Source organism: Mytilus galloprovincialis, chromosome 1, assembly GCF_965363235.1.
Source record: "Mytilus galloprovincialis chromosome 1, xbMytGall1.hap1.1, whole genome shotgun sequence".
Taxonomy (NCBI): Eukaryota; Metazoa; Mollusca; class Bivalvia; order Mytilida; family Mytilidae; genus Mytilus; species Mytilus galloprovincialis.
This window is the reverse complement of record NC_134838.1, coordinates 26,492,142-26,636,320: the sequence shown is the minus strand read 5'-3', so window position 1 is coordinate 26,636,320 and position 144,179 is coordinate 26,492,142. Positions and strand designations below refer to the sequence as shown.

General features: G+C 32.5%; 1 protein-coding gene, 2 long non-coding RNA genes and 1 pseudogene across 3 annotated transcripts; 2 read left to right on the top strand and 2 right to left on the bottom strand.

Annotated features, from left to right (window-relative positions):
* Nucleotides 1-4,437, bottom strand: part of LOC143073100 (glycoprotein 3-alpha-L-fucosyltransferase A-like) — a 5,329-nt pseudogene extending 892 nt beyond the window's left edge.
* A 47,764-nt stretch (nucleotides 4,438-52,201) lies between these two features.
* On the bottom strand, nucleotides 52,202-53,914 carry LOC143070815 (uncharacterized). Its single transcript, XR_012976721.1, has 2 exons — nucleotides 53,520-53,914; nucleotides 52,202-52,755 (listed from the first exon to the last, which is right to left on the bottom strand). It is a non-coding gene; the product is annotated as an uncharacterized LOC143070815 (long non-coding RNA).
* An 11,404-nt stretch (nucleotides 53,915-65,318) lies between these two features.
* Nucleotides 65,319-78,433, top strand: LOC143070774 (uncharacterized). The gene is made up of 2 exons (XR_012976696.1): nucleotides 65,319-65,775; nucleotides 78,192-78,433. It is a non-coding gene; the product is annotated as an uncharacterized LOC143070774 (long non-coding RNA).
* Nucleotides 78,434-86,812: 8,379 nt separating this feature from the next.
* LOC143070760 (beta-1,3-galactosyltransferase brn-like) lies at nucleotides 86,813-88,858 on the top strand. The gene has a single exon (XM_076244923.1). It carries the CDS (start codon nucleotides 87,000-87,002, stop codon nucleotides 88,068-88,070), a length of 1,071 nt encoding a protein of 356 aa, XP_076101038.1. The 5' UTR covers nucleotides 86,813-86,999; the 3' UTR covers nucleotides 88,071-88,858.
* Nucleotides 88,859-144,179: the final 55,321 nt, after the last annotated feature.

Below are 144,179 nucleotides of genomic sequence, written 5' to 3'. Positions count from 1 at the left end.
ATTGTGCCAAACACTCAATATGAGAAAGTGTCATATTATCATGATGAAGATGAATGTTTTTAAAACAACGAAGCACAAAAAAACACCAATACTGCACTCAGACTCCAATGCCTGATTACGTAATATTCACGGTAAGTTTCAAATATGTTCCTACAGTATCGATCATTTAAGTTGGTATGTCGTTTGGCATATGGCATTGATTTTCCCATAACCATTTGCTTATGTCAATTATTTTAGGCTTTTTTATTCTAACGTTCAAATGAAAACATAAATTACAAATTCCCAATTGAAACGCCCGATTCCCATTATTCGAATATTTATCTTTTTCTTTTAAATATGAAGTATAGCGTGTTTCATCGCTACCAATTGTCTTAAGAAATGCCGCCAGAGTTTGTGGTGACATAAAATCAGAAGTTTGAATGTATGTTTTGTGTGGCAGATAATCCCTTGCATTAGGTGCACCTCGAACGATTGGAATGAAATCAATACCATTCATGTACATGTTTGTTATTTTTTCTGTCAAATAGTCCTTGCATAATGAATTTTCGAAAGCAAGATAATATTTGTATGTTTTACTCAAATGTACTTTACAATCTTCAGTGGACGAGCAAGGTTTCCCACATTTTCCAAATATATCAACATCAATGTATTTCTACAATTCTTTTACATAAGCCTCTCGCTTTGATTGAGTTTGACAGTGGCTCACGACCCAAGCAACGTTCTTAGTTTTATTAACGAATATAGAACTGTAATTTTTAAATGGAATGTGAAGTTGCTTCTTCAGTAATGCATACGGTGAAAATCCTTCTGCATCTTTGCGATACGTCAGTGTCCAGTTGAATTTCATCTTCGATTTATCAGTCTTAAAACTTTCACTCGTATAATATGGACTCTCTAAAGTAGCAAATATCCATATTTGACCACTTGCCTTCACAGGTAATGTTGAGAATGAATTATGATGAAAGATGACAGCTGTGCTTTTTGATAAAAGTTGTTTATCGGTTGTTAATTTACAATTTCTATAACTGCAACTATCAAAAACAAAAGTTTTAAGATCGATCCAGCCAGGTTTCGCATAAAATAATATAGTAAAATTTGTGTCAGAAGCAGGCGTTATTAAATGTTCTGGTTGTTGCTTTATATTAACAAAGTTTGTTGTTTCAAAGTTGGTAATTGTTCTTAGAGTCCATATCGTCCATGTTCCAAATAAAAAAGCTGTAATAGCCACGCACATATTTTTGACTGAAATAAGAAATAAAATACTTTCGAAGCATATATTATATAAACAATCATAAATGATTCGGTCATTATATACATGTGTGTGCTACTATATCACTCTCCGATATCTTATTTCCCAACACACGCTTTGAATAAATGTAAACGCAACCATGGTTATAATGCTAATTCTAGAACGTAAACAAAACCTCATTGGAAGCCTTATGCATGGAACGATTTTTTGAAGATCTACTTGGCTCTGTCGATTCTATTTGAATTGTGCTGCAATACAAACAAATCTTATAAAACCAATGATTTATTACAATAAATGCATTGTATCTCATACACGTAAAACAGTACACAACTGTACAAAAGCCGATTAGAGTCATTGAGTTTAATTGTTTAAGTCGTTAGCAAACTTGTTATAACAATTTAGCATATCTACCTCGTTAAAACAACTTATCTAACGTGTGATAACGACATAGCCTACTCGTTTAAACAACTTACATAACTTGTTTAAACAATTTAGAAAACTCGTTTACAAAACTTACATAACTTGTTTAAACAACTTACAAAACTCGTTTAAACAACTTACATAACTCGTTTAAACAACTTACATAACTCGTATAAACAACTTACATAACTCGTTTAAACAACTAAGCTTACTCGCTTAAACAACTTAGCTTACTCGTATAAACGACTAAGCTAACTTGTTTAAACTACTAACTAAAGCTATCTCGTTTACACGATCAGGCTAAAATGTTAAACAATTTACCTGAGCTAAGTTATTATAACGAGTAAGTTAAGTCATTTTAATGTTTTAGTGAAGTGTTCATAACGAGTAAGATAAGCTAAGGCGTTATAACGACATTACTTAGTTGTTTTAACGAGTTAACTTAGTTGATATCTCACAGTACATGTATTAGTTAAATCAAATTTAACAATTTTCTATCATGTTTTAGCCTGTTTGTATCAAGAAGGTTTTTACCACCATGCTATTTGTATAATGTAAAAAAAATAGTTGAAACATTTCATATTTACCATGAACAATCAAGATAGTTTAGTTTAATTCTAAATGTACAGCCACAATATGAAAGTTACAATTCTCATCCTCCCTTTTTGAAACAACTGTTTATATATTATTTTTGTTATATTTCTGGTTATTTTTTTTCTTTTGCTAACATTTTGCAGATCTATAGCTTTTCAAAACCCCGATAATATGTTTCGACGCATAACTAAAATTATAACAAACAGCTTACTGATATATGTACACCCTGGTCATGCTAATTGTGTATATTGGAATATGAAATTAGAATATATTGGTATATATATAATGCAATTATTTATGATACGCCACAGCTGCCTTATGATAACAATAAACATAGCATGAAGAGTAGAGATAGATCACGAAGCAAATGGTCTATACTATAACGACATTTGACTATAAAACTCTGTCAATTTGCTATATCACTAACGTAAATGTATATACTATAAAGACACTTCTATACAACATGGAGCTACCTTTTCATACTATTCTGTCATTTCACTTTGCTATGACGACAATATTTCATCCTATGAAGACATCTTGATACAACACGGAGCTGTATTTTAATATTGATTTGTCATTTAACTAAACTATTATGTGATATTACTATGTCATATAGATACATTTTATACTACAAAAATGTCTTTATATAACATTACGCAACTTTTTTACACTATTTTGTCATGTCAGTATATTATAACGATACATGTGTATACTATACAATCATCTCAATATAACATGGAACAATGTTGTCATACTATTATGTCATTTAACTATCTTATAAAGACATATTTTGATATCAAGCTAACAATTCTTATATCACGAGGTGTAATCTATATACCAGTAGACGACTTGTTACACTGTAAGACCATTTCATTACACCATGAGACCATATGATCATACCATAAGACCATTTATAAACATGTTTAACCCCGCCCCAATTGTCGCCTGTCCCAAGTCAGGAGCCTCTGGCCTTTGTTAGTCATGTATGATTTTTTAATTTTAGTTTCTTGTGTATAATTCGCAGTTTAGTATGACGTCCATTACCACTGTACTAGTATACATATTTTTTCGGGGCCAGCTGATTGACACCTACGGGTACGGGAATTCTCGCTACATTGAAGACCCATTGGTGGCCATTGGCTGTTGTCTGCTCTATGTTCGGGTTGTTTTCGCTTTGGCACATTCCCAATTTCCTTTCTCAATTTTATCATTTCATTACACCATAAGACCATATGATCATACCATAAGACCATTTCATTACACCATAAGACGATATGATCATACCATAAGACCATTTCATTACACCATAAGACCATATGATCATACCATAAGACCATTCCATCATACCATCCGACCATTTCATTACACCATTAGACCATATGATCATACTATAAGACCATTTCATTACACCATAAGACCATAATGATCTTACCATAAGACCGTTTCATTATACTACAAGACCATATGACCATACCATCAGACCGTTTCATTACACCATAAGACCGTTTCATTACACCATAAGACCATTTTCTCATACCATAAGACCATATGATCATACTATAAGACCATTTCATTACAACATCAGACCAAATGATCATACCATAAGACCATTTCATTATACCATAAGACCATATGATCATACCATCAGACAATTTCATCATACCATAAGACCATTTCATTACACCATAAGACCATACGATCATACCATAAGACCATGTCATCATACCATATGACCATTGCGTCATACGATAAGACCATATCATCATACCAATATGACGTTTTCTGATTTTTTTTCTGTGGAAAGATTGTTTCAAAAACGAATTTAGGAAGTACAAAACACATCATTTATACGTCATATCACAAACATTTACGACTTTGTAAGGTATCAGATAAGTTGAAGCTCAATGAAATCGGATTATGCCTTTAGTAGTATAAAATATACATACTTTAAAATAGGAATTACACACCTACCTAGTTTGGAATTGATGATTAAGGCCAATTTCATCGTTGAGAATCTGAAAATGATTAAGACACATTTTATATAAAATAATGTTTTGGTATAATTCAAACCTGTCAAAAAGACATAGATTGAAACCATAGTTGTTTAATAAAACATGTAGAAGATAATGTATGTTGATGGATATAAACATAAATGTATTCAGCTCAATCTGCCACTTTCATCCTATTGCTACATATTTTTATAGCTAAAACTCTTAAATTTGGAGATATGTATATTTATAAAATTGAGAATGGAAATTGGGAATGTGCCAAAGAGACAACAACCCGACCATAGAAAAAAAAAACAGCAGAAGGTCACAACAGGTCTTCAATGTCGCGAGAAAATTCCCGCACCCTGGGGCGTCATTCAGCTGGCCCCTAAACAACTATATACTAGTTCAGTGATAATGAACGCCATACTAATTTCCAAATTGTACACAAGAAACTGAAATTAAAATAATACAAGACTAACAAAGACCAGAGGCTCCTGACTTGGGACAGGCGCAAAAATGCGGCGGGGTTAAACATGTCTGTGAGATCTCAACCCTCCACCTATACCTCTAGCCAATGTAGAAAAGTAAACGCATAACAATACGCACATTAAAATTCAGTTCAAAAAGAGAAGTCCGAGTCTGATGTCAGAAGATGTAACCAAAGAAAATAAACAAACTGACAATAATACATAAATGTTTAAAAAAGGGTAACATAATGATAACCATTACTTTTGCATTTTTGTTATAGTGATTTTAAAACATTGTCTTCAGAAAATACTGAGCAATTATTTAGATTTATAAGACATAACATGTAAAGTTTCACTAAAAAACCCATTACTTGATTTATACCTAATAAGTGTTATGAATTGAACTTGTTCTTGTCTTGACTCTTGGTAGAGTTTAACAATGACTCACGACCCAAGTATTATTTAAGGGGAACGCAACATTTTGACTAAAATATATTTGGACCGTTAAATTTTCATAAAGTTTCGATAAAATATTTACTTTGACCTGTTAACAAAAATATGAAAATTTCTAGAAATTTGAACCACACAATTTACCGGAGTAATTTGGTTACGTTTAGACATATTGAAACTTCAATGGAGACTTTTATATTGATAGTTCATTCAGCTTAAATACGTCATTACTTATTTATTATCACATTTCTTTTATACATGAGGGGAAGTTAACACCATTTTTAAATATATTTATTGGCCTCAAAAATAGGAAATGGCATGTATAACTAGACATACATGTACCTTATAATGAAGATAAATATCATCTCAAAGTAAACTTTTTGTCATATTTAACTGTTTGTAGGCAAATGAGATATTTGATCATTAATAGGTCCACATTGTATTCTATTATGATGCGGCTTGATTTGGAATTTTCATAGGACTTATCTCGACTCACTGTAGATTTCTCAAACTATTGGAAGATTATGATAACACTCAAATATTTTGCTCTAAATAATCAGTATCACAATAAACACCATCAGTCTATGCAACAAAATATTCGTCTGTATGTGTAACACCATTACATTATAGTTCATCATATTCGGTTGCCAACGAAATGTGTCGAAATAAATATATTACCTTGAATTTGATAGTTGTAGTAAATTAATCCTTCACTTCATTGCTGTGAAAATAAATCTGAGAATAAACATGTATCTTGGATGTTTTAAGGCACTGTTATTTTTTTAATTGGTGTTTCTATAGAATATTTTGGAAAACTAATGTTACATGGTTACTCAAGTTTGTACTTGGGAAAATTGTGTTACCATTTGATTGGTTAACTTCCAGTGGAAGTTATTGTTACTCATGCCAAGTATTTCTTAATTTGAAACAAAGATACATTGTGCATTTTTTTTTTATTTAAAGTGCACATTTAACAAAGATTATTAGGTGATATCAATGATGGTAAAAGAGCAGCTGTTTTGTTAAAACTGACAAATACCATAATACAGACTGGGTTATTCTTCGAAATGGATTTAATTCAAGATTGGTTTTAGGAAATATTGTATCATTTATATATGCCATCAATCTATCAATAAACTCATGCCAATGTGTGCAAAACGAGTGACAGGGAAATTATGAAATGCCCAAGTTACCACATTAAGAATTAGTATGTTACAAATAGTGGCTTCCCCTGCCTTTGGTGCAGTATATTTATTTTTGTTAATAATATTCAGTATAACAAAAGGAAATGATAAAACATTTGAAGTAACTACAAAATGCAATAAGCAGTCGGATGGCAAATATTTTGGAGAAGATTAAAATGTTTTTGTTTTAACATGTTAAACAGGACATTTTTAAATACAGTGTAGCATTTAAAAGTAACATTTAACGTAAATAAAATTGATCTCCATTTAAAAAAATTGATGACAGTAAGATAGCTCACATTATGTTTACAAAAATGCTATCAAAGTACTTATTAACTATCATTGCTTCATTATTATGTTTGTAATTGCACATACTGGATCAGAGTTCCAGCAATACGCACATTAAACGATAACGATTTTCCTATATTCTTCACAGGAGTTTAACAATCAAGCTAGAGGCTAATAAGAGCTCATTTGTATCGACTGTGGTTATATAAATCATGTTCAAATAAGGTTAAAATCATATAGACACCCTAATAATGATTGATGCCAAGTTTGGTTTAAGTTGGCCAAGTAGTTTATTTAAAAGCAGAAGGGTTTTTAAAAAAAGAATACTAATAAATTGCAGAAAACCAATTTAAAGAACAAAATCTCCAATTAGATTTTAATTGCCAATTTATCATGTTAACTCATTTGTATATTTTTCTTTGCTTGATGGTTTTACTGTTTATAATATATCTCAAACTATAATTGAATTCAAGATAATTAAAGGGGCACTAGCTACGAGATATATAAAAAGCATAATATATTATTTGTTTTGCTCAATCATTAATGAAATGCAAATAGCGAAATAATAATAAGCAGCCAGTATGGTTCAATTTTGTCAAAATAAGCTAAAAAAAACATTGATTATTAATTATTCACTTGCAAGTGAATAATTCGACCTCATTGAATCCGTATTTATGTGAACCTTAATGTAACCTCTTACCTTTAGATGGATAACACGTGAATTGTATGTGTAAAATTATTTAGAGGAAAAGAATGTCAACATTGAAACTGAAAAAAAAGTAAACCGCTTGATTGGATGATTCGATCCATAAACAATCATTTTTATACAGGTGAAAACGATGATAAACATGTATTGTTCATCTATAATATGCAATTAAATAGATCTAGAAGAATGTAACAGCACGAGTTTGCATAATCTAGTTATATCTATATTTATGTTTACATATTGTTATTGGATGACTTAAAGAGGTCAACTCGATAATTAATTAGATGGCGTCTAGACTAAAACACACAAAACGAAGCTACGCATTTTTATGCCTGTGCCCTGCTATTTTTTTTTTATTTTTGACTTTTAATATATTTGATAAATGTTTTACATTGTTATAAATCAAATATGATAATTTGATTAAAATCGGTGAACATGAATTTGACAGCTAGTGCCACTTTAACAAAAAAAAACACTTTTCGGCCACTCATAAAACTAGTTAACCCAGGGCCTGCATAATGCTGAAAATTCATGTAAATGTTTTTTATGGAACACCCTTCGCGGTTGCTTGGCATCCAACCAATGTAAGTATACTGAAAGACAAAATAGAATAGTTAGTAATGGAAAATGGAGCACTGAATAATTCTGAAAATCGAACATAACAAGAATAATTATTGCAACCCCACCACTGAAAAATTGCAAAAAAAAATCAAATTCATCGTATTGTAGTCTTAAAATAGTTATTGAAGTACCTTGTCATTATCTAAATTAGTCTTCAAATTGTGACCTCTTGAAATTGTATTTTTTTTTAAACATTTTCCCCAAACATGTCTATAGTAAACCCTTATGTTCTTTTTTAACCTATAGTGAGCATGTTGGTTGAGGAGTACGGTAATCGGTTACATTTTTCATTCAAGATACTCTAATAATAATTGTGGGAAAGTTTAATGCGTTTTAGCCAAGTAGATTTAGAGGAGAAGATTTCTGTAAAAGATAAATGAAAAATAGTTTAAAATTCAGTAAAAAGGGCAATAACTTTTTAATTCTTTAGTTTTAGAGATATAAGCAAAACTGCTTTTTATCCCACATGTTTTATTTTAAGCCATGGTGGTCATCTTGGTTGACGAAAGGGATCATAGGAAACATTTTTTTAACTAGATACCAAGGATGATTTACGACAAGTTTCCTTTAATTTGGCCTAGTACTTTAAAAAAGATGCATGAGAACAAAGTATCTAATTATCCAAAAAGTTGCCGTTGTACAAAATATACAAAATATGCAACATACCACAATCTAGTATTAGTTTACTCCTTTTCCTTACTTCCTGGAATACATATGTCTATTTATCTTATGTACGCTAAAATATCAGTTTTCAAAACATTAAATACAAAATGCGTCGTTATGTATTTTAAAGATTGCAGTGTCACAAACGCACTTATGAGTATATCTTAGTGTAAAGCCCGAACACATGATTTAAACTAACTGTGTATTTCACAAAAGTAAAGAAGGAATTATAAAAGTACGAAACTTACCTTGCAAAGAATATATAATATCATTTACTTTCAATAAATTGTGTTTGCTGACCAGTGCTGGCCCGTTCAAGTATTTATACCCCATGAATTATTATGTAAGTGATGTGGTCATACACAGACTCAGACATTATCTGCTCTATTGAGTCTCTACGTTGCATAAATGATGAGTATATATACCATATAACAGTTGGTTTTGTAGTATAGGTCCTTTGCGATTTGTTGTAGTATTTTTAAGTAGTAGTGAGTAATTTTATAGCTATTGAAGTCAAAAGAATTATGATTCAAAACACTTTCCAACGCTTCAATGATTTCGTGAAAATAAATCATATCTTAAGTTTGATTTAAACAACACAATGTACCTTCCACTGCAGACTGATGCAGGATTACGTATCATTCAAACTTGGCACACCAAAGTTAATAAATAATATGTATTGTTCAACTCGACTTGGAAAATGGTTGAGAAATTCTATATCTTCCCGTACAAATTTTGGTCCAAAATAAAATATCAGATTCATAATGATATCAAAAGTGTTCTTATTAAAATTAGGAAGATGTGATATGATTGCCAACTTGATAAACCTCCACTAGAGACCAAAATGACAAAGTCATCAACTACATTTAACCATCCGGCATTTAACAATGGGCAAAACACATAATGCATAGTCAGATATAAAAGGCCCAAACATGATCAATGTCAAACAAGAACAATAACAGTCTGATTTATATACAAAATGATGCACGAAAAACAAATATGATGTAAGAACAAATAACAATTGAAAGAGCTTAACTCATCATATATACCAATACAAAGCAGTAAGACATCTAACAAAAACAAAGACCGGAAGTGTCAAGGTATTGATACAACCAAACAAAAAAAAGACACTAAGTTCATAATCTTAGCGTTCTTAATGTTATTGACAGCTAGTTTGCAGCCAATAACAACTAATATTTATATTGTAGTCCTGTAATGTTGTGTTGTCATTTTAATGTTATATATTTCACATGGCCATAAAAGAGGGAGGTTTGGCATGCCACAAAACCAGGTTCAACCCACCTTTTATTACTTTAAAAATGTCCTGTACCAAGTGAGGAATATGGCTATTGTTATATTATAGTTCGTTTCTGTGTGTGTTACATTTTAACGTTGTGTTTCCGTTGTGTTGTTTGTTTTCTCTTATTTTTGAGTGTGAATTCACATTACTATAAGACGTGTCACGGTACTTATCTATCCCAAATTCATGTATTTAGTTTTGATGTTATATTTGTTATTCTCATAGGATTTTGTCTAATTGTTAGTCCGTTTCTGTGTGTGTGTGTGTGTGTGTGTGTGTGTGTGTGTGTGTGTGTGCTACATTTTAATGTTGTGTCGTTGTTTTCCTCTTAGATTTAATACGTTTCCCTCAGTTTTAGTTTGTTACCCCGATTTTGTTTTCTGTCCATGGGTTTATGAGTTTTGAACAGCGGTATACTGCTGTTGTCTTTATTTTAATACAACTTCTAAGTATCTGTGTGTGTGTGTGTGTGTATGTGTGTGTAAAATGTTTATTTATTATTGTTTTTTTTTCCGTAAAGAGCTTTCTAAATTGATACATTGTGATGTAAAGGAGTAGGTCCGGTAAGGGCCAATTTTGGCCTCAAATTTCAGGTTTATCTCACGAAAGTTTTTGGACACTTTTTAAACACTTAAATGTCTATTTCAATTGATTCAATTAGTTTATGTGAAATATTTTAACTGATTTAGTCATTAAAAACGCTCTGATTCAAGCTGAAATATAAAATATCTATCAAATATGCCACAAAACGTCACTTTTCAGATATTTTTTGTCAAAAATGAAAGTGGCCGCATCCGTGTTCATCCTCAACCTTTATATATGTTTTGTATTATCATAAAATACAACTTACATTTCAATATTATGAATGAACACGAATGCGGCCACTTTCATTTTAGACGGAAACCGTCTAAAAATTAACAAAATGCTAACATTTTGAAGAGTTCAGTAATTTAGCATGACTTAATGATGTTAGAACGCGATATTTGTGCATTGTATTGTCAAAAGGTATTTTACTTTCCAAAATATAGCTTAAAGATTACATTTTCACAATTTTCTAAAACTGCTATATTTTGGGGCCAAAAGGGGGTCTTACTGAACCTACTCCTTTGGCAAGCCGTTAAAATTACTCACCTGAAACTGCACATCCATACTTTAAATGTTAGTTGGTTAGCCCATTTAGTATTATGTTTCACTGTATAGTTTGCTAAAGCACTTCATGCACCTAAAGGTCAACATACGCAATTTTATCAATAGGCAATATACTATACCATATACCGAGTCACAAATCAAGACAAATATGTGTACTGATTGATAATTTAGTCCTAGATGCGTGATTTGTTATTGTCCTTACAATGGTCATTTTGACCAAGCTTGTCAACTTCAAATGTGCCCTTTATGGAATACTTATAGTTTTCTTTCAACTTATATATGAAACTAGATTAACACCAATAAACACGTTAATACATTACACCTTTTACATGCATTTACCAGATGTACTGTACACAATACTGTATAGTCATTTCAACTTAAACAGATAACGATTGCATTAAAATAAAAACATTAACAAGTAAAAAACAATAAACTTTCAGCAAAGATGTTAAACCACAACATGAGGTGCTAAATTGTTTACACCATTTTCGGATTTAGACAATTAGTTGTCTCTTCAATGATTTTAGGGATAGAAAAAATATTTGGAAGGCCATTTTATTTTCCTAAATTTAGGATAGACACTTGAATTTGAAAGAGTCAAAATAGGATGAACGGATTATATACACCGGAGGGGAATATATAATGCAAAACCAAACGAAATAGATATAAACAAGTCTAAATGGGAAACAGCATTCAAACCTATGATTGCGTTAGATAAAAACCGACATTTTTATACGTGTGCATGTAACACATTTCGTTATAGAATGGTCTTAATACAGCACAAACAACATTTTCCAAAAGACCAAAAGAGTGAAAACATATATTTTAACAAAACGCATTTGACTAGCAGGTCAAACATCTACTGTGCTTAAAAATAACAATTACAAAACAATTAACTTGCGGCAGAGATGATAAACCACAAAATCAAGTGCTAGATTGTTTACAACGTATCTGGATTTCGACAATTAATGTCTCGTCAGTGATGTGAGGGATAGCAACATATTTGGAAGGCAATATATATATTAAGTTTGATACAGCTACTAAACCACTCAACGTTCCCTCTTACACGGAACGAACACGGAACGAACACGCGAATGGAATGAAATGAGAACGAACGAGTTAAATCAGTCTGAATCGTGTATCTCCACTCATTTCGTTTATTAAAGTCAAATAGTGTTTTCCCGCTCAAAGTCGTGTGTGAACGAAACGAACGAAACGATCAATATATTCCGTGTAAACAAACATGTTTCGTTCAGAAACGATACTATTTCACCTGATTGGTTGTTTGGCGATTATGCTAGTTTTCAAATTTCCAAATGAAACGAATTAATATACCAAAGTTAATCGGTATATTGTACTACTCATTGTTTATTTATGAATAGAATTCATATTGCATTTAAAATAAAAATGATAACTCTGAAATGAATAGATAAATAGTAACATAAAAAAAATATTTAAATTATGAAAGGCAAACAAGATCAATTTAAACATCAAAATACCTTCTCTTCTTAAAAAAATTGGATGCAACCATTCTTTATTTTATTATTCATATTTATTATTAAAGTTGTCATTTTTTTCTATTTATTTTCATATTAGTGAGATGTACATCGTAAAAGACGTGAAAAATTTAAGGAGTATCTCAGAAACATAATTTAGTGGCAGTCGCTATCCCTGGTTAAAATAAATAGAATATATTATATTATGCTTTCAAAACATTTGTGTGTCAATCTTTTTCGTTATCCACGTCAAACAATTTGCATAGTTTTCTTTATTAAAGAAATGAATGACCATATTCGTGCTTCTAAATTATTTTAAAACTAACGCCCGTTAAGTTTTTCCAAAAAATAGATAAAAAATCTTCTTATTTCGTTTCACGGAGGGAAAACATTTTTTTCGATGACTTTAGTGTAATCATTTCCAGTCTTTTACATTAGCGTATGATCCGTATATTTATCCTTTTTCAAAATAACCTAGTACTTCCAAAGTCAGTCAATTTATCTGTAAGTGCACGCATAGTCCGCTATCATATGCATGTACAGTGTATTTGTTTTTATTTTTTATTCAAGTGCAAATACTAGCTAGTAATGATTGGTTGTTCGTTTCTTGAAGTCCAGTGTCACATATATCATGAATGTTCAGGACGAATTACGCTCACAAATATTATTATTTATTACTTACATAATGTAGCAAGAATATTCAGTGAAGAAAATAAAAATTTATTATATTGTGTTTTCTGTTTACATTTTTGTACCTAAATGACTCAACACAATTAGACGGTTGATTTAATTAGAAAATATATCTAACGCACATAGAAAAAGACGTTTATAAAATACAGAAAATTAACTGGAAATAAGAGAAGGGAATCATTCTGAAAGTTATTGAAAAAGAAATAAAACCGCCTTGAATATCTAAAACAAATATATATAATTATATATGCAAATATTGGAAAAGTCTTGAAAAGTACAAAAATGTAGAATAAAGACCAAATATTAAAAACAATATATTCTTAAGAAATATTAAAACATATTTGTTTTTATGTTTAATGTGAGTAAGTGACCATTGGCTTGGAAATAGAAATATGTTAAAATTAACTTTTTGAACTTTTACATTTATAACATCACTCTTTATTTTTGTCTTTTTTTTGCGTTCTTCGAAGATTGCAAATACAAAGCTTTGATCGAAATCTCGCTAATTGATAACAGTTTCCAGAGTAACACCTTTTTATTTCTCGTCCATATAATTTACATGTTGATTTTTAGCATCCGTCTATCACGTCTTCACTCTTTGAAGTTTCACATCTGGGTTGAAAAATAACAAGTCGTTATCTATTTCACAATTGAGAACTTTTCTCTTGTTTGAACAGTCAAAATAAAATCGTGATAATGTAACAGTTTAATCACGTTTATCATCGATAATTTACGATTTAGTTTAAATTGTAATAAATCTGAAAATTGCCAATTGTTGTACACTTGTTTCAGATAGATTTAATCGTTGGCAAAATTGTTATAGCAAACTTATTAATTGCCTAAATTTTAATGTGTTTATTTATAATTTTCGGATTAAGCTTGATGTCCAAGATCACTGAACTAGTACATATTTTTGTTTAGAGGCAAACTAAAGCACGTCTCCGGGTGCGGGATTTCCTCTATGTGTTGATGACCCATTGGTGGCTTTCGACTGTTTTCGACTCTTTAGTCGGGTTGTTGTCTCTTTGACACATTCCTCATTTCCATTCTCAATTTTACGTCATGTTAAGTTGGAAATCCAGGATAATTCAAGGATAGTCTAATTAAATACAGGTATCTATGATGAAATAAGGAAATATTCATGGGCGGATCCAGCATTTTTTTTAAAAGTGGGTTCCAACTCAGGATAAATTGAAGTTCCAATCATATTGAATTTACCACATTCAAAGGCATTGATCGTAAAAAAAAGTTGGTCCTAACCCCGTAACCCCCTACTGAATAAGAATTGAACGATCGACACCGTTATACTTACGACAAACAGGTACTTATTCAAAATTGATATTAAAACATATAACTTCGAAAAAATACTTATAATAGCAACAAATTAGCATATATTCTTTTTATTTTATAATGTATGATAGCTTTGTGAATTGATTTTTAGCTTATTTTGTTACGTTTTCTTAAAGTACAGTGGCAAGTATTTCACTTATATTCCGGACGAAAAAGTAGTTATAACGAAAAAATACAATACTAAAATGTGTTCATCAAAATAGAATAAGAATTTTGACAGCTACTGAACAATAAAAAAATATTTTGAGGGCGTACATTTTGAGAGAATAATATTCGCCTACGATAAAAAAAAAATCCTTTACTGTAAGGTAGTATATACAGAAGGACAAAATACATTGAAAGATGGTACACTCCTACATCCTTATATTCTGGCATTACTATACAATGTTGTAACTTTTAAAGGATTAAATTAAAAACAGGAGGTATCGTTTTTTGTTTGTTTGTTTTTGGCATAAACAAATATTGCAGTGTGTTTCGTTTTGCTCCCCTCGGTGAAATTATAATATTTGCACGCCCTCACCTAGATCTAGATCTGAAATTAGTTGTTATGTTAAAATAAACAATAATTTACATTAAACGATAATGTATTATTGTTGACCATTCGAGATTCTTTTTTTTTCAACCCGTCTTCAGCTGAATTTGAGATTTTAATATTACTATGCGGGACGCAAGGGATTTCAAATCGAAAATAAATGCAAAAAAATGTGAAGTTTTGTGTCTTTCAAAACACGAACAAAATACAGAATTAAAGACAGGATAAAGACAATAACTGTTTAGTGTCATTAAATGTTAAGCTGTATTTGCACTCGGCTCGAAACAGGAGTATTAGCTCGCTAAAGCTCGCATTACACCGGTGTCTTAGCCTCGTACACACACAGCTGATATTTAAAGACACTAAACAGTTATTGTCTATATGTTTTCTATGTTTTAAGAATTTATGCATACGGGTTAATAATTTTATTCTCCTCAAAAACATTTTTGTAAAAAAAAAATCATGGTGTGCATTTTAACCAAAAACTGAATAATTCGCGTCTGAAACACAAATTAAAACAAAGCTATCAAATCAAATTGGTATTATAGGTAATATGAGAACACAACGGGTGCCACATGTGGAACCGGATATGCTTTCCCTTCCGGAACACTTGAGATCACCCAAGTTTTTGGTGGGATTTGTGTTGCTCAGTCCTTGTTTCCTATGTTGTGTTCTGTGAACTATTTTTTGTCTGTTTATCTATTTCTTTTTTATCCATGGCGATGTCAGTTTATTTTCGATTTATGTTTGAATGTCCCTCTGATATCTGCTATCTTTTGCCCCTTGCCCCTCTTTTTAAGCGCAATATTTTTACGATGAATAAATTGGGGTTCTAATGATGTACTGGTTGGTTGTTTTTTTTGTTTGTTCTTTTTTTTCGGGGGGGGGGGGGGGGGGGTACATGTATATATCTTATATGCAGTATAGTGATGTTTGGTAGTAGTTACTAAAAAGCCTGTATGTTTAGTAAAACGGCAAAGACAAAATCATGTACTTTTCAGGTAAGTAACTAACGTGCATGCGATAACTTAACAAATGTTAAGGAACTTTTATTCTAAAAATGATCCTAGTAAGATCAGTTTCACATTTAACGGCGCATAGCTAATCTACAAATCCGAGCTATTAAATCACGCGATAATTCCCGAAAGATAACTAAATTGTTGAGGGTTACGATTGATAAGCAGTAACCATGCAGACATGGACACACACTCTCCCGATTAAGTGTTTAAGTTCACACTATGAGAATCATTTAAATAAAAGAAATAAGAATTATATTGACAAGACAACGTTATTTAGGGATGACATCAAACGATCGATGTAGGATAAAAAACTTAAATCAAATATTTTGGGGGTGGGGTTCAACATGACTGCAAGTTTTGTTAATCCAAAATCGATTTTACATATATCCATATAGGTAAATCATTTTTCCCAAATTAAGTTAAGAGGGGGGTGGGGGTCAGTGAAAAAACTATGTGAATTAAGTTTTTTTTTTATCCTACATTGAACTTTTGATGTCGTCCCTTACAATGACACATTAAAAGATTATAAAACGGACTAAGGCTGTGTTTTGGGTTGCAGTAATTTATTTACGATCTCAAATGCTCCTGGCTTTAATTGTGCCATTACAGCTAATTTTATAATGCTTGTAGAGTAAAGCTTCAGTTGGCTTGCTTGCTTTGTTTGTATTAACGTTAGCTCAAGCACTATCATAAAGATTGACTTCTTCAAACAATATAGACAGGCATTTTTGAAACAAGTATATGTTATATTAAAATTTGATTAAAAGTTATCCCAATTCCAATTGTCCATATACAAACAAAGCAATCAAACTTACCAAAGTCTTACCCTGCATGAATAAAGAAATTAGCTGTAATTGTCACGAAGAAGTTCTTGTATTCACGCTAAGGTTTTCCACTTTACGGGAATAATAAATCAGATTCTCAATTCGTTTACATAATATAATACTATTAAGTCATAAAATAAGAAGTCAATTAACTTCTAAGCCATGTGGAATACTCATTTTACTTTTTACTTTTTACCTGTACAATCTTACTATCCATGCAGATGCAAATTTATACCCTTTTCTACTTACAGTTACTGTAACTTGGCGATCATTTGATTAATTTAATGAATAATCAACTATGAATAATGGACGTACCTCAGCGCGGTTCAATTCTTGTACACAATTATTTCCTGCATTTTGTGTTGTCGATAATTCCTTTTAATCAATCAGGCCTTGGACCGAATTATTTATTAGTTCCTACTAGTATATTATATTATAATTAAAAGATCAGTTATATGATACTAAACCTAACTGAAGGCACGGAATCCCTTTGCATATAAGAAAAAAAAATATTTAAGAAAAACTGCGAATTGATACAGGAACAGAACTGAAATTAAATGTATCTCTGATGTTTAGGTTGTTTTTTCTTTTAAACAAAATATTTCTGTTTTCGCGAAAAATGAAATTGACACTCATCGATGTATAGCGCAGTAAGCAAAAGAAAGCAATCGACAGATTGATGCTTTCTTTAACCATTTCATTCATAAACACAACTGTTATAAAGTCTTTACAGCAACAGGATTACTTATTTCCTGGTTTGAATTGTTTTGTTTCGGAACCTTCTTAGAGCTTACTATTCGGTATGGATTTTCTATACGATGACTTATGGTTGCTTTCATCTGTCATTTACTCTGGTTAATAGTTGTCAAGTTTGCAATCATACCACATATTTTTTTATTTTAAATTTATGTTATTCTCTGTATAAACGATCAAGCTATTCATTCTGAGTAATATATAAAATTAACGAACATTAATTATATGTCACTTTGATGTACCCTTGTAATTATCGCAGGATTTAAACTCAAACGTGCATAGGATTTTGAGACGTTGACCTTTAGTAATTCACATCTATACAAACTGGACCCCTGTTGTGTTCAAGTCGAAGTGCAAACCTACATGTATAGATGGAACGGCGGACCAGTTTAACATCTATAAGTCATTTTGTCTCTGGTGGATATTTGTTTCATGCGAAACATAGCTTTTTATTCGTTTTCTCGTCCTTTATATGCTATAACTATTTGTTATCATAAGTTCCGAACACTGACCAGTCGATAAAATGCAACTGCACTATTTGTCTAAGGTTTTACACGAATTTGCGACGAAGCATATTGTATAATATTTATTGAATATTCTTTTCTTAGTATAATTGAGATTTTTTTTATCCCGGTTTAATGTTAATATTTCTTGTAAAATGTGATATATATGAATTAACGAAAATTCCTAACTCTTAACTACATTTTTGGGACTTTGCACTAAATATGACTTTTTGTCCTTACTGACACTAAAGTACAATTTTGTAGATGATTTGTTGTAAAATTTCACATTACTTGATTAGGAAAGGAAAATTCTATGTCGTGCATAAACGGAATAGAACACGGAAAAAAATATTCTGTATACAACATGTATATATCTGGACAAATTTCTTTGTTTCAAAAGAGTTTTGATTCAATATTTGAAGGTTCTTTTTTATTGCAAATTTTAAGACAAAGCTGAAATATCTACACTATATTATTTATGGTTTTCTAAAATGCTTTCAGGGGCGGATTCAGGATTTTGGAAAGGGGGGCGAAGTAACAAATTTCGCCGAGCGGAGCGAGGCGAACAATTGTTGGGGATCATTTTTTTTTTGCTAAAAAACATAAAATAAGTGTAAAATGCATTTTAGTTAAAGTGTAGGGGCTGGACATTTTTGGTGACGTATTCTCTACATTGATTGTCTATAATAAAATGATTGAATGAATCCAAAGCTATGTACTACATGTATTTAATATATTTGAAGTGGAATTTGTCAGTAAAAAATGGACATGGGAAATTCCCGTTTGTTGTATGGTTAGTTAGCATAGCTTTACAGATTTCTTGTTGTGAACAAGATATACGGCTATTTAATGAAATTTACAATACGACCGACACGAGGAAAAACAAACAAGAATTTTTTTTCCATTGAAATATTTGGTTGAAATGTTTCACCCAACAATGGAAGCGAGGGTTACAAATCAACTAAAAGGCTACGAATGAATCGGAAACGAAAATGAAGTCATGAATAACGTTCGACACATGGAGTCATATAGGCCACACCCAGCAGGCCGGTTGCAGTCGGGCTTTGAAACAAATATTCAGTATATCGGTTCGGCGGAACAGACCTTCCGGTCAGATATGGGTTTCATATGCAATCCCCCCCCCCCCCAAAAAAAAAGCCTAAACATGTGTTACGGTAATCTGAATTTCAAAATGACTGGATTTTTTTTCGACATACTTGTCAACTCTACCGTAGCGAATCACATAACTTTGACATAATCACTAATATATTACAGTGAATACGAACGACAACTTGTAATGGTTTTGTGGTTTTTTTTTTGCACAACACATATATAAAAAAAGAAGATGGGGTATGATTGCAATGCGATAACTCTCCACAAGAGATCAAAGTCACAGACATTTTAACAAATTTATACATATAAGGTCCACGTACGGCCTTCGACAGTGAGAAATGCCCATACCGCATTGTCAGCTCCTTGTGATTATTTTCTTGTGATTTTTATTCTTGTGGCTTTTTTTCCGGTGACTTTATTTTCTAGGGACTTTGTGACCTTTTTCCCCGGACTTTTTTCCTGTGACTTTTTTTCGTTTATCATTCTTTTAATAGGTATCTCGTTATAACTACACTGTTATTGTCGGATTAGCTGAAAGCGTAAACATTTCAAATAAAGGAAATAAAAATACTGATTTATATTTCTGAACAAATTTTAAACACCAAAAAAAATCAAGATCAATGTAAATATAAATATCTTTATTAGTCTCATTTGCTAAAAATAACAAAAATAAAAGTTCCATTTAATGATTGGCAGTAGAATAATTATCTGTTAAACAACTAAGCTAAGTGTGAAATGTCTGGCAAGTTTTCAAAAGATGTCCTGCAGAGTACGCCCGCTGGTTATTTGGATTGATTAAAACATGTATGAAATCCTCGAAAACGTTGTCACCACTTTAATTAATACACATCTGTTGCAATAAAATGTCTTTTTAGCTTCACAGAAATATGTTATTGTCAATAGTCCACTAAACTGAAACACAAGGCTGCATATACATGTTTCATATGCATGATATTTCATTGTATTTATGATATGCAAATAAAAAAAAAAAAAATTTCCTATAACACTAAGATTACAGTAGCTGTAGTAAAAAAATATAAATCTAGCTTGTTTAATTAAATGAAACACAGACTTACTGAAATATTGTCCCTATGTTTTAATTTACTTTTAATCATTTAAAATAGAAAGAAGACTATTTACAAACTACCATACTACAATTTTCTACATTCGTTTTATTGTAAATTAGTTAGATATTTGCAACTCGGTATATCCAGTAAGCCATGTGTAGAGTACTATAGGGATATTTTTAAACATCCTTTTTACAAAAAATAAATAATGAACCTGTGAATACATTTAATCTGACAACATGAAAGTAAAATATAATATTTCCATGTCTCAACAAGTTTTTAATGACTATACTGCGAACAAAATTTTTTTTAACAAAATTTCACATCATTTAATTAAAAAAAACACGGTCTATTCAGACCTGAGCCAGTGACCATCATGTGGTGATTGTCGTTTTTTTTTTAATAAAGAAAAAATACATGTGATGATGTGATTATAAAATACGAAATTTATTTGTGAAACGAACCCAATTACCTTTCGTTTTATAATGATATAATCGTTCACACACGCTGTAAACGTTCTAAAACGAAATGATTAGCTTCACAATTTACCGAACAACACGCTTGTTATCATGCTATGTCGTGTATAAACAGAATTGAACACGGAATGAACTTAAACGAAATGATCGAAATGGATGGAATGAATGACACGCAAACAGAATGAACGAAACACGCAAACGGAACGAATGAAAAACGGAGCGAAAACGGAAAACCGGGAAACTTGAGTGGTTCAGTATCTGTATAACCGAAACAATGTACCTTCCACTGCAGACTCTTGCAGGATTATATATCATTCAAACTTTAAGCCCAGGTGGTTGTGTGGCAAGCGGGACGGCTACAGTGTAGGCGATTTGATGTCACGATATCTCAGTAGCATGGGTTCGAATCCCGCGGAAGAACAAAAAATTTCCGAAAGAAAATTTACAGATCTAACATTGTTGGGTTGATGTTTAGACGAGTTGTATATACATAATGTACACAGCCATGTATCACCATCACTGCTGTTGATCCGATGGATAAATCTGTTGTAGAGTTTTCACTGGCTCAGACGTACTTATATACGTAGGACTCTAAATTGCGATGGGGACGCTAAAATACGATGGTCACGCTAAAGTGCGATGGTCTACGCTAAAGTGCGATGCTTCCATACGCTGAAATCCGAAGGTCCGCGAATATATAGACGTTAGAAACGTAGTTCAATAATGACGTTAAGAGTCGTTTAAATACAAACCAAAAATGAACATTCCGGAAGATAGATTAGGAATATTTGATTAACAATTTTTACACCAAATGTCCATGACTTACGATTAATTGATTTAATTTGACCGTTCTTTGTCGGCTGAATCACAAAGTTTATTTTTTCGATTGCTGGATGAAGGACTTGTATCCTACAGTCGACCATTTTACTATATAAATACCAAATAGTATACGCATACTTATCCTGCTTCTATTTGAAGCGAACGGATACATTCGAATCATTGTTTATGTGGCAGTTTACTTTGTAATCCCCGTTAAAATGCCGTCGATTTTAATGAAACGTAACGTCGGTAAACTAAAATAGAAATACATGTTTGCATGCGTGAACTATAAATTGTCTGCTAAAACATTAGTTCGTACTGTGCATTGTAGGAAAATAAAACATGTATTTGTACAAGCTACAAAAAAGGAGAAAGATCGGCGAATATTGCATTTCTCTCGCATTTAGATAAAAACTTATACAAATAAATGTTGCATATCCCGACAATGAACGAATTTTGTATTTTTGATTTTCAATGACAAATGTAAGGGAGGTTGTAACATTAGTGTGAACGGCATTCTACACCAATTATCCAAATATTAACTACGCTCCGAATTGTTAAAAATTTATTTTACATGATTTATAATATTTGCAAAACATAAATTACCTTTATAGCAATTATTACTTGGTAGGACTTGTTAATTTAGAAACAATCACTCCATTCTACCGGTAAATTGTAAAGCCTATCACATATGTTATACTTTAGCATAATAGCTTTTGCAGAAAGACTTTTTTTTAACCTCGATGTTTTATTACTTCGAATCTTACCCTTTGGACCATCGCACTTCTACGTGACACACCATCGTACTTTAGCGAACAAACAACCATCGCGCTTTAGCGTGAGACGCCATCGTACTTTAGCGTAGACCATCGCACTTTAGCGTTACCATCGCATTTTAGAGAACCATCGCACTTTAGAGTCCTACATAAATATATATAAACGATTATAAATTGAAAACTACGTTCAAACCTATGATTGCGTTGGATAAAAACCGCAATTTTTATACGTGTGCATGTAAAACAAATTTTGTTGTTGAAGGGTCCCAATACAGCACAAACAACATTTTTCAAAAGACCAAAAAAGTAAAAAAGTATATTTAAACAAAACGCATTTGACTAACAGGTCGAACAACTGATGTTTTTAAACCCTGCTGACTGCCATTGGCGGTTGCCAAATACAATTGATCACGAAATGTAACTAAATGGATCTTAATATAAATTTAATACTAAACAGAAAACGATAAACTTGTGACCAAGATGTTATGCCACAAACACAAGTTGTCAATATTTTTTTTGTACACCAGATCTAGATTTCGACAATATATGTCTCTTCGGTGATGTTAGGGATCGAAACGGTATTTGGAAGGCCATATAATTTAACCTCAATTTCAGATACTAGACTCTTGAATTTTAAGAGTCAATATAGGATGAACGGATCATATAAACCGGAGGGAAAATATGATACAAGCCCAAACGAAAAAATAAAAACGAGTCTAAATTGAAAACAACGTTCAAACCTATGATTGCGTTGGATAAAAACCGCAATTTTTATACGTGTGCATGTAAATGTAAAACACATGTCGTTGTAGAAGGGTCTAAATACAGCACAAACAACATTTTCCAAAAGACTAAAAAAGTGAAAAAGTATCTTTAAACTTTATATATATATAAAAAATGACTGAATAAATAGTCAACAATTAATCTTACAGGGCGATGTATCATGTAATATGATTATGTACACTACAAAGTATAACATATAACAACATGAACAAGTCAAAAAGGGTACAACATCACCACTAAATAACTATAAAAATTTTTTTTTTTTGTTTTTTTGTTTTTTTTTAATTTTTTTAATTTTTTTTTTTTTAAATAAAAAAAAAAAAAAAAATAACTAAAAAATGAACAAATATTAGATATTTCGGATAACAGATATCCTTCTTCAATAATAGCACGATGTCAAATGAATTATGTCAATATATTCAAACTGAGAAACTATCAAAATCTTGAAATTTATACAATTTAAGCGAACACCACAGACGCTGGTATACTTTTAAAATTTCCAAACACGGCGCAAAGATTACAAAGATATGCCAAATAAAAATAGTTATTTGCGATGTGAACTGGCACAGCTCTAAATTTCCAAAGGTTGTGACAGTTTAGATGTTATAACTGCATGGAGGGCAGTCCTCAAACAAAAAAATAAAAAATGCCCTAACCGATCCAAATCAGTACAGAAGCCGGAGTTACTTGAAACAAGTGATGACAGGAAAATGAGTGACTCATTCTATGTTTTTTTCATTTATGCCCTCTGGGGAAACTGTCCTTAACCATCTTATCCAAAATCTTTCCCGAGCGACTCTGTCGACCTTCGACCAACCCTTGTTTTGGTCTATGATTGTGATGGTAAGGTTTTTGTGATCAGCTTGTGGGTGCCCAGGTGATCTCAAATGACGACTTACAGGTAGGTCGTGCTTGCAAGTCTAGTCACTTCGATGACCATTCATACGTTTGTTGAATGGCTGATCTGTCTCGCAAACATACTGCATGCCACATCGACACTGAAGGAGGTATACAACGTTCTGCAAAGTTACATTGCAAAATATAGTGTACACAGACCCAGTCGAGTGGCAAGTAAATGTTTGAGTATTTAGTATTTGTTGACAAGTCAGACAACGTCTGTTACCACATGACTTGCACCATTCTGCAATTGAACAGCTTTTATTTGAGGAGATATCAGCTCTAACAAATAAGTCTTTCAGACTTGCTGGTCTCCGAAAAGTTAAGACAGGGGGATTGAGATAGATCTTGGATAATGTAGGGTGTTTGCCAATTAGCATGGATCAAACGTGAAAGGTTAGTAAAGGCTGGATTGTATGTTAGAACAAACGGGACTATTTTGCTGCACCTCTTCTGTTTGTACTGTAAGAGGTCATTGCGGCTGTTATTATTAGCGCGCGCAAACCCCTTATCTATGTCCAATTTCTAATAGCCTCGTTTTGTCAAAAATCCGCGAAGTTCCTGTAATCGTTTCGTGACAGCCTCCTCAGAGTAGCAAATCCGCTTTACTCTGAGAGCTTGACTGTACAATATACTTTTTGTACAGTGTTTGGGGTGACAGCTTTGGGGAGAAGGTACTGATGTGTATCTGTGGGTTTACAGTAGAGGTCTGTAGATATGACACCGTCCTTTATAGATGTGGTTGTGTCTAAGAAAGATATTTTAGAGTCGGAAATTTCATACGTATATTTAATTGAATGGTGGGCGTTGTTTGCATGTCTGGTGAAATCATCCAGTTTTTGTTGGGATTCAATCCATTTCATGTCAACATCATCAATGAAACGGAACAAAGACAGAGGTTTGGATAAAGATGCTGCAATAATTTGTTTTTCTAATTTGCCCATGAAAATATTGGCGGAAGACGGTGCCATTTTTGTCCCCATCGCTGTCCCGTTTATTTGAAGATAATGATCACCATTAAAGGTGAAATTGTTGCATTTTAAGACCAGAGTCAGTAGCTGGACTAAACATTCAGTAGGTGGTTCTAAAATGTTGCGCGAGTCCCATATTTCCCTAAAAGATTGTATGCCGTCATCATGAGGTATGGTGGTATACAATGAAGTGACATCTAAAGTGACAAGGAGGGTTTTAGGAGGCAGAGGGTTCATGGATTCCGTTTTACGAAGATAATCTGTAGTGTCTTGAATGTGGGAAGGAAGATTTTCTACATGAGATCTAAAATGAAAATCGACGAATTCTGAGATTTTCTCAGTCGGATGGCCGTTTGCGGATTTAATGGGTCTACCAGAGTTAACCTTATGTATTTTGGGAAGAAGATACAATCGACCAGGCTTGGCATTCTCTGGTTTTAAATAACCAATTGTATCCTCATCTATGTGACCGTCATCGTACATATATATATATAACAAGTATAAATTGAAAACTACGTTCAAACCTATGATTACGTTGGATAAAAACCGCAATTTGTATTGCATGTAAAACAATTTCGTAGAAAAAGGGTCTAACTGCAGCACAGACAAAATTTCCCAAATGACCAAACAAGTGAAAGACGTATATTCTAATAAAACGCATTTGACTAACAGGTCGAACAACTGATGTCTTAAATACTGCTGAATGTCATTGGCGATTGCTAAAACAATGATCACCAGATGTAACAAAATGGATCTTATTACTAAACAGAAATCAATAAACTTGCGGCAACAATGTTATGCCACAAACAGGAGGTGCAAACATTTGTACACCAGATCTGGATTTCAACAATTAATGTCTTTTCAGTGATGTTAGGGATCGAAAGGGTATTTGGATGGCCATATAAATTGACCTTAATCTAGGAGTAACTCTTGCATTTTGAAGAGTCTAAATTTGATGAACGGATTAATATAAACTGGAGGGAACATATGGTACTAGCCCAAACGAAAAATTTAACAAGTGTAAATTGAAAACTATGTTCAAACCTATGATTGCGTTGGATAAAACCCACAATTTTTATACGTATGCATGTAAAACAAATTTCGTTAATAAGGGTCTAAATACAGCACAAACAACATTTTCAAAAGACCAATCAAGTGAAAAAGTATATTTTAACAAAATGTATGTCTGGTTGTTTCTTGTGTTCCTGTTTTTTGAAAATATTTCAATACACTTTTAAATTTTGAGATCTGCATTGTTTAGTTTTTTAGCAATATCCATGAAATCCCGTCTGTGATTTTTTTATGGCCTTTTTCCATAATTGTTTTTCATATTTTCTCTCGGAATCTTTAACTATGTTTTTTGGCAAAAAGCCTTTTTGAGCCTGCGCTAAGCGTTCTTAAGTTTTGCCTCGTAAATTTGAAGTCAGAATTAACCCATGGCTTGTATCCATCGTTTATTGAGGCTCGCCTCTTCGATTTATCAGTTAGCAATATAAACTTTGTTTTAGCAGACTCCTATCTCATAAACAAATGTGTTGATATTGTTATCATCGACATTTCTAAATTGATATTTTTTAAATGCGTAATTACCTGTCTAATCCATCAACATTGATATGAGCTCTAAATTTAGATGATTTATTTATGATTCCATTTATAAATAATTTGTCTTAACTGACCATTGGACTATCCTTTTCATTACAATTTATAATCAATGCATTGCTTTGTAAGCGTAATTACAATGGACAATGAACATCTGTATACAAGTGTGAAAATCTAGCACATCAACATCAATAAGTTTCTATAAAACGTTAACATTACATTTAACTAGACAATAGTCTACAATACTAACATGTCAGCAGGTAAATTCCCCAGTTATATCATTTCCCAGTCTACAATTCGAAATAAATAAGTTGTTACTTGTACATAATGGTTGGTTTAGTGTTTCGTTGCATTAAAGCAATACATGTGAATTACAGGCTTGCTCATTCTTCAGACTTTTTGTAATTTTTACTAATACCACTTCAACAGTTTGATATGTTTTGTGTATTTTTTTGTGTTTTTTAAGCCGCATTTCAAGATGAACTATGCTGTTTAAAAATATAGATATTAAGTATTCTTTAACAACATAGTATATCTTGAAATCCGGCTCACAAATACAAGATATTATCAATTTTCCTAGTGTACTACTTTAATCTCAATATAATCACCATATAAGTAACAAATGAACAAACGAATTAAAAAGACAACATTACTGATATTTGCATCTTATATTCATCGTTTTATCATTCGAATCAAATACTGTCTCTTTTCGTCTCAAATTGTCAACTGTTTAGTTTCAACTTACTTTTGGCCTCTGTTTAAATCATTTCTAAAAGAAACACAACAGTGGTATGTGTATTGTTATACAATTGGTTACACTTGTCTGCGTGTGTGAGTAGCATGCACAACCGTTACATCCAATATATTAAAAATACATAAAAAAAAAGAGCTTTGATTCAGTGGTTTTGTCACTTTTATTTATCAGTTTACATCTTTCAATGAATACGAGGCCAACGACTAATACGACTTATTACAAAAAGCACTTGTATTGTCAGGGAAGACACCTTATGTGACATATTTTTTTTTTCAAAATGTACATCTAGTGACTGACTGTGATGATACTAAGGTGTTTGATTACGTACTGTATGCAGTATCTATTATGATGAAAGTAAAGTAAGAATATTCACAAAGTAAAAATACAATCTGATTTTGACGTTCTTTTAGACAACTTCGAATTTGAAGGGTAGATAAAAGACAATCACTTATTGTAAAACAAAAGTTAAAAAAAAAGGCAAGTTGAACATTTTGAACTGCAAAAAAATAGTATGATAGACGCAAGCAGGGATAAAATAATATCAGCGTATTACAGGTACCACAATGTAGAATGTATAGAAAACGAAATAGGAAAATTGTATGATGAGAAAATTAATGTCATCGAATAATGGTAAGGATAATTGGGTTGAAGAGGTCGAGAGCAAAAATTGGCATGGAAAAATCTAGGCAGAATACTTTTCTAGAGTTGTTTAACTTGGACCTTAAACACCATATAACAATACTTTATAGGGATCTAGAAGTTTCAATGACTGCAAAGAGTAAATATACGCACTACTTAGTAATTGCATTTACGAATATGTATTAGGGAATTAGTTTGAAGACAGATCTTTATGTAAATTGTGTATACTGTTAATTTGTAATTCACGCTGATATTACTAAGTTAAGGCCTAAGATGTTCTGCATCTTCTTGAAATACTTATGAACTGTTACACTATATTAATGTTTGTTGACCATCGATACAGTTACAAGACAGCAATGTAAGTACATACAGCCAGTGGACGGCATGATTTGCATCTAAAACTCGTGTTCGCATATCGTACATAGGTCATACGAGTAATCTATAATCAGTTATCAAAGGTACCAGTATTATAATTTAGTACGCCAGACGCGCGTTTCGTCTACATACGACTCATCAGTGACACTCATATCAAAATTTTTATAAAGCCAAACAGGTACAAAGTTGAAGAGCATGGAGGATTCAAAATTCCAAAAAGTTGTGCAAAATACGGCTTAGGTAATCTATGCCTGGGATAAGAACAATGCAAAACTAAATGCAACTTATTTAACATACACTATGTACAACACTTTGTACCGTAAGGCTGTTTAGCTATAATGTCTGTTTTTCTGAGTACTTTTTTTTTATTTATCACACTGCATATAGTTTTATTACAATACCTGTCTGTATCTAACGAGTCTTTTTTTCCTAATACAGTAATGAAATGATACAACGTCTACAATCATACAACAACTGAACACTCATTGAGAAAAATAATTTAGCAAAATCCAAGCATTTATCTTATATCAAGCGCTTCGGACGGATTGAAATTAATACAATACAATATGCTTTATTTTAAAAGCACTCCGTCACATTGACATTGAAACAAGAGGTAAATTACAAAATACAATCGCATACAATTAAAGAAATAAATAAACAACTTAGAAATGAAAAAAAAAAACGTGTTCTTTTCAATTTTTAATAGTAACCTGTTGGTCAACACTCGTAGTAAAACTTTTATGTTGATGAATAATATATCATTGAAATTAAAACAAAATTGCATCGAAGACCAATTTTATAAAACTATTCACTAGTATATGTTAATGTTTTGTTTCGAAAGGGATAGCTTATCTGTGGACATCGTTTAGAGAATACAAAGTGTATCTAAATATCAAGCCGTTTTTTTGTTTCATGCTTTTATTTATATATTTTTTTAAAGAAAATACAAATGAAATTGGATGTGAACTGTATAAATACGGGATACATTCCAGATTATATTTCGAGTAATACGTAGTGGTATCTTAAATCAGAAACGCGGGTGCTTGAAAACGGATTGTGTATACAACGTCGTTAAAGGTGGTATGGGTATTTTTCGCCATCTTGGATTGAAAAAAAAAAACTAAGGTCTAGATTTTCTATTAAGTTAGCAAAATATGATGCAGTCATGCACACATTTATTGTGAATTTTCATTTAAAAGAACTAATTTATAAAAATATACTTGATAAATATTAATATTTCTAAAAGTGAAGATTATTTTGGGATTTTTTAAAATGTTTTTCAATCGGCATTTTAAGGGCAGGTAACTCTAAAACAGTGCAATTTTATAAGAAATCTACATGGAATTTTACTATTTTGTATTTTAGCCAGAAAAAACATACGGTGACCCTATCTTTTTCTTTGATATTCTCAAAGCATTGTATAAAAGCTTTCTTTTCGTAATTTAGTTTACAATTCTACCATTTGCTTCGTTTCTTATCACAAAATGGTGTTTATTCCTGTATAATCCATAAAAAATGTGTCATTTTGTCACAACCTGTAGCTTGGGAAAATGCCCGGTGACCTATCAATTTTATCATATGTTTGAGCATGCATCATTTATAGATACTACGTTTAGCAAAGTATGAACACATTCTATCATTTTTATTTTAGACTCCCATACCACCCTAAGTAATTGAACGTAGATGTTTCTTCCTGGTAGATTAAATGCAATCACATGTTTTTTGTATTATCTTTTCCATATGTGTATGGCTACGCACACTTGTTTTATTTAAAAAGAACCAACTCTAACAGCATCATGTCTTTTATGGTTGAAACATACATTTTGAACCTTGACGTACAGTGCAGCAACCAAAACCAAATAGTGTTACCGTACTATCTGTTTCATAAAGAGACGAATTTGACCAACCATTATGTTATTGCATTAAACACAATCATTTAACCTACGAATGAAATAATGGTCAAATACAACTTCATGCTTGTACATAATGTAAGCAAACAAGTAGAGACAATTTGACAACTAAATTACACAAAAATATGGTTCGCCTTTACCTCAAACGGCTGAAGCAAATCAATCAAGGCTGGATCATCAAGAAAATTTGGAATTTTAGACAGATAAGTACAAATTACTCATAAATCAATTTTAATTTCACGCAATGTTTTAGAATCACAAGTTATCAAGGCATAATCTAATGATAAAAGGGAGTGCAGGCATGGCACGTAAACTTGTAACGAACCCGCCAGATAATTGACCAATAAGAAGTGTGGAATTCACTCACATGGTTTTCTACATGTGAACAGGTGTTATATAATGTAGACAAATTATCAAATAGTAAAATTAAACAAAGCTGACCCTCTGGCAACTTTCGATATAATTTTTTCATTCTTTACATCAGTTTTACTATGCTATGAATAAAATATATTGTCATCTTGAATTGATGTGTAAATTGCTGCATAAACACTCGTTATTAAAAAATAATTCATTGTTTTAAAAACATTTCCTTTTCCTTTTCCCCCGAATTTTACCTACGGAATAAGATTTATTACAGGGTTTGTAATAACATGAACAACACGACAGATGCCACTGGTGGCACAGGAACTAGCGACTCTTCCGGAAAACCTGATATTCCCAATATTTTTACTGAGGGTCGTGTTGCTCAGGTTTCAGTTTTCTATGGATTTTTTTGTATACTATTGTTTGTCTGTGTGTATGTTTCTCTTTTTTACCATAGTGATGATGTTGGTATTTTATTCCCACAAACCATAATGCTCGTATTCATTCACTAGCAAAACACATTCTGGCGGCTAGATAGGTAATATATGTAGTTGATCAGCCGTGATATTAGGCCAAGTATTTTCATTCTCCCATGCTGTTTTGCTGGCGGAATAAATATATTGTTTGACCGATATCAAATACCCTAAATAAGACATGTTGGTTAAAATCTTAATAAGGTATTAGCGTAATGATCCTTTTACTTATATTTGAAAATAAAAATAGCTATTGCCAATGTTTATCCTTGTTAACTGTTGCATTTATTGTACTTTCTGAAAGGCATTGATCAAATGAAATAGTAAAATCATTTTAATAAAGTCAACATTTGAAAACTTAAAAGTTTTTGATTATATTTAAAGGTGTTCTAAATGAAATTTGGGATATTGGGTTTTTCAAGAAACAACTAGAATTATATTTATATAGCAATTGCTATGTTCAAAATAGTTGTTAAAAACAGAGTCATCTGAGGTTAATACAACAAAAGAAAAAAAAAAAACCTAAATGGTTTTGTGTTTACTTCAAAAAGAATACATGTTCTCTTCATATTAAACCCCGCTTTACAATATACGTTATTATTATGACTGGGTATGATAACAATGATAAATAATCAAGTGTTTTACAATTAAGCAATTTAACAATTCTGAACCGTTTGAAAACGTGTACTTATGTTTATGTCGTTTATGACATTATTACAGCACAGGTATTTGATATCGGTCACACATTATTCCTAATAATATTTACTGATATTTTGTGACAGAGTTTATTGCTGTTAATGAACTTTTATCATCATTCATTATTTTATGATTTTAAAAGATTATTGAATATAACATTTAAAAATACAAGTTTAATTTCAAAAGTAGTTTTAAATCGAATTGATCGAGACAAATCTAAAAATAAAAACTGTTCAAAAATATGATCAGTACTTATGAAAAATCAAAGTTAAAACATCAACTGTTTTAACAAAACTCCATTACAAATTTAATTTTAATGAAACACAAAATTTTGGAGAAAACAACAAAAAATGTCAGAATATTTTTTGGTACATGGTATCTGTTCCCCCTGCTTACTATGCTATAAATAAGATATAAAGAAACAATACAGTCATACCGTGACAACAATTATTTGTTGAAAACGGGGATAAAGGACGAAAACTGTGGGTCGGACTGCTGAACATGCGAAAGCGAGGAGAAAGATATCAAAGAGACATGCATATCTTGACTTACATCAAGAAATTGACAATGAGGGTCGGTTGAAAACAAAACTTTACGACAAAAGGGATGATTTCAGCTTTCCAATTGTGAACTTTCCATTTCTAAGTAGCAACATTCCAGCAGCACCTGCATACGGGGTATACATCTCCCAATTGATACGATATCCCCGTGCTTGCATTTCCTATCATGATTTTCTTGATAGAGGGTTACTGCTCACAAGGAAGCTATTAAACCAAGAGTTCCAAATGGTGAAGTTGAAATCATCCCATCGTAAATTTTACGGACGCCATCACGAGTTGGTTGACCGTTATGGAATAACCGTTTCACAAATGATATCGGATATGTTCCTTACGTCGTAACTACAATCTCCTCCCCTTTCATGAATGTGACCTACTGAATTAGACTATTTACCGGATTTGTAATCACATAAGCAAGACGACGGGTGCCACATGTGGAGCAGGATCTGCTTACCCTTCCGGAGCACCTGAGATCACCCCTAGTTTTTGGTGGGGTTCGTGTTGTTTATTCTTTAGTTTTCTATGTTGTGTCATGTGTACTATTGTTTTTCTGTTTGTCTTTTTCATTTTTAGCCATGGCGTTGTCAGTTTGTTTTAGATTTATGAGTTTGACTGTCCCTTTGGTATCTTTCGTCCCTCTTTCAAACTCATAACATATACAAAATTTTCAATATAAGATAAACATAACATGTTTGCATAAAAAGTGTATACTTATAATTATACGAGGTAATTTAATTTATTTTTATACACAAGACGAGCTAGGAATATAATCTTATTGCTTCACTACAAAAACATATTAACTAATACAATTATACAATTATAATAATTATATACAATATTATTTGGCGTACAGCTGTCTCAGCAATTTAGCGTGCATGGTCACTTTATCCGAATTTTTTAAAAAACAAATAGAAATAGTGTAGTTGTAGGTAAACTGCGGTTTGATTGCACACATAACTTTAAAGTAGTCAGATCGGCTGGTTAGTGCCCAGTGTCTAATCTATTTTAAAGCTACTACAGAAACACTATATTATGCACTATCCGCTCTCCTGGTTCCAAAGCATGTGATTGATAAGCAACTGAACTGTGATTCAGATAAGTAGCCAAAGATATAGTAGACAGCCAGAGAGAGCCGATCTGCGAAACAATTAGCACAAGCCTTTGTCTGAGCTGTCTAGCCAGAACATATTGGCAAGACTTATGCTAAAATTAGGATGTAAGTGACCACTAACTACCCCGTAAATTTTTGATTTGAGTGAAAACTCGAAATGACCCACATGATCTAATAGTATGAAAACCTTATCATTCAACTGAGACAACAATTATAACAATGAAAGAAAAAAATAATAATAATATATATATATAAATACACTAGATTAACCCTATGACATGCTAATAATGTATTACAGTAAAATATATCGGTGGTGGAGGGGAGGAGGGGGAGGTGGTTAACAAAAAGAATGGCGATGCCTTCAATGTAAACAAAGACAATTTATAAATAGTTTGCACGTGCTAAAAATAATTGAATGTAGATAATGCAATAGGGAACGGAAAGGGGAAAATCGTCTTTTGTATAACCCTGAATTATATACATAAATCTCATTTTATACACAAGACGAGCTAGGACTATAATGTTATTGCTAAACTACAAAAACAGATAAACTAATACAATTATACAATTATATACAATATTTTTTGGCCGACGGCTGTCTCAGCAATTTAGCGTACATGGTCACTTTATCCGAATTTTTTGAAAAAACAAATAGAAATAGTGTAGTTGTAGGCAAACAGCGGTTTGCTTGCTAACATAACTTTAAAGTAGTCAGATCGGCTGGTTAGTGCCAAGTGTCTAATCTATTTTAAAGCTACTACAGAAACACTATATTATGCACTATCCGCTCTCCTGGTTCCAAAGCATGTGATTGATAAGCATCTGAACTGTGATTCAGATAAGTAGCCAAATATATAGTAGAAAGCCAGAGAGAGCCGATCTGCGAAACAATTAGCATAAGCCGTTGTCTGAGTTTTCTAGCCAGAAAATATTGGCAAGACTTATGCTAAAGTTAGGATGTAAGTGACCACTGAATACCCAGTAAATTTGTGATTTGAGTGAAAACTCGAAATGACCCCAAAAACAGATGTTGAATATTTTGATTAGACCGATGAGACAGATGGACCCTAAATTGAAGGGAGTATGTAAAATAAGATTATGATAACTATGAAATGAAGTTGCTAGCACTTCCGATTAAAGTGTTTTTGGAACCAAAAACAGCAAGAATAGCATATTAGATGTTCTTTGACTGTGAAAGAAACTGTTCTCGATATAGTCAGTAATTTCATATTCATAATATTCAGTTTTCAAGTAAGAATATGTAACAAATTCGAAATATAATTCATTAAGGGCAATAACTAGTCTAAACACGAAGTATAGTTTAAAATCAAAAAAGCATATGAATTTGAACATTTGAAGTATATACACTATCATACTACGCTATCATGATGCTAAAAATAGAATATATTCAAATCATATAAGGAAAAGTACACCACTTTTAGTGAGTAACATATTATATAACTATGGATTGTTAAGCACCAATGATGAGTATCTTCAAGCTCATAGAAAGGGGATTACTGTGTCCGTCAAAAAATGCAGATATGTTTTATAATGTACACGTGAAACTAATGAACACACTAATTCCAATGAAGGTGTTATTTCCAATAATAAAGCAGCACACTGCAGTGGACGGGGATTATTATGCCCCTGTTAATCAAATTGAACTTTAATTACATAGAATCGTAGTCTACATGTATTTGACAAGAACACACTCATTTTGAACAGTGGATTATTATGCCACTGTAGAATCGCGCACATATTTTCCATGAACTCTACAAAGAAAACTGTTGAATAGTAAAACTAGACTAATCGGATATCAAAGCTAGCTGGGCTTGCTTAATCTATACATAGATTGCAAGATGCATCGAAGTCCGTGTTGACGGTTAATTCACCGCAGTTGAGAAATCCGAAGTAAGCGACGATACAAGCTGCCTCAATAAGTGCAGTTACAAATGGCGAAAATATTCCCTTTTGAAGCACTGTTATCATATATCTAATTATATCATAAGTTAGCGGTAATCTTTTTCGGGAACTCTTTACTTCTTGTTTTTTAATACCCCTGTAAATTGTTTCTAACCTAAGCAGTTTTGAAGAGCAACAGCTACTGAATAAACACTGTACTCCGGATTGAAGATATATGTATCTTAAACCGCAAATGTACATTTGTATTTTAGAACATTTCATCTTTAGATTTTCGTGACAATGTGTAGCGTAATGCATTAGAATATCTTCCGTTTGAGGTGGCAAATCTGTTTATCATCCCACTTAAAACCGGAGAGACACAAAAAGTTGTATGATTTCAATTCATGTTCGTATTGCAAACGCGTACTGCTTGCGATTGAGTTGTGAATTAAATTTTCAACTATATAATTCCACATTACTTGCAAAGATTTAGGACACGGAGTGGGTTCTGCCTCTGCTGCTGGTGCTGCTATTTGGAAGGTCTTCTATTATCTGCTTTTTGATGGAAGGTGTAACGAAATCCATCTTTGGTAGATCTTCAGCGTAGTATACTTTTCCTGTTGATGTAGCCCCGGCCGCGGAGTCTGTTTGTCGGCTATTAGAACATCTTATGGCAGATTCTAGTGTAGGTGTTGTTGCTTCCTTTTCGGTAACATTTTCTACATGTATATTTGAAGTTTTTAACATGAGCTTAGCGATATTTGAAAGAGTTTCTGTTGCTGATGTAAAGGCTGCCGCAGATTCCCTGAAGAGTCCTCACTGTTTATATTAGGTGTGTAACCTGGCGTATGAATGCGCGTATCATTTACGCCATCACGAGTTGGTTGACCGTTATGGAATAACCGTTTCACAAATGATATCGGATATGTTCCTTACGTCGTAACTACAATCCCCTTCCCTTTCATGAATATGACCTACCGAATTAGACTATTTACCGGATTTGTAATCACTTAAGCAACACGACGGGTGCCACATGTGGAGCAGGATCTGCTTACCCTTCCGGAGCACCTGAGATCACCCCTAGTTTTTGGTGGGGTTCGTGTTGTTTATTCTTTAGTTTTCTATGTTGTGTCGTGTGTACTATTGTTTTTCTGTTTGTCTTTTTTATTTTTAGCCATGGCGTTGTCAGTTTGTTTTAGATTTATGAGTTTGACTGTCCCTTTGGTATCTTTCGTCCCTCTTTTACGACAGAAAGCGTTGACGGGAGATATAATCCTACTTCTGGATCATTCGTACTTGTAGAGTATTGCAACTCATTAACGGGAGGCTGATTAGATGTTTCAGGAATTGTTATAGACGGAGTTTTTGGTTTATTAGCCAAATACAACTGACGAAGTATTTTTACCTTCCACGTTGCATTGACCCCGATACCCATCTCTTTTAATTTTTCCAGATATGTTTCTTTTGGCCAATTTCTACTATTATCAATGTTTTGCCTCCGTGGCCTCTTTCTACCACTCATATTGTTTTAGATGATGTACTTACGTACAATTAAAAGAAATAGATGTGTAGAAATGTATCCTCTGTATCACGTTATAAATAACTATCTCAGGTTTCGAAAATTCACCAATAGTTCATGCAATATGTGTATAAAACTGTTTGTAATTAAATCAACACATTAATGTTTAGATAAATCCTTATTGATAAGGAATGTCACCTTAAAATCGGATTTTATATCAGCACCCGCTTGTATATACGAATTACAAAATGTAGTTGATTAATTGTGTTAAAAATATTAAATAAAGAATGGCGATGCCTTCAACGTAAACAAAGATAATTTATAAATAGTTTTCACGTGCTAAAAATAATTGAACGTAGATAATGCAATGGGGAACGGAAAGGGGCAAATCGTCTTTTGTATAAACCTGAGTTATATACATAATTCTCATTAGATTATAAATGTGATATTATTTATAATCAAGATACACTCTATAATGTTAGATGTTTGTACATGAAAAACGGATATGCATTTTTCTAAAGAAACTTGCCATTTACACTATGTGTTTCAGTCTCAGGGAAAGGAACATATGCCTGATAAGTTTCCTCGTAATATCAATAAAACATAATTGGATATGTTCAATAGAAGTTTAAATATATGAAAAAAAAACGTGTTCTTCTAGATTTAAAAACGACGCTAAACCTTTCAAACAGTTTTTTTTTATATATATCCTGCTTATCTTATAATATGATACTTACGACCTGACGTCCTATGATTCAGGCTACCACAAAATCCGGTCGCATACAAAAAGAATCAAAACCATTTTTCCCCTGGATTTGACAGTTGTAGGAAATAAATCCTTTATTTCATTACCGTAACACATTTCTGAGTCATAATTATATATCTTGTGGGTTGCAAGGCACCATTCTTATGTATTTGGTGTTTCTATGAAATATTTTTGTAACTTGATATTATAAGGTTACTAAAAAAATAATGGTTAATTTCATGTGAGTTTTAGATCTGTACTATAATGACATGTATTAACAAACAGGATAACACTTGACTTAAGTCAAATATTTCTTAATTTGAAAACAAGATAAATTCTACACAATTCTTTGAAATGTGCAAATTTAAAAAAGACCAACAAGAACATATTGGTGGTATTAATCTTTTATATGTTTGATATAGTCTCCGGTGGATAGTTGTAGGGCGGCGTCACACATACTGTATGTTGTATCCTCTCAGATAAGATTGGCATTCCTTTTTTTTCTAATACAAAAGTCGTATCGTAAGTGTGTACAGCAATAATATGACGGTTAAAATAGTTACACGATAAAAACGTTAATACACTTTGCTGCGTACTATCCTCAGTTCAAAGGCTTATAATGTTGATTAAATATATAAAGACGCTTCAAACAAACAAAAAATAACAGTGTTATTGTATTGAACAAAATAACTACTTTGTAAAATACAAAAATAAAAATAAATTACAAAACTACATAGCGTTTTGAAAATGTATTTAATATAATAAGTGTTTACAATATTCTTGTCTTCAATATCTTCTTTCCTGCGTTTTAAAAGTGTTGTCATAAGCCCGTGATTAATTGAATTTCATATATTTTTGATGGTCGAATAAATGATTTCTTAATTTATACCTCCATTATGTTAACTGATATATTCAGCCTTTAATTGCTGTGTCAGTTGGTCTCTCGTTGGTAGTTGTCTTATTGGCAATCATACCCCATCTCCTTTTTTTATATTCAGACTGTCAATTTTGTTCTTATTCTTTAAAAAAAACCTGGGGTAATGCTTCAAACTTCCTTCTTGAGTTATATCTAAACGATATTTCGAGATCTCTTCAATTAATATAAAATGCACCAAAGGACGTTTTAGTGTCAAATAATAATGCGATATTTCGTGAATACTAAAATAATCTCCACCGATTGAGTATTCATTGATCTTAACCTCGTATTTGTTTTAATATACGCTTTCTTTACTCCAACGCCACTGATTAGTGTCTAAACCAATCTATGACTAGTACTTTTGTTGGGTTTAATTAACCTCGTAGTACAAATGATATAGTTGTAGGTTCAATTTTAACAATCGAAACGCGTAAAGTCTTTAAAATAATTGTTATCCTATTTTATCAAGAACTAACATAAATATATAAAAACAAGTAATATAAAGGTAGATACCCTGATGAAGAAAGAAAAATATATGAATGGTTCTTCTCACTTCCTGTGTCGCCAAATATATATTGTTGTTTGTTTTTTTCGTGTATTCCTTTACTTTGTCAACGACCCAATACATTTAAATGGATCAAGCTCATCACAAAAGGTTCAAAATTTGAATCAATACGTTACCATTTGAATGCATGAATGATGTTTTGATTACGATTTAGCCTGACTAATAAGAATTCATATTTATGAAACATCTTGTTGAATTTCGATAAATTACTTCTTGTTTACTATCTGGTTGACTACATGAAGCATCAAATCAACAGAAACACTGAACTTCAACAATAGTAAACGCCAACAAACAAACAAAAACGAACTGTCCATGTATGCCATTGTTTTGACTTGGTATAAGACATTTAAAGAAACAAATGTTGCATGAACCTGGTTAAATGGATGATTTATTCTCCCGCTTTTCTACCTCAGGCATAGATTACCTTAGCTGAATTTGGCAAAACTTTTAGGAATTTTGGTCCTCAATGCTCTTCAACTTCGTACTTTATTTGGCCTTTTTAACTTTTTTGGATTCGAGCGTCACTGATGAGTCTTTTGTAGACGAAACGCGCGTCTGGCGTATATACAAAATTTAGTCCTGGTATCTTTGATGAGTTTATTTATATAGCAATTTTTGAAATACCGCTACAATTTCAACACTACGTTACATAAATACAAAACAAACAAAAAAACACACAAGGACCATCATTTCAGAGACATCCATGAATAAATAATATAATTGAACATAACAACATATAAACAACAGAATAATTACAAAATCCTCTAACAAATTATTAACAATACACCAATACATAACAAACGAAATATAAACTGCTCTTCGCATGAATTGATCAACGTTATAAAGAGTTATAAATATTTTGCCATGTAATTAGTAGGCGAGTGACTTTTACCATAAAATTAAATTTTTGATGCACCTACCTAACACAGGGCTAAATTATATATCATTTGAAAGCTACATGTCTGTACTATCTGTTTTGCCCGGTCGTAAAAATAACGGGTGCAATTTTCGTCAAATCAAGATCAAAGGCCAAGAACGAATAAGTGCACATTTTCTAAGATTTCAGCTTGATTGCATAATATGACTTTTATATACTAGATTCACATATGCCAAACATTTAAACTTTTAGCAGAGAGATTAACAGTCATTAATCAAATGCATTTTTTAATATTTAAAGCGTCTTTTTGATAGACAGCACATGTTTCCTGAAATTCGAGTAAAAGTTAACAAAATGTGTGAAAACCCAATTTTTTTCTTTCTGATGCAACTTCTAATCACTTAAAACTAAGGAAAACCCTGCAATGACTATCAAAGAAGTTTTTGACATCATAAATTTCCTAAAATTATGCTTAATTCTAATTAAACAGCAAATCATAACAACTCATACAGTTGCCCAAAATACCGCCATCTGCGAAAAAACCCAGCTTTTAAGCATTTCTTCATATTTAAACGTTGCATGTGGTCAATATAACATTTAACAAACAAATTCTTTAGAATCTGAAAAATATGTGCGCGAATCATACTTTTGCTTGAAATAACGGGGGCGAAACTAAGAGAGTGGATCTGCATTGTAACTACCAGACTCAAATAAACATATTTCGACTTTTCTAATTGTTTGATTTGTAGCTTCATTATAAATATTGATGTAGTGAAAAGACCTTTTATTTATTTAATGTAAACCATAAAAAAAGTAATTGAAAATTTAGACAAAAAAAAATAGAAAATAAATTGATTAAAATTGAAATTTCAAAGAATTAAAAAACCAGTTAACACATTGCAAAACTTTACTTCTTGATTGCTTAAATTGCGTTGTTCATTGTTTAAATGCATTAATTTATCAAATAAGCATAATTTTAAAGAAAAAATATCCATTAATACACAATGATTCTAGTTACAACTAGACTTCCTGAATAGCTTGAATGACTAGTTCATTTTTCATACGAGGATGACTTCATGCAAGAGTTTCTGATGACGACCGAAAAGAAGCTACCATTATCTTGAAACTTCATTTTCCACTATATAGATGATGTCATCTCACTAAATAGTGTCAAATTTGTGACAATTTTGGACTCGTATTTGCCATTTAAATTGAACATAAAAGACTCAACAGATATTTATTACCCTATCACGTATCTTCAAATCGATGATGAGGGTTGGTTGAGAACAAGTTTTACGACAAAGGAGATGAGCATAAATCAATCCATAAAATCACCCCTAACTACCAAATTATAAACTTTTCATTTATATGTAGCAACATTATAACCACGCCTGCATATCTATACTACTAAAAACTCCTCTGAAATAAAGTTAACTATAGTATACCACTATTCAGTAGTCATCAATCGATTTACTAGTAACTGAAATAAATCCTGGTCACAAACCAAAAACAAGGAAAACGCATCAACTTTAAGAGGAACACAACGAATAAACAGAAACACTGAACAGCTACAAAAACAAACGCCAACATACAAAGAAACAGATTATGCAATACCAACTGTCATATGCCTAACAATAAATTTGAAGAAAAATGGTGGTTTGAACATGGTTTTAAATCATTCCTTTGAACATTTTATGGACGCCACTACGAGTTGGCTGACAATTATGAGATATATGTTTTGCCAGATGACGACTGATTAGTTCAAATCGACGTAAGCAAAATACCGTCATCTCTGTCTTGAATGTCACCTACCGAATAAGTATGGCAATGAGTTTAGGAATTCCATGAGCCACAAGATGGGTAAAAGAGAGCCGTGGTGTAGTGGTTAGTGCATCGGACTACTTACACAAATGTTCCTGGTTCGATTCCCGTTCCGAGATGAAAATTTCAGGGACTGAATTTTTGGCTCTTCCATGACACCTTTGCGAGTATGGTCCTGAGGAAACGATGATAATCCGTCGGATGGGGACGATAAATGGCTGATCCGTGTTACGAGAGAGCCGTATATCTTGCACATTAAAGACAGCCTTGTAGATTTCGAAAAAAGTAGGTTAATGCCGCTACAAGGCAGCACTTGCACCCGCAAAGTGGAAAGGGAATAATATAATTTGCAAAACTTGGTTCCCAATCCACTATAAATAAATGTGTTTAAACTAAGACGGGTGTCACATGTAGAACATGATCTGCTTACCCTTTGAGGGCCCTGAGTTCACTCCAAATATTTTTTTTTGGGGGGGGGGGGTGTTACTCAATCTAGCTTTATATGTTGTGTTTTGTATTGACCGTTTTGTATACTGTTGCTTGTCTTGTTCGTTTTTTGCCCGGCTTTGTCAGTTCGTTTTTAATTATGAGTTTGATGTCCGTTTGATCCTTTGATATATTTCGTCACTATTCTAGTTGTAAAGGGTTTTAAAATTCTAGATCAGTGTAGCTAAATGTATCATGATAAGGATTTAGTTGTGTTATATTCGCAAATTTTTTGGTAAGAATATTATATATATATATATATATATAATATTCTTACCAAAAAATTTGCGAAAGCAAATTTACAGATCTAACATTGTTGGGTTGATGTTTAGACGAGTTGTATATACATTATGTACACAGTCATGTATCACCATCATTGATGACGATCCGATGGATACATCTGTTGTAGAGTTGTCACTGACTCAGACGTACTTATAAATATAATTATTTTCTGTGACTGTATATTACATTAATTTGTAGGATCCTTTACTATAGATAATTTAGCTGATCTGTAACAATAACATCTTCATGCCTTATATAGCATGTACTGTAGTACGCCGCTAGATTAAAACTGACGAGGAAAGGTAACACACGGCCAACGAAAGCTCTTTTTTGAGAGCCCAGGTGGTCGTGTAGTCTAGCGGGACGGCTGCAGTGCAGGCGATTTGGTGTCACGATATCACAGTAGCATGGGTTCGAATCCCGGCGAGGGAAGAACCAAAAATTTGCGAAATTTTAGATAGACTCTTGAATTTTAATAGTCACAATATAGGATGAAAGGATCATATCAACCGGAGGGAAAATATGATACAAGCCCAAACGAAAAAAAAATATAAACGAGTCTAAATTGAAAACTACGTTCAAATCTATGATTGTGTTAGATAAAAACCGCAATTTTTAAACGTGTGCATGTAAAACAAATTTCGTTGTAGAAGGGTCTAAATACAGCACAAACAACATTTTCCAAAAGACCAAAAAAGTGAAAAAGTATATTTAAACAAAACGCTTTTGACTGACAGGTCGAACAACTGATGTTCTTTAACCCTGCTGACTGCCATTGACGATTGCCAAATAAAATTGATCACAAGATGTAACAAAATGGATCTTAATATGAATTTGATACTAAACAGAAAACAATTAACTTGTGGCCACGATGTTATGCCACAAACATAAGTTGTCAATATTTTTTTGTACACCAGATCCAGATGTCGACAATAAATGTCTCTTCAGTGATGTAAGAGATCGAAACGGTATTAGGAAGGCCATATAAAAAGTACCCTCATTTTTAGATAGACTCTTGAATTTTAAGAGTCAATATAGGATGAACGGATCATATAAACCGGAGGGAAAATATGATACAAGCCCAAACGAAAAAATATAAACGAGTCTAAATTGAAAACTACGTTCAAACCTATGATTGCGTTGGATAAAAACCGCAATTTTTATACGTGCGCATGTAAAACAAATGTTGTTGTAGAAGGGTCTAAATACAGCACAAACAACATTTTCCAAAAGACCGAAAAAGTGAAAAAGTATATTTAAACAAAACGCATTTGACTAACAGGTCGAACAACGGATGTACTTTAACCCTGCTGACTGCCATTGGCGATTGCCAAATTAAATTGATCACAAGATGTAACAAAATGGATCTTAATATAAATTTGATAATAAACAGAAAACAATTAACTTGTGGCCACGATGTTATGCCACAAACATAAGGTGTCAATATTTTTTTTTGTACACCAGATCCGGATTTCGACAATAAATCTCTCTTCAGTGATGTTAGGGATCGAAACGGTATAAGGAAGGCCATATAAAAAGTACCCTCATTTTTAGATAGACTTTTGAATTTTAAGAGTCAATATAGGATGAACGGATCATATAAACCGGAGGGAAAATATGATACAAGCCCAAACGAAAAAATTATAAACGAGTCTAAATTGAAAACTACGTTCAAACCTATGACTGTGTTAGATAAAAACCGCAATTTTTAAACGTGTGCATGTAAAACAAATTTCGTTGTAGAAGGGTCTAAATACAGCATAAACAACATTTTCCAAAAGACCAAAAAAGTGAAAAAGTATATTTAAACAAAACGCTTTTGACTAACAGGTCGAACAACTGATGTTCTTTAACCCTGCTGACTGCCATTGACAATTGCCAAATAAAATTGATCACAAGATGTAACAAAATGGATCTTAATATGAATTTGATACTAAACAGAAAACAATTAACTTGTGGCCACGATGTTATGCCACAAACATAAGTTGTCAATATTTTTTTGTACACCAGATCCAGGTTTCGACAATAAATGTCTCTTCAGTGATGTAAGAGATCGAAACGGTATTAGGAAGGCCATATAAAAAGTACCTTCATTTTTAGATAGACTCTTGAATTTTAAGAGTCAATATAGGATGAACGGATCATATAAACCGGAGGGAAAATATGATACAAGCCCAAACGAAAAAATATAAACGAGGCTAAATTGAAAACTACGTTCAAACCTATGATTGCGTTGGATAAAAACCGCAATTTTTATACGTGTGCATGTAAAACAAATTTTGTTGTAGAAGGGTCTAAATACAGCACAAACAACATTTTCCAAAAGACCAAAAAAGTGAAAAAGTATATTTAAACAAAACGCATTTGACTAACAGGTCAAACAACTGATGTACTTTAACCCTGCTGACTGCCATTGGCGATTGCCAAATTAAATTGATCACAAGATGTAACAAAATGGATCTTAATATAAATTTGATACTAAACAGAAAACAATTAACTTGTGGCCACGATGTTATGCCACAAACATAAGGTGTCAATATTTTTTTTTGTACACCAGATCCGGATTTCGACAATAAATGTCTCTTCAGTGATGTTAGGGATCGAAACGGTATTAGGAAGGCCATATAAAAAGTACCCTCATTTTTAGATAGACTTTTGAATTTGAAGAGTCAATATAGGATGAACGGATCATATAAACCGGAGGCAAAATATGATACAAGCCCAAACGAAAAAAAATATAAACGAGTCTAAATTGAAAACTACGTTCAAACCTATGATTGTGTTAGATAAAAACCGCAATTTTTAAACGTGTGCATGTAAAACAGATTTCGTTGTAGAAGGGTCTAAATACAGCACAAACAACATTTTCCAAAAGACCAAAAAAGTGAAAAAGTATATTTAAACAAAACGCTTTTGACTAACAGGTCGAACAACTGATGTTCTTTAACCCTGCTGACTGCCATTGACGATTGCCAAATAAAATTGATCACAAGATGTAACAAAATGGATCTTAATATGAATTTGATACTAAACAGAAAACAATTAACTTGTGGCCACGATGTTATGCCACAAACATAAGTTGTCAATATTTTTTTGTACACCAGATCCAGGTTTCGACAATAAATGTCTCTTCAGTGATGTAAGAGATCGAAACGGTATTAGGAAGGCCATATAAAAAGTACCCTCATTTTCAGATAGACTCTTGAATTTTAAGAGTCAATATAGGATGAACGGATCATATAAACCGGAGGGAAAATATGATACAAGCCCAAACGAAAAAATATAAACGAGTCTAAATTGAAAACTACGTTCAAACCTATGATTGCGTTGGATAAAAACCGCAATTTTTATACGTGCGCATGTAAAACAAATTTTGTTGTAGAAGGGTCTAAATACAGCACAAACAACATTTTTCAAAAGACCAAAAAAGTGAAAAAGTATATTTAAACAAAACGCAGTTGACTAACAGGTCAAACAACTGATGTACTTTAACCCTGCTGACTGCCATTGGCGATTGCCAAATTAAATTGATCACAAGATGTAACAAAATGGATCTTAATATAAATTTGATACTAAACAGAAAACAATTAACTTGTGGCCACGATGTTATGCCACAAACATAAGGTGTCAATATTTTTTTTTTGTACACCAGATCCGGATTTCGACAATAAATGTCTCTTCAGTGATGTTAGGGATCGAAACGGTATTAGGAAGGCCATATAAAAAGTACCCTCATTTTTAGATAGACTTTTGAATTTTAAGAGTCAATATAGGATGAACGGATCATATAAACCGGAGGCAAAATATGATACAAGCCCAAACGAAAAAAAATATAAACGAGTCTAAATTGAAAACTACGTTCAAACCTATGATTGTGTTAGATAAAAACCGCAATTTTTAAACGTGTGCATGTAAAACAGATTTCGTTGTAGAAGGGTCTAAATACAGCACAAACAACATTTTCCAAAAGACCAAAAAAGTGAAAAAGTATATTTAAACAAAACGCTTTTGACTAACAGGTCGAACAACTGATGTTCTTTAACCCTGCTGACTGCCATTGACGATTGCCAAATAAAATTGATCACAAGATGTAACAAAATGGATCTTAATATGAATTTGATACTAAACAGAAAACAATTAACTTGTGGCCACGATGTTATGCCACAAACATAAGTTGTCAATATTTTTTTGTACACCAGATCCAGGTTTCGACAATAAATGTCTCTTCAGTGATGTAAGAGATCGAAACGGTATTAGGAAGGCCATATAAAAAGTACCCTCATTTTCAGATAGACTCTTGAATTTTAAGAGTCAATATAGGATGAACGGATCATATAAACCGGAGGGAAAATATGATACAAGCCCAAACGAAAAAATATAAACGAGTCTAAATTGAAAACTACGTTCAAACCTATGATTGCGTTGGATAAAAACCGCAATTTTTATACGTGCGCATGTAAAACAAATTTTGTTGTAGAAGGGTCTAAATACAGCACAAACAACATTTTTCAAAAGACCAAAAAAGTGAAAAAGTATATTTAAACAAAACGCAGTTGACTAACAGGTCAAACAACTGATGTACTTTAACCCTGCTGACTGCCATTGGCGATTGCCAAATTAAATTGATCACAAGATGTAACAAAATGGATCTTAATATAAATTTGATACTAAATAGACAACAATTAACTTGTGGCCACGATGTTATGCCACAAACATAAGGTGTCAATGTTTTTTTTTGTACACCAGATCCAGATTTCGACAATAAATGTCTCTTCAGTGATGTTAGGGATCAAAACGGTATTAGGAAGGCCATATAAAAAGTACCCTAATTTTTAGATAGACTCTTGAATTTTCAGAGTCAATATAGGATGAACGGATCATATAAACCGGAGGGAAAATATGATACAAGCCCAAACGAAAAAATATAAACGAGTCTAATTTGAAAACTACGTTCAAACCTATGATTGCGTTGGATAAAAACCGCAATTTTTATACGTGCGCCTGTAAAACAAATTTTGTTGTAGAAGGGTCTAAATACAGCACAAACAACATTTTCCAAAAGACCAAAAAAGTAAAAAAGTATATTTAAACAAAACGCATTTGACTAACAGGTCAAACAACTGATGTACTTTAACCCTGCTGACTGTCATTGGCGATTGCCAAATTAAATTGATCACAAGATGTAACAAAATGGATCTTAATATACATTTGATACTAAACAGAAAACAATTAACTTGTGGCCACGATGTTATGCCACAAACATAAGGTGTCAATATTTTTTTTGTACACAAGATCCGGATTTCGACAATAAATGTCTCGTCAGTGATGTTAGGGATCGAAACGGTATTAGGAAGGCCATATACAAAGTACCCTCATTTTTAGATAGACTCTTGAATTTTAAGAGTCAATATAGGATGAACGAATAATATAAACCGGAGGGAAAATATGATACAAGCCCAAACGAAAAAATATAAACGAGTCTAAATTGAAAACTACGTTCAAACCTATGATTGCGTTGGATAGAAACCGCAATTTTTATACGTGCGCAAGTAAAACAAATTTTGTTGTAGAAGAGCCTAAATACAGCACAAACAACATTTTCCAAAAGACCAAAAAAGTGAAAAAAGTAAATTTAAACAAAACGCATTTGACTGACAGGTCAAACAACTGATGTACTTTAACCCTGCGGACTGCCATTGTCGATTGTCAAATTAAATTGATCACAAGATGTAACAAAATGGATCTTAATATAAATTTGATACTAAACAGAAAACAATTAACTTGTGGCCACGATGTTATGCCACAAACATAAGGTGTCAATATTTTTTTTTGTACACCAGATCCTGATTTCGACAATAAATGTCTCTTCAGTGTGGTTAGGGATCGAAACGGTATTAGGAAGGCCATATAAAAAGTACCCTCATTTAGAAAAAGTACCCTCATGTTTAGATAGACTCTGGAATTTTAAGAGTCAATATAGGATGAACGAATCATATAAACCGGAGGGAAAATATGATACAAGCCCAAACGAAAAAATATAAACGAGTCTAATTTGAAAACTACGTTCAAACCTATGATTGCGTTGGATAAAAACCGCAATTTTTATACGTGCGCATGTAAAACAAATTTTGTTGTAGAAGGGTCTAAATACAGCACAAACAACATTTTCCAAAAGACCAAAAAAGTAAAAAAGTATATTTAAACAAAACGCATTTGACTAACAGGTCAAACAACTGATGTACTTTAACCCTGCTGACTGCCATTGGCGATTGCCAAATTAAATTGATCACAAGATGTAACAAAATGGATCTTAATATACATTTGATACTAAACAGAAAACAATTAACTTGTGGCCACGATGTTATGCCACAAACATAAGGTGTCAATATTTTTTTGTACACAAGATCCGGATTTCGACAATAAATGTCTCGTCAGTGATGTTAGGGATCGAAACGGTATTAGGAAGGCCATATAAAAAGTACCCTCATTTTTAGATAGACTCTTGAATTTTAAGAGTCAATATAGGATGAACGGATCTTATAAACCGGAGGGAAAATATGATACAAGCCCAAACGAAAAAATATAAACGAGTCTAAATTGAAAACTATGTTCAAACCTATGATTGCGTTGGATAAAAACCGCAATTTTTATACGTGCGCATGTAAAACAAATTTTGTTGTAGAAGGGTCTAAATACAGCACAAACAACATTTTTCAAAAGACCAAAAAAGTGAAAAAGTATATTTAAACAAAACGCAGTTGACTAACAGGTCAAACAACTGATGTACTTTAACCCTGCTGACTGCCATTGGCGATTGCCAAATTAAATTGATCACAAGATGTAACAAAATGGATCTTAATATAAATTTGATACTAAATAGACAACAATTAACTTGTGGCCACGATGTTATGCCACAAACATAAGGTGTCAATGTTTTTTTTTTGTACACCAGATCCAGATTTCGACAATAAATGTCTCTTCAGTGATGTTAGGGATCGAAACGGTATTAGGAAGGCCATATAAAAAGTACCCTAATTTTTAGATAGACTCTTGAATTTTAAGAGTCAATATAGGATGAACGGATCATATAAACCGGAGGGAAAATATGATACAAGCCCAAACGAAAAAATATAAACGAGTCTAATTTGAAAACTACGTTCAAACCTATGATTGCGTTGGATAAAAACCGCAATTTTTATACGTGCGCATGTAAAACAAATTTTGTAGTAGAAGGGTCTAAATACAGCACAAACAACATTTTCCAAAAGACCAAAAAAGTAAAAAAGTATATTTAAACAAAACGCATTTGACTAACAGGTCAAACAACTGATGTACTTTAACCCTGCTGACTGTCATTGGCGATTGCCAAATTAAATTGATCACAAGATGTAACAAAATGGATCTTAATATACATTTGATACTAAACAGAAAACAATTAACTTGTGGCCACGATGTTATGCCACAAACATAAGGTGTCAATATTTTTTTTGTACACAAGATCCGGATTTCGACAATAAATGTCTCGTCAGTGATGTTAGGGATCGAAACGGTATTAGGAAGGCCATATACAAAGTACCCTCATTTTTAGATAGACTCTTGAATTTTAAGAGTCAATATAGGATGAACGAATAATATAAACCGGAGGGAAAATATGATACAAGCCCAAACGAAAAAATATAAACGAGTCTAAATTGAAAACTACGTTCAAACCTATGATTGCGTTGGATAGAAACCGCAATTTTTATACGTGCGCATGTAAAACAAATTTTGTTGTAGAAGAGCCTAAATACAGCACAAACAACATTTTCCAAAAGACCAAAAAAGTGAAAAAAGTAAATTTAAACAAAACGCATTTGACTGACAGGTCAAACAACTGATGTACTTTAACCCTGCGGACTGCCATTGTCGATTGTCAAATTAAATTGATCACAAGATGTAACAAAATGGATCTTAATATAAATTTGATACTAAACAGAAAACAATTAACTTGTGGCCACGATGTTATGCCACAAACATAAGGTGTCAATATTTTTTTTGTACACCAGATCCTGATTTCGACAATAAATGTCTCTTCAGTGTGGTTAGGGATCGAAACGGTATTAGGAAGGCCATATAAAAAGTGCCCTCATTTTTAGAAAAAGTACCCTCATGTTTAGATAGACTCTTGAATTTTAAGAGTCAATATAGGATGAACGAATCATATAAACCGGAGGGAAAATATGATACAAGCCCAAACGAAAAAATATAAACGAGTCTAATTTGAAAACTACGTTCAAACCTATGATTGCGTTGGATAAAAACCGCAATTTTTATACGTGCGCATGTAAAACAAATTTTGTTGTAGAAGGGTCTAAATACAGCACAAACAACATTTTCCAAAAGACCAAAAAAGTAAAAAAGTATATTTAAACAAAACGCATTTGACTAACAGGTCAAACAACTGATGTACTTTAACCCTGCTGACTGCCATTGGCGATTGCCAAATTAAATTGATCACAAGATGTAACAAAATGGATCTTAATATACATTTGATACTAAACAGAAAACAATTAACTTGTGGCCACGATGTTATGCCACAAACATAAGGTGTCAATATTTTTTTGTACACAAGATCCGGATTTCGACAATAAATGTCTCGTCAGTGATGTTAGGGATCGAAACGGTATTAGGAAGGCCATATAAAAAGTACCCTCATTTTTAGATAGACTCTTGAATTTAAAGAGTCAATATAGGATGAACGAATAATATAAACCGGAGGGAAAATATGATACAAGCCCAAACGAAAAAATATAAACGAGTCTAAATTGAAAACTACGTTCAAACCTATGATTGCGTTGGATAGAAACCGCAATTTTTATACGTGCGCATGTAAAACAAATTTTGTTGTAGAAGAGCCTAAATACAGCACAAACAACATTTTCCAAAAGACCAAAAAAGTGAAAAAAGTATATTTAAACAAAACGCATTTGACTAACAGGTCAAACAACTGATGTACTTTAACCCTGCGGACTGCCATTTTCGATTGTCAAATTAAATTGATCACAAGATGTAACAAAATGGATCTTAATATAAATTTGATACTAAACAGAAAACAGTTAACTTGTGGCCACGATGTTATGCCACAAACATAAGGTGTCAATATTTTTTTTTTGTACACCAGATCCTGATTTCGACAATAAATGTCTCTTCATTTTAAGAGTCAATATAGGATGAACGAATCATATAAACCGGAGGGAAAATATGATACAAGCCCAAACGCAAAAATATAAACGAGTCTAAATTGAAAACTACGTTCAAACCTATGATTGGGTTGGATAAAAAAGCGCAATTTTTATACGTGCGCATGTAAAACAAATTTTGTTGTAGAACAGCCTAAATACAGCACAAACAACATTTTCCAAAAGACCAAAAAAGTGAACAAAAGTATATTTAAACAAAACGCATTTGACTAACAGGTCAAACAACTGGCTCAATATCTTTAATTGTTTTTACATAGGCGGTAATGGTAACGTTTTTTCCTGTAGCTCAGTCCATATCGTAAACTTGGATATGTATGATAGCTCGTTTCGAAGCTGTGACATTTTCACATATGTGGTTAAATTTTCGGGGTACGAAGTGAGATTACTTTTTCCGTAAATTAGCAGACCCCGAACATCCTTTTGTGATGCGGCTCCTTGTGGTAAAATATCCCCTTTTTAACACAATAAGTTCTTTGAAAATTTAATACTTTGAACACATTCAATAGCTCCATAGTTTTTACACATTTATTCTATGTTCCTCTACTTTCCTAATCACCACAAATAATTAAGTTCAGTCATTTGTTAAAAATAGAAACATGTCCAATATCACTACACAGAGATTTTTTCTTTACACGTGACTTTTGAGTTCCTCATTTCAAGGCGCATTAGGGATGTTGTCCCATATTGCAATCCATAGTTCTGATTTTTCCAAATATTTTTATGTGATCTTCATTGGTATGACATTCTGAATAAATCTGTGTCTTTTTGTCCATTTCTGAAAAAAAAATAAAGTTGTTTCAGCACTATAAGGCAATGCCACTTTTATCGCTATATTTATTTATTTTGAATACAAAGTGTATGCATAATTAATTTCTTCCAGTATACCTTCACTAGTCAAAATAAGGACAAAACATCTGAATGTAACCCTAAATTACAACACACAGACCCTGTTAAAGCATTCAATAAAAAAAATTGGTGCCTAAAAGTGCATTTTGACAGAGAAATTATGCAAAAATGAAGATTTCATAAAAAAAACACCAAAATACTTAATTATTCTAGCCAGTGGAAACCTTGTATTTTATACTGTAGAAACCACTATAAACTACTGTAAAAGTCATTTGAATCATATAATTAGAGTGCAATGAAGTGCAAATTTTCAAAACTTGTTCTTTCACATAATTCTATTTGAGAAAAAATGTTTTTTACATGTATTTCAGTGATTTCTTTTTATCAGTGAGATATCGGTATGAGGTTTTAAAGGAAACATTGTGGCATCACACGTAATATGGCGTAATTAACTAACGACATATCAAAATAATGCTTATTATAGTTTGCAGTGTTACATGAAGAAAAGTTGCCGCAAGGTTTAACTTGAAATATGGAGTCGAAAAGATCAGTAACCAAGCATTTTCATTTAATGCCAAGACCATAGCAACAGTTTTCATATCAGTATATTTTTAACATACCGATTGTAATTTGAATTGCATAAATACCATAAATAAACAATTTAGAGCTTGCCAAATAAAACAAAATGCTTACCAGTTATTCAGGAATTTTTAAAACCTCTAGTTTGCCATCTCAGATTAAAAAGTAATGATATGTCTGGAACTGAATTAAGACAAAAAAAAATTACTCAGGCTGTGTTATTATTTGGTTTAGATACATAAGTATTATTGAGAGAGCAAAAATCAAATTCTTGAAAGTTTTATCGCAAAGAAAGAAAAATGCTTCTCCCTTGTGGCTTATCAACCTTCATTTAAATCTTTTATATTAGCAGCAACGAGTGCTAGCTAACTAGCTTAATAGTTGAAAAGGTGCAGCAATATTGTTTTCAAAAGTTTTGTTGATCCTCCCCCTTTTTCACTGAGAAAAGACAATATCTTGTGATTTGCTAGTGTGCATTACAAATAATAATTCATGATTTCCTTAATACATGTACATGCTATCTACTGACCATGGGTCAAATTATTGGATAAAAGCACATGTGATGATGTATTTCACTTTACTCGTATGAAATGTGTTATCTCCCTTGATTATCAGTTATTCCTGTAAACTGGAGTGATAAAAACAATTTACATAACAAAGACTGTATTGTGTCATGTTTACTTACAGCTAAAACTATTTTCGGGGGTGTAAACAAAGTTAGAATTGTGCCTAAAAAAAGTGTTCAGCCCCGTGCCAGTAATGCATTTTAAAAGCGAAAATTTTATTGAGTATTTGCTGGTATTTATCTATAATATTTAGTTATCTAAAATCATCTGGGATATCTCGGTATACATAAAACATACTAACCATCATTTTCACACTTTTTCCGGGTGTACAAGGTGAAATCATCCATAGATCACTCTGAAAACATCTGATTAATCTTTTTGTGAATAGGCTCAATATCTTTAATTGTTTTTACATAGGCGGTAATGGTAACGTTTTTTCCTGTAGCTCAGTCCATATCGTAAACTTGGATATGTACGATAGCTCGTTTCGAAGCTGTGACATTTTCACATATGTGGTTAAATTTTCGGGGTACGAAGTGAGATTACTTTTTCCGTAAATTAGCAGACCCCGAACATCCTTTTGTGATGCGGCTCCTTGTGGTAAAATATCCCCTTTTCAACACAATAAGTTATTTGAAAATTTAATACTTTGAACACATTCAATAGGTCCATAGTTTTTACACATTTATTCTATGTTCCTCTACTTTCCTAATCACCACAAATAATTAAATTCAGTCATTTGTTAAAAATAGAAACATGTCCAATATCACTACACAGAGATTTTTTCTTTTCACGTGACTTTTGAGTTCCTCATTTCAAGGCGCATTAGGGATGTTGTCCCAACTGATGTACTTTAACCCTGCTGACTGCCATTTGCGATTGCCAAATTAAATTGATCACAAGATGTAACAAAATGGATCTTAATATAAATTTGATACTAAACAGAACACAATTAACTTGTGGCCACGATGTTATGCCACAAACATAAGGTGTCAATATTTTTTTTGTACACCAGATCCGGATTTCGACAATAAATGTCTCTTCAGTGATGTTAGGGATCGAAACGGTATTAGGAAGGCCATATAAAAAGTACCCTCATTTTTGAAAAAATTACCCTCATTTTTAGAAAAAGTACCCTCCTTTTTAGATAGACTTTTGAATTTTAAGAGTCAATATAGGATGAACGGATCATATAAACCGGAGGGAAAATATGATACAAGCCCAAACGAAAAAATATAAACGAGTCTAAATTGAAAACTTCGTTCAAACCTATGATTGCGTTGGATAAAAACCGCAATTTTTATACGTGTGCATGTAAAACAAATTTTGTTGTAGAAGTGTCTAAATACAGCACAAAAAACATTTTCTAAAAGACCAAAAAAAAAGTGAAAAAGTATATTTAAACAAAACGCATTTGACAAACAGGTCGAACAACTGATGTTCTTTAACCCTGCTGACTGCCATTGGCGATTGCCAAATTAAATTGATCACAAGATGTAACAAAATGGATCTTAATATAAATTTGATACTAAACAGAAAACAATTAACCTGTGGCCACGATGTTATGCCACACACATAATATATTTATACGGTTTTTATCCAATGCAATCATAGGTTTAACGATAGTGACTATTCATTGTACATATTCAGAGGCATCATTGCTTGTAGGCATACAGCAATAGAATAATGTAAAATTCAGTGTTAATAATAAATGGAAGCAATCCCACACCAAAAGAGTTAGACATCTACTATATTTGATGACTGACGATTTAAGTAGCTAGAACAATGTATTGGTACATTGTGAATACAAATACTCAATGACATACTACAAAACTAAAATGTGTCCATAGCACATGGATGCCCCATTCGAACTATCATTTTACAAAAATCTCAGGAAAGCTGACTAAGAACCCTTTTTTAATTCTATTTTATTAGTCGAACATATACTAGCAGTACAAAACAACCAAACTTGAATGAAAGCACGAACAAAAAGTTTGATACATCTGTGGAATTTAAAAAGGAAGATTCAAAATTAGCCTTGGATCTGAAATACAAAATAAAGAATCTAATAAAAATTACTTCTCCGCTCTTACTCTTGTTGTTTACATATCACAAACCACATATAAACAACGAGGAGCAAGTGCGGAGAACTAATTTTAATTAGATTTATGGAATCAGAATTGGAAATATCAACTAAAATTGCTTTTGACTGTAAATTACAATATGAAATCATGCACGACATCTAATCAAAACGACTGGAAACAAAATCAACTGATATACACACTAAAAAGAAGGGTCCGCAAGAAAGAGGAACATTGCTAGTTTGACAGAACAGGTATTTGTTCTTGATAAAAAAAATGTCGATTGATAAATTTGCGGGTGTGAGTATCTTCCAGCTGTCCGTAAAGTTGTTCCAGACTTGCATTTCTTTTTGATGTAAGAATTACGAATATTGATCAAACTATACTCTCAGTACTAAAGCATTTCTCGTGGGTAGATGAATTACAACTTCCGTCAGAATCTTCAAATCGAAGAATTATTTTAAATTATAACTTACTCAAAATGGTATTATCAACATTCACAGATAGCCATTACTTCTTTATTTATTGTATCAAAATCAATAATGAATTTTTATTCCCCTGTGACAAAATGTCTCTGTGCACATTAATTTACCCCTGTCCGTCTGTCCTTTGTTCATATTTAGATACATAATTTGTCTTTTTTACTCTTCATACAGTTTTGAAAGTACAACTTTAATATTTAGTAGGATGATCATACACATCATGAAGGTGTGCACGATCACAGGATTTTGATTTCTTAAAAATATTCTAAATAAGACAGGTAGTTGGACTTTTTTTAGTACAAGCTGCATAAAGAGATCGTGGATTTTCCGGCTATCTTATTCTACAGTTTTTGAGATACATCTTGAACATTTTGTAGGATGTTCAAACACATAATTGAGATGTTCATGTCATTTGATATTTTCTTTGTTAGGCGGGGCATCATTTGTGTATCACAATCACCATAACAATTTCGAGTTGTATGCCAACATTACTTTTAGTCAAATCTAAAACATGTGTGACTATACTCATGCATATAGCAAAGCAGAAAGTAGGTGCATTGTCCATATCTATAGTTTACCTGGTATTTCTGTTTTCTTTAATAAGTATTTATTGGCTTATTGAAAGACAATTATATTCACTTCCATCGTGATCCCTGCTACTGTTGATCCCTAGTTACCTGCTTTATTTTTTCTTTCTTATTTTGAGGCACCAAATACAGCCGAGTCAACGTGTCATATGTATCTTAAAAATTGTAGAATATTAATAAACAAATATGGTTTGTCCCGGGAAAATATGCATTTTCAATTATTATTTTTTAAATTTTGCATTAAATTGGTTCCAATGGTAGCAAACACGTATGATTTTTTTAATTTTTACAATTATATATTCATTTTGTATTCACAACATATAAGAAATAATATCATATGAAAGATTTAAATACTTAAAAAAAAATTTGATAACAGATTTATTTTAAAAATTTCTGTTTAAATGGAGACAATTTTGATTAAAGAAAAACTTGAAATGATACCGGTTTTCTATACTTTTATGCAAAAAAAATCATGTCACAAGTCAATAATAAACTGATAACGCCATGGCTGAAAGGACAATACAAACTCAAAATCAACACAACACAAAATATTTAACTACAGACTAAGCAACACAAATTTAATACATGCATTCCAAGTTGGTTTCGAAGGAGCACCTTTATCTATGTTACTTCAAGAATGGATGTAATACAAAAGTCAAGAATTCAGATCTAGAATTCATATGGCAAAAAGATATGTCAATCTAGGCTAATTCTGTCAAAGTTCGTATATATTTTTCTCCTGTTATGAATCCATAGCTCGAAAAAAGCGAATTAGTCATCCGAACATATGTATAGATATTTATTATATGTTCAATATTTTAGAATAGTTATTATGTTGGAGTTACATATAAAAATACAATAAAATGGTTTTGTTTCAGCTGTAAAAAGATTTTCTCAATATTTGATATTTTTTACTACAACTCAAATATTTTGAATTTTAATTACTTTCTTCAATTTTGACGACATATATGGATAGAAATTAAGTGGACATAAAAGATAGAACATACAGTTAATATTCAAAGGAATGATAGTTCAAATGAGTCTAGTAACTGTGTAATTGATCACCGGTTCACCCTGGTACAAGTGAGATGTAAACATTTAATTAAAGTGTTTGGTAAATTTATCACCTTGGTGAATCACGATATTATATAGATTACAAATCCAGTATTCGTTTCGATTTACAAAAAGAGTGTAACGGAGCGCAAATGTACTGTAGAAATAACTAAGATTACGAGTTGCGTAAACTAATTATGATTCATTATATTATACTTCACTTTTGCACAGGTTAATATAATTATTCGTGGTTTCGTTAACTATACATTATATTCAGGAGTTTAATACAAAGTGCTTTACATTTCGTTGAAAGTTAAATATTATCTTTATGAGTATGTCTTTTTAGCCAAACGGAATGAATGTGGACAAATTGTAAATCCTGTTACTTTATAAATTGTATCACCGTACAAAAGAGCATTAACTGTGAAATATATACAGATGAATCCGGCTTCAAAAAGCATTTTCAGTGTTTGTAAAATCCTTTAATGAACATGAAAAGGGAAAGAGTGGTCATTGTATTATTTTAATAAATTGTGGTTTGAATTTTACAAACACGGTCTTAAAAATATTTTTTTTTTATTATTTAGATAAGAAAGTGGATTATGTATCACACTACATCCAATATATATATATATATAACAATGAGAAGCATCCCCAAGTGCACAACAAAACTTACAATACAACATCTTCTGTAATTTGATACTTTAATCTTGGTGTTAGGTATCCAATTGTTAGCCAGGTTTCTTGTTTGAGTGTTAACAGCTACTGGGTAGATGTCGTTGTTTATTTCATCTCCGAGGGTATTATTTTAGTAGTCACTACGGTTGAATTCAATTCTGAAAAAATGTCAGAATTGAGTAGTTTTGTATTTCATCTACAGAAGTACATTTTGTTTAAGAGCCAACCGCTAGCCACCAAATTATGTAACGTGTACAAAATTTGAGCGTGTCTATTTTAGAATGGGTTTGTTACCAGTTTGATACTGAATGGATCCAAAATGTCCCATTTGCAAAAAAATAAACAAGTAAACCTTATCATAAATGTACATTAATTAACTAAATTATATATGCAACTGGTCTTTGCGTTCTCTAATGAACTATCTGTAATTATTCTACTTCAAAAATTTACAACTAGTACATATTTGAACTATAACAAATGTGTCCTGGGTCTGGAAAAAACTTGTCCTCTGGGTGCATTTATGTTCCCTACAAGTCAATACACTTGTCCAATTCGGTACAACAATACGGTACAACTATGTTAATTCCAACGTGAACAAGTTCGTATTTCTAAAAGGCACCAACCTGTTCTTTCTTACACTTGAAGTGAACATGTGAACATGATTCTAAAAGGACCTTGTGTCAATGTTTCTTCTCTGGCATGCATGTAATATATATGCCACTGGAAGTTCACTATGATTTCCCCAAAGTCTATTTGAAGAAAAAAGAAACTTCACTCCGGATAGACTGATAGTAGTTGTATTAACGTACGGTCCACTAGACGGTTGATTAGTTTATTACGTTAGCTTGTGGCGGAATAAATCATTCCCAGTATTGCACTTCTGCATAAAATATTGAATAAGAGTAACCTGAGAACAAATATAAATACGAAAAGTCGCATATCTGCCATTCTGGTGAAAAAAAATCTCACCATCCATTGGATTCCACGTACAATTATATGCTAAATCGAAATAATGGACGGTCTTTACAATACATTATTCAAGAGAGTACGCATTGTTAAAAAGAGGTGCCGCATATTATTCATCAATTTTTTTCTTTCAAGTTTACACTTTCCTGTTATTCTTATCAGTTAACACAGAAACATGTCACTATGCATCTCTAGTTAACGACATCATTTTCGAATTCATTGTATCGATCTCATAAGTTAAGCCTTTTCAACTGAGTTTGATAGTGTGTTCTTATGTAGTGCTGTTACACCACTTTCCTATGTGATAGTGAACGCTCACACACATGTTTAACCGCGCCAAATAGACAATTTCGAGTTCGATGCATTGCCGTCAAAAACTTTGGTTTTAGTGAACAACATTCGTGCATTCAGGGGTATCGGCACTTCCGTTCCAATGCTGATCGAGTGGTTAACAAACTATGAAGCAAGTATTTCTCAAATAAATAAAATCATACAATCAGCACTTCTATCAATGTGGAATTGAGATTAAGTTCCCACAGAACAAACATTATGTCTAGTTGATCCTGCACAATGATAATCACTTAGACGCTTGATGAAGGTTACTTGTTCATGGATACAGGCGATTCGATCTATCTAGTAAAAGACATCATGAAGGCGTACATAATTGACGAGTTTTTTTCCTTTGATGGACAAACTCGAAAGTGGTCTGTTCTGTCTGTGCCTGTCCCATGTCAGGAGCCTGTCGTTCAGTGGTTGTCGTCAGTTCACAACTGTCATATTTGTGTTTTCGTAAATTGTTTCGTTATAAAATTAGGCCGTCAATTTTCTCATCTGAATTTTTCCATATTTTTCATGTGGGGGCCTTTTATATCTGATTATACGGTATGGGATTTTCAGATTGCTGAAGACCATACACTGGCCTGTACTTGCTCACATCCACTTTGTTTGAACTTAAATGGAGAGTTGTCTTATTGACAATCATACTGGAAACTAAATATTGAAAATAGGTTTATTTAAAACTGTATTTCTACTATTATTAAACATCCAACAACATATGTTACAGATTTGATGTTACATTAGACTGTGGAGGATGAATATTGGTTTCTTTTGTTATCAAGTTTGTAGGAACAAAATCAAAAATCCAGCCATGTTGTTTAATCTGTGGAGGCTACTGAAAATGGTGTGGAGGAATGGGAAGATACCATCATGTTGGTAGAAAGCAGACGGTTTTTTTTTATTCCAAAAGAAGATAAATCAGAAGAAATCAAACAATTTTGAACAGTCTCTCTTCTAAATGTAAATGTAGAAGGACAGATCTTTTTCTCTATCATCGTTAGAAGGACGACTTCTATATATATATGATAGCAACTATGTAGACACTTCAGTACAGAAGAGAGGAGTACCAGGATTCGCAGGATGTATTCAACATACAAGCATCATTTCAAAACTGATTCAAGAGGTCAAAGTGAACAAGACATATTTTACAGTAGTATGGTTAGATTTGGCCAATGGCACTATTCCTCACATGCTGATACATTAGTCACTAGATCATTTCTACATTCTTGACCACTTTAAGCGTTAAGAGAGTAATAAGAAGTCATCACAGTGGAATTTTGCAGCGGTTTACAACAAGCACATTCACAACAACATGACAGAAACTACAAAAAGGAATATTCAACTTAAGTAATTTATGCCTGAGGTAGAAAAGCCTTAACATTTAAAAAAATCAAAAAAAAATGTAAATAGTGAATTTATTAATATAACCATATCAATGACTATTCTTGTCAGCACAAAAAGTGACATGGGCAAGGAAGGCTTTAATAAAAAGTGAAGGGAAAACAGCGCACCAAGTTGAATTGAAGTTGCAAGGAGAATTAATTCCATCAATAATTGACAATCCCATCAAGTGCTTCGGAAAGTGGTATGATGACGCTTTAAGTGTTAAGAAAAATATCAGCAGACTCGAACAATAGGTTTCAAAGGGAATAAGGAACATCGACAAGACAGATCTTACAGGAAAATTAAAGGCATTTATATACCTACATGTACTTCTGACAAGGATATCATGGCCACTTAGGTTGTACGATATTACATTGACAATAGTTGAGAAGCTTGAAAAAAACATCAACAGACATATAAGGAAATAGTTGGGTGTCCCTCCAAGTTTTCCAAATGTAGGAGTGTACAGAAGGACCTTTAAGTTGCAGCGACAATTAACCTCTATAGTGGAAGAGATTAAAGTTAGCAAAACTCGCCTAATACTGACATTAAAAGAATCCAGAGATGACAAAATGACAAATGAAAAACAGCAGGTGACCAAGTAAAAACATGATTTGGTTAGCCTCCAAAGCAGTTTTAGAGGCAGAGAGTAAATTGAGGCATACAGATATCGTAGGAACAGTGGCAGTGGAAAGACAGGGCCTTGCTACATCAAAATATTTCTACTGGACAAACGCTAACACACAAGAGAGACGAAGTCTAGTTCAAACAGACATAAAATCTAGAGAAGAAGACAGTAGAATTAGCGAGCCAATGTTTTTGGTCGAGATGGGAATTTAAACAACGATCCGTTACATGGTCAGAAATGTGGAGATATCTTCAATACCAACTACATGTACAGTTCCTTCTTAGATCAGTGTGTGATGTGTTACTAACACCTTCAAATCTGCACAGGTGGAAACTTGCAACAACACCAGAAACACCTTGTGCGGAAACAGAGAAACTCTACAACATGTACTTTCAGGGTGCAATATCACTCTTACACAGATGTGATATACATGGCAACACAGTCAAGTACTCCGGGAACTTGCTGAAGTGATAGAGAAACAAAAAAAGATTAAAATCACATTAGAAACAAACCAATCAAGATCCAGTTTGTGAAGGAGGGGGAATTATGTCAGAAAAGTAAACAGAACATATCTGGGATACTAAATCGGACGAGAGATTGGCAGTTAAAGGTTGACATATGAAGAGGCTGCAATTTCCTGATATTGTATCAACTTATCTAAGACCAGTCATGGTTCTATTGTCTACCAGCAGTACATAAGTAGTAATTATCGAGTTGACAATTTCATGAAAGGAGAGATGTGTCGTAGCCAATAAAAGAAAAAGTGCAAAATATGATTGACTGTTGGTAGTGTGCAGAGATAGAGAATGACAGACATGGAACTTTCCTGTTGAGCTTGGCTGCAGAGGCTTCCCTGCAAAGTCAGTGTGGTGGTTGTTTTCTGAAGTTGGAGTGACTGGACGGCATAGAAGAGCAGCAATCCAGCAAATGGACCAGGCAGGAGAGAAAGCATCTTGCTGGATATGAATGAAGAGAAACAGTAGCAGCTGGAAACCCACCACACATACGCAAGAGGTCGAAACACATGATGATGGGTGGCCTCGGCTGAGGAAATTGATGGTGTTTGCAGTAATTCCACCAGTACTGTATGTAATTCATTTGTAAAAATATTCTTTGATGGTCGTTTTGGAAGTGACCACAAAATACACAAAACATATGTGACTTTGTTTCCAGGTGAGACACAAGAAAGTTTATTTCATAATCTGACAAGGAATTAACTGATTTAGACCCCTTGACTGTCCTCATATCTTATTACATACTAGTAATAAATATCTGTCGCTTGGGTGTTTTGCCTAATAAATGCTAATTGAAAAGACTAGATGAATAATTATTCTTTACATAAAAAATCTTTAGACCAAGTAAAGATGTTCCTTTATCTATTATTGATCAAAAGTCTTATTACCGTCTAGTATGTTTAGAGTGATCGAAAATATAACTTTGGTTTGAAGAGGAAGTCTAAAAAATAGCAGCAATCATTTTACTTCAGTTAAACAACCTAATACCGAACAAAAAGACCAGATATGTCCTGGGAATGAAAATTATGTCATTAAACAGACAATCAATGTTTTCAGACGTAAGGTAAACGCATTAATAAGTTTTTGTTGTGCATTAAAAATCTTTGTTGATGTAGATGGTTCAGGTCTAATAATTTTTATTTAAACAGTTCTCTTTATATAACGTGTTATTGTCATTAAATTAAAACTCATGTCTTAAAAAAAAAAAGAAGAAACTGATAAAGGTGTGTATTTTATTGATCGTTTTCGTTTCTAAAGGTTTATTACACAACAAAAAATATTACGGTGTTAAGGAAAGGAATAGGAAAATATTACCAGAAAATGTAACATACTCTTTCAAGGGTTTCACCCTTTAAAAAGGTACATTTGTTTACTCAATCATATCCCAATTATTTTCTGTGCTAATTTAATTAATGCCAGCTGTAGGTAATGGTTGTAACCTGCAATGATATATTACAAAGCTAGTTACTACCAGATATTCAGAAATACTGAGCAATATTTCTCGTTTGCATTCGGCATTTTTACGAGGGAAATTCGAGCGCCACTGGTGAGGTTGATATAGACATTACGCACGTCTAGCGTACCATATTATAACCCTTTGTATTGCCTGTGTTGCTTCTTTTAGCGTAAAAGTGTACTGTTAACTAAAACAAATAGTGCATTTATCAGTGAACTACAGAATAAAGAAAAACTTCTCTTTAGATGCAATTTCTAGGTCTTGAAGATTAGCTATACCTAACCATGTACCGAGTATGCAGAGTACTTGAATGCAGTGCACCAGACAGATTTTCCTGTATTGGTTATGCAGAGTATCATAATGTAGTGTCCCAATTAGATTGTCTTACACCGAGTCTATATAATTTAGGTAATGTTGAAAGAGAAATTATCTCCTAGTGTAGATTAACATGTTTAAACGTGCATGGAACGTCTGTGACATACCTAGATAATGCGTGTGGTAGCCACGAGTCATAGTCATAGTAATGATTAGTATTTGTCTCACTTTAAGGAAGGCATGCATGTTAAAATTCTACACAGGCTTAATCAATGGGGGATTTTTGCTTTTGATCTTTTGAAGTATAAATAGTGTTAACTCGTGTGCTATAACAACGTGTATTTTAAAGTTTAAAGCAAAAACATGGTTGAAAAAAACAATCAAGCATCGGAGCAATACCTGTTCTACAACCTAGTGGTATTTTGATACTAATCCGAATAACTAACTGTCAAGATATTTATCTTGATTTTGTCACCTTTATAAAACACACGTTAAAATAAATAAATGTGTTCCAATCTGTAACAATGTCAACGATAAGAGCAAAAATGTTACCACAAAAAAGATTTTTTTAGCCTAGTAAATTTAGCTCTAAAATCACTAAACCTGCAACTACTCGCAACACAAGGTTATGTAAGTGCAAATTATAATTTAGATTTGTACTAACAACACACTTAAAATATACATTGATATAATTTGAGGTAAACATTTTGGGGTGAAATATGTTGTTTTTAGAGAAAAAGTGCAAAAGCTGGAATACAAAGGAACTGTTATATATGGTTACATTTTCAGATCTATAGCTTGTTGAAGAAAATCTTATCTTAGTGGACTATAATGAAGTCGTCTTGTTATTATTATTTGTATTCAATCATTTTTAGATGAAATATGTGATTTTTCGTGAAAATACGCTAAAAACTGGAAACGTGGAAAATGTTCGTTGTTTTAATGGTTGATAAATTTGAAATATATTATTTAAATAATATTCGCCAAGGTCGGGACAGATTTCTGTCAACGTCTTCCATCTTCTCTCAGTTTACCTGTATACAATATCATTTGGTCCTCAGTCATAACTTTAGTTTCTACTCGAAGTACAAAAGTTGTGCTCGAAACACAAATTCCAGTGTTTTGCTTGGTTGATTTCTGAAACATTCATTGAAATAAGTACGTTATGTGCTAGTATTCATTGTAGCATGATATGATTTGTTATTTTATTGTTAAGAAATCGAAGAGTGAGTGATTAAAATTGATTTAGTGCTGTCATCTCCATGTGAAGTATATGCAGTTCGTGTGAACTACATCATTGGAATGCAAGGTTGTCTCTAGACTGGTGAGTAACCATACGTTATGTCTTAGTATAGACAACATTCTACATAGAGTCAATACACTTTATTTTCCTTATTAAATTATATTGAAACTACTTGGCACACACAATGATTTGCGTATATAATGTGGTTACCTTTTTTTTTTTTTTTTTTATTATATCCCATGTTGTTGTTCAGTGTTCATCAAAATAATTTGTATACAAACAATAGAGGAAAACAGATGAAACAGAATAGATGTTGCATTGAGACTAAGTGACGACAAATGTAACGTTATGTCCTTTTTAGTTGCATTCTGACCTTGTTCTACGGAATAATATTTGTTTTCACAATAATATTGTGAATTTACAGTTCTTTGTATTCACTGCGCAGATGAGGTTTAGTGTTTAGACGTAACGTACGATACTCAGACAACGCCATGGCTTAAAATGAAAAGGACAAACAGACAAAAAATAGTACATATGACACAACATAGAAAACTAAAGAATAAACAACACGAACCCCACAAAAAATAGGGGTGATCTCAGGTGCTTCGGAAGGGTAAGCAGATTCTGAAATTAGGGGTAGATTATTCTTTTGGAAATAAACAGTAACAATTAAAGACTTTTTGATAATAAGTCTTAGGCATTAACAGATATATAACATATACCTGACATACGTTTATAAAAAGTATTAAGAAAAAAAACTATACAAGCAGCCATCATAACAGTGTCCATTGTGGTGATGAGAGGTTGAAATTCAGAATTCAGCCCTATATGTGATCATCAAAATCAACCTCCGGCAGCGAGACCGAAAATAAAACCAGGTCGAAGGGAAACGAAGAAACCCTCACATACATCCAGTGAGGCTGCCAGCAGAAATTCCCGTGGTCAATCACACATCACCAGTTTCATTCATGGTCCAAATCAGTCTACACGTAGAAACCAACATCAAGATACTCCAGTCAAAACTTCAAACAAAAGTGGTTTAGAGAAGTCTCCAGTGACGCCCACAGAGAAACTACATGACGGTGCCAGTAACAACACAAGTAAAAAATCAAAAACAACAAAAATCTAGTTTAAGTTCTGGAGATATCATATATATTGAACATTGAAATTAACAATAAACTATTTCAACTTAGTTGATATTATTTTTTATCATATAAAAAAAAAATTAAAAAAATGTCACTGTATATAACACTTTTCACTTTTTCTTTTCTCATTGCTGGTATATATTTAGAATGTAGTCCGCTGTATTCTAATTTTCTGAATTTGGCAAGTGATACCTATCACAGATTAAAAAGTAAAGAAACTGTAAAATACAAAACATTTAATTGGTATCAAACTACTTATTTTTTACAATCACTATTATCAAGCACACTGTTAAATGTTTCCAGTAAAGCTACATTGGAAAAAATCCAATTTTTATTAATCTGTTTATATTTCTTCATTCAAATTCAGTCAGAGAGGTCTATCCTAAAAATAAAAATAAATATCTTTTACCATGTATGTATATAAATATTGATCTGTTTTTTAAAATTGATTTGCATATTTATTTCAATATGAAACACATAAATAATTGTACTTGTATTTGTTTAACAAACATTGAGTGTGCTAAAATTAAGAGGCACATGTCAATGTCTGTTTCTGAAGTCACATGGATGACCCAAATAATGACCTATGAGGTATATGTAAAAGAAAACAATAGATTGTATCTATTTACGAATGTATATGTAACTTGTTATTGTATGTTTTTAATAGAAACAAATTGTGTTAACATTTTACTTGTGAATACATATAAAAACATTCAAACGAAATACGCATTTCATCCTTTTTGCAAAAGGATTGTAAATACAAATACAGGTAAAAAATTTACCCTGTTTATAAACATTATTTACAAAGATAACAATCATGACAATCATAACATTGTCAATAGTAAAAATTGTATAAACTATAAAATAAACAATTTAAGTTTCAAATGTAAAAGAAAAACCAATAACTTATGCTTATTCATAAGACAAATCGTAGATAAATGTCCTAGAACAGAGAAAAGTGATAAAAATAAAACAACTGAAAATATGTCTATTTATAGTCTCGTGCTCTGTGAAGGTCAACTTCAGTGTGACCCAATTGTATCACTCAACGGGAATTTACCTATGTTAACTTTTAAAATACACATAACACCGTATTTAAAAAGACTACAAATAAATTAACTACTCACCAACCATGGTATTTAACAAACATCTTCATATCTGTACAGTTAATTGTAAAGGTCTGCAACAATCTGATAAAAGGAAAAGATTGATTGAATGGTCAAAATCCCAAAAATGTGACATTCTTCTAATGCAAGAAACACACTTTACAGATAATTTAATAAACAATTTAAATACTGAATTTGAAGGTAAACTTTTACTAAGTAATGGTTCTAGCAATTCAAGAGGTATTGCCATATGGCTGAATAAAATTTTAAACTTTAAAATAATTGATGACTATAAAGATAAAGAAGGAAGACTTTTACTTGTTAATATTGAAATAAATGATACTATAATAACAATAGTTAATATTTATGCACCAAACAATCCAAAAAGCAGAAATACTTTTTTCAAAACTGTCCATACATTAATAGAAGAAAAAAGTTTAGGTCAACTTATTTTAGGAGGAGATCATAATGAAATTTTATCTCAAATTGATTCAAAAAGTAAAACTAAACAACAAAAAAATAGGAAAAAAGTTCACAATTTAAAAAAACTTATAAAGTCCCTAAAACTCAATGATGTGTGGAGAACCAAAAATCCAAATAAAGTTCAATTTACATGGAGCAGAAAAGATAGGTCAGAGTCAACACGAATAGATTATTTTTTAATAGCTCCAGAAGTATTCAAAAACTGTGTTTCATGTGACATTAGACCAATAGTATTACAATACACAGACCACAACTGTGTTTCTTTAAAAATAAATTTAAACAGAGGCCAAAAAGGCAAAGGATACTGGAAATTAAACAGCAGTGTACTTCAAAATGAAGACTATGCTGAAATAATTAGGAAAATAATTAAAAAATTTAAAAACAAAGCTAAAACAAGAACAGATCTTGACATACTGTGGGACAATTTCAAAATAGAAGTTAGAGACCTGACAATAAGCTATTGCAAAACAAAAGCTAAAAATAAAAAAAACCTAATCAGCAAATTGGAAAAAAATTTAACAGAATTAAATAATATTATTGATACATGCAATAATAAAAACAACAATAATATATTAAAAGAAATAGATAATATAGAAAATGAAATAGGAAAACTCTATAACGAAAAAATAAAAGGGAATCAAATAAGAGCAAGGGTAAAATGGGTTGAAGAAGGAGATAAAAATTCTGCATATTTTCTAGGGATGGAAAAATCAAGACAGAGTAGAAAAACAATAACCCAATTATATGATGATAAAGGTGAAATTACAAGAGATCAAGACAAAATATTAAAATTAGAAGCAAATTATTATAAAAAATTATATTCTACAAAAACCCTGAAATAGAAGCAACTAAAAAGTATTTAGATTCTCTCAAGGAATATAAGAAATTAACTGATTGTGAAAGTAATTCTTGCGAAGGGGAAATAACTGTTGATGAATGTACTGATGCGATTTTTAAAATGAAACTTAATAAAGCACCTGGGCTAGACGGACTAAATGTGGAATTTTATAGAACATTCTGGGATGAACTTAAATCTTTTATAGTCTCCACTTTCAATTACTGCTATGAAAAAAGAGAACTATCTAACACTCAGAAAGTTGGCTTAATATCTCTAATTTATAAAAAGAATGATCCCTTTTCTCTAGACAATTACAGACCTATTACTCTTTTAAACTATGATGCTAAATTACTTGCTTATGCCTTAGCACAAAGATTAAAACCCCTGCTACCAAAAATTATACATACTGATCAAAAAGCTTAAGGATATGTCAAAAATATGTATATTGGTTTCAACATAAGACAAATACAAGATGTCATAGACTATTCTGAAACTTTCAAAATTGATGGGGCAATTTTATTTCTTGATTTTACAAAAGCATTTGACTCATTAGAATGGGACTTCATGTTTGAGACTTTAAAAAAATGTGGATTTAAAGATAATTTTATAAGGTGGGTTCAGACAATGTACTCTGATATTAAAGGATGCATTATTAATAATGGATGGGTTTCCTCCCGTTTTGGGGCATCTCGCGGGATCCGACAAGGATGTCCGTTATCATCGTTACTATTTGTTCTAGCTGTAGAAGTTATGGCGATAAAGATAAGGGAAAATAAAAACTTAAAAGGACTAGAAATAAAATTAGACGGTAAGAGTAACACCCTGAAAATCTGCCAATTAGCTGACGACACTACTCTATTTCTTCAATCAAAAAAATCTAGCAATTAATTTAATAGAAACATTTGGTACTCTCTCAGGTTTGAAATTGAATAAAACAAAAACTGAAGGAATATGGCTTGGTCGATTAAAACACAATCGGGAAAAATTTGAAAATATCAATTGGTGTACTACACCAATCAAAAGCCTCGGATATACTTTGGTTATAATAAACAAGAATGTCAAAAACTTAACTTTGAAAAACAACTGTTAAAAAGTAAAAAAATAATATCTGATTGGAGTAAAAGAAATCTTACTATCATAGGAAAACTAGTTGTCATCAAATCTTTAGTTTTACCAAACCTAACATATGTTGCATCAAACACTATTATTCCTAAGGAAATGTTGCAAGACTTTAAAACTTTAATATACAATTTTATTCGGAAAGGCAAAAGAGATAGAATAAAAAGATCAACACTTTCAAATGATTTTCTGGAGGGTGGACTTAAAATGACAGACATTGATGCTTATATAAAATCACTACATATCAACTGGATTCTTAAATTAAATGAAAATAAAAATGACAACTGGACAATTATTCCCAAATTCTACTTCAACAAATTAAGAAAAAATCTTCTTGTATTTAAAATGAATTTAAAGAATATAAACGATATTGATAAAAATAAGTTACAATATTTACCGGACTTCTATAAACAACTTATTAAAGATTGGATAAGTGTAAAGGGAAGTAATACAAAATATCCTAAAAATGTTCTTGAAATTAGAAAACAATTTTTGTGGGGAAATGATAATATCCGGTTTAATGGAAAATGTTTAAACTTTGAAGATTGGATAAAAAGTGACATTATCAATATAAATGATGTAATTGATGAACAGGGCAATATCTCTGAAACTATCATTTTAACTAAACTAAAATATAAACAAAATTGGATAAGGCAAATATATATGTTAAAAAAAGCAATACCAACTGATTGGAAAACAATTCTTTGCACTGAAGATTCATTCAAAACTAAAGTTAAATTTATAAACGACTTAAAAATTATGCACATGACAATTACTCCCTTGATGAGTACAAAAGAACTCTATTAAATATTCACACTGAAAAATAGTTGTGATAAGCCAAATGGTTTTCTTATGTGGGAAAAAATATTTGAGAAGTACTTGAATTCTAAATTGAAAAATACTTTTGTTTTCATTTTTCAATATCTAACTGATAATAGATTGAAAATATTTAGATGGAAACTTATTCACTACATACTGCCAAGTAATGAACTTTTAAACAAGTGGAAAATTACTGAAGACAACTTATGTAAGCATTGTAAAAAAAAGGAAGACTATGAACATTTTTTTGTCAATTGCTCATATAATAATGACTTTCTAAAAATAATAATGACATTAATGAAATCCCTAGGTATTGAAAAAGATATTATAAACCTAGAAAATTTAGTAACAGGGTACAAAATTGAAGACTTAGCATACTTTGATATTAATTACATATTAACTATTATATCCTTCTCAATATACAAATCACATTTTGTCTCAGAAAAGAAGACAACAAAAAAAAACATTTTAAAAATTTTCCAGAAAGAAATTTCAGAAATTATTGAAATAAACAACTTTAATAACAAAAAAACTAATCAGATAATTCTAAAAACAAATAGATTCATTGCAAAGATTCAATTGAAACAGGACTAATCTTTTTACGAAGCACAAAATATTGTGTACACAAGTGATTATTGTACACAAGACAAACATGGTAATATTTATAATCAAGTTCAACCATGCATGTTCAATGTTTGTAAGCATGTTCAGCCATGCATGAGTCACCACATGTAAATTATACTGCATTTTTTATATTTTATTTTACAAAAGATAAAAAGAATTGTTATAGTATAAATGTATCCGTACGTTTATTAATTAATGTGGAAAAATAATGTATCATTTCGGATGTCGAGTGTGCCAACTTGTTACACTTAAATTACCTATTTGTGAATTACACACATACATTTCGACAAAAAAAGATCAGTAGATAATTAAAGAAAACTTGAATAGTAAACTCACCATATATAATCGTTAAATCCAGTGGATAATATTTATATAATTTAGACGACACACATCAAAACTATACCCGATAACGCACATGCGAAAAACAACACTGTGCCCAATACTAATGGAAACACGGATCATACCGAGTTGATTCCGAAAAAAAAAAATACTATGAAAAAGAGAAAAAGAAGCAAAATGGAATGTATGTGTATAATCATAATAATTTATCAAATATATTTTGTGAAATATTTTATGTTATGAATACTAACATTATGAATAAATAATACATTGCCAAATAGTGCTTCCCTTAACTATTAGGTAAGCTAACATGAGGGATACTAAGTTAAAGCTGTAAACTTAGTAAATTGTTACAGCAAATATGCAATAAAGATATTGTTACGTTGGAAAAAAAAAAAAAATTCAGAATTAATCGGTGTTAGAAGTGCCAAGCTCTAACATTTTCGTAAAGAGGACGATCCAATTAATTTTAAAATTTCAAAGTCATGTACCGAACATCGTGCACACCTTTTCAGCGCTCACAAATGTTTACCTCAGTTAAAAGATGTTGAAATGACATGCGTTCAAAGTAGAACATTTGGTGTGATTGGCTTTTTACTATGATCGCACCTGTGATGATTTTGATGAAAATGAAGATATGCAGAAAAAAGTATAATCACAAAAATACTGAACTCAGAGGAAAATCAAACCGGAAAGTCCCTAATCATGGCAAAATCAAATGACAAAAAACGAATAGACAACAACTGTCATATTCCTGACTTGGTACAGGCATTTTCAAATGTAGAAAATGGTGGATTAAACCTGGTTTTATAGCGCTAAACCTCTCACTTTGTACGACAGCGTCATCAAATTCCGTTATATTTACAATGATGCGTGAACTAAACAGACAAAATAAATAAAATAGTCAAAATATAGGTACAGCAGTCATCATCGTGTTACAATTTTAAAAGAAACAATTTAACAGAACACATATTTATACGTCACATATTTGTGTCGTTCAATGTTTATACAAACCATTTTAAATTTGCATGTGGGCAATGTTAGCATACAGGGTTAAACCATTAAAAGTATGTAAAGAATTAATTTAAGAAATAGTCCGAGATTTAAAATAGTCCAAAAGTTCTATAGAATTTATAAGAATCAACAAATGCTTTATTCCAGTGCTTTGATTACAAATGTGGATAAGAATGGTGTATTTCTGACGAGTATTGAACAACAAATAATTGATAATTAACATCCACAATACAGATACAGTGGAGATCACTTCTAACCTCTCATTAGAAATGTCAGAATAATCTGTCATAGAACTGTTCTAACCTGTCATAGAACAGTTCTACCCTAGAATTGTTCTAAGTAGAACTGTCAGAATCAGTTCCAGGTAGAACTGACTAAATCAGTTCTAGGTAGAACTGTCAGGATCAGTTCTAGGTAGAACTGTCAGGATCAGTTCTAGGGTAGAACTGTCTAAAACTGTTCTAGGTAGAACTGACCAAATCAGTTCTAACCGTATATAACTGTCAGCAGAACTGACTAAATCAGTCAAGACTGTAGAACAATTCTAAATGACTTCACTGCAGTAAGGGCATTTTAAAATTTAAAAGAAAAAAATTTGTTCCAATTACTTTACTATATAATAGCAGATTTTCTATATTTTTTACTGATCAAACGTTACATGTTCAAATATCGAAGTGGATAAAAAGGTTATCCAACTCATCGGAGAAATATTTTTATAAGAATGCATATTAACATCGTGGTTTACGTTGCTTCGTTCCCTGTTTTTAACAGTCTCTTCCAAAAAATATTTGCATTTAATTCATGGAATTTTAATCGTAATTTACCTTGTTTGTCTTGGATTTACATTCATGATTTAAGAATCTGTTTTGACAAATGTTCAAACGAAAATTGTACAGTGGATAAAATATGGGATATTAATGAAAAAAGTCTTCTATAACGTAAAAAACTACGTATGTACCTTTGCACCATCTCGTATCATATTTAGTATTTTCCGTCAATAAAAAATAGAAAGAAGATGTGGAGTGATCCTAATGAGACAGATCTCCACATGTGACCATATGACATCGAACATGAAAAGTTAACAACCATATTTTTCGTCTATGTTTATTCAGAGACATATATATGTGTATATATGTCTCTGGTTTATTATTTTCGTTTTTAAAAATATCAGCGGAATGTTTGTTTCACAAACTTAAAAGTTAAAAGATATCCACTGAATATTAAAAAAGTAATTGAAGTTAGAATTAGTCCGATAGATTTTCAGGTCCCTTCAGGTCTTTTCATTTTGCCGTTCAGGTCCAACTTTTGGCATCAAACATTTGTTTTTAATTTAAAACATTTAAATTTAAATGAAATATGGATATTTACTAATAATAAAATTCTAATTTGAAGAAATTCCATCAAATAATAAAAAAAGTTATTGCAATTTGAATAATTTTAGTCGGATATTTTCAGGCCTTTTCAGGTCTTTTCAGGTCTTTTCAGGTCCAAAAAAATTAGGTCAATGCAGGTAGCATTGTGTTCCAATATTTTTAGCATTTGTATTATACAATCCATTCTTACATAAAAAATATTACAGATTTACTATGCGACTATAAAAGTTACATAAAAGAGCAAACATGGTCAGTTTTGGTTGATGCGGTCAAATATGGTCAGTCTTGGTTGATGCTGTCAAATATGGTCAGTTTTGATTGATGCAGACAAATAATTTTGTTACACGAGTCAGTCTGACATGTCTGAGGTATGAACACTACTGATGTATGTTTCTGATGCGATTTTTTTGAAAAAAAAAGAAATACTGGCACTTTCAATTGATGCGAAAAACAATTTGTGGTCATTGATTTCCAATATTGCAGTTACATGTATTTGTATACTACAGTCCCTCTTGACCTAAAATTATAACTTAATTACTGTGCAGCTATAAACATGATATAGATTTACATAAAAAAAGCAAATAAATTGGTCAGTTTTGGTTGATGCGGTCAAAAGATTTTATTACACGACTCAGTCTGAAGTATGAAAATAATTGATATTTGTTTACGATTCAATATTTTGAATAAAAAGAGGACATGCTGGCACTATAAATTGATGCGAACAAAATTGTGTGGTCATTGTTTTTCAATATAGCTGTAACTTGTATATTACAGTTCCTCTTGACCTAAAATTATAACTGAATTACTGTGCAGTTATATAGATTTGCAGAAAAAAAGAGCAAATAATGTCAGTTTAGATTGATGCGGTCAAAAGATTTTTGTTAAACAGGTCCGTCCAGGTATGAAAACTACTCGTAAACAGATATCACATTTGTTTACGATTCAATATTTTGAATAAAAAGAGGACATGCTAGTACTATAAATTGAGTGCAAACAAAATTTTGAAGTCATTGTTTTCCAATATAATTGCTGTTATTTGTACAATACATCCTTGCCTAAAAGTATAACTGGATTACTGCAGTGTGCGGCTAAATGTATAAAATGTATATATATTTACTTGATGAAGAGCAAATATGGTTAGTTTAAGTTTAGTTTAAAAACATATTTATTAAAATAGTGGATTGGGAAACAAGTTATTACATTTGGTTAATGATCGAGGTCAGATAATTTTGTTGTACGAGCCATCCTCACTCCCGGAATGACAAATGTAAAACAATTCATGCCCCCCTGATACTAACGGCCTAATTTATGTACAAAACAATGAACGAAAAACAAATACATTTGTAATTTATGTAACACATCAACAAAAGAAAATGACTGAATTACAGGCTCCTGATTTGAAACAGGCACATACATGCATAATATGGCGGGGTTAAACATGTTATCTTGATTCAACTTGAAATCTGAAATAAAACCTGCGAAATAGCAAAATTCTATATAATATTAATGGCTATTTTGCCGAAGCCTTATATATTTAGACAAATAGTTCTTAAAACTTATAAATCAATTCTAGCCGTAGAATTCATAAATCAATTCTAGCCGTAGAATTCATAAATCAATTCTAGCCGTAGAATTCATAAATCAATTCTAGCCGTAGAATTTGTAATCAATTCTTACCGTAGAACTGTTTTAGAAGTAGAACTGTCTAAAACTGTTCTAGGGTAGAACTGTCAGGATCAGTTCTAGGTAGAACTGTCCAAATCAGTTATAGGTACAACTGACCAAATCAGTTTTAGGTAGAACTGACCAAATCAGTTCTAGGTTAGAACTGTTCAAGCTAGAACTGACTAAAAGGTGTCAGGCTGATAGTTCTACGTACTGTCCTAGTACAGTTCTCCTGACAGATTCTGACAGATTTAATGAGAGGTTAGAAGTGATCTTCACTGTAGGCAGACACATTGAAGGACAGCTTTTACACTGTCGCGTTAATGTCTTTACAAAGTATCTTTCAACTCTAAACATTGATAACACATGTTATGGTCAGGTCAACTTTTAATTTATTTAGTTAACTAGTTTGGTACAAATACTCGATATATTACTTCTTAAGTTTATTTTGATCATTTTGTTTATGGAAAGAACAGTTGTTTATTTTCGTGTTTAAGATGTTGTTTGCAAGCTTTTGCTTTTTGCGAAATTGTTCAAGAATGAAGGAAACATTTCAAACTTACAAATGCATAAGTGCTTTGAACGATATTTATCACAAATGAGTCGACAACAGTTTCTGAATTGTTTGCATGTAGTTTTACGTATCTTCAAAGGTTGTGTCTACATTGTAGTTATATCTATATAGGAAATGGTCGAAGTAGTTAATGGTGTAGCCAGTCAATACTGAGGTTGTGAGTTCGAACCCCGCTCGTAAGGGTAAACTCGACTCTAACCGTAATTGACTAGGATTGCCAGTCTACCTATAGAGGGTCAAATGTTTTCTGAGGGCACTTCGGCTTCTTTACCAAAAATTGGCCTAAAAGCGATGCTTAACAGTGGCGTTAAAATACAAAAAAAAAATTGAAATCAAATGTAGCCTATAGGTTTATTAAATTCAATATAGAAACAGCATTACATCTGGACTTACTAGTACAAATACTATATTCCGGTTTTAATTGCGACTGAAATTAAAAAAGTGGGTAAGTAAAGTATAAGTTCTTAAATAGTTATTCATGTATCTTGTAAACATGTGTATAAGTAGGAGCGCCTGTTAAACACATTGGACCTGGCCTTCAGGAACATGCCAGAACGAATTCAAGAGCCTAGCAGTTTCGAAGCTATACCTTTTTGAGTATACCAAAAAAAGAGTGGCCATCAAAATATTTATCAAGCCAAACAAATACAAAGATGCATTGAGGATCCAAAATTCCAAAAAGTTGTGCCAAATGTTTGGAATTAGCAACATACTTTAGAGTCTAATTCATTGAAGTGTGCTTGATTTATTAACTGTTTAGGAATAGATTACCTTAGACTAATCGCGCGTCAGGTGTATTCAATTATACGCCTGGTATATTTGATAGCTATTTACACCACTGGGTCGATGCCACTGCTGGTGAACGTTTCGTGTTGACTTGAATATCAATAGTAATGTCATTTAATAAATTTCCTGTTTACAAAAGTATGAATTTTACAAAATACAAAGATTTTCTGCTCCCAGGCAAAGATTACCTTAGCTGCAGTTGGCACAATTTTATTTTTAATTTTGGGTACTCAATGCTATTCAACTGTGTACTTGTTTGGCTTTATAACTTATTTTGATCGGAGCGTCACTGATGAGTCTTATGTAGACGAAACGCGCGTCTGGCGTATTAAATTATAAGCCTGGTACCTTTGATAACTAATTGATATGGAATATAATGGCCATTAATTTTGGAGAAATTTATCCAAACCAGTTTTTGCAAAATACGTTTAAAAGGAGATTTGGATAGAATAACCAATTGAAAAAAAAACCCAAAGCTTTAGAAATATCAACAACATTAAGTCTACGTTTCAATGATGACGTTATTTAAATTATTTATTATCTAGTTTTCTTCTTTTTTTCCGCTGATCATTTTTATTGGCAAATGAAATAATTATTTCCATTGATGGTCAGGTGTAATATGAAAATTTGTCATGGGTGCGAAACCCTGTGTCTCGACTGGAATTCCTGCTGTCAGTGTATAAAAGTTGAATGTTGACTGTAAAAGGTATCTATTTATCAGTTAATTACAAGATTTAAAAAATGAATCAACTGTTTTCTGTATATGCTTTTTCTTGATATTGACGATTAGCTACTGCCATAGTTTCATTACAATCTATAGAGATTTATACATATATCATGCAAAATTAATACAATCACTGTTCGTCTGTTAATTGCAAAAACACTAAATGAATAATTCCGTCTAACGATAAAACGCTGAATACTTTAAAAGAATTCTCGACAAAAATGTTAAACAACATATCTTATTTCAGCATTTAATGAACTAAATTAAACAATAAGAAAATGAGGAGAATTCAAATGATAATATTTGATTCAAAAATAAATTTCGCAACTTATATCTCCGTCCTCAAGTAATTGAAGAACGAGTAACAAAGCTCATGTGACTTCATGAAACCTATTATTTACGATCAAGCAAAACGGAAATTCAGAGCTTTTATTCCTTCCTCATGGTATTAAACACATGAATTCAAACATGCATTGACGGTCGTTTGTTTGGTTAATCAATCAATCGATTGATTGATTTATTGACCGATTGATTGACACGTTGCACAATTTTTCTCCTTTTTCTAAGGCATCCAGGACTTCAAGACAAATTAATTTGTTGTGTGTGGATTTGATTTCAAGCTTTGTGAGAAAATAGACATATAGCTTTTAGGTATACATTTCTCAAACTATTCGAATCGAGGAACACCCCTGTTTATTATTTACAGTCACCAGTACATGCAATCATACTTACAGGCAAATTTATGATTGATCCGTGATTAACAGAGATCGTGCAATGCATGCCTTTGTGAAACGTAAAGTGTATCGTTTGAATGAATTTTTATGGAATAATTTCAGAAGAAATACATGAATAGGAGCAGATTTTTACAGAACGAGTTTTTGTTTCAGCTTTTTGTACATAAATCGGGTTGCATTTTCACCGTACTAGGTCTATTTTCAGCTAAAATACATGTTAAACCTCAATAACAAACAATTGAAAGGGACTTGTTTGGTTCGTTGGTCGATTGATTGATTAATTGAGATAAAACAAATATATTATGCTAGGAGCATAGCGTGAAGTAATGATAAGTGGATTTGTTGATTTTACCATTTTAGAAATAGTAACCCCTCAATAAAATGACGCATACCATTTCGACCAAAATATTACAAGCGTCATACTTTTGTTAATTCTTGTTTATCTTCTACTCTTTCTAAGTAGAATAAATGTGGTGAATATCTAAATCTAAAACATATTTTTTTCTAGTGTACCAAGACACTCAATCAAACGACCTTACTAACTTCACTATCAATTGAGGTTTTCCAGTTACTTATAAATATCACTTAAGCAATGCCAATTTTATTCCTTGTTCGACGGACGCGCCTGCAAATACTATTTCTAAACAATATTTTTTTCAAATATTTCCCGCTTCCCGCATCAAGAAGTACTCATGTCAGTTTTTTTCAAACCACTGCGAAAATAAAAATTGATCGAAAGGGCGTTTTAGTCCACGTCAAGTAGCTACCCTTTAAATAGTATCAAGCATTAACACAGATTTCGTTATAAAGTCTGGATGATCGTTCACAAAATCATGTCAATCTTTGTTGTAAGAATAAGGAGAAGAAAAATTATCTTACCTCCTATACATTTCTGGGAATATGATTGGTTAAAATCGTCCTCGTGGAAATCGTGTATATTTAATATTAGGTTAGTTGGGAGGCGGGGCTTATTTCATACACGGTTAGTAGTTGAGTTGCGTCCCTTTATATTCCATATAAGGTGATAAGGAGGCGGGGCTTATTTCATACACGGTTAGTAGTTGTGTTACGTCCTTTTAGGAAAACAAAAGGATACTGAGAAAAAATCTTAAAGGTTTCAACAGACGAAGAAAGTGGTGATAGAGTGAAATAAATTCATAAAACACATTTGAATATAGCAAGTTGCCATTGTTGGCATCTGTTTTTGTAGGATCAAAGGAAGTAGTTTCTTAATCATGTTTTGCTAACTGTATTGAAAACTTGCTCATTTTGATAGGTCACTAGTCTAAATTTTACACGTTAAGATAGTCGGTAAGATAAATTCGTTACATAGTGTGCTAGTGACGTAATACGGTATATATGGGGTAAGTAAATTCCATATGAGGATTCGAGCTTCGCTCGCACCCCATATGGAATTTACTGACCCCATATATACCGTATAAGGTCACTAGCACACTATGTAACTAATAGTGCCTTCACTGCAATATATTTTGCCGGTGGCACATTTAATCCCTGTTCTAATTCAGGATCCTGTTGTTCAGTCATTGTCGTTTGTTAGTATGGTTCATGCGTGTTTCTCGTATATACTGTATATCATAGATAATACCGTTTGTTTTCCTGTTTTACACTAGTAATTTGTGGGGCCTTGATAGCTTGCTGTACGGTTTAAACCAAGGTTCTATGTTGAAAGCCATACTTTGACTTGTTTACTTTTAAATTATTGTGCTTTGGATGGAGTGTTGTCTCATTGGCACTTTTACCAAATTTCATGTATATATATATATACAAAGTGCCAAAAAGACTAACTTCAAAAATGAAAACAAAAAAAAAACAACGGAGACGAAGACAACCAACATATAACACAACAAACTAAAAAGGACACTAACCAACGACAAGCGCGAATCCCAAAAACTGGAGGCTGAATTCAGATGTTCCCGCAGGATGAGCATTTCTTTCCTCTTGCAAGACAAATACCGTGTTGCTAGTAACAGTAATACAAGAAGTCATAAACATGATACAATTAACAGTGGGCATTGCATATCTGGGTGAACAGAAAAAACGCCAACAGTTGATAAATAAATTTAAGAAATGTCAAAGTATAAGTGGCAAATCAAGTTTCATTCCATCTTGTTTTGATCAATATTAACAGAACCTATGATTTTATGTTAAAAACAAATATAATCGCTCATCTTAAGCTTTAAAGGTTCCCCTAACAAAATTGTAGTTTAATTCTTTTGTTATTAAAATTTACAAATCGCTCGCTCGTCGAAATTTCTGGAGTCGAAAAGTTCATAGAACAAAAAATTAAATTGGTGTGGCCTTATATCAAACACATATAGAGAAATAACTTGTATATAGAGTCTCAAGATCACTTAGGTCACAATTATATTTGACATGTTCTTTTACTGTTGCAAAGGATTAGAGATAACAAAATAAACCATTACAACTCATACAAAAAAGTGTTCGGTTAAGCGTTTTCAGTTCCAAGAGTGCATTAACATATACCAAACAAAGAAGCAATATCTTACGAAAGAAACAAAATACATAAGAAACAAATTTGGAGTAACAAATAGAAAATAAGTACAAAGTCAGTAGGTTTTCCATAAAAAAGTGAAAAGACCTGATTATCAGTTGGTCTTTATACAGAAAAGTTGAAAGACCTAAATCAAAATAAAAAAGTGTAGAAAACTAATAATTTGAATAAATCTTATTGGTCTATACACGGCAAAAAGGATAGCCGTATTGATCAAATGTAACAACATGGTATCTTAAAGTAAAACGGAAAATACATAATTGTCTAGATTAACAAACTGATTTCCTAAGTAAATTTTAAGTTATTAGCAATAGTTTGGTAAAAGATACTCTGATTTTTGTCTTTCATTCTTTGTCAATTATTCCATGAGTATGTACATAATCACAAACAGTGCTGTGTTATATCAGTTTTGAATCGATGGAATTGTAGAATTTGTTTGGTTATAGATATACATTTATGAAACTCATAAACCTTGTACGTTCTAGATAAATCAATTGCCAGGTGCAAAATTACTTTCCTGGGGCCGTAAATGGTAATGTGAAATCAGTTTTCGAGTACCGGTTTAATATAAACATAACTTGCACCATTATCGTAATTACATTTTACTACCGTTTTGACAATTGTATAAAGTGTACAAAGTATTTAAACTGTTAAAGTCAGTTGATAGAACATATCTTACGATAATTATTTTACATCCTCAAATAAAGTTCTATATGTTCTTTAATATTATGCTGTTGTTTGGAAAATGATTTATTTGCAATCTTATACATAGACAGATGTATTACGGAGAGAACATTTTTTTCACGTTAACGACAACAACATAAACAAATAATAGTGCGGTGACTGAAGGCAGATTTTTTTGAATTTAATCTCCCCACCGAACACACACCTATATAATATATTATTGGAAAGAGGAAATCGTGTTCTATAATAATATGCCTGTCGTCAAGACTTGATATGGTCACATTTTTTTTAAATTGAGGTCAAAGGTCATATGTAAAAATCTGTGAAAATTTGAGAGGGTTTCAATTTTGACATTTTTTTATATTTCTAAACTCTACCTAAATACGAATGATACTGTTTTGGCTTTAGTAATGTTTGTTACTATACATAAACCTTAATCATTGAGATTTTTTTATCAAAAAAATTCATAAAACGACGTTTTATAAACAAAACTTCAAAAATCAAGTTTTCAACCTATAAATTGTTTAGAGCACCTTAACCTTCTGACAAATTTCAATTTCAGGTAAACATCAAGTGTCATGCAGGACAATACTTTAAAATTATTTTTTAAACTATCATATAGGGTGAGGTATCAAACCAAAGCAATAGAACACTACAGTCAAATAGGACCTAAAATTGAATTTGCGGATACTTCAGGTTTTTTTTATAGACTACTCGTTGCTTTTGGGTTTTTCACAATTATTATTGCTTCCATAGTATTATCTGTTGTTGTGTATTTTACTCTGGTTAAAATCTATTACATTATAGGGTTTGTACCTGTATCCCCCCTTTTTTCATTGCAACGTACCACAAACTTCAAAAGTATTCCATATAAAAAAAGAAGATGTGATATGATTGCAAATGAGACATACATTAACTTACAATTATAGGTCCCGTACGGGCTTTAACAATGAGTAAAATTCATACTGCATAGTCTTCAATTCCCGAAATAAATAATGTAAAACAAACGAAAAATCTAACGGCCCGATTAATGTACAAAATAAATATGAAACACACAAATATAGTATATAGAAACAAACGACAAACACTGCATTACCGTCTCGTGACTTGAAACTGACACATACAGAATGTGGCGGGGTTTAACTTTTCTAAGGATGCGCCAACACTCCCCTAACCTGGGTGTATCAGTGCAACAAGCTTTTTACCAAATCAACCATTATCTTCATCATCTTCATTTTTCATCAACCGTCACAAGACATGACAAGACACATGAAAGGTTCTGCTCAAAGCAAACACGTTATTTTGATTTTTTTTACAAGTATAGACAAGGTATTGTAGGAAGTCCGAAGACATTTGTTCCTAAAAAAATACCAGCTTCAAACCATCCCTATCAATTCATCCAAGATTTAACAGAGATCTAAAAGGGGGTTTAGGAAGGTGTGATGACATCCATATGCGTGTCTGCAAGGATGCTGAGGAAACAAATATACGAGATGTACGCACTATCTTGAATTCGCTTATTTTCATGGTTGGCAACACATTAGATAGCGTCGCACTTTACTTTAAGAAGCATAAAATCCATTGGCATTCAATGTTTCAACAAAGTGTTTTGAACCAAACTCATGGTACATTTGTAAAACCAATCCTAAATGAAAAAGAGTAAAACAAAATTGGCCACACAAACGATTGACTTAAGGTAGCACAATACAAAGATTTTTTTACTTCCAATCACTAACCTTTAAAATGCTGTTACTTTCTTATGTATGCATAGAAAATAATAAAAGAGGTATATATAGATAGATAAAAGATTACTCTTTTAAATGGTTGCAATATTTTTATTATGCAATCATTATGTAATCAATTATTATGTAATTAGTGGCAAAATCTGGGTACGTTCACTTGAATGAATTTAGCTTTATCATCTCTTTAACTATACAGAAATTTTTAACGGAATCTTAATCAACACATAATGGGCTTCAAAAGAGTGTCTCAGATTGTCTCTATGATGTTCCATTCTCTCATAAATCTCTAATTAGTGTAGACATCCTAACCACATAAAAGAAGACAATGTTCAATTAGGTGTAAAATTTGTTCTATTCATTCTATCTGAAATCTGAGACACCCTTTTGTAGATAATGGCCATAGGAATAACATATAATAAAATCATCCCTCTAGGGATACCTATGCAGAAGCTAATTTCATTTGAAAGTGGAAATTTGGTGAAAAATATTTTAGACACAGTTAACATTATAATTGGTTACATAATTGTTGCATAATACTAACATTGCATTTATTTGAAAGAGTGATCTGTTAGCTATCCAAAACTACCACTTTTATAAATTTTCAAGCATTATTAAAAAAGTTACAGCATTTTAAAACTTGGGAGTTGGAGTTATAAAATCTTTGTATTGTGCTACCTTAACAACTGCTTAGCATTTACGCAATTTCTCTGGTGCCATTTCCTGAGAATAGTCTTGGCTGTATGCAGTTTCATCAAGTAACTATGAAACGAATTGTAATAAATACGAAGGCATTGACTGAATTGAAGAAGGAAGAGACAATTCATCCGAAGTTGGGTATTCTTCTTTAGAGTTTCGATGTGTTTTCTAAGTATACTTGCAGCGGAATGAAATATCTGTCCGTTATTTGTGTCTATAACCGTTGACATTGAGATTTTGAGGTCAGTTTTCAATTGCCTAGCAGCTGATATGGCATCTCAAATAGTTATTTTGCTACTATATATTATGTTATATTTGCCTTGAACTTGTTGAAGTTGTTTGACAACTGAATTTCTATAGAAATCATTAAGTTTAGACCGCATGTTACGAGTAGAATATTTTAAATTAGAGTCAGTCGGAAGAAAAGATCTATATTTATCAAGTAACGGTGTCATGAGGAATGACCATTAAATCGTTGTCAATAGCCAACATAAAATTAGTAAAAGCAGTATCGTGATCTGAGATATCTGCTTCCACGGGTTTGGATTTTTTGGGGTCTTTTTTCGTTTTTAGCAAATGATTTGTAATGCAACCAAAATGACAGAGTGCTTGAAGTTTAAAAGATGGACGGAAAAACTATTTCAATTTTAACTTTATCTGACACGGATAAAACAATCTTCATACGCTCATCTGATTCAAACTTGAGTAGTTTTTGATGTTTCTAAAATGTTTTGTTGCAACAAAATATACAAGCGCTCCAGTTGAACGACTGCATTCTAGAACGCATACAAATACTCGAAACTGAGGGACAACAGTCCAATAATTGTATGTCGTCATTAAATATCAGATAAGAAGCTTCCTCGCTCTAAAAGGGGGCACAAATATGTTAACTTGTGTAACTTTTGTAGCATGAACGATGATAAACTGCCTGCACGGAGTTCTTCGAATTAACAGCTATCGCATGAAATCACAGGCACTTGTTTCTGTCAATATGGGGTTTACTATCCATACCCGTACGGAAAATCACAAGGGTGATTTTCCGTACGGGTATGGATAGTAAACCCATATTGACAGAAATAAGTGCCTGTGTATGAAACATCTTGATGTTCACCTCATCCAATTTTTTATTCGATGCAGATACAAAAATCGACTTCCCTATATGGGTAAATTGACTCAAAATTCCAGTCGAGTTTGCTTTTTTTTGCATATTAAGCACTGCATAAAATTGAACGACTTTTGTCTTTTCTTTGGACTTATTGGAGCAAGTTGCAACGGACTTGACATATCACGGAATATTTACTGAAACTATCCGTCAATTATTTTGATTTTACAATAAGACTTTTCTGACAAAGTATATTTGATGTTTTATAACAAAAAAACATAGAATATAAACATATACAAACAAAGTATGTGGCATATAAGTGCACTTTAATTGAAAATATGTGTATATAATAGCGAAAAAGGTAGTAATTTAATATATCAGTTGAGAGCAAATTGTTGACTAATACACAAAATGTGACGGAAGGCAAGTGATTGAGTTCCGTGTTGAAATTGAAGTTTTTAGTCCATTCTTTTTCCATTGATTTCTTATGTTTTTTTTCATATTTTAGTTCCGAAATTTTTATCACTTATTAGTTTTATGAAATACGTTATGCTTAAAATATTATGGGATAATTTGTATTACTAATATGAAGAAGAAACTAAAGTTTGTGTCTGAATTTGCAATTAAATTACCTTAATTTTTAAACAGTCCAAACTTCGCAAATTTTATAGATCAGAAGAAAATAAAATACTTAATAGAATATTTTGACATATAAAAATGGCTTCAGGAAAAACTATTTCAATTAAATGTAAGCAAACGTACACAATTTTTCATTTTGAAAAAGGGGGGTTGAAACTCTCCAATATACTACTAGTCATTAAAACGACTTTTTAGAAAAATGTGACCGTACGAAATTCTGACGACAGGGCAAAAACTAAAGAAGAAATATTTGTCTTTAAGTTAAGACCATTTTTAGCCGTGTGTTATTTGGGGAGATTAAACTCGCGATCTAGACGACTTTTTACACTTCTGTCACCGCACTATAAGATATGGTATGCCAACACTTACTATTTCATCAAAATGGTTCGTTTCCATGTTAAATAAGACGTGTTTAACAACAAAAAGAAGTATCTGCTTGCATAATGTAATGAATGTGAACCAAAACATACCAAAGTGACTTTCAGATTCATAACCAATACCAAAACTCGAATGACATTACTAACTTATTTCTTCTCTTTTGCAGCATAAAAGTGAGAAAAAAAAACATGATTGGGATTGCTTGGCAGAGGTTATTACGACACCATTGTTTTCTTGTCGATCGAATATATAGAACTTTACTGATGACAATATGTGTTTCATTGTGTTTTATATGTTTTATTTCATTCAAGCAACCTGTAAAAATGATTCATCATAATTGCATATATTGCTCTCTTTCGAAAAACTATTTACAAGACATCGTTCGCGATATTTATACAAATGGATCAACTACCGAGCAAATAGTTAATCCAACCAATATCAAATATATTCATAAACCATTGAATATGTGTGACATGCATAAAGGACCAGAATTCTTGTTAGTGCTTGTGAAATCATATGCGGCGAATATTGCTCAACGATTAGCGATAAGACAAACATGGGGGAATATTTCACACACTCATATAAAAGTTATATATCTTCTAGGACATTACAGTGTTGTTCAGAAAATGATTGATTTAGAATCTTATACATACAAAGATGTGTTACAGGGAAATTTTTTTGACATTTACGATAACAATATGAACAAAACAGCTATGGCTTACCAGTACGCGGTAGATCATTGTATCAATACTCAGTTTCTGTTCTTCGTAGATGATGACTTTTTCGCTAACATTTTCAAAATACATGAGTATTTAAAAACAATACCTACTTCTCTGAAAACGAAACTTTTTTCAGGTTTTATCATTAAAAATGAGCAGCCATTTAGGAATAAATCTTCGAAGTGGTACCTAAGTCGAGAGGAATATCCGTATAATTATTTCCCGACCTATCATGCTGGCGGCGCTATACTTATATCGATGACTATAGCTAAGTTATTGAAAACAGCATTCCCGTATGTAAAATACATTCATATAGACGATGTTTACCTTGGAATAGTGGCTATGAAACTGGACATTCCATTGCAAAAGGAGAAACGATTTGATCTTTCGTATACTCCACCTTTGCGACTGAAAAATGTGTTTGCATCTCATGGCTATAGAGACCATCGACAACTTTTAAAAGCCTGGGATGTCTTTCTAGCTACAATTTCTATAAATTCGTTCACGGATCTTAATAAACAACAGCTATACGAATCATGATACCGATAACCGAAGGTAAAACATTGATTTTGAATTGGTCATTTGTTTAGAATATTTACTTAAATTTTTGAATGGAATTCATATACATTCAGATCTGACTGTAAACATTTCGTAGTATGTGATAAAGTAGAATTTAATTTTGAAATCAAGTTTAAGTTGGTCAAATCAGGTTGAAAAAGAAAAAAAAGCAACTAAAGCCTTCGCTCAGAAGTCCACTGTAATTGAAATTTTCATACTTATTTTTCTTTATCAAAAATACGTCCAATGATATTATGAAACATGCAAAATTTTGTACATTGCATCTTTGTTGATGATAAAGTACCTGCTAAATATGAACACAACTTGTGAAGGAATAAAATAGTAGTATTATCATCTTTAAATTCAACTAACGTTTTGTCAATTTGATAAAGTGTACAGCAAATTACTATTATCAAAATCAATTGATAGAATATAACCATCTAATATTAAAACTGACCACACGCACTATACACGCACAAACCAAACGATACAAGCACGGTGAATGCACGACAAGTAAATGATTAATTAACAATCCACGAATAACGCACGATGAGAGATCAGCATTACACGGCAGATTAACGAAAAGTGAAGAAAGAAGGATGAATGATGAACGCACGAAACACTCACGGTGATGATTTATTGACGAATGAACGATAATAATTTAACACACAATTCAAAAGGCCGTTTATTTTAATAATTAAACTGCGATATCGCACTTTCAGTCGCGGCAATTTTAATAACAATCAATGTCGTAAAAAGATTAATTGTCGTATATTTTGTGGGTGTACTTCCACTTGCAATGAGTGTTGTCAAATAATAATTTAGCTTGATATTAAATAAGATAAATAATTTATTTATAAATTGTTACATTTCAAAGAGGGGTGGATTCATCCATTTTTTAAAAGGGGGTTCTCAACCAAAGAACAGCACGAACCCAAAAAACTTTGTATGAATTCAGAAGTTCCAGATTGATGAGCATTTCCGGCCTCTTGCAAGACACACATAGTGTCGCTATTTATAAGTCAATTCCGGTGGAGGGAAGATCATTTTATGCAGGTGAAATAATAATATATTATTCAATTATTGAGATCAAGATATGCTGTCCTCAGAAAGTTACAGTAATAATTATGCTGCAATTAAAAGTGGGGCATTACATATATTGATGAACAGAAAAAAAACACTTGGGCAGTTGATAATTGAATTGTAGAAATGTCAACGTATAAGTTGTAAATCAAGTTTCATACCATCTTGTTTTGATCAATATTGTCAGAAACTATAATTTTATGTTGATGGGGCCTCGGTTGCCGACTGGTCTAATTAGATACTACTGTAATCCCTAGCGAGTCAACACTGAGGTTGTGAGTTCGAACCCCGCTCGTGTGGGTGCAATCGACTCCTTTCTTAATTGACTAGGATCGTCAGTTTTCCTATCGAAGGTCGGTGGGTTTCTCCGGGGACTCCGTCTTCCTCTACCAATAAAAACTGGCCGCCACAAAATAGCCCTAAAGCGGTACTTAAAAATGGCGTTTAAACATAACAAATCTAATCAAATGTTTACAAAAAAAATATAATTGCTTGATTTAAGTTTTTATGCTTCGTCTAAACAATTTGCAAATTAATTTTCCTTAAGTTTTCATGCTTCGCATAAAACATTTGCAAATTTTATTATTTTGTTTATAAACTTTTCTAATTGTTCGCTCGTCTAAATTTCTGGAGTGCAAATGTCCGTAGAGCAAGAAAAATACATAAGGGTGGCCTTAAATAAAATACAAAATACATGCACGGTATGACTTCTTCATACTAGCATTATCAGGTTATGAGACAGATGAATTGCCAAGTACACCTTTTATTTACGGCCACACCAATTTAATTCCTGGTTCTACGGATTTTTGGACTCCAAAATTTTGGGCGAGCGAGCGATTTGAAAATTTTGATAACAAAATATTTAATTTGCAAATTTTTGAGGCGAAGCTTGAAAAGTAAAGGCGAGCGATTATAATTTTTTTTTGAAAACATAAAATAGTAGGTTTTGACAATTTTAAAACTGGATTTATCACTTGTACTTTAACATTTCCTTAATTTCTGAAGTATTTTTTCCCTGTTCACCAAGAAATAATTAAATCTGGTCTTTGTATGTGTGACTGACAATGAGACAATTCTACATCTAAGTCGTAATCAGTTTGGGGGCAACCCCTTAATGTTATAAATATTCCTTTTACATGTTTTATGAGGGATCAATATAAGTTATAATAAATATATTTGTTTGAACAAAAGGGCTCATATTTTCTCAAAGAACTAAATATCTATCTGGTATTAAATTGACTAGTGTCAAGCTATCCAGCAATTATCATCCTGCAATTCTTTTTATGAAAAGCTATCCTGCAATTCGTCATCCTGCAATTGCGTTTGGAAAACTACTTGAGCGACAATTTTGTTTTTCTTTAAAATCATAGTTATTGACATTATTTGTTCGAAAACAAGATTTATATAGAAAATCAAAGATTTTTATATCTCATTAACAAAATTCTAACTATAGTTTGTAGATTTCTAACTCATATTTACGATTTTGTAATTAACATTTACAATAAAAAAATCATGACGACGATTCAAATAAAGTATAATCTATTAAGTCCAGGAAGTGATTCGTATTAACGCATGTTTAACCAACATTTGCGATTTTCAAAACTCATATCAACGACTAAAAATATAGAATTTTGATGTAAAATAGATTTGTTCATGGTATATCGACAATACAACTTCATAACTCACATTTCCAACCCATTGCCTTGGCTGTTCTGTATGGCTAGGAATTATAGACTTTGCTCTAATAAATAGCTATTGGATAGTACTACAACGAGAGGGCAAAGAATTTCTGGGTAAGCATTCCTAAAGGTCAAAAATTTCGTCCGAAACATGGAAATAAAGCCAAATTCGATAAAATACGCATTGGGGGCACCCACTTTCCGACCCATTGTCTCGATAGTTATTTATGGCTAGGGTTTATAGACGCTGCCTTAATAAATAGCTATGAGATAGTACTACAACATGAGGGTAAAGAATTTATGGGGTAAGCATTCTTAAAGGCCGAAAATTTCGTCCGTAACACGGAAAAATGGTCAAATTTGATAAATACGCATTTGGGTCGCCCACTTGTTCAAACCCATTGCCTCGGCTGTTCTTTATGGCTAGGGTTTATAGACGCTGCCGTAATAAATAGCTATGAGATAGTACTACAACGTGAGGGTAAAGAATTTCTGGGGTAAGCATTCCTAAAGGTCGAAAATTTCGTCCGAAACATAGAAATAAAGCCAAATTCGATAAAATACGCATTGGGGGCACCCACTTTCCGACCCATTGTCTCGGTAGTTCTTTATGGCTAGGGTTTATAGACGCTGCCTTAATAAATAGCTATTAGATAGTACTACAACGTGAGGGTAAAGAATTTCTAGGGTAAGCATTCCTAAAGGTCGAAAATTTCGTCCGAAACATGGAAATAAAGCCAAATTCGATAAAATACGCATTGGGGGCACCCACTTTCCGACCCATTGTCTCGGTAGTTTTTTTATGGCTAGGGTTTATAGACGCTGCCTTAACGACTAGCTATTAGATAGTACTACAACGTGAGGGTAAAGAATTTCTGGGGTAAGCATTCTTAAAGGCCGAACATTTCGTCCGTAACACGAAAAAATGGTCAAATTTGATAAATACGCATTTGGGTCACCCACTTGTTCAAACCCATTACCTCGGCTGTTCTTTATGGCTAGGGTTTATAGACACTGCCTTAATGAATAGCTTTGAGATAGTACTACAACGTGAGGGTAAAGAATTTTTGGGGTAAGCATTCCTAAAGGCCGCAAATTTCGTCCGAAACATGGAAATAAAGCCAAATTCGATAAAATAGGCATTGAGGGCACCCACTTTTCGACCCATTGTCTCGGTAGTTCTTTATGGCTATGGTTTATAGACGCTGCCTTAATGAATAGCTATAAGATAGTACTACAATGTGAGGGTAAAGAATATCTGGAGTAAGCATTCTTAAAGGCGAATTGCAGGATAGCTCTTCATAGAAGAACTATACAAATCCTTGGTATTTCTATTTTCTTTTCTACATCAGTAAAATGACCCCTTGTCTGAGGGAGGGTTCTTCTCAACCTGATAATAACAAACACAGGTCAAAGTACGACCTTTTACACAGGACCTTGATACAGACCAAACAGCAAGCTATAAAGGACTCCAAAATTATTAGCGTACACAATTCGAACAGGAAAACCAACGATCTCATTTATATATCCAAACGAGAGAATACCAATGAACAACATCAACAAACGATAACTGCTGAACGACAGGCCCCTGAATCAATCAGGACAGGTGCATAAACATGCATCGGCTATGGATAGTTTTGTTTCGCCAGCATACAATATAATTGCAGTTGAAGGCAAATCCTTTAGAAGTTCTTTGTACCTTATACTAACAACGAACATTTTTTTTATAGGGAATATATAAGTAAGGGAGAAAGAAACCATTTTTTTGTTCTTTACAGGTATTTCCGCTTTTATAAATTTATATCGGAGCACTCACCTTGGAAAAAATAGGTTTCATGCTGAAACAAATATTCTCACAGATATTTACACAGTGTGGTGGGGTGCTTTTATGTTTAAATCGTTATAAACAGGTAAGACTGTGATTTTAAAAACAAATGTTGATATCTGTTGCCTTTATTTATAATATTTACATAAAAAACGGTGCGGGAAATGGACATGATTACATTTCCGGATGCGGGAAGCGGGAATATAAAAAAAATTAAAAAAATCTGTTTTGAAAAAAATAGGTGCGGGCGGGTCCGTCGAACAAGGAATCAAATTGGTGTGGCCTAAGTTATGAAAAACCTTAAACATTCAACCTAGTCCGAGATTACTCTGACGTCTGCAGAATTTTTTTTTACGAATGGCTTTACATTATTATGAGGATGCATTTAAAGAACGATCACATGATATGCCATTAAATGTATAGTATTTTTTTATTCTTAAACTTTTATCAAAGGAACCCAATTCTTATTTATTTATGTGTGTAAATGTTGAACAGTTCTGAAACATCTTACACCATACGTTAAGCAAATCATGTATTTGTTTCTTGTTGGATTGCATGCAATGTTTGCCTTTGGCCTTTCAGTAAACAATTAATCAAGATGTTTGATATTTTATCCGATCGATGACCTTTAACCTCCCCAGGATTAAGTGCAACTAGGGTAAAAACAACTCTTAGATTCAGCCCCTGGGTGGGAAATTGTGGATTCAGAAAATTTTGCCTGGTCTGTCGGTAATAATGTCAACACAAGCCTAAAAAGTAGATATAATTTATTATTTCTATGTAGCATGCATCTAATTCTAAATTATTAATGCTTGCTTTAACTTTACGTATTTTCTGACACATGTGTAGCAACTGGAATTTGAGACGTGCATACTTTCAAGATTTAAAAAAAGGACTGGTTTAATGTGTAGTTCTGTGGTAGCGTGACATCAGTCAAGAACTTTTTTGGAACTAGTAAGTGGTTAAGGTGTCCCTAATTATTCAATTAACCCTCATATTAAGCTGAAATAGATAGCATTAATAGGGGTTACTTTACATTGGTAAGACAATTCTTTTGTACAAAGAATGTGAGTTTGCTTGTATGTCAGATAACTTACATAGTTTTTTCATTTTACATTCAAATGTCATAAATTGTATTAATTTTCACCATGATCATGCGGCATTCAACGATGATCAATATTTCTCTTAACTGGTATTAAATTCAGGTTGACCCTTCGCATCAGTTTCAGCAGAACTCATGGTTAAATATCATACAAAGCTAAATTTCACCCAAACCGAATACAAATGAAAACATTATTTCTAGGATTTCTCCATCTTTACTGAGAGGAATAATTTGACATTAAGATTTTCATATTCTTTGTCAAACGAAAAGGGGAATCGATATAGTGTTTCATCTGTCCGGCACAGAGTTAAAGTCCATCTATCTGTGCAAGAATAAGTCATTGCTCTTGAGATTTTGTTCATAGATGCGTCTTGAATAACCAAAGGGTCCTAATAAAAATAAGGTAATCTTGACCTACATTTCACAAATGAGTGACTGATTAAAGTTTGCGTTCGTAGTAGAGTTCATATATGCGATACAACTCGTGGAGAAATAGTAGATGCGTCTGAAATAGTCTGAATCGAGGGTCTTAAAATATATGTCATCTTGACATGAAATTCATGGATGAGTTAATGAAATGAAAGGCTGCGTTTAAATCCATGTCTGAGATGAGGAATACAAATATTTTGTCAGTAGATGCAACTTTGCTAGTCGCGAGTCTTGAAAATGAACTTCATCAACTGCACTTAAAAAATATTCGATTTCATCAACTGCACAATTAAGTTATGCTTTATCATAGCATTATCATAAATAATTAGATTGGACTAGTTCTAGCAGTTGAGGATTAAAGTAAACTCGATATACGAATTGTTTATATAATATTTTGCACTTTTTTACACCTAAAACCTCGATATTTCCGGCCCAAAAATTTGGTGCGTGCACCAATTAACTATCTTATTCAGTCATTATTAGGAATGTGTAGAATATGTCAAGATTTATCGAGACAAATTTAAGACAATCAGGAATTGGTCGAGACTAATCAGACCCCGCCACATTATTTATGTATGTGTCTGTCACAAGTCAGGAGCCTGTGATTCAGTGGTTGTCGTTTGTTTATGTGTTACGTATTTGTTTTTCGTTCATTTTTTTTTATAGAAATAAGGCCGTTAGTTTTCTCGTTTAAATTATGTTACTTTGTCATTTCGGGGCCTTTTATAGCTGACAATGCGGTTTGTTCTTTGCTCATTGTTGAAGGCCGTACGGTGACCTATAGTTGTTAATTTCTGTGTCATTTTGGTCTCTTGTGGACGGTTGTCTCATTGGCAATCATACCACATCTTCTTTTTTAATATCTAATCAGATGCTACAGAAAGGGTCGAGAAATTTTTAGATAATGTTAATATTGTCAAGACACTTGTCAAGAAAAATCAAGAAATTTATTAAACAAATTCAGACTATGTTAAGATTTTTTTTTTTTAAATCAGACAAAGAAAGAATGTCGAGTACAAATTACTTCAAATTCAGACAAATATTTTCCAGACTTTTTAACTTTTGTAGTGTACCCCTTTACATAGGGACCAAGCGCCAGCGGGGTACTGACACCTGCGCCACCAAAACACATATCATAGCATTTACAAACAACATTATATGACTATAATAAAAATGGTACAAGATACTTGCAACTTTTTAAAAGTCTTATAAATACATAAAACGGGTATTAAGGGTCTCGGTGGCCGACTGGTCTAAGTATTTACTACTAGTCCCTAGCCAGTCAACACTGTGGTTGTGAGTTCGAGCCCAGGTCGTGCGGGTGCATTCGACTCCTATCTTAATTGACTACGATTTTCAGTTTCCCTATCAAATGTCGGTGGTTATCTCCGGGCACTCCGGCTTCCTCCACAAAAAAAAAACTGGCTGTCATGAAATAGCCTAAATGTAGTGTTTAAACGTGGCGTTAAAAAACCAAAGATAAATAAATAAAATAAATACATTTGTTATTTCGTAAAGGTTCATTACAGTAACAAACTCATATGCATAGATTATTGGAAATGTTTCGACCATAAAAAAGTCAACCTTGAAACTAAAAACGTTCGCACACACAGTTCAAGATATTAAACATTTGAAATTTTATCAAGTACAAAAGAACATTTATTCATAACGTCTGCAATGTATTTTTCACGATCTTATCTAAACGATTACCTAAGTCTGGATAATACAAGTAACACAGATCACCTATCATGAACTGTATTTATGCAAAGGGCGGCAACTTTGAAAAACAGATACCCATTTAAAACGATCGAAAGCATGTTTATCAGTCTTTTTTCTATTTCTGGTAGCCGAAAAAGAAGGACATTTAACATAACGTGAATGATATTCTCAGTCGCATTTAAGGAACATAACATTAAATAACTGGTATTATTTCATTAAGGATAATTTTGTACAATTATCTGGCAGATTTTTTAAACTAGATTAGTATGCAGTTCTTTGTCTATCCACCAATCTATTTATTGACTCCCGCATACATTCAGCTAGTATTGCACAGTAGTAGGAATATTCATTTTTGGTGTTTAGAATGATTTTTCCCCTTGATATTGAAAAAATTCTAGTAATTCGATACATCTCTACAGTGAGTGGAATAATACCTAACACCCCTACGTCACTCAGTGATGGTCGAATGGCCGATATCCACAAAGAATGACCAAAATTTATACGATTAAAATCCCCATGTATACCTAAAATACGAATTGCATGAATTATTTCCCGTTGAGTATTTTCTTTCAGGTACTACTCTAAATGGTATGTAGATTTAATGGATCTTGAAAAATATACGCCTAAATATTTATATTCATTAACTTCTACGGTGGACTCGTTCACTTTTTATCTGAGTCTTTATCTTACACTGTCATCAGAACCTTCGATTTTTATAAATTTATTATTAAGCTATTTTTTGAGACAAATTTATGAGCTATGTTTACAAGAATATAATAGCTCATCTTTCGAGTTTCCTAACAGGACATTGTCATCATCGAAAAGAAACAGATTATTTACTCAGAAGCGACGCATATACCAAAATTTGTCTCCTTAAGCATATCGCATAGGTCAGTCATTAAAACGAAAACAATAAGTAGGAGATAAATGCATCCTTGTTTAAGACCGAATTCTTGATCGGACTCTTGTTAAAAAGGACATAATGGCTAATATTCTTATATAGTGCCGTATTATCCTCTAACATTTACCCTTGATACCCTTTTTACATAGGAGACAGAACAGTCTATCCTGCCAAACTTTATCGAAAGCCGATGAAAGATCAAGGAAGGCAAGAAAACTTGAAGCAATCAGTTGAATACCATATCCATCATCAATATTCAAAGCAATCAGAAAAAAAAGAGCAATGTGATAAGTGATACAATTTGTTTAAAGATAATTTAACATACTTTTGAATATACATGTATAAACAACAATGATCAAATAGTCACAATGTACATGTATATATGATCAATATTTGAGAAAACGAAGTCGGAAATTTTGCTGTTATCTTATAAAATAATTGATCAATTGATACAAGATACTGTAGGCAAAACTAAAATATGTAAATCCATGTGATGTATATCCTTTGGTGCAAGCATTTATTCCCTATGTTCTATAACAAAACAGTATTTGTATATTCACACTTTAAGTAAATTAAGTCCTATTGGGCAGACTACTGTTGATAGTTTCAAAAAAACTGAGAGGTTTACTTTAGATTGTGATGAAACAACAGGTGACAATACTGAAACAAATAAAGTGCTATGTGGTTATTCGGGTTGTCCAATGTCTCACCTGTTGGATGGACTTTGTCACCGCAACCATAAACAAACATGTCAGTATAATGATTTAAATATATTCCAGCCACATGAATCAGTCGCAAATAAACCAAAGACGAAGACGAAGGAAAAATCTCCAGATTCCAAAACTGACTTTATGTTGTGTGATTCGGGATGGTTTGATGGACTGGTGTAGGGAAGACTCAAACAAAAAGAATGATGGCGATCGCCTTTTTCGAATGTGAAAATTTGATATGCTAACGTTTTCAAATTCAAACCAAACAAAATACCGCCTTTTGACCTTAAAACTTCAAACACAGATTATGGCAACATTCCCTCCAAGGTTTGCGTTTGAACTGAAACATAATCGGTTGATTAATATCCATGGTGGAAAAGGTGGGAACGTCCCAGGTGACGGCCTTGGAATTCTTCCACATGAGATCCATGTATGCTTTGAAGGCGCTGCATGTAAATCTAACATCAACGTCCATAACACGTGTTGGTAGAAGCCTACACGGATGCTACGATATCATCGATGCATATGTGAATGGTCAGGACAGTATTTTGGAAAGCCTTCAAATTCAAAAGCATCGTAGAAAAAATACTTAAGCATGATTGTTACACAGCTCCAACAAGAGACCTTTTTTTTATTAAAATTCCAGGACGGTATCACAAATCTTTTCAATCTCTTCGATTTGATCCACATTCTGACCGGAAATGGAAAACTTGTGACAAATGGCTAACAGAAAAGAAGGAAACGTATGCCAAGATGCAGAGACGGAAATCATAGTATGTATGAACAAAAAGTGCTTAACTGTGAACAATTGTTGATGGTTGTTTTATAAAATGTTGTATTTATCCATATGTACATATACTTATATATAACAATTTCTAAGTAGCAACATTCCAGCAGCACCTGCATACGGGGTATATATCTCCCAATTGATACGATATTCCCGTGCTTGCATTTCCTATCATGATTTTCTTGATAGAAGGTTGCTGCTCACAAGGAAGCTATTAAACCAAGAGTTCCAAATGGTGAGGTTGAAATCATTCGGACGCCATCACAAGTTTGTTGACCGTTATGGAATAACCGTTTCACAAATGAAATCGGATATGTTCCTTACGTCGTTACTACAATTGTACTGGTATGACATGTCAAAACTAACACAATCTAGCCAACAGAATTGTTGAAGATTTTTAAAAAGAAGTAAAAATAAGCCAACATCAAAATTAAAAACATAACCTTGACCTTTCACCTTGAATTAATTTTCTTTTGATTGGACTAAAGACCTAAAATCAAAAAACCTTAGATCTATATCACTTATGGATTACCAGTTACAAATACATTTCACTTATTTCAAATACAAAAGGTTAACTAACTCTCATATGAACTTGCTAATGTCTTTTGATTTTAGTTCGTTGGTCCAAAATTAAAAGATTACGACAAAATTATTCCACCAATTTGCTTGGTCAAATTATGCTTAAGATTCTGAGGATGTACCGAGCACATTTGTGGAGAGCAAACTCTTACAATAAAAATTGTTCAGGTAAACAGGGCCAGTTTCAATGTCGCAATAAATATTCGATATCATGTGCAAAATATATAAGCTACATTTTACGAAACCACCAATCACCGGAAAAGGAAGTAAAAGGTTATAATAAAAAACCAAGGACAATAAATGGGTCAAATTGGGCCGTTCCCTAACTGCTAGAAAAGTTGTCCGAGATATTTTAATTCGATTCTATGTAATGAGCATCAGAAAACAATTGAAGTTCTTTCCACCCATTAAGATCAATTTTGATGTAGGACTATTCTATTCAGTTCGAAATATCATATCCAGCGTCAAATGACAGCTTATTGTATACTGATTCCAAAAACATATGGTTTCTATACATTTTTTTCTAAATAAGGGAGATAAATTATTACTTCTGGTTTGAAATATGTCAGTTCTGGTTTTATTTGAAAGTTTACTTGACACTGATTCCAAAAATATATTGTTCAACATACTTTTATATTAAAAAAGGTCACTTCAGGCTGGCTTTTCCATTGTCAATTGGCTTGCAAGGTAAGAGCAAAGGTCAAAGTCCAGAACGCCAAATTTACCTATGACCTTGAGAGTTCAATTTCAAGGTCATAAACCAAAGGCTTTAAATAAAAAGACCATAGGTCTAATTAAATATGGTTAATGAGTTATATCACTATATGCCTAATTTTTAATATAAGAGGGGAGAAAACTCCAATTTAATGCTAGCGTACCATTTCAAACAAAATTCACGTGTTACGACACGTTGCAACTTACATTTTAGTAAAAACATGTTGTCGATATCTTATATGGTTTTCAAAAAGAATTGAAAATAAGCCAAAATCAAAATTTAAAATATGACTTTGACCTCTGACAACAGATCAAAAGATCCTAGATCTCTATCACTTATGGTTTACAAGATAGAAATGCATATCACTTATATCAAATGTATAACGGGAAATAACTCTCATATGGCGTGTTCATATCGCTTCGGTAAAAATAGGACAAATCGTGCAAAGGATATAACGAGCAATTAAATGAAATAAATTTGTCGCTTTCTTTTACGTTTACGGATGAGATGTAGTCACAAGGAAAACAGTGTTCGGGGAGATAACACCTACAAAAAAAAGTATTTGGTTACGCATGGTAAATTTCAAAGACGCATTAACTGTTCGATATCATATACTAAATATCTAAGCAACATATTGTGAATACTGTATATACGCACAATAGAATTATTAAGATTGAGTTCTTTACAAAGCAGGTTTCGTCTCAAGAATTAACAAAATTATAGCTGAAAATTAATTTTATTTTATAATTAAGTTGTCCACAAAATTATGTGATGTATACTTGATGATAATTAAAAATTAATATTAATATCAATACATTTTATTTGTCTTACTTAATGCTTTCGGCATGCATAATACATGCTTTTGCAAACACTGGTTAGCTCATTTGCAGACATAGATCATTTTATAGTCGCCTTTCCCCCCATGGTTTGTTGTCTAACTAAGTTTGACATATTTTTGTAACCCCACCTCTAATGCTCAAAACTGTTTGGAGTTTGAATTGTTCGTTTCATACTGTTCCTTTTCCTTTGTACGTATGCACCTTCATCTAGGTAAACCATTAAAGGTCAAAGTACGGTCTTCAACATGGAGCCATTTAATCTAATAAAGTTGTATTTGAAAACGTGACAGTGTCCAAACGTAATGCAATCCCACGGCGCTTCAGCGAAAAGACCATCGCACTTTGGCATAGACCATCGCACTTCAGCGTCCCCATCGCACCTCCGAGTCCTATTTACGGGAGCACATAATTGTATTTTAATGCATGTTTAGAAATTTGATTGTAGGATTTTACTAATATTTACGAGTTTTGAAGAGATTTATACTTCATTGATTTAAATTTCTCAATCCAGATTGGAACGTCAAGCGGAATGCACGTTATTTATACTGCTAACGGAAATAAATTTTCTCGATTCATCTTACAGGTAAACTATTGTCCATTCGCTGACCACTGGTCTACATTCATTGCATGCACACAAACATAATGCTGATGTCATAGTACTTTAACAAAACGTTTATCGATAAATTTTCAAAAATACATGAATTGGAGCAGATTTCTGCAGGAACGGATTTGTATTTCAGGAAGAAGTTTATTCATAAAAAAAGAATGATCAGCATTTTTATAATAAAATAGAAATGGGATTCATAAAAAAAAGGGTGGGGGTGGGGGATAGATAGGTAGTTATTGGCATTGGATGACTTTCAAATATAAATTGCATGTACGCATCATGAGAGCTGTCAAATTTGAAGCTATGATTAGTTAATTTGTTAATTTTTCTATTTCAGTAGCATGAAAACCCCCAAAATATTACACGTATCAATTTGGCAAATACTCTCGAGTTAAATCATGTCGTGACTAATATTATTTTTTAATTCTACCCCTAACTTTTTTCTGAATAAAAGCAACTGAAAGTGAATGTCAAAATTTAGAACATGACCTTGACATAATTTTCTAAGTTGGGACCCAATGACCTTAAATAAAACGACACTAAGTTTATACGGCTCACGACTTACGAGTTCATATGCATATCACTTATATCAAATGTATAAGGCGAAATTACTCTCATATGGACTCCAGAGCACTTTGGTGCAAACCGACTCATTATCTTGAAGATATAGACAGCAATTAGGTAAAATGAATGTGTCGTTATCTTTTACGGTTGCATAGGAGAAGTGGGCACGAGAAAAACAGTGTTTAGGGAGGTAACTCTTACAACGTAAAGTGTACGGTTTAACAGGGTCAGTTTCAAAAGCGCAATTACTGTTCGATATTATATGCGAAAAATCTAAGCGGCATCTTGCAAAACCACAATACTGCGCAAGAACAAAATGTGACGGAAGAAAAAAATAAACTCAGAACAAAAACAATAGGTCTTTCCTCGGAAAAGTGCAAAGACCTACAACGTAATAATCAGAAAAAAAACCAATAGGTCTGTCCACAGACAAGTGAAAAGACCTCATGAATATTAATCAATTGCTTTAAAAAGCAATTGTAAACGGTCTTTCCCCATTGAATAATGATTGATGGCTATGTTTGTTTGTTCGTTTGTTTGTTTGTTTGTTTGTTTGTTTGTTTGTTTGTTTGTTTGTTTTGCTCAATGAGTGGTTTAACGTTTACCTATCAATTGTTCACATTACAAGGAGAGAGAAAAAAAAAGAGAAAACAACAAGTAAAAAGTGCTTATTTAAAAAATACATGGTTTTATATACTTTTCCATGAAATGAGTGCCAACATCACTACTTCCGGTTCACTTAAGGGGGTTCGCGGGTCTAAATCATTTATATAGGATTTCTCTATATTTTTCTATAAATGAACTTTATCTTATAGTTAATAGAAAAATTAAATAAAAAAGTGGGGTCACCGTTCATTTGCGCTCACAATCTGCCTTCAAAAGAAGCATACATTTTTGTGAAGGTGGTTTTTTTCTGTTGAAGTAATAGGAGAAATAAAGGTAATATCGAAATAAAAAAAAGAAATTTATTACAGAAATCGCTAAAATTTTACAATAATTTAGTTTAAGTACAGCTTATATGGAAATTATATTAAAAAAGATAGGTCACCCTTGAGTTGAAAAAGATATTTCAATTTTAGAGCCAAAAAATGGCATTTTTCCACCAAAGGGAGATAATTTGGAACTTTTTCAATGATGTATACATTTTGAAAGTCATCTGGGGCCAACACGAATTGATTGTTTTGAATGATTTTTGTACCATATGATAAAGTAACAACTACAAAAGGAATTAAATAAAACTTGTAATGAAAAACAAATGTTTGATTTTTTTCTGAAATTTTTATACCCTCGAGCCTCATTTCCGATTGATGCGTTTCAAGGTCATAAGTTGCAACCTCAAATCAAAATTACTCAGGTCTCTAATACTTACCATTCATTCAATTCGTCAATATATATATCACTTTTTCAAAATCCAAAAGGGAATATAACTCTCATATGGAGTCTTCGTATCGCTGCGGTCAAAATTGCACATAACATCCTGAAGATATAACGAGCATTTTGGTAAAATAAATTTGTGGATTTCATTTACAGTTACATAGGATATATAATCACAAGGAAAATAATGTTTTAAGAGATAACTCCTGCAGAGAAAAGTATTCAGTTAAACAGGGCCAACATCAAAGGCGCATTAACTTTTCGATATAATATCCATGCATTTAGGTGACATCGAAACAAATATAACACCAAAGAAATAAAAGTGGGGAAAGAATTAAAAACTGAAAACAAAATTAATATTCAGAACAAGAACAATGGGTCTTTCCACGGAAAAATAGAAACAACATACAATCAGAAAAAAAAACCATTTGGTCTTTCCACACGGAATGAAAATGCCTGATATGATAATAATACGTCCGTTTTGATAAAATTAACGGTATCAATTTTCTTGCACCAGATGCGCATTTCGACAATACATGTCTCTTCAGTGATGCTCGTGGCCAAAATATTTGAAATCCAAAGCTTATATAAAAGATGAAGAGCTATAATCCAAAAGGTCCAAAAAGTATAGCCAAATCCGTGAAAGGAATCAGAGCTTTGCATTAGGGAGATACATTCCTTAGTTTATAATAATTTCTATCATTTTGTAACAGCAAATTTTAATAACACAAAAAAATCCGTATTTTCATGCCAGTACCGAAGTACTGGCTACTGGGCTGGTGATAGCATCGGGGACTAATAGTCCACCAGCAGAGGCATCGACCCAGTGATAGTAATAAAATTAACGGTATCATTTTTCTTGCACCAGATGCGCATTTCGATAATACATGTCGACATAAAATGTCATTTCCAGTGTCAATTGATAGCTTATTTTAAGCTGATTTATTTCAATAATCAAATGTGTAGATTGAGTTTTAAATTCAATACTATATTGTTTTGCTTGATTGATTTGAATGAAACAAATCATTTGTGCAACTGAACGTCAACACCTACAATGAAAAAAGCTAGAACAGTGCGTTATGTATGCCTTTTTCTGAGTGTTTTGATGTTACATATGATTTGCAAGAAAATATATTTTAAGGTAATTAGTCTGCTTTCTCTAATTGTCACATACACACACACACACACCTACACACATACATGTCTAAGGTGTCAAGTGGGGACACCTGCTACAACACGATCAAATGGGGACTTCTTTCGTGTAGGTCTTGTGTTTAATTTAATATCAGATTTGCTTACAAAAGAACTTATTATAATCGCATGTAACAGTTGGTAGCTTAAAAACGTCATTTGAATGACATAAATTAAGTGAACTAAATGGGGACACACAAATTATACACACATCTATGGTATCAGCTTTCTAAATGGGGATTATTATTGGCATTTATTTCGTGAATTAATTGGGGACACACAGTATGATATGAGATTTCTAAATGAGGACTTTTCGTCTTATCAAAGATATCTAAGTGGGGACATTAGTGTCTCAATGGAATGCATCAAAATGGGATCATTTTATGTAATTAAACCATTGGCAGCGGTCTCTATTCAAATGAACCAACTGATGAAGATGAAATTATGTATACGGACCTGTGTTCTAGGTGTCATTTACCTAGAACATCTCAGAATCAGTGTTATATGAAAGTTATCTAGGGTTATAAACTTCAAACATCTCAGTAAGAGTGTTTCAGAACATTCCCTACAGATAAAAACCTGGAACAACTCATTGTCAGTGATGTGGAAATATTTGCTGTCAGTGGTCATTCACCTAAAATATCTTATTATCTTACCTCCTATACATTTCCAGGAATATGATTGGTTGAAAGCGTCCGCGTGCAAACCGTGTATATTTGATATTAGGTTAGTAGGGAGGCGGGGCTTATCTCATACACGGTTAGTAGTGGAGTTACGTCCCTTTATATTCCATATTAGGTAAGAAGGGGCGGGGCTTATTTCATACACGGTTAGTAATGGCGTTATGTCCCTTTATAAAAACAAAACGGTACTGAGAAAAAATCTTAAAAGATCCAACAGACGAAGAAATTGATGATTAAGATTGAAATTAATTCATAAAACACATTTAAATCTTACAAGTCATTATTGTTGGCATCTGATTTTGTAGGATCAATGGAAGTATTGTCTTAATGCTAACAGTATTGGAGACGTGCTCATTTTGAGAATCACTAGTCTTAATTTCACACGGTCAGATAGTCGGTAAGATAAATTCGTTACATAGTGTGCTAGTGACGTAATACGGTATATATGGGGTCAGTAAATTCCATATGGGGATTCGAGCTTCGCTCTCACCCCATATGGAATTTACTGACCCCATATATACCGTATTAGGTCACTAGCACACTATGTAACTAATAGTATCAGTGTTATATGAAAGTTTTATAGGGTTCATATCCCTTTGAAGACTTAGTATCAGTGTTATATACCGTTGTGTAGGGTCCATATCACTTGAAAAGCACAGAACCAGTGTTATAGGAACGCTATCTAGGGGTCATGCCACTCGATTTACTCAGTGCCGGTGTTTAAAAACGTTAACGCATCCCTGGAAAAACTCAGCAACAGTGTTTATACACCTCGAATAACTCTGTACTAGTGTTGTATAAACGTAAGCTAGGGGACACCAATATGAATGCCCAAATAACATCAAGTAGGGACACGTATGCTTGTCAAAGTAAAATTAAGTGGGGACACACATGATAGATTCTTACTAAATGGGGACATTTTTTGTTGAAATTTTGAGAAATCGTAGTCTTAATTTTAATTCATTTATAGGTATAGCCCTGAAATAAAAGTCAATTCAAGTCTTATACAAACATAATCCAAACAACGTACTTCTTAAAAACATGTACTAATAACAGTGCTAAATGCACGTTATCTAGGCTTCATATCCCTTGAAAACTTATGACCAATGTTATATGAATGTTATCTAGGCTTCATATCCCTTGAAAAACTCATGAGCAATGTTATATGAAAGTTATCCAGGCTTCATATCCCTTAAAAATAATTCATAACCAATGTTATATGACTGTTATCTAGGCTTCATATCCCTTGAAAAACTCATGACCAATGTTATATGAATGTTATCTACACTTCATATCCCTTGAAAAACTCATGACCAATGTTATATGAATGTTATCTAGGCTTCATATCCCTTGCAAAACTCATGACCAATGTTATATGAAAGTTATTTAGGGTGCATATCCCTTGAAAAACTCACAACCAACGTTATATGAATGTTATCTAGGTTTCACATCTCTTGAAAAACTCATGACCAATGATATATGAAAGTTATCTAGGCTTCATATCCTTTGCAAAACTCATGACCAATGTTATATGAATGTTATCTAGGCTTCATATCCCTTGCAAAACTCATGACCAATGTTATATGAAAGTTATCTAGGGTGCATATCCCTTGAAAAACTCCTGACCAATGTTATATGAATGTTATCTAGGCTTCATATCCCTTGAAAAACTCATGACCAATGTTATATGAAAGTTATCTAGGCTTCATATCCCTTGAAAAACTCATGACCAATGTTATATGAAAGTTATCTAGGCTTCATATCTCTTGAAAAACTCATGACCAATGTTATATGAATGTTATCTAGGCTTCATATCCCTTGAAAAACTCATGACCAATGTTATATGAAAGTTATCTAGGCTTCATATCCCTTGAAAAACTCATGACCAATGTTATATGAATGTTATCTAGGCTTCATATCCTTTGAAAAACTCATGACCAATGTTATATGAAAGTTATCTAGGCTTCATATCCCTTGAAAAACCCATGACCAATGTTATATGGAAGTTATCTAGGCTTCATATCTCTTGAAAAACTCATGACCAATGTTATATGAAAATTATAAAGGCTTCATATCCCTTGAAAAACTCATGACCAATGTTATATGAATGTTATCTAGGCTTCATATCCCTTGAAAAACTCATGACCAACGTTATATGAATGTTATCTACGCTTCATATCCCTTGAAAAACTCATGACCAATGTTATATGTATGTTATCTAGGCTTCATATCCCTTGCAAAACTCATGACCAATGTTATATGAAAGTTATCTAGGGTCCATATCCCTTGAAAAACTCACAACCAACGTTATATGAATGTTATCTAGGCTTCATATCTCTTGAAAAACTAATGACCAATGATATATGAAAGTTATCTAGGCTTCATATCCTTTGCAAAACTCATGACCAATGTTATATGAAAGTTATCTAGGGTGCATATCCCTTGAAAAACTCATGACCAATGTTATATGAATGTTATCAAGGCTTCATATCCCTTGAAAAACTCATGAACAATGTTATATGAAAGTTATCTAGGGTGCATATCCCTTGAAAAACTCATGACCAATGTTATATGAATGTTATCAAGGCTTCATATCCCTTGAAAAACTCATGAACAATGTTATATGAAAGTTATCTAGGCTTCATATCCCTTGAAAAACCCATGACCAATGTTATATCAAAGTTATCTAGGCTTCATATCTCTTGAAAAACTCATGACCAATGTTATATGAAAATTATAAAGGCTTCATATCCCTTGCAAAACTCATGACCAATGTTATATGAAAGTTATTTAGGGTGCATATCCCTTGAAAAAGTCACAACCAACGTTATATGAATGTTATCTAGGCTTCACATCTCTTGAAAAACTCATGACCAATGATATATGAAAGTTATCTAGGCTTCATATCCTTTGCAAAACTCATGACCAATGTTATATGAATGTTATCTAGGCTTCATATCCCTTGCAAAACTCATGACCAATGTTATATGAAAGTTATCTAGGGTGCATATCCCTTGAAAAACTCCTGACCAATGTTATATGAATGTTATCTAGGCTTCATATCGCTTGAAAAACTCATGACCAATGTTATATGAAAGTTGTCTAGGCTTCATATCCCTTGAAAAACTCATGACCAATGTTATATGAAAGTTATCTAGGCTTCATATCTCTTGAAAAACTCATGACCAATGTTATATGAAAATTATAAAGGCTTCATATCCCTTGAAAAACTCATGACCAATGTTATATGAAAGTTATCTAGGCTTCATATCCCTTAAAGAAAATCATAACCAATGTTATATGAATGTTATCTAGGCTTCATATCCCTTGAAAAACTCATGACCAATGTTATATGAATGTTATCTACGCTTCATATTCCTTGAAAAATTCATGACCAATGTTATATGAATGTTATCTAGGCTTCACATCCCTTGAAAAACTCATGACCAATGTTATATGAAAGTTATCTAGGGTGCATATCCCTTGAAAAACTCACAACCAACGTTATATGAATGTTATCTAGGCTTCATATCTCTTGAAAAACTAATGACCAATGATATATGAAAGTTATCTAGGCTTCATATCCTTTGCAAAACTCATGACCAATGTTATATGAATGTTATCTAGGCTTCATATCCCTTGAAAAACTCATGACCAATGTTATATGAATGTTATCTAGGCTTCATATCCCTTGCAAAACTCATGACCAATGTTATATGAAAGTTATCTAGGGTGCATATCCCTTGAAAAACTCATGACCAATGTTATATGAATGTTATCTAGGCTTCATATCCTTTGAAAAACTCATGACCAATGTTATATGAAAGTTATCTAGGCTTCATATCCCTTGAAAAACCCATGACCAATCTTATATGAAAGTTATCTAGGCTTCATATCTCTTGAAAAACTCATGACCAATGTTATATGAAAATTATAAAGGCTTCATATCCCTTGAAAAACTCATGACCAATGTTATATGAATGTTATCTAGGCTTCATATCCCTTGAAAAACTCATGACCAACGTTATATGAATGTTATCTACGCTTCATATCCCTTGAAAAACTCATGACCAATGTTCTATGTATGTTATCTAGGCTTCATATCCCTTGCAAAACTCATGACCAATGTTATATGAAAGTTATCTAGGGTCCATATCCCTTGAAAAACTCACAACCAACGTTATATGAATGTTATCTAGGCTCCATATCTCTTGAAAAACTAATGACCAATGATATATGAAAGTTATCTAGGCTTCATATCCTTTGCAAAACTCATGACCAATGTTATATGAATGTTATCTAGGCTTCATATCCCTTGCAAAACTCATGACCAATGTTATATGAAAGTTATCTAGGGTGCATATCCCTTGAAAAACTCATGACCAATGTTATATGAATGTTATCAAGGCTTCATATCCCTTGAAAAACTCATGAACAATGTTATATGAAAGTTATCTAGGCTTCATATCCCTTGAAAAACCCATGACCAATGTTATATCAAAGTTATCTAGGCTTCATATCTCTTGAAAAACTCATGACCAATGTTATATGAAAATTATAAAGGCTTCATATCCATTGAAAAACTCATGACCAGTGTTATATGAATGTTATCTAGGCTTCATATCCCTTGAAAAACTCATGACCAATGTTATATGAAAGTTATGTAGGGTGCATATCCCTTGCAAAATTCATAACCAATGTTATATGAATGTTATCTAGGCTTCATATCCCTTGAACAACTCATGACCAATGTTATATGAATGTTATCTAGGCTTCATATTCATTGAAAAACTCATGACCAATGTTATATGAGAGTTATCTAGGGTGCATATCCCTTGAAAAACTCATGACCAATGTTATATGAATGTAAGCTAGGCTTCATTTCCCTTGAAAAACTAATGACCAATGTTATATGAAAGTTATCTAGGCTTCATATTCCTTGAAAAACTCATGACCAATGTCATATGAAAGTTATCTAGGGTGCATATCCCTTGAAAAACTCATGACAAATGTTAAATGAAAGTTATCTAGGATGCATATCCCTTGCAAAACTCATGACCAATGTTATATGTAAGTTATCTAGGGTGCATATCCCTTGAAAAACTCATGACCAATGTTATATGTATGTTATCTAGACTTCATATTCCTTGCAAAACTCATGACCAATGTTATATGAAAGTTATCTAGGATCCATATCCCTTGAAAAACTCACAACCAACGTTATATGAATGTTATCTAGGCTCCATATCTCTTGAAAAACTAATGACCAATGATATATGAAAGTTATCTAGGCTTCATATCCTTTGCAAAACTCATGACCAATGTTATATGAATGTTATCTAGGCTTCATATCCCTTGCAAAACTCATGACCAATGTTATATGAAAGTTATCTAGGGTGCATATCCCTTGAAAAACTCATGACCAATGTTATATGAATGTTATCAAGGCTTCATATCCCTTGAAAAACTCATGAACAATGTTATATGAAAGTTATCTAGGCTTCATATCCCTTGAAAAACCCATGACCAATGTTATATCAAAGTTATCTAGGCTTCATATCTCTTGAAAAACTCATGACCAATGTTATATGAAAATTATAAAGGCTTCATATCCCTTGAAAAACCCATGACCAATGTTATATGAAAGTTATCTAGGCTTCATATCTCTTGAAAAACTCATGACCAATGTTATATGAAAATTATAAAGGCTTCATATCCCTTGAAAAACTCATGACCAATGTTATATGAATGTTATCTAGGCTTCATATCCCTTGAAAAACTCATGACCAACGTTATATGAATGTTATCTACGCTTCATATCCCTTGAAAAACTCATGACCAATGTTATATGTATGTTATCTAGGCTTCATATCCCTTGCAAAACTCATGACCAATGTTATATGAAAGTTATCTAGGGTCCATATCCCTTGAAAAACTCACAACCAACGTTATATGAATGTTATCTAGGCTCCATATCTCTTGAAAAACTAATGACCAATGATATATGAAAGTTATCTAGGCTTCATATCCTTTGCAAAACTCATGACCAATGTTATATGAATGTTATCTAGGCTTCATATCCCTTGCAAAACTCATGACCAATGTTATATGAAAGTTATCTAGGGTGCATATCCCTTGAAAAACTCATGACCAATGTTATATGAATGTTATCAAGGCTTCATATCCCTTGAAAAACTCATGAACAATGTTATATGAAAGTTATCTAGGCTTCATATCCCTTGAAAAACCCATGACCAATGTTATATCAAAGTTATCTAGGCTTCATATCTCTTGAAAAACTCATGACCAATGTTATATGAAAATTATAAAGGCTTCATATCCCTTGCAAAACTCATGACCAGTGTTATATGAATGTTATCTACGCTTCATATCCCTTGAAAAACTCATGACCAATGTTATATGAAAGTTATGTAGGGTGCATATCCCTTGCAAAATTCATGACCAATGTTATATGAATGTTATCTAGGCTTCATATCCCTTGAACAACTCATGACCAATGTTATATGAATGTTATCTAGGCTTCATTTCATTGAAAAACTCATGACCAATGTTATATAAGAGTTATCTAGGGTGCATATCCCTTGAAAAACTCATGACCAATGTTATATGAATGTAAGCTAGGCTTCATTTCCCTTGAAAAACTAATGACCAATGTTATATGAAAGTTATCTAGGCTTCATATTCCTTGAAAAACTCATGACCAATGTCATATGAAAGTTATCTAGGGTGCATATCCCTTGAAAAACTCATGACAAATGTTAAATGAAAGTTATCTAGGATGCATATCCCTTGCAAAACTCATGACCAATGTTATATGAAAGTTATCTAGGGTGCATATCCCTTGAAAAACTCATGACCAATGTTATATGAATGTTTTCTAGGCTTCATATCTCTTGAAAAACTTATGACCAATGTTATATGAATGTTATCTAGGATGCATATCCCTTGAAAAACTCACAACCAATGTTATATGAAAGTTATCTAGGGTGCATATCCCTTGAAAAACCCATGACCAATGTTATATGAATGTTAGCTAGGCTTCATTTCCCTTGAAAAACTAATGACCAATGTTATATGAAAGTTATCTAGGGTTCATATCTCGTGTAAAACACAGGACCAATGTTATATGAATGTTATCTAGGGTTCATATCTCTTGAAAAACTCATGACCAATGTTCTATGAAAGTTATCTAGGGTTCATATCTCGTGTAAAACTCATGACCAATGTTATATGAAAGTTATCTAGGGTTCATATCCCTTGTAAAACTCATGACCAATGTTATATGAAAGTTATCTATGGTTCATATCTCTTGTAAAACAAAGGATCTGTGTTATAGAAATGTTATTTAGGGTTTATATCGCTTGTAAAATATGGGACCTGTGTTATAGCAATGTTATCTAGGGTGCATATCGCTTGTAAAACACGGGACCTGTGTTATAGGAATGTTATCTAGGCTTCATACCTCTTGAAATACTCATGACCAATGTTATAAAGTTATCTAGGGTTCATATCTCGTGTAAAGCACATGACCTGTGTTATAGGAATGTTATCTAAGGTTCATATCTCTTGTAAAACACAGGATCTGTGTTAGAGGAATGTTATCTAGCGTTCATGATCATATCTGTTTTGAAACACAGCACCTGTGTTATAGGAATGTTATCTAGGGTTCATATCTCTTGTAAAACACAGGACCTGTATAATATGAATGTTATCTAAGGTTCATATCCCTAATACAACACAGGACCTGGGTTATAAGAATGTTTTTTAGGGTTCATTTCTCTTGTAAAAGACAGCTATTGTGTTAAAGGAATGATATCTAGGCTTCATTTCTCTTTTAAAACACAGGACCTGTGTTATAGGAATGTTATCTAGGGGTCATATCGCTTGAAAAGTAAAACACGGGACCAATAGTATAGGAATGTTATCTATAGTTCATATTCCTTTTAAAACACATTACCTATGTTATAGGAATGTTATCTAGGGTTCATATCTCTTGTAAAACATAGGACCTGTTTTATAAACATGTTATCTAGGGTTCATATCTCTTGTAAAACACAGGACATGTGTTATAGGAATGTTATCAAGGGTTCATATCTTTTGTAAACCAAAGGACCTGTGTTATAGGAATGTTATCTAGGGTTCATATCTCTTGTAAAACATAGGACTTGTGTTATAGACATGTTATTTAGGGTTCATATCTCTTGTAAAACACAGGACATGTGTTATAGGAATGTTGTCGAGGCTTCATATCTCTTGTAAACCAAAGGACCTGAGTTATACTAATGTTATCTATGGTTCATATCTCTTGTAAAACACATTACCTATGTTATAGGAATGTTATCCAGGGATCATATCTCTTGTAAAACAAAGGACCTGTGTAATAGGAATGTTATCTAGGATTCATATCTTTTGTAAAACACACTACCTATGTTATAGGAATGTAATCTAGTGTTCATATCTCTTGTAAAACAAAGGACCTGTGTTATAGATATGTTATCTAGGGTTCTTATTTCTTGTAAAACACATTACCTATGTTATAGGAATGTTATCTAGGGTTTATATCTCTTGTAAACCAAAGGACCTGTGTTATAGGAATGTTATCTAGGGTTCATATCTCTTGTAAAACACATTACCTGTGTTTTAGGAATGGTATCTAGGGTTCATATTCCTTGTAAAACAAAGGACCTGTGTTGTAGGAATGTTATCTAGGGTTCATATCTCTTGTAAAACAAAGGACCTGTGTTATAGGAATGTTTTTTAGGGTTCATATTTCTTGAAAAACACATTACCTATGTTATAGGAATGTTATCTAGGGTTTCTATTTCTTGTAAAACAAAGGACCTGTGTTATAGGAATGTTATCTAGGGTTCAGATCTCTTGTGAAACAAAGGACCTGTGTTTTAGGAATTTTATTTAGGGCTCATATTTCTTGTAAAAAACATTACCTGTGTTGTAGGAATGTTATCTAGGGTTCATATGCCTTGTGAAACAAAGAACCTGTTTTATAGGAATGTTTTTTAGGGTTCATATCCCTTATGAAACAAAGAACCTGTGTAATAGGAAAATTATCTAGGGTTCATATCTCTTGTGAAACACATGACATGTGTTATAGGAACGTTATCCAGGGATCATATCTCTTGTAAAACAAAGGAACTGTGTTATAGGAATGTTATCTAGGGTTCATATCTTTTGTAAAACACACTACCTATGTTATAAGAAATGTTATCTAGGGTTCATTTCGTTTGTTAAACACGGGACCTGTGTTATAGGAATGTTATCTAGGGTTCATATATCTTGTAAAACACAGGACCTGTGTTTAGAAATGCTATATAGGGTTCATATCCCTTGTAAATCACTTGACCTGTGCTATTAGAATGTTTTATTGGGTTCATATCCCTTGCAAAACATAGGACCTTGGTTATAGGAATATTATCTAGGGTTCATTTCTCTTGTAAAACACAGGACCTGTGTTATAGGAATGTTATATAGGGTTCATTTCCCTTGTAAAACACAGGACCTGTGTTATAGGAATGGTATATAGGGTTCATATCCCTCGTACATCACATGACCTGTGTTATAAGAATGTTATCTAGGGTTCATATCGCTTGTAAAACACATGACCCGTGTTATAGGAATGTTATCTAGGCTTCATGTCTCTTGTAAAACACAGGACCTGTCTTTAGAAATGCTATCTAGGGTTCATATCCCTTGTAAATCACTTGACCTGTTCTATTAGAATGTTTTATTGGTTTCATATCCCTTGCAAAACATAGGACCTTGGTTATAGGAATATTATCTAGAGTTCATTTCTCTTGTAAAACACAGGACCTGTGTTATAGGAATGGTATCTAGGGTTCATATCCCTCGTACATCACATGACCTGTGTTATAAGAATGTTATCTAGGGTTCATATCGTTTGTAAAACATAGGACCTGTGTTGTAGGAATGTTATCTAGGGTTCATATCTCTTGTAAAACAAAGGACCTGTGTTATAGGAATGTTTTTTAGGGTTCATATTTCTTATAAAACACATTACCTATGTTATAGGAATGTTATCTAGGGTTTCTATTTCTTGTAAAACAAAGGACCTGTGTTATAGGAATGTTATCTAGGGTTCAGATCTCTTGTAAAACAAAGGACCTGTGTTGTAGGAATTTTATTTAGGGCTCATATTTCTTGTAAAAAACATTACCTGTGTTGTAGGAATGTTATCTAGGGTTCATATGCCTTGTGAAACAAAGAACCTGTTTTATAGGAATGTTTTTTAGGGTTCATATCCCTTATGAAACAAAGAACCTGTGTAATAGGAAAATTATATAGGGTTCATATCCTTTGTAAAACAAAGAACCAGTGTTATAGGAATGTTATATAGGGTTCACATCCCTTATGAAACAAAGAACCTGTGTTATAGGAATGTTATCTAGGGTCCATACCCCTTATGAAACAAAGAACCTATGTTATATGAATGTTTTCTAGGGTTCATATCCCTTGTAAAACACAGGACTTGTGTTATAAGAACTTTATCTATGGTTCATATCGCTTGTGAAACACAGAACCTATGTTCTAGGAATATTATCTAAGGTTCATATCCCGTGTAAAACACATGACATGTGTTATAGGAATGTTATCTAGGGTTCATATCCCTTATGAAACAAAGAACCTGTGTTATAGGAATGTTTTCTATGGTTCATATCCCTTGTGAAACAATTGACATGTGTTATAGGAACGTTATCCAGGGATCATATCTCTTGTAAAACAAACGACCTGTGTTATAGGAATGTTATCTAGGATTCATATCTTTTGTAAAACACACTACCTATGTTATAAGAAATGTTATCTAGGGTTCATTTCGTTTGTTAAACACGGGACCTGTGTTATAGGAATGTTATCTAGGGTTCATATATCTTGTAAAACACAGGACCTGTGTTTAGAAATGCTATATAGGGTTCATATCCCTTGTAAATCACATGACCTGTGTTATAGGAATGTTATCTAAGGTTCATTTCCCTTGTAAAACACATGACCCGTATTATAGGAATGTTATCTAGGGTTCATGTCTCTTGTAAAACACAGGACCTGTGTTTAGAAATGCTATCTAGGGTTCATATCCCTTGTAAATCACTTGACCTGTGCTATTAGAATGTTTTATTGGGTTCATATCCCTTGCAAAACATAGGACCTTGGTTATAGGAATATTATCTAGGGTTCATTTCTCTTGCAAAACACAGGACCTGTGTTATAGGAATGTTATATAGGGTTCATTTCCCTTGTAAAACACAGGACCTGTGTTATAGGAATGGTATATAGGGTTCATATCCCTCGTACATCACATGACCTGTGTTATAAGAATGTTATCTAGGGTTCATGTCTCTTGTAAAACACAGGACCTGTCTTTAGAAATGCTATCTAGGGTTCATATCCCTTGTAAATCACTTGACCTGTGCTATTAGAATGTTTTATTGGTTTCATATCCCTTGCAAAACATAGGACCTTGGTTATAGGAATGTTATCTAGGGTTCATTTCACTTGTAAAACACAGGACCTGTGTTATAGGAATGGTATCTAGGGTTCATATCCCTCGTACATCACATGACCTGTGTTATAAGAATGTTATCTAGGGTTCATATCGCTTGTAAAACATAGGACCTTGGTTATAGGAATGTTATCTAGGGTTCATTTCGTGTTATAAAACACAGGACCTGTGTTATAGGAATGTTATCTAGGGTTCATATCTCTTGTAAAACACATGACCCGTGTTATAGGAATGTTATCTAGGCTTCATGTCTCTTGTAAAACACAGGACCTGTCTTTAGAAATGCTATCTAGGGTTCATATCCCTTGTAAATCACTTGACCTGTGCTATTAGAATGTTTTATTGGTTTCATATCCCTTGCAAAACATAGGACCTTGGTTATAGGAATATTATCTAGAGTTCATTTCTCTTGTAAAACACAGGACCTGTGTTATAGGAATGTTATCTAGGGTTCATTTCACTTGTAAAACACAGGACCTGTGTTATAGGAATGGTATCTAGGGTTCATAACCCTCGTACATCACATGACCTGTGTTATAAGAATGTTATCTATGGTTCATATCGCTTGTAAAACATAGGACCTTGGTTATAGGAATGTTATCTAGGGTTCATTTCGTGTTGTAAAACACAGGACCTGTGTTATAGGAATGTTATCTAGGGTTCATATCTCTTGTAAAACACAGGACCTGTGTTAAGAAATGCTATCTAGGGTTCATATCCCTAGTACATCACATGATCTGTGTTATAACCATGTTATCTAGGGTTCATAACCCTTTTAAAACATAGGACCTTGGTTATAGGAATGTTATCTAGGGTTCATTTCGTTTGTAAAACACGGGACCTGTGTTATAGGAATGTTATCTAGGGTTCATATCTCTTGTAAAACACAGGACCTGTGTTAAGAAATGCTATCTAGGGTTCATATCCCTTTTAAATCACATGCCATGTGTTATAAGAATGTTATCTAAGGTTCATTTCCCTTGTAAAACATAGGACCTGAGTTTTACGAATGTTATCTAGGGTTCATATCCCTTGTAAAACATATATAGGACCTGGGTTTTAGGAATGTTATCTAGGGTTCATTTCTCTTGTAAAACACATAGCCTGTGTTATAGACATGTTATCTAGGGTTTTATTCCTTGTCAAACACAGGACATGTGTTATAGGAATGTTATCTAGCGTTCATGATCATATCCCTTGTAAAACACTTGACCTGTCACACCTGATAGGAATGTTATCTAGGGTTGGTATCCCTTGTTAAACAAAGGACCCGTGTTATATGAATGTTATCTTGGGTTCATATACCTTATAAAACACAGGACCTATGTTTAGAAATGGTATCAAGGGTTCATATCCCTTGTAAATCACATGACCTGTGCTATAAGAATGTTATCTAGGGTATATATCCCTTGTAAAACATAGGACCTTAGTTATAGGAATATTATGTAGGGTTCATTTCTCTTGTAAAACACATAACCTGTGTTATAGACATGTTATCTAGGGTTCAAATCCCTTGTAAAACACTGGACCTATGTTATAGGAATGTTATCTGGTGTTCATATCTCTTGAAAAACACAGGACATGTGTTATAGGAATGTTATCGAGGGTTCATATCTCTTGTAAAACACTGGACCTGTGTTATAGGAATGTTATCTAGGGTTCATATATCTTGCTAAACACAAAATCTGTATTATAGGAATGTTATCTAGGGTTCATATCTCTTGTAAAACACAGGACCTGTGTTTACAAATGCTATCTAGGGTTCATATCCCTTGTAAATCACATAACCTGCGTTATAAGACTGTTATCTAGGGATCATATCTCTTGTAAATCACATGACCTTTGTTATAAGAATGTTATATAGTGTTATTATCCCTTGTAAAAGATAGGACCTTTGTTATAGGTATGTTATCTAGGGTTCATTTCGTTTGTAAAACACGATACCTGTGTTATAGGAATGTTATCTAGGGTTCGTATCTCTTGTAAAACACAGGACCTGTGCTTAGAAATTCTATCTAGGGATCATATCCCTTGTAAATCACTGGACCTGTGTTATAGGAATGTTATCTATGGTTGATATCTCTTGTAAAACACGGGACCTGTGTTATAGGAATGTTATCTAGGGTTCATTTCACTTGTAAAACACAGGACCTGTGTTGTAGGAATGGTATCTAGGGTTCATATCCCTCGTACATCACGTGACCTGTGTTATAAGAATGTTATCTAGGGTTCATTTCGTGTTATAAAACACAGGACCTGTGTTATAGGAATGTTATCTAGGGTTCATTTCACTTGTAAAACACAGGACCTGTGTTATAGGAATGGTATCTAGGGTTCATAACCCTCGTACATCACATGACCTGTGTTATAAGAATGTTATCTATGGTTCATATCGCTTGTAAAACATAGGACCTTGGTTATAGGAATGTTATCTAGGGTTCATTTCGTGTTGTAAAACACAGGACCTGTGTTATAGGAATGTTATCTAGGGTTCATATCTCTTGTAAAACACAGGACCTGTGTTAAGAAATGCTATCTAGGGTTCATATCCCTAGTACATCACATGATCTGTGTTATAACCATGTTATCTAGGGTTCATAACCCTTTTAAAACATAGGACCTTGGTTATGGGAATGTTATCTAGGGTTCATTTCGTTTGTAAAACACGGGACCTGTGTTATAGGAATGTTATCTAGGGTTCATATCTCTTGTAAAACACAGGACCTGTGTTAAGAAATGCTATCTAGGGTTCATATCCCTTTTAAATCACATGACATGTGTTATAAGAATGTTATCTAAGGTTCATTTCCCTTGTAAAACATAGGACCTGAGTTTTACGAATGTTATCTAGGGTTCATATCCCTTGTAAAACATATATAGGACCTGGGTTTTAGGAATGTTATCTAGGGTTCATTTCTCTTGTAAAACACATAGCCTGTGTTATAGACATGTTATCTAGGGTTTTATTCCTTGTCAAACACAGGACATGTGTTATAGGAATGTTATCTAGCGTTCATGATCATATCCCTTGTAAAACACTTGACCTGTCACACCTGATAGGAATGTTATCTAGGGTTGGTATCCCTTGTTAAACAAAGGACCCGTGTTATATGAATGTTATCTTGGGTTCATATACCTTATAAAACACAGGACCTATGTTTAGAAATGGTATCAAGGGTTCATATCCCTTGTAAATCACATGACCTGTGCTATAAGAATGTTATCTAGGGTATATATCCCTTGTAAAACATAGGACCTTAGTTATAGGAATATTATCTAGGGTTCATTTCTCTTGTAAAACACATAACCTGTGTTATAGACATGTTATCTAGGGTTCAAATCCCTTGTAAAACACTGGACCTATGTTATAGGAATGTTATCTGGTGTTCATATCTCTTGAAAAACACAGGACATGTGTTATAGGAATGTTATCGAGGGTTCATATCTCTTGTAAAACACTGGACCTGTGTTATAGGAATGTTATCTAGGGTTCATATATCTTGTTAAACACAAAATCTGTATTATAGGAATGTTATCTAGGGTTCATATCTCTTGTAAAACACAGGACCTGTGTTTACAAATGCTATCTAGGGTTCATATCCCTTGTAAATCACATGACCTGCGTTATAAGACTGTTATCTAGGGATCATATCTCTTGTAAATCACATGACCTTTGTTATAAGAATGTTATATAGTGTTATTATCCCTTGTAAAAGATAGGACCTTTGTTATAGGTATGTTATCTAGGGTTCATTTCGTTTGTAAAACACGGGACCTGTGTTATAGGAATGTTACAAAAATGTATCTAGGGTTCGTATCTCTTGTAAAACACAGGACCTGTGCTTAGAAATTCTATCTAGGGATCATATCCCTTGTAAATCACTGGACCTGTGTTATAGGAATGTTATCTAGGGTTCATATCCCTTGTAAAACAAAGGACCTGTGTTATAGGAATGTTATCTATGGTTGATATCTCTTGTAAAACACGGGACCTGTGTTATAGGAATGTTATCTAGGGTTCATATCCCTTGTAAAACACATAACCTGTGTTATAGGAATGTTATCTAGGGTTCATATCTCTTGTCAAACACAGGACATGTGTTATAGGAATGTTATCTAGGGTTGGTATACCTTGTTATAAACAGACTCCGCGTAATAGGAATGTTATATAGTGTTCAAATCCCTTATGAAACAAAGAACCTGTGTTATAGGAATGTTATCTAGGGTTCATATCCCTTATGAAAGAAAGAACCTGTGTTATGGGATTGTTTTCATAACTTTTATGCCAGGTGAGCTGAAAGGTGATAATACAACATTTTCTAACAAATTCAATATTGGACACACATATGATTGTCCAAGTACCATCAAGTGGGGACACACATATGATAGAGTCCTACTAAATGAGGACATGTTTAGTGGAAATTTGGAGAAATCTTGAATCTTTATTTTTATTTTCTTATAATAGTTTTTTTTAGTAATTCTGATCGGAGAAGTAGTGGATTACCACACACACCAAGTTGAGTCACAAGCTTGCGTGACATTAATGCCAGATGAGCTATTTAGTTGAAATTTTGAGAAATCATGATTCTTCATTTATATTTGTTGACAATTTGGTTTTTTCTGGTTATTTGAGGAAAGAAAAGTTAAGGTAGAATAATGATATCTTTTCCACCAATGGCTGGATAATTTGACACTTTTGTGAATCATCACACCATCACTACCAACAAGATTAGTGATTGACAGCATAATGTGATATATTGAAAATGTAATTGGACGGACAGATGAACAGTCATAACTAATCTTTAAAGCTCCTGAAATAAAAGAAATGTTGAACATCAGCCAAGCTCATATGACCTTTTATGCTAGGTGAGCTGAAAGGTGATAACACAGCATTTTCTAACAAATTCAATATGGGACACACATATGATTGTCCAAGTACCATCAAGTGTGGACTCACATGATAGAGTCCGATCAAATGAGGACATGTTTAGAGGAAATTTGGAGAAATGTTGAATCTTTATTTTTATTTTCTTATAATAGTTTTTTGGTAAATCTGAATCGGAGAAGTAATGGATTACCACAGACACCAAGTTGAGTCACAATCTTTCATGACATTAATGCCAGATGAGCTGTTTAGTGGAAATTTTGAGAAATCATGATTCTTCATTTATATTTGTTGCCAATTTGTTTTTTCTGGTTATTTGAGGAAAGAAAAGTTAAGATAGCATAATGATATCTTTTCAACCAATGACTAGATAATTTGACACTTTTGTGAATAATCAGACCATCACTACTAACAAGATTAGTGATTGACAGCATAATGTGATATATTGAAAATGTATTTGGACGGACAGATGAACAGTCATAACTAATCTTTAAAGCTCCTGAAATAAAAGAAATGTTGAACATCAACCAAGCTCATATGACCTTTTATGCCAGGTGAGTTGAAAGGTGATAATACAACATTTTCTAACAAATTTAATATTGGACACACATATGATTGTCCAAGTACCATCAAGTGGGGACACACATATGATAGAGTCCTACTAAATGAGGACATGTTTAGTGGAAATTTGGAGAAATCTTGAATCTTTATTTTTATTTTCTTATAATAGTTTTTTGGTATTTCTGAATCGGAGAAGTAATGGATTACCACAGACACCAAGTTGAGTCACAAGCTTTCATGACATTAATGCCAGATGAGCTGTTTAGTGGAAATTTTGAGAAATCATGATTCTTCATTTATATTTGTTGCCAATTTGGTTTTTTTCTGGTTATTTGAGGAAAGAAAAGTTAAGGTATCATAATGATATCTTTTCCACCAATGACTAGATAATTTGACACTTTTGTGAATAATCAGACCATCACTACCAACAAGATTAGTGATTATCAGCATAATGTGATATATTGAAAATGTATTTGGACGGACAGATGAACAGACATAACTAATCTTTAAAGCTCCTGAAATAAAAGAAATGTTGAACATCAGCCAAGCTCATATGACCTTTTATGCCAGGTGAGCTGAAAAGGTGATAATACAACATTTTCTAACAAATTTAATTTTGGACACACATATGATTGTCCAAGTACCATCAAGTGGGGACACACATATGATAGAGTCCTACTAAATGAGGACATGTTTAGTGGAAATTTGGAGAAATCTTGAATCTTTATTTTTATTTTCTTATAATAGTTTTTTTAGTAATTCTGATCGGAGAAGTAGTGGATTACCACAGACACCAAGTTGAGTCACAAGCTTGCATGACATTAATGCCAGATGAGCTGTTCAGTGGAAATTTTGAGAAATCATGATTCTTCATTTATATTTGTTGCCAATTTGGTTTTTTTCTGGTTATTTGAGGAAAGAAAAGTTAAGGTAGCATAATGATATCTTTTCCACCAATGACTAGATAATTTGACACTTTTGTGAATCATCACACCATCACTACCAACAAGATTAGTGATTATCAGAATAATGTGATATATTGAAAATGTATTTGGACGGACAGATGAACAGTCATAACTATTCTTTAAAGCTCCTGAAATAAAAGAAATGTTGAACATCAGCCAAGCTCATATGACCTTTTATGCCAGGTGAGCTGAAAGGTGATAATACAACATTTTCTAACAAATTCAATATTGGACACACATATGATTGTCCAAGTACCATCAAGTGGGGACACACATATGATAGAGTCCTACTAAATGAGGACATGTTTAGTGGAAATTTGGAGAAATCTTGAATCTTTATTTTTATTTTCTTATAATAGTTTTTTGGTAATTCTGAATCGGAGAAGTAGTGGATTACCACAGACACCAAGATGAGTCACAAGCTTTCATGACATTAATGCCAGATGAGCTGTTTAGTGGAAATTTTGAAAAATCATGATTCTTCATTTATATTTGTTGCCAATTTGGTTTTTTTCTGGTTATTTGAGGAAAGAAAAGTTAAGGTAGCATAATGATATCTTTTCCACCAATGACTGGATAATTTGACACTTTTGTGAATCATCAGACCATCACTACCAACAAGATTAGTGATTGACAGCATAATGTGATATATTGAAAATGTATTTGGACGGACAGATGAACAGTCATAACTTATCTTTAAAGCTCCTGAAATAAAAGAAATGTTGAACATCAGTCAAGCTCATATGACCTTTTATGCCAGGTGAGCTGAAAGGTGATAATACAACATTTTCTAACAAATTCAATGTGGGACACACATATGATTGTCCAAGTACTATCAAGTGGGGACACACATATGATAGAGTCCTACTAAATGAGGACATGTTTATTTGAAATTTGGAGAAATCTTGAATCTTTACTTTTATTTTCTTATAATAGTTTTTTGGTATTTCTGAATCGGAGAAGTAATGGATTACCACAGACACCAAGTTGAGTCACAAGCTTTCATGACATTAATGCCAGATGAGCTGTTTAGTGGAAATTTTGAGAAATCATGATTCTTCATTTATATTTGTTGCCAATTTGGTTTTTTTCTGGTTATTTGAGGAAAGAAAAGTTAAGGTAGCATAATGATATCTTTTCCACCAATGACTAGATAATTTGACACTTTTGTGAATAATCAGACCATCACTACCAACAAGATTAGTGATTATCAGCATAATGTGATATATTGAAAATGTATTTGGACGGACAGATGAACAGACATAACTAATCTTTAAAGCTCCTGAAATAAAAGAAATGTTGAACATCAGCCAAGCTCATATGACCTTTTATGCCAGGTGAGCTGAAAAGGTGATAATACAACATTTTCTAACAAATTTAATTTTGGACACACATATGATTGTCGAAGTACCATCAAGTGGGGACACACATATGATAGAGTCCTACTAAATGAGGACATGTTTAGTGGAAATTTGGAGAAATCTTGAATCTTTATTTTTATTTTCTGATAATAGTTTTTTTTAGTAATTCTAATCGGAGAAGTAGTGGATTACCACAGACACCAAGTTGAGTCACAAGCTTGCATGACATTAATGCCAGATGAGCTGTTCAGTGGAAATTTTGAGAAATCATGATTCTTCATTTATATTTGTTCACAATTTGTTTTTTTCTGGTTATTTGAGGAAAGAAAAGTTAAGGTAGCATAACGATATCTTTTCCACCAATGACTGGATAATTGACACTTTTGTGAATCATCACACCATCACTACCAACAAGATTAGTGATTATCAGCATAATGTGATATATTGAAAATGTATTTGGACGGACAGATGAACAGACATAACTAATCTTTAAAGCTCCTGAAATAAAAGAAATGTTGAACATCAGCCAAGCTCATATGACCTTTTATGCCAGGTGAGCTGAAAGGTGATAATACAACATTTTCTAACAAATTCAATATTGGACACACATATGATTGTCCAAGTACCATCAAGTGGGGACACACATATGATAGAGTCCTACTAAATGAGGACATGTTTATTTGAAATTTGGAGAAATCTTGAATCTTTACTTTTATTTTCTTATAATAGTTATTTGGTAATTTTGAATCGGAGAAGTAGTGGATTACCACAGACACCAAGTTGAGTCACAAGCTTTCATGACATTAATGCCAGATGAGCTGTTTAGTGGAAATTTTGAGAAATCATGATTCTTCATTTATATTTGTTGCCAATTTGGTTTTTTTCTGGTTATTTGAGGAAAGAAAAGTTAAGGTAGCATAATGATATCTTTTCCACCAATGACTGGATAATTTGACACTTTTGTGAATCATCAGACCATCACTACCAACAAGATTAGTGATTGACAGCATAATGTGATATATTGAAAATGTATTTGGACGGACAGATGAACAGTCATAACTTATCTTTAAAGCTCCTGAAATAAAAGAAATGTTGAACATCAGTCAAGCTCATATGACCTTTTATGCCAGGTGAGCTGAAAGGTGATAATACAACATTTTCTAACAAATTCAATGTGGGACACACATATGATTGTCCAAGTACTATCAAGTGGGGACACACATATGATAGAGTCCTACTAAATGAGGACATGTTTATTTGAAATTTGGAGAAATCTTGAATCTTTACTTTTATTTTCTTATAATAGTTTTTTGGTATTTCTGAATCGGAGAAGTAATGGATTACCACAGACACCAAGTTGAGTCACAAGCTTTCATGACATTAATGCCAGATGAGCTGTTTAGTGGAAATTTTGAGAAATCATGATTCTTCATTTATATTTGTTGCCAATTTGGTTTTTTTCTGGTTATTTGAGGAAAGAAAAGTTAAGGTAGCATAATGATATCTTTTCCACCAATGACTAGATAATTTGACACTTTTGTGAATAATCAGACCATCACTACCAACAAGATTAGTGATTATCAGCATAATGTGATATATTGAAAATGTATTTGGACGGACAGATGAACAGACATAACTAATCTTTAAAGCTCCTGAAATAAAAGAAATGTTGAACATCAGCCAAGCTCATATGACCTTTTATGCCAGGTGAGCTGAAAAGGTGATAATACAACATTTTCTAACAAATTTAATTTTGGACACACATATGATTGTCGAAGTACCATCAAGTGGGGACACACATATGATAGAGTCCTACTAAATGAGGACATGTTTAGTGGAAATTTGGAGAAATCTTGAATCTTTATTTTTATTTTCTGATAATAGTTTTTTTTAGTAATTCTAATCGGAGAAGTAGTGGATTACCACAGACACCAAGTTGAGTCACAAGCTTGCATGACATTAATGCCAGATGAGCTGTTCAGTGGAAATTTTGAGAAATCATGATTCTTCATTTATATTTGTTCACAATTTGTGTTTTTCTGGTTATTTGAGGAAAGAAAAGTTAAGGTAGCATAACGATATCTTTTCCACCAATGACTGGATAATTGACACTTTTGTGAATCATCACACCATCACTACCAACAAGATTAGTGATTATCAGCATAATGTGATATATTGAAAATGTATTTGGACGGACAGATGAACAGACATAACTAATCTTTAAAGCTCCTGAAATAAAAGAAATGTTGAACATCAGCCAAGCTCATATGACCTTTTATGCCAGGTGAGCTGAAAGGTGATAATACAACATTTTCTAACAAATTCAATATTGGACACACATATGATTGTCCAAGTACCATCAAGTGGGGACACACATATGATAGAGTCCTACTAAATGAGGACATGTTTATTTGAAATTTGGAGAAATCTTGAATCTTTACTTTTATTTTCTTATAATAGTTATTTGGTAATTTTGAATCGGAGAAGTAGTGGATTACCACAGACACCAAGTTGAGTCACAAGCTTTCATGACATTAATGCCAGATGAGCTGTTTAGTGGAAATTTTGAAAAATCATGATTCTTCATTTATATTTGTTGCCAATTTGGTTTTTTTCTGGTTATTTGAGGAAAGAAAAGTTAAGGTAGCATAATGATATCTTTTCCACCAATGACTGGATAATTTGACACTTTTGTGAATCATCAGACCATCACTACCAACAAGATTAGTGATTGACAGCATAATGTGATATATTGAAAATGTATTTGGACGGACAGATGAACAGTCATAACTTATCTTTAAAGCTCCTGAAATAAAAGAAATGTTGAACATCAGTCAAGCTCATATGACCTTTTATGCCAGGTGAGCTGAAAGATGATAATACAACATTTTCTAACAAATTCAATGTGGGACACACATATGATTGTCCAAGTACTATCAAGTGGGGACACACATATGATAGAGTCCTACTAAATGAGGACATGTTTAGTGGAAATTTGGAGAAATTTTGAATCTTTATTTTTATTTTCTTATAATAGTTTTTTGGTAATTCTGAATCGGAAAAGTAATGGATTACCACAGACACCAAGTTGAGTCACAATCTTTCCTGACATTAATGCCAGATGAGCTGTTTAGTGGAAATTTCGAGAAATCATGATTCTTCATTTATATTTGTTGACAATTTGTGTTTTTCTGGTTATTTGAGGAAAGAAAAGTTGAGTTAGCATAATGATATATTTTCCACCAATGACTAGATAATTTGACACTTTTGTGAATAATCAGACCATCACTACCAACAAGATTAGTGATTGACAGCATAATGTGATATATTGAAAATGTATTTGGACGGACAGATGAACAGTCATAACTAATCTTTAAAGCTCCTGAAATAAAAGAAATGTTGAACATCAGCCAAGCTTATATGACCTTTTATGCCAGGGGAGCTGAAAGGTGATAGTATAACATGTTCTAACAAATTCAATATTGGATACACATATGATTGTCCAAGTACCATCAAGTGGGGACACACATATGATAGAGTCCTACTAAATGAGGACATGTTTAATGGAAATTTGGAGAAATATTGAATCTTTATTTTTATTTTCTTATAATAGTTTTTTGGTAATTCTGAATCGGAGAAGTAGTGGATTACCACAGACACCAAGTTGAGTCACAAGCTTGCATGACATTAATGCCAGATGAGCTGTTTAGTGGAAATTTTGAGAAATCATGATTCTTCATTTATATTTGTTGACAATTTGTTTTTTTTTCTGGTTATTTGAGGAAAGAAAAGTTAAGGTAGCATAATGATATCTTTTCCACCAATGACTAGATAATTTGACACTTTTGTGAATAATCAGACCATCACTACCAACAAGATTAGTGATTGACAGCATAATGTGATATATTGAAAATGTATTTGGACGGACAGATGAACAGTCATAACTAATCTTTAAAGCTCCTGAAATAAAAGAAATGTTGAACATCAACCAAGCTCATATGACCTTTTATGCCAGGTGAGCTGAAAGGTGATAATACAACATTTTCTAACAAATTCAATATTGGACACACATATGATGGCCAAGTACCATCAAGTGGGGACACACATATGATAGAGTCCTACTAAATGAGGACATGTTTAGTGGAAATTTGGAGAAATCTTGAATCTTTATTTTTATTTTCTTATAATAGTTTTTTTAGTAATTCTGATCAGAGAAGTAGTGGATTACCACAGACACCAAGTTGAGTCACAAGCTTGCATGACATTAATGCCAGATGAGCTGTTTAGTGGAAATTTTGAGAAATCATGATTCTTCATTTATATTTGTTGACAATTTGTTTTTTCTGGTTATTTGAGGAAAGAAAAGTTAAGGTAGCATAACGATATCTTTTCCACCAATGACTGGATAATTTGACACTTTTGTGAATCATCACACCATCACTACCAACAAGATTAGTGATTATCAGCATAATGTGATATATTGAAAATGTATTTGGACGGACAGATTAACAGACAAAACTAATCTTTAAAGCTCCTGAAATAAAAGAAATGTTGAACATCAGCCAAGCTCATATGACCTTTTATGCCAGGTGAGCTGAAAGGTGATAATACAACATTTTCTAACAAATTCAATATTGGACACACATATGATTGTTCAAGTACCATCAAGTGGGGACACACATATGATAGAGTCCTACTAAATGAGGACATGTTTATTTGAAATTTGGAGAAATCTTGAATCTTTATTTTTATTTTTCTTATGATAGTTTTTTGGTTATTCTGAATCGGAGAAGTGATGGATTAACACAGACACCAAGTTGAGTCACAATCTTTCATGACATTAATGCCAGATGAGCTGTTTAGTGGAAATTTTGAGAAATCATGATTCTTCATTTATATTTGTTGCCAATTTGTTTTTTTTTCTGGTTATTTGATGAAAGAAAAGTTAAGGTAGCATAATGATATATTTTCCACCAATGACTAGATAATTTGACACTTTTGTGAATAATCACACCATCACTACCAACAAGATTAGTGATTATCAGCATAATGTGATATATTGAAAATGTATTTGGACGGACAGATGAACAGTCATAACTAATCTTTAAAGCTCCTGAAATAAAAGAAATGTTGAACATCAGCCAAGCTCATATGACCTTTTATGCCTGGTGAGCTGAAAAGGTGATAATACAACATTTTCTAACAAATTCAATTTTGGACACACATATGATTGTCCAAGTACCATCAAGTGGGGACACACATATGATAGAGTCCTACTAAATGAGGACATGTTTAGTGGAAATTTGGAGAAATCTTGAATCTTTATTTTTATTTTCTTATAATAGTTTTTTTAGTAATTCTGATCGGAGAAGTAGTGGATTACCACAGACACCAAGTTGAGTCACAAGCTTGCATGACATTAATGCCAGATGAGCTGTTTAGTGGAAATTTTGAGAAATCATGATTCTTCATTTATATTTGTTGCCAATTTGTTTTTTTTTTTCTGGTTATTTGAGGAAAGAAAAGTTAAGGTAGCATAATGATATCTTTTCCACCAATGACTGGATAATTTGACACTTTTGTGAATCATCACACCATCACTACCAACAAGATTAGTGATTATCAGCATAATGTGATATATTGAAAATGTATTTGGACGGACAGATGAACAGACATAACTAATCTTTAAAGCTCCTGAAATAAAAGAAATGTTGAACATCAGCCAAGCTCATATGACCTTTTATGCCAAGTGAGCTGAAAGGTGATAATACAACATTTTCTAACAAATTCAATATTGGACACACATATGATTGTCCAAGTACCATCAAGTGGGGACACACATATGATAGAGTCCTACTAAATGAGGACATGTTTAGTGGAAATTTGGAGAAATCTTGAATCTTTATTTTTATTTTCTTATAATAGTTTTTTGGTAATTCTGAATCGGAGAAGTAGTGGATTACCACAGACACCAAGTTGAGTCACAAGCTTTCATGACATTAATGCCAGATTTGCTGTTTAGTGGAAATTTTGAGAAATCATGATTCTTCATTTATATTTGTTGCCAATTTGTTTTTTTTTTTTCTGGTTATTTGAGGAAAGGAAAGTTAAGGTAGCATAATGATATATTTTCCACCAACGACTAGATAATTTGAAACTTTTGTGAATAATCAGACCATCACTACCAACAAGATTAGTGATTATCAACATAATGTGATATATTGAAAATGTATTTGGACGGACAGATGAACAGACATAACTAATCTTTAAAGCTCCTGAAATAAAAGAAATGTTGAACATCAGCCAAGCTCATATGACCTTTTATGCCAGGTGAGCTGAAAGGTGATAATACAACATTTTCTAACAAATTCAATATTGGACACACATATGATTGTCCAAGTACCATCAAGTGGGGACACACATATGATAGAGTCCTACTAAATGAGGACATGTTTAGTTGAAATTTGGAGAAATCTTGAATCTTTATTTTAATTTTCTTATAACAGTTTTTTGGTTATTCTGAATCGGAGAAGTAATGGATTAACACAGCCACCAAGTTGAGTCACAATCTTTCATGACATTAATGCCAGATGAGCTGTTTAGTGGAAATTTTGAGAAATCATGATTCTTCATTTATATTTGTTGCTAATTTGTTTTTTCTGGTTATTTGAGGAAAGAAAAGTTAAGGTAGCATAATGATATATTTTCCACCAATGACTAGATAATTTGACACTTTTGTGAATAATCAGACCATCACTACCAACAAGATTAGGGATTATCAGCATAAGGTGATATATTGAAAATATATTTGGACGGACAAATGAACAGACATAACTAATATTTAAAGCTCCTGAAATAAAAGAAATGGTGAACATCAGCCAAGCGCATATGACCTTTTATGCCAGGTGAGCTGAAATGTGATAACACAACATTTTCTAAAAAAATTCAATATGGGACACACATATGATTGTCCAAGTACCATCAAGTGGGGACACACATGATAGAGTCCTACTAAATGAGGACATGTTTAGTGGAAATTTGGAGAAATCTTGAATCTTTAGTTTTATTTTCTTATAATAGTTTTTTTTAGTAATTCTGATCGGAGAAGTAGTGGATTACCACAGACACCAAGTTGAGTCACAAGCTTTCATGACATTAATACCAGATGAGCTGTTTAGTGGAAATTTTCAGAAATCATGATTCTTTATTTATATTTGTTGACAATTTGTGTTTTTCTGGTTATTTGAGGAAAGAAAAGTTAAGGTAGCATAATGATATCTTTTCCACCAATGATTAGATAATTTGACACTTTTGTGAATAATCAGACCATCACTACCAACAAGATTAGTGATTGACAGCATAATGTGATATATTGAAAATGTATTTGGACGGACAGATGAACAGTCATAACTAATCTTGAAAGCCCCTGAAATAAAAGAAATGTTGAACATCAGCCAAGCTCATATGACCTTTTATGCCAGGTGAGCTGAAAGGTGATAATACAACATTTTCTAACAAATTCAATATTGGACACACATATGATTGTCCAAGTACCATCAAGTGGGGACACACATATGATAGAGTCACACTAAATGAGGACATGTTTAGTGGAAATTTGGAGAAATCTTGAATCTTTATTTTTATTTTCTTAGAATAGTTTTTTGGTAATTCTGAATCGGAGAAGTAGTGGATTACCACAGACACCAAGTTGAGTCACAAGCTTTCATGACATTAATGCCAGATTTGCTGTTTAGTGGAAATTTTGAGAAATCATGATTCTTCATTTATATTTGTTGCCAATTTGGTTTTTTTTCTGGTTATTTGAGGAAAGGAAAGTTAAGGTAGCATAATGATATATTTTCCACCAACGACTAGATAATTTGAAACTTTTGTGAATAATCAGACCATCACTACCAACAAGATTAGTGATTATCAACATAATGTGATATATTGAAAATGTATTTGGACGGACAGATGAACAGACATAACTAATCTTTAAAGCTCCTGAAATAAAAGAAATGTTGAACATCAGCCAAGCTCATATGACCTTTTATGCCAGGTGAGCTGAAAGGTGATAATACAACATTTTCTAACAAATTCAATATTGGACACACATATGATTGTCCAAGTACCATCAAGTGGGGACACACATATGATAGAGTCCTACTAAATGAGGACATGTTTATTTGAAATTTGGAGAAATCTTGAATCTTTATTTTTATTTTCTTATAACAGTTTTTGGTTATTCTGAATCGGAGAAGTAATGGATTAACACAGCCACCAAGTTGAGTCACAATCTTTCATGACATTAATGCCAGATGAGCTGTTTAGTGGAAATTTTGAGAAATCATGATTCTTCATTTATATTTGTTGCTAATTTGTTTTTTCTGGTTATTTGAGGAAAGAAAAGTTAAGGTAGCATAATGATATATTTTCCACCAATGACTAGATAGCTTGACACTTTTGTGAATAATCAGACCATCACTACCAACAAGATTAGTGATTATCAGCATAAGGTGATATATTCAAAATATATTTGGACGGACAAATGAACAGACATAACTAATATTTAAAGCTCCTGAAATAAAAGAAATGTTGAACATCAGCCAAGCGCATATGACCTTTTATGCCAGGTGAGCTGAAATGTGATAACACAACATTTTCTAAAAAAATTCAATATGGGACACACATATGATTGTCCAAGTACCATCAAGTGGGGACACACATGATAGAGTCCTACTAAATGAGGACATGTTTAGTGGAAATTTGGAGAAATCTTGAATCTTTATTTTTATTTTCTTATAATAGTTTTTTTAGTAATTCTGATCGGAGAAGTAGTGGATTACCACAGACACCAAGTTGAGTCACAAGCTTTCATGACATTAATACCAGATGAGCTGTTTAGTGGAAATTTTCAGAAATCATGATTCTTTATTTATATTTGTTGACAATTTGTGTTTTTCTGGTTATTTGAGGAAAGAAAAGTTAAGGTAGCATAATGATATCTTTTCCACCAATGATTAGATAATTTGACACTTTTGTGAATAATCAGACCATCACTACCAACAAGATTAGTGATTGACAGCATAATGTGATATATTGAAAATGTATTTGGACGGACAGATGAACAGTCATAACTAATCTTGAAAGCCCCTGAAATAAAAGAAATGTTGAACATCAGCCAAGCTCATATGACCTTTTATGCCAGGTGAGCTGAAAGGTGATAATACAACATTTTCTAACAAATTCAATATTGGACACACATATGATTGTCCAAGTACCATCAAGTGGGGACACACATATGATAGAGTCACACTAAATGAGGACATGTTTAGTGGAAATTTGGAGAAATCTTGAATCTTTATTTTTATTTTCTTAGAATAGTTTTTTGGTAATTCTGAATCGGAGAAGTAGTGGATTACCACAGACACCAAGTTGAGTCACAAGCTTTCATGACATTAATGCCAGATTTGCTGTTTAGTGGAAATTTTGAGAAATCATGATTCTTCATTTATATTTGTTGCCAATTTGTTTTTTTTTCTGGTTATTTGAGGAAAGGAAAGTTAAGGTAGCATAATGATATATTTTCCACCAACGACTAGATAATTTGAAACTTTTGTGAATAATCAGACCATCACTACCAACAAGATTAGTGATTATCAACATAATGTGATATATTGAAAATGTATTTGGACGGACAGATGAACAGACATAACTAATCTTTAAAGCTCCTGAAATAAAAGAAATGTTGAACATCAGCCAAGCTCATATGACCTTTTATGCCAGGTGAGCTGAAAGGTGATAATACAACATTTTCTAACAAATTCAATATTGGACACACATATGATTGTCCAAGTACCATCAAGTGGGGACACACATATGATAGAGTCCTACTAAATGAGGACATGTTTATTTGAAATTTGGAGAAATCTTGAATCTTTATTTTTATTTTCTTATAACAGTTTTTTGGTTATTCTGAATCGGAGAAGTAATGGATTAACACAGCCACCAAGTTGAGTCACAATCTTTCATGACATTAATGCCAGATGAGCTGTTTAGTGGAAATTTTGAGAAATAATGATTCTTCATTTATATTTGCTGCTAATTTGTTTTTTTCTGGTTATTTGAGGAAAGAAAAGTTAAGGTAGCATAATGATATATTTTCCACCAATGACTAGATAGCTTGACACTTTTGTGAATAATCAGACCATCACTACCAACAAGATTAGTGATTATCAGCATAAGGTGATATATTCAAAATATATTTGGACGGACAAATGAACAGACATAACTAATATTTAAAGCTCCTGAAATAAAAGAAATGTTGAACATCAGCCAAGCGCATATGACCTTTTATGCCAGGTGAGCTGAAATGTGATAACACAACATTTTCTAAAAAAATTCAATATGGGACACACATATGATTGTCCAAGTACCATCAAATGGGGACACACATGATAGAGTCCTACTAAATGAGGACATGTTTAGTGGAAATTTGGAGAAATCTTGAATCTTTATTTTTATTTTCTTATAATAGTTTTTTTTAGTAATTCTGATCGGAGAAGTAGTGGATTACCACAGACACCAAGTTGAGTCACAAGCTTTCATGACATTAATACCAGATGAGCTGTTTAGTGGAAATTTTCAGAAATCATGATTCTTCATTTATATTTGTTGACAATTTGTGTTTTTCTGGTTATTTGAGGAAAGAAAAGTTAAGGTAGCATAATGATATCTTTTGCACCAATGATTAGATAATTTGACACTTTTGTGAATAATCAGACCATCACTACCAACAAGATTAGTGATTGACAGCATAATGTGATATATTGAAAATGTATTTGGACGGACAGATGAAGTGTCATAACTAATCTTGAAAGCCCCTGAAATAAAAGAAATGTTGAACATCAGCCAAGCTCATATGACCTTTTATGCCAGGTGAGCTGAAAGGTGATAATACAACATTTTCTAACAAATTCAATATTGGACACACATATGATTGTCCAAGTACCATCAAGTGGGGACACACATATGATAGAGTCACACTAAATGAGGACATGTTAAGTGGAAATTTGGAGAAATCTTGAATCTTTATTTTTATTTTCTTATAATAGTTTTTTGGTAATTCTGAATCGGAGAAGTAGTGGATTACCACAGACACCAAGTTGAGTCACAAGCTTTCATGACATTAATGCCAGATTTGCTGTTTAGTGGAAATTTTGAGAAATCATGATTCTTCATTTATATTTGTTGCCAATTTGTTTTTTTTTTCTGGTTATTTGAGGAAAGGAAAGTTAAGGTAGCATAATGATATATTTTCCACCAACGACTAGATAATTTGAAACTTTTGTGAATAATCAGACCATCACTACCAACAAGATTAGTGATTATCAACATAATGTGATATATTGAAAATGTATTTGGACGGACAGATGAACAGACATAACTAATCTTTAAAGCTCCTGAAATAAAAGAAATGTTGAACATCAGCCAAGCTCATATGACCTTTTATGCCAGGTGAGCTGAAAGGTGATAATACAACATTTTCTAACAAATTCAATATTGGACACACATATGATTGTCCAAGTACCATCAAGTGGGGACACACATATGATAGAGTCCTACTAAATGAGGACATGTTTAGTGGAAATTTGGAGAAATCTTGAATCTTTATTTTTATTTTCTTATAACAGTTTTTTGGTTATTCTGAATCGGAGAAGTAATGGATTAACACAGCCACCAAGTTGAGTCACAATCTTTCATGACATTAATGCCAGATGAGCTGTTTAGTGGAAATTTTGAGAAATCATGATTCTTCATTTATATTTGTTGCTAATTTGTTTTTTCTGGTTATTTGAGGAAAGAAAAGTTAAGGTAGCATAATGATATATTTTCCACCAATGACTAGATAGCTTGACACTTTTGTGAATAATCAGACCATCACTACTAACAAGATTAGTGATTATCAGCATAATGTGATATATTGAAAATATATTTGGACGGACAAATGAACAGACATAACTAATATTTAAAGCTCCTGAAATAAAAGAAATGGTGAACATCAGCCAAGCTCATATGACCTTTTATGCCAGGTGAGCTGAAATGTGATAACACAACATTTTCTAAAAAAATTCAATATGGGACACACATATGATTGTCCAAGTACCATCAAGTGGGGACACACATGATAGAGTCCTACTAAATGAGGACATGTATAGTGGAAATTTGGAGAAATCTTGAATCTTTATTTTTATTTTCTTATAATAGTTTTTTTTTAGTAATTCTGATCGGAGAAGTAGTGGATTACCACAGACACCAAGTTGAGTCACAAGCTTTCATGACATTAATACCAGATGAGCTGTTTAGTGGAAATTTTCAGAAATCATGGTTCTTCATTTATATTTGTTGACAATTTGTGTTTTTCTGGTTATTTGAGGAAAGAAAAGTTAAGGTAGCATAATGATATCTTTTCCACCAATGATTAGATAATTTGACACTTTTGTGAATAATCAGACCATCACTACCAACAAGATTAGTGATTGACAGCATAATGTGATATATTGAAAATGTATTTGGACGGACAGATGAACAGTCATAACTAATCTTAAAAGCTCCTGAAATAAAAGAAATGTTGAACATCAGCCAAGCTCATATGACCTTTTATGCCAGGTGAGCTGAAAGGTGATAATACAACATTTTCTAACAAATTCAATATTGGACACACATATGATTGTCCAAGTACCATCAAGTGGGGACACACATATGATAGAGTCACACTAAATGAGGACATGTTTAGTGGAAATTTGGAGAAATCTTGAATCTTTATTTTTATTTTCTTATAATAGTTTTTTTTAGTAATTCTGATCGGAGAAGTAGTGGATTACCACAGACACCAAGTTGAGTCACAAGCTTTCATGACATTAATGCCAGATGAGCTGTTTAGTGGAAATTTTGAGAAATCATGATTCTTCATTTATATTTGTTGACAATTTGTTTTTTCTAGTTATTTGAGGGAAGAAAAATTAAGGTAGCATAATGATATCTTTTCCGCCAATGACTAGATAATTTGACACTTTTGTGAATAATCAGACCATCACTACCAACAAGATTAGTGATTGACAGCATAATGTGATATATTGAAAATGTATTTGGACGGACAGATGAACAGTCATAACTAATCTTTAAAGCTCCTGAAATAAAAGAAATGTTGAACATCAGCCAAGCTCATATGACCTTTTATGCCAGGTGAGCTGAAAGGTGATAATACAACATTTTCTAACAAATTCAATATTGGACACACATATGATTGTCCAAGTACCATCAAGTGGGGACACACATATGATAGAGTCCTACTAAATGAGGACATGTTTAGTGGAAATTTGGAGAAATCTTGAATCTTTAGTTTTATTTTCTTATAATAGTTTTTTTTTAGTAATTCTGATCGGAGAAGTAGTGGATTACCACAGACACCAAGTTAAGTCACAAGCTTTCATGACATTAATGCCAGATGAGCTGTTTAGTGGAAATTTTGAGAAATCATGATTCTTCATTTATATTTGTTGACAATTTGTTTTTTCTAGTTATTTGAGGGAAGAAAAGTTAAGGTAGCATAATGATATCTTTTCCACCAATGACTAGATAATTTGACACTTTTGTGAATAATCAGACCATCACTACCAACAAGATTAGTGATTGACAGCATAATGTGATATATTGAAAATGTATTTGGACGGACAGATGAACAGTCATAACTAATCTTTAAAGCTCCTGAAATAAAAGAAATGTTGAACATCAGCCAAGCTCATATGACCTTTTATGCCAGGTGAGCTGAAAGGTGATAATACAACATTTTCTAACAAATTCAATATTGGACACACATATGATTGTCCAAGTACCATCAAGTGGGGACACACATATGATAGAGTCCTACTAAATGAGGACATGTTTAGTGGAAATTTGGAGAAATCTTGAATCTTTATTTTTATTTTCTTATAATAGTTTTTTTTAGTAATTCTGATCGGAGAAGTAGTGGATTACCACAGACACCAAGTTAAGTCACAAGCTTTCATGACATTAATGCCAGATGAGCTGTTTAGTGGAAATTTTGAGAAATCATGATTCTTCATTTATATTTGTTGACAATTTGTTTTTTCTGGTTATTTGAGGAAAGAAAAGTTAAGGTAGCATAATGATATCTTTTCCACCAATAACTGGATAATTTGACACTTTTGTGAATCATAAGACCATCACTACCAACAAGATTAGTGATTGACAGCATAATGTGATATATTGAAAATGTATTTGGACGGACAGATGAACAGTCATAACTGATCTTTAAAGCTCCTGAAATAAAAGAAATGTTGAACATCAGCCAAGCTCATATGACCTTTTATGCCAGGTGAGCTGAGAGGTGATAATACAACATTTTCTAACAAATTCAATATTGGACACACATATGATTGTCCAAATACCATCAAGTGGGGACACACATATGATAGAGTCCTACTAAATGAGGACGTGTTTAGTGGAAATTTGGAGAAATCTTGAATCTTTATTTTTATTTTGTTATAATAGTTCTTTTAGTAATTCTGCTCGGAGAAGTGGTGGATTACCACAGACACCAAGTTGAGTCACAAGCTTTCATGACATTAATGCCAGATGAGCTGTTTAGTGGAAATTTTCAGAAATCATGATTCTTTATTTATATTTGTTGACAATTTGTTTTTTTCTGGTTATTTGAGGAAAGAAAAGTTAAGGTAGCATAATGATATCTTTTCCACCAATGACTAGATAATTTGACACTTTTGTGAATAATCAGACCATCACTACCAACAAGATTAGTGATTGACAGCATAATGTGATATATTGAAAATGTATTTGGACGGACAGATGAACAGTCATAAATAATATTTAAAGCTCCTGAAATAAAAGAAATGTTGAACATCAGTCAAGCTCATATGACCTTTTATGCCAGGTGAGCTGAAAGGTGATAATACAACATTTTCTAACAAATTCAATATTGGACACACATATGATTGTCCAAGTACTATCAAGTGGAGACACACATATGATAGAGTCCTACTAAATGAGGACATGTTTAGTGGAAATTTGAAGAAATCTTGAATCTTTATTTTTATTTTCTTATAATAGTTTTTTGGTAGTTCTGAATCGGAAAAGTAATGGATTACCACAGACACCAAGTTGAGTCACAATCTTTCATGACATTAATGCCAGATGAGCTGTTTAGTGGAAATTTTGAGAAATCATGATTCTTCATTTATATTTGTTGACAATTTGTGTTTTTCTGGTTATTTGAGGAAAGAAAAGTTAAGGTAGCATAACGATATCTTTTCCACCAATGACTGGATAATTGACACTTTTGTGAATCATCACACCATCACTACCAACAAGATTAGTGATTATCAGCATAATGTGATATATTGAAAATGTATTTGGACGGACAGATGAACAGACATAACTAATCTTTAAAGCTCCTGAAATAAAAGAATTGTTGAACATCAGCCAAGCTCATATGACCTTTTATGCCAGGTGAGCTGAAAGGTGATAATACAACATTTTCTAACAAATTCAATATTGGACACACATATGATTGTCCAAGTACCATCAAGTGGGGACACACATATGATAGAGTCCTACTAAATGAGGACATGTTTAGTGGAAATTTGGAGAAATCTTGAATCTTTATTTTTATTTTCTTATAATAGTTATTTGGTAATTTTGAATCGGAGAAGTAGTGGATTACCACAGACACCAAGTTGAGTCACAAGCTTTCATGACATTAATGCCAGATGAGCTGTTTAGTGGAAATTTTGAGAAATCATGATTCTTCATTTATCTTTGTTGCCAATTTGGTTTTTTTCTGGTTATTTGAGGAAAGAAAAGTTAAGGTAGCAAAATGATATCTTTTCCACCAATGACTGGATAATTTGACACTTTTGTGAATCATCAGACCATCACTACCAACAAGATTAGTGATTGACAGCATAATGTGATATATTGAAAATGTATTTGGACGGACAGATGAACAGTCATAACTTATCTTTAAAGCTCCTGAAATAAAAGAAATGTTGAACATCAGTCAAGCTCATATGACCTTTTATGCCAGGTGAGCTGAAAGGTGATAATACAACATTTTCTAACAAATTCAATATGGGACACACATATGATTGTCCAAGTACTATCAAGTGGGGACACACATATGATAGAGTCCTACTAAATGAGGACATGTTTAGTGGAAATTTGGAGAAATTTTGAATCTTTATTTTTATTTTCTTATAATAGTTTTTTGGTAGTTCTGAATCGGAAAAGTAATGGATTACCACAGACACCAAGTTGAGTCACAATCTTTCATGACATTAATGCCAGATGAGCTGTTTAGTGGAAATTTCGAAAAATCATGATTCTTCATTTATATTTGTTGACAATTTGTGTTTTTCTGGTTATTTGAGGAAAGAAAAGTTAAGTTAGCATAATGATATATTTTCCACCAATGACTAGATAATTTGACACTTTTGTGAATAATCAGACCATCACTACCAACAAGATTAGTGATTGACAGCATAATGTGATATATTGAAAATGTATTTGGACGGACAGATGAACAGTCATAACTAATCTTTAAAGCTCCTGAAATAAAAGAAATGTTGAACATCAGCCAAGCTCATATGACCTTTTATGCCTGGTGAGCTGAAAGGTGATAGTACAACATGTTCTAACAAATTCAATATTGGATACACATATGATTGTCCAAGTACCATCAAGTGGGGACACACATATGATAGAGTCCTACTAAATGAGGACATGTTTAGTGGAAATTTGGAGAAATCTTGAATCTTTATTTTTATTTTCTTATAATAGTTTTTTGGTAAATCTGAATGGGAGAAGTAGTGGATTACCACAGACACCAAGTTGAGTCACAAGCTTGCATGACATTAATGCCAGATGAGCTGTTTGGTGGAAATTTCGATAAATCATGATTCTTCATTTATATTTGTTGACAATTTGTTTTTTTCTTGTTATTTGAGGAGAGAAAAGTTAAGGTAGCATTATGATATCTTTTCCACCAATGACTGGATAATTTGACACTTTTGTGAATCATCACACCATTACTACCAACAAGATTAGTGATTATCAGCATAATGTGATATATTGAAAATGTATTTGGACGGACAGATGAACAGACATAACTAATCTTTAAAGCTCCTGAAATAAAAGAAATGTTAAACATCAGCCAAGCTCATATGACCTTTTATGCCAGGTGAGTTGAAAGGTGATAATACAACATTTTCTAACAAATTCAATATTGGACACACATATAATTGTCCAAGTACATGTACCATCAAGTGGGGACACACATATGATAGAGTCCTACTAAATGAGGACATATTTAGTTGAAATTTGGAGAAACCTTGAATCTTTATTTTTCTTTTCTTATAATAGTTTTTTGGTTATTCTGAATCGGAGCAGTAATGGATTAACACAGACACCAAGTTGAGTCACAATCTTTCATGACATTAATACCAGATGAGCTGTTTAGTGGAAATTTTCAGAAATCATGATTCTTCATTTATATTTGTTGCCAATTTGTTTTTTTCTGGTTATTTGAGGAAAGAAAAGTTAAGGTAGCATAATGATATCTTTTCCACCAATGACTAGATAATTTGACACTTTTGTGAATAATCAGACCATCACTACCAACAAGATTAGTGATTGACAGCATAATGTGATATATTGAAAATGTATTTGGACGGACAGATGAACAGTCATAAGTAATCTTTAAAGCTCCTGAAATAAAAGAAATGTTGAACATCAACCAAGCTCATATGACCTTTTATGCCAGGTGAGCTGAAAGGTGATAATACAACATTTTCTAACAAATTCAATATTGGACACACATATGATTGTCCAAGTACCATCAAGTGGGGACACACATATGATAGAGTCCTACTAAATGAGGACATGTTTAGTGGAAATTTGGAGAAATCTTGAATCATTATTTTTATTTTGTTATAATAGTTCTTTTAGTAATTCTGCTCGGAGAAGTGGTGGATTACCACAGACACCAAGTTGAGTCACCAGCTTTCATGACATTAATGCCAGATGAGCTGTTTAGTGGAAATTTTGAGAAATCATGATTCTTCATTTATATTTGTTGACAATTTGTTTTTTCTGGTTATTTGAGGAAAGAAAAGTTAAGGTAGCATAATGATATCTTTTCCACCAACGACTAGATAATTTGACACTTTTGTGAATAATCAGACCATCACTACCAACAAGATTAGTGATTGACAGCATAATGTGATATATTGAAAATGTATTTGGACGGACAGATGAACAGTCATAACTAATCTTTAAAGCTCCTGAAATAAAAGAAATGTTGAACATCAGCCAAGCTCATATGACCTTTTATGCCAGGTGAGCTGAAAGGTGATAATACAACATTTTCTAACAAATTCAATATTGGACACACATATGATTGTCCAAGTACCACCAAGTGGGGACACACATATGATAGAGTCCTGCTAAATGAGGACATGTTTAGTGGAAATTTGGAGAAATCTTGAATCTTTATTTTTATTTTCTTATAATAGTTTTTTTTTAGTAATTCTGATCGGAGAAGTAGTGGATTACCACAGACACCAAGTTGAGTCACAAGCTTTCATGACATTAATGCCAGATGAGATGTTTAGTGGAAATTTTCAGAAATCATGATTCTTCATTTATATTTGTTGACAATTTGTTTTTTTCTGGTTATTTGAGGAAAGAAAAGTTAAGGTAGCATAATGATATCTTTTCCACCAATGACTAGATAATTTGACACTTTTGTGAATAATCAGACCATCACTACCAACAAGATTAGTGATTGACAGCATAATGTGATATATTGAAAATGTATTTGGACGGACAGATGAACAGTCATAACTAATATTTAAAGCTCCTGAAATAAAAGACATGTTGAACATCAGCCAAGCTCATATGACCTTTTATGCCAGGGGAGCTGAAAGGTGATAATACAACATTTTCTAAGAAATTTAATATTGGACACACATATGATTGTCCAAGTACCATCAAGTGGGTACACACATATGATAGAGTCCTACTAAATGAGGACATGTTTAGTGGAAATTTGGAGAAATCTTGAATCTTTATTTTTATTTTCTTATAATAGTTTTTTTTAGTAATTCTGATCGGAGAAGTAGTGGATTACCACAGACACCAAGTTGAGTCACAAGCTTTCATGACATTAATGCCAGATGAGCTGTTTAGTGGAAATTTTCAGAAATCATGATTCTTCATTTATATTTGTTGACAATTTGTTTTTTCTGGTTATTTGAGGAAAGAAAAGTTAAGGTAGCATAATGATATCTTTTCCACCAATGACTGGATAATTTGACACTTTTGTGAATCATAAGACCATCACTACCAACAAGATTAGTGATTGACAGCATAATGTGATATATTGAAAATGTATTTGGACGGACAGATGAACAGTCATAACTTATCTTTAAAGCTCCCGAAATGAAAGAAATGTTGAACATCAGCCAAGCTCATATGACCTTGTATGCCAGGTGAGCTGAAAGGTGATAATACAACATTTTCTAACAAATTCAATATTGGACACACATATGATTGTCCAAGTACCATCAAGTGGGGACACACATATGATAGAGTCCTACTAAATGAGGACATGTTTAGTGGAAATTTGGAGAAATCTTGAATCTTTATTTTTATTTTCTTATAATAGTTTTTTTTAGTAATTCTGATCAAAGAAGTAGTGGATTACCACAGACACCAAGTTGAGTCACAAGCTTGCATGACATTAATGCCAGATGAGCTGTTTAGTGGAAATTTTGAAAAATAATGATTCTTCATTTATATTTGTTGACAATTTGTTTTTTCTGGTTATTTGAGGGAAGAAAAGTTAAGGTAGCATAATGATATCTTTTCCACCAATGAC

Coding starts and splice junctions, on each gene's coding strand:
- LOC143070760 (XM_076244923.1), top strand. CDS start 87,000: ATGATTGGGATTGCTTGGCAGAGGTTATTACGACACCATTGTTTTCTT.